Source organism: Eublepharis macularius, chromosome 12 (genome assembly GCF_028583425.1).
Source record: "Eublepharis macularius isolate TG4126 chromosome 12, MPM_Emac_v1.0, whole genome shotgun sequence".
NCBI classification, from domain to species: domain Eukaryota; kingdom Metazoa; phylum Chordata; class Lepidosauria; order Squamata; family Eublepharidae; genus Eublepharis; species Eublepharis macularius.
Window position 1 is genome coordinate 9,156,669 of NC_072801.1, and position 113,870 is coordinate 9,270,538.

General features: G+C 44.5%; 5 protein-coding genes across 5 annotated transcripts; 4 read left to right on the forward strand and 1 right to left on the reverse strand.

The window, feature by feature from the left end:
- The first annotated feature begins 13,483 nt into the window (after positions 1-13,483).
- Positions 13,484-14,422, forward strand: LOC129339045 (olfactory receptor 10A7-like). Its single transcript, XM_054993652.1, has one exon. It carries the CDS (start codon positions 13,484-13,486, stop codon positions 14,420-14,422), a length of 939 nt encoding a protein of 312 aa, XP_054849627.1.
- An 888-nt stretch (positions 14,423-15,310) lies between these two features.
- ALG1 (ALG1 chitobiosyldiphosphodolichol beta-mannosyltransferase) lies at positions 15,311-36,169 on the reverse strand. The gene is made up of 13 exons (XM_054995310.1): positions 35,962-36,169; positions 33,815-33,892; positions 33,275-33,378; positions 31,265-31,413; positions 29,761-29,850; positions 28,873-28,989; positions 27,181-27,308; positions 25,487-25,525; positions 23,967-24,026; positions 23,682-23,792; positions 22,875-22,989; positions 16,425-16,500; positions 15,311-15,566 (listed from the first exon to the last, which is right to left on the reverse strand). The coding sequence occupies exons 1-13, from the start codon at positions 36,155-36,157 to the stop codon at positions 15,435-15,437; spliced, it is 1,395 nt and encodes a 464-aa protein (XP_054851285.1). The 5' UTR covers positions 36,158-36,169; the 3' UTR covers positions 15,311-15,434.
- Positions 36,170-43,596: 7,427 nt separating this feature from the next.
- On the forward strand, positions 43,597-58,082 carry C12H16orf89 (chromosome 12 C16orf89 homolog). Its single transcript, XM_054993653.1, is given in 8 exon segments — positions 43,597-43,654; positions 43,657-43,770; positions 49,388-49,537; positions 50,422-50,437; positions 51,527-51,644; positions 52,289-52,424; positions 56,198-56,511; positions 58,026-58,082. Coding segments are annotated over 8 exon segments (963 nt in total).
- Positions 58,083-74,390: 16,308 nt separating this feature from the next.
- On the forward strand, positions 74,391-78,984 carry LOC129339047 (olfactory receptor 5V1-like). The gene is made up of 2 exons (XM_054993654.1): positions 74,391-74,409; positions 78,047-78,984. The coding sequence occupies exons 1-2, from the start codon at positions 74,391-74,393 to the stop codon at positions 78,982-78,984; spliced, it is 957 nt and encodes a 318-aa protein (XP_054849629.1).
- Positions 78,985-81,636: 2,652 nt separating this feature from the next.
- NAGPA (N-acetylglucosamine-1-phosphodiester alpha-N-acetylglucosaminidase) lies at positions 81,637-110,331 on the forward strand. The gene is made up of 11 exons (XM_054995615.1): positions 81,637-81,758; positions 89,223-89,708; positions 91,310-91,449; positions 92,824-92,932; positions 93,367-93,495; positions 98,080-98,288; positions 98,803-98,850; positions 99,973-100,101; positions 105,235-105,369; positions 106,969-107,020; positions 107,872-110,331. The coding sequence occupies exons 1-11, from the start codon at positions 81,637-81,639 to the stop codon at positions 108,113-108,115; spliced, it is 1,803 nt and encodes a 600-aa protein (XP_054851590.1). The 3' UTR covers positions 108,116-110,331.
- The last annotated feature ends 3,539 nt before the right edge of the window (positions 110,332-113,870 follow it).

The window sequence follows — 113,870 nt, forward strand, 5'->3', positions numbered from 1 at the left end:
CACACGCACTCAGGCTGAGATAATTGACAAACAAAGCCCACACCAGGCGTCTCTGGGCTCCCCCAGACCACGCCTCTGTAAAGGAAATCTGTTACCTGTGATAATGTGATAACCATTCATAGTCTCTATTCAGTCCCAGCTTGACAGAGTCAAATTTGCATATGAATTCCAATTCAGCAGCCTCCCGTTGGATTTTGTTTTTGAAGGGTTTCTGTTGAACCACAGCGACTTTTAAGTCTTTGGTGGAATGTCCTGGTAGATTGAAGTGTTCTCCCACTGGTTTTTGGACGTTTCCATTTCTAATGTCAGATTTGTGTCCATTTATTCTTTTGCGTAGAGGTTGGCTGGTTTGTCCAATGTACAGAGCAGAAGGACATTGTTGGCACATGAGGGCATATATCAGATTGGAGGATGAGCAGCTGTAAGAGCCAGAGACAGTGTAGTTGATGCCATTGGGTCCTGTAATTGTATTCCCTGGGTAGATATAGGGGCAGAGCTGGCATCTGGGTCTGTTGCAGGGCCTGGTACCTGTGCTGGTGGCCCTGCTGGCCGATTCATGATTGTAAGTGAGAAGTCGTTTAAGATTGGGGGGCTGTCTGTAGGCAAGGAAAGGTCTTCCACCCAGGACTTCTGAGAGAGAGGTATCATTTTCCAGGATGGGTTGTAGCTCCCTGATGATACGTTGGATGGGTTTGAGCTGGGAGCTATAGGTGACAACCAGTGGTGTTCTGTTGTTAGTTCCTTTAGGTATGTCCTGGAGCAGACTGTTTCTGGGTACTAGTCTGGCCCTGTTGATTTGTTTCTTCACTTCATTTGGTGGGTACTGTAGTCTCAAAAATGCTTGTTGTAAATCTCTTAAGTGTGAGTCTCGGTCGAACATAAGAATGCCAGCAGGGGGTTGGGGGCTTTCCAGTGTATTGCACTGAGTGTCACATGTATGACTATCTGCCTTCTGGTCAGAAGTCCTGGATGTGTGCTCGCTGCAAGGAGCTCCTGGTTCTCAGGGAACGAGTACGTACCCTTGAGGCCAAGGTGGCTGACCTGGAGAAGCGGAGACAGTTAGATAGGCACGAGGACAAGATTCTCAGGGACAGGACAGATGTGTCCCACTCTAAAAATGGCAGCGTTCTTGTTGTCAAGGAGAATGAGGATCTTGTGGAATCAGGGCACCGTATTGAGGATAAGGGGAACATGCCCTCAGAAGGGACCTCTTCTTCAGTTGGTGAGCAGGTTTCCTTTCGCATCAAGGAACCATCCCTGGGTGGGGAGGGAGGGAGGCTCTTGGTAGTTGGTGATTCGATCCTTAGACAAGTAGATAGCTGGGTGGCACAACCGCGTTCTGACCGTATGGTGACTTGCCTGCCTGGTGCGAAGGTAGCGGACATTACGCGTGTTATAGATAGGCTGGTAGATAGTGCTGGGGAAGAGTCAGCGGTCGTGGTCCATGTTGGAACCAACGATGTTGGGAAATGCAGTCGTGAGGTCTTGGAACAAAAATTTAGGCTGTTAGGCAGGAGACTCAAGGCCAGGACCTCCAAGGTAGCCTTCTCAGAAGTGCTACCTGTTCCACGCGCAGGGCCAGAGAGACAAACGCAGATCAGGAGTCTCAATGCGTGGATGAGACGATGGTGTAGGGAGGAAGGGTTCAAGTTTGTTAGGCACTGGGATTCTTTTTGGGACAAGCGGGAGCTGTACAAGAGAGACGGTCTCCACTTGTCCCGAGAAGGAACCCGGCTGCTGGCACTTAAAATCAAAAAGGTGGCAGAGCAGTTTTTAAACTAAATGCTAGGGGAAAGCCGACAAGAGATAAAGTGTCCCTGGTTCAGGATGGTTCATCTCAGAGAGATGAAGGGCTAGGTATAACACTTCTACAGGGAGATAGATTAGAGTTGTCAACTGAGATGGAGACAAACAGTGCAGATGACCTAACTACGTCTCGAGGCAAAGTGTGCCGGGGAAGTTACAGGTGTTTATATACAAATGCTAGAAGTGTCCGAGGTAAAATTGGGGAGCTGGAATGTTTAGTGTTGGGCAAATCCATAGACATTGTGGGCATATCAGAAACTTGGTGGGATGAGGAAAATCAGTGGGACACGGTGATTCCTGGATATAAATTATATCGGAAGGATAGGGAGGGAAGGGTTGGTGGTGGGGTGGCTCTATATGTCAGAGAAGGTATACATTCCAGTAAGATTGAGAAGGTAACTGAATTAGATTCGCTTCTGGAAATGCTATGGGTTGAAATTACGGGCCCAAATGGAAACTTAACTGTGGGAGTTTGTTATCGCCCTCCAGATCAGAAAATAGAGGAGGATTATAAAATGATGACAGGATTAAAGATGGCTGCTAAACAAAAAAACTGTGTTGTAATGGGTGATTTTAACTACCCACACATTGACTGGGCCAATGGGTGTTCGAATCGGGGGAGAGAAAGTGAGTTTCTAGACTGTCTCAATGACTGTGCTATGGAACAGATGGTTACAGAACCTACTAGGGGAGAGGTGATCCTGGATTTGGTCCTCAGTAATGCTGAAGACCTGGTGAGAGATGTAAATGTGATTGCACCACTTGGGAACAGTGACCATAATGTTATTGAGTACAACATATGTATAAATAGGAAATTGCCAAATAAGACCAACACAGCCATGTTTAACTTCAAAAGGGGTAACTTTTCTGAGATGAGGGGGTACGTGAAGAAGAAACTGAAAGGGAAAGTAAAAAAGGTCAAAACACTTGGGGAATCTTGGAGACTATTTAAAACTACAATCCTGGAAGCTCAAGTTAAATATATACCGCTGGTTAGGAAAGGCACAAATAGGTTTAGGAAAAGGCCAGCATGGTTAACAAGCAATGTAATAGAAGCTGTAAAAGGTAAAAAGGATTCTTTTAGGCAGTGGAAAACTAGTCGGAGTGAGGTTGATAAAAAGGAGCATAAGCTGTGGCAAAAAAAGTGCAAGTCTGTGATCAGACAGGCAAAAAGGGAATATGAGGAGCATATTGCAAAGAACATAAAGAAAAACAATAAACAATTCTTTAAATATATTAGAAGTAGGAAACCAGCTAGGGAGGCCGTGGGGCCCTTGGATGACCAAGGCGTAAAAGGATTACTAAAGGGTGATAGGGAAATGGCCGAGAAGCTGAATGCGTTCTTTGCTTCTGTCTTCACTGTGGAAGATAAGTGCATGCCCACTCCGGAAGCACTGACTTTGGGAGGGGTTTTGAAAGACCTGAGTCACATTGAGGTGACGAGAGAGGAGGTTATGCGACTGCTAGATAATTTAAAAACTGATAAATCACCGGGCCCAGATGGCATACATCCAAGAGTTCTGAAAGAACTCAAGTGTGAACTTGTAGATCTCCTCACAAAAATATGTAATCTGTCATTAAACTCTGCATCTGTTCCTGAGGACTGGAAGGTAGCTAATGTTGTCCCCATCTTTAAAAAAGGTTCCAGGGGAGATCCGGGAAATTACAGGCCAGTCAGCCTGACGTCAATACCGGGTAAGTTGGTGGAAACTATTATCAAAAATAAAATTAGTGGGCACATTGATGACCAAAAGCTGATGAGGAAAACTCAGCATGGGTTCTGTAACGGAAGATCTTGTCTCACCAATCTGTTAGAGTTCTTTGAGGGAGTGAACAAACAAGTGGACAAGGGAGACCCGATAGATATTGTTTATCTTGACTTCCAGAAAGCTTTTGACAAAGTTCCTCATCAAAGGCTCCTAAGTAAGCTCAGTAGCTATGGGATAAAGGGCCAAGTCCTCTTGTGGATCGAAAACTGGCTAATTAATAGGAAACAGAGAGTGAGCATAAACGGGCACTTCTCACAGTGGAGGGTGGTGAGCAGTGGGGTGCCACAGGGGTCGGTATTGGGTCCAATGCTTTTTAACTTGTTTATTAATGATTTGGAATTGGGATTAAGCAGTGAAGTGGCTAAATTTGCAGATGACACGAAATTGTTCAGGGTGGTGAAAGCCAGAGAGGATTGTGAGGCACTCCAAAGGGATCTGTCGAGGCTAGAAGAGTGGGCATCCATGTGGCAAATGAGGTTCAATGTAGCCAAGTGCAAAGTAATGCACATTGGAACCAAAAATCCAAAATATAAATACAAGTTGATGGGGTCTGAACTGGCGGAGACTGACCAAGAGAGAGATCTTGGAGTCATGATAGATAACTCACTAAAAACGTCAGCACAGTGTGCGACTGCCATAAAAAAAGCTAATGCTATGCTAGGGGTTATTAGGAAAGGGATTGAAAACAAATCAGCCGGTATCATAATGCCTCTGTATAAATCGATGGTGAGGCCTCATTTGGAGTACTGTGTACAGTTCTGGTCGCCACACCTTAAAAAAGATATCATAGCACTGGAAAAAGTACAGAGAAGGGCAACTAAAATGATTAAAGGGTTGGAACACTTTCCCTATGAGGAAAGATTGAGGCGCTTGGGGCTCTTTAGCCTGGAGAAAAGACGACTGAGGGGAGACATGATAGAGGTTTACAAGATAATGCACGGGTTAGAGAAGGTCGAGAAAGATGTGTTTTTCTCCCTTTCTCACAATACAAGAACTCGTGGGCACTCTATGAAATTATTGAGCAGTCGGGTTAGAACAGATAGAAGAAAATACTACTTTACACAAAGGGTGATAAACACATGGAATTCGTTGCCACAGGAGGTGGTGGCAGCTACAAGCATTGCCAGCTTCAAGAGGGGACTGGACAAATATATGGAGCAGAGGTCCATCAGTGGCTATTAGCCACAGGAGATAGATGGTATTCTCTTTGTGGGGAGGTGGTGCTCTGTTGTCTTGGTGCTGGAAGGAAGGCAGTGGGAGGGCTTCTGGTGTCCTGGCCTCACTGACAGTCCTTTAGATGGCACTGGATTTCTAGCCACTGTGTGTGACAGAATGTTGGACTGGATGGGCCACTGGCCTGATCCAACATGGCTTTGCTTATGTTCTTATGTTCTTATGAGAGCATCGGAGCAGATACGGTTGTAACGTAAGGCTTGGCTGTAGACAATAGACCGAGTGGTATGTCTCAAACCCATCCTACGTATCATCAGGGAGCTACAACCCATCCTGGAAAATGATACCTCTCTCTCAGAAGTCCTGGGTGGAAGACCTTTCCTTGCCTACAGACAGCCCCCCAATCTTAAACAACTTCTCACTTACAATCATGAATCGGCCAGCAGGGCCACCAGCACAGGTACCAGGCCCTGCAACAGACCCAGATGCCAGCTCTGCCCCTATATCTACCCAGGGAATACAATTACAGGACCCAATGGCATCAACTACACTGTCTCTGGCTCTTACAGCTGCTCATCCTCCAATCTGATATATGCCCTCATGTGCCAACAATGTCCTTCTGCTCTGTACATTGGACAAACCAGCCAACCTCTACGCAAAAGAATAAATGGACACAAATCTGACATTAGAAATGGAAACGTCCAAAAACCAGTGGGAGAACACTTCAATCTACCAGGACATTCCACCAAAGACTTAAAAGTCGCTGTGGTTCAACAGAAACCCTTCAAAAACAAAATCCAACGGGAGGCTGCTGAATTGGAATTCATATGCAAATTTGACTCTGTCAAGCTGGGACTGAATAGAGACTATGAATGGTTATCACATTATCACAGGTAACAGATTTCCTTTACAGAGGCGTGGTCTGGGGGAGCCCAGAGACGCCTGGTGTGGGCTTTGTTTGTCAATTATCTCAGCCTGAGTGCGTGTGGGCTTTCGGGGACCACAGTTCTCTTTGTCAGATGCAGCTGGCAGGGAGAGCTGTGGTTATCGAGGGCTTATACTACATAGGAATTGTATACCTTCACTGCGGCAAACTGACTCCACACCAAAAGGAGATGTTTACATTTACAAGCAAAGGAATGTTTTGATTGCCTTCACACTAATTGCATCCTGTCTTCTTGTGATATATGTCCTGTTCTTTCCCCTCCCCTCCTCTTCTGTATTTGACCAGTTCGGATCAGGCATCTGATGAAGAGAACTTGATTCTCGAAAGCTTATGCTACAATAAAATAAAATTGGTTAGTCTTAAAGGTGCTACTGAACTCTGACTTGGGAAATTCTTTGAGATTCGGGGGTGGTATCTGGGGAGGGTATAGTTTGGGGACTGTGGGAGTTCAGCAATGGTATGGTGCCATAGATTCTACCCTCTCTATCCTCCAAAGGAAATTATCTCTGTAATCTGGAGGTTAAATTGTAATTCCAGGAGAACTCCAAGCTCTACCAGGAGGTCGGTGACCCTAGGAACTGACTTCCATGATATGAGGGGCAGGGCATAGCAGGATGGGGAAGGCAAGGAAGGTCTCCCTATTCAGTTTTCCTGCATATACCTATTCGGGAAACCTTACTTACCTGCACAAATTCCACTGTGCCATTGCCTCACGCTTCTCTCACCCCATCCTAATTCCTTATACAATTCCCAGTAGATTTCATTTCATTCTCTGGGCCTACAACAGTCTGTCAGGCTCTGCCAGTTAGGTCCCCAGTTACTTCACTGAAGACACTTCAAGAGCCCAATAAAAGTTTCTTTATTAGAGATCCATCAGTATCAGTGTACTCAGACTACAGCATTGGCAGAAGTGACGAAAAGGGGGAGAGCAATGTTAGTTATAGGGCAGGATTCCCACCTTGGGATAAAGACCATTAGACTTTAGGCGCTCAGGGCCTAGGAGTTTGGAGGGCGTACGGAAGGGGAAGACAAGGATGAGCTCATTTCATGTCTCAGGGAGATATGGCTCACACTGGCATTCCCAGGACACTTTCCCATACCAGTCGAGAAAGTGAAAGCAGCCACCTGCAAAGACAAGCAGGTGGCTACATAATCAGACAGTTACACAGATAGTTCTTTACACATTCTCAGAGGCCCAGAGTACAGAGAATAATAGACATACATGGCAGATAAGCAGGGCGTATCTGACAGTCTCCCATTCTTCAGGAAATCCTCTTTGGTAACTTCTGAAAATGTACATAGTTGCTGCTCATATAGAAAAAATGCTACCAATAAATCTTGCCGTAAAATGTTGCTGGGGAATATACCTTGTGGGGGTTGGAGGAGAGAGCAGTACCATTCCTGCCCATTTATGGGCTTGAAACATTTGTCCTGTTAGAACCAAGATGCTGGACTAGAAGTTCTGGTGGTGGATATCTAGCCATGGCTATTAGCCATGTGCAAAGGCAGCATCTCTCATGTGCATCAGATACTGTGAACAAACTACGTTCATGCCTCATGCCATGTTGTAGCCTTTACTGGAAATAGAGCCAAAGAGCGGCAGGACTCTAATCTGGAGAGCCAGGTTTGATTCCCCACTCCTCCGCTTGAAGCCAGCTGTAAGACCTTGGGTCAGTCACAGCTTCTTGGAGCTCTCTCAGCCCCACTCACCTCACAGGGTGATTGTCATGAGGATAATAATATAACAGACTTTGTAAACTGCTCTGAGTGGGTGTTAAGTTGTCCTGAAGGGCAGTATATAAATTGAATGTTATTACTATGCTAGGGGGACAGATTCTATCATGGGCGAGCAGAGATTTTTTTCTAGGAATCCCACTACACATTTGTTTGCTTGCTTGCTTGTATGTTTGTTTGTGGATTACACAGAGTACACAGAGTAAGATTTAGCACAGTCAATATCATTTAAATAAACAATGCCATAGGATAAATAAATGCAAATTTACAAAGACATAAGATTAGCAAAAATTCAGTACAAAGTTGAAATGCTGAAACTGAGCACAAGCAATTCTAGGACTGACATTAGACAACATATCACCTGGACCCAACCCAGTGTCATACGGAAACACATACACGACTTGCCCAACTCCATAGGCCCCCACCAGTGACCAGGCACCGCCAACATTTTGTCCCCCTTTGACCAAGTGCTCTATTGTGCAACTGCATCACAGATCTGAGGGTCTATGGTGTGTGCAAGTGCAGAATAGAGCAACGAGGGAAAAAAGGATGCATGTATCACACATACACAACTAATCACACATACACAACTGAACTTATTTTGGCCTGAATAAATTTCTTCCTTCAACTTTGAAAACAAAACACAGCCAAACTTTTTCAACTCTGTAATCACAAGAGTAGCTGATGCAAAGGGACTAATCACTGGCCTTGGGGTGGGGAGAGCACATTTTCCAGAGGGGAAAATCTTATCTCCTGAGAAACTGTACAAACGTTGTTAAAAGTTTATTCATGGAACGTCTCTCAGTTTATCTCACAAAGCCAAACTCCACTCAGATAATATAAACTTGTATAATATTTTCAACCAGGCTCTGGGGAAGACACAACTGGTGCCAACTGATTATTTCACAGTTGCCTAAAGCCTATTTGGAACCAATTCCTTGAGGACCTTTCCAGAGGCAACCAGGATGGATTTTGATTTGGGATTGAAAATCCTTATTTGGAGGTGCAGTTCTGTTCAAATCCCAGTTGTATAGCTTGCATTTGAACATCTGGATTTAATAAGGAAGGGAAACTATTACTTTTTTAAAAATTAATTTTTATTTTGAAAACCGTGGTAACTGAATGGGGCCATGAAGGGGAGGGGTACATGGAGAAGAACAATATCATTTTTCCACCCCACCATTTGTGGCAGAATAGAGTAGCCAGATGCAAATACTAAATACATAGTAGGCTTCAGAATGCCATTTTAAGACGCAGTCCCCCCATTTGCAATATGGGAATTAAAATATGCCCTACCTTACAGGACTGTCGTAATGATTGATTGCAAAACAATGCACAGTACCCTCATGGGTGTCCCTTACTCATTTCATCCTCATAACAGCTCTGTGAAGTGGAGAGAGTGTGATTGGCCAAAGGCTGCCCAGTGAGCTTTGAGGCAGAACGGGGATTTGAACTCAGGTCTTCCAGATGCCAGTCTGACACTCTAATCATTGCACCAAACTAGCCCTGGAAAGGCAATGGAGGGAATAGGATATAACTGCCCACAGCCAGGCCATTTGTTTCTTAGATAAATAATGGACTTGCCCAGTTCCTCCTTTACGTGTAAACAAGTAAACACACAAATCAGATCGTCACAGCCAGTATGACTTTCAGATTGCCACTGAAAGAGGATGAGGTTTCCACTGAATGTGGAAAAGGAGAAATCTGGATTAGCATCTAACTGTGTGTACCTTTGAACTGTGTGTCACTCCTCTTCCATTGCATATCTGAGTTATGATCCCTGAAGCTCATCAAGTTCCAGAGGGATTAGTCTGTCACAGCAATATTAACACAGGAGTCCAGTGGTAGTTAGTTTCAAATAGCTTCAGAACAGAGCAAAAAATACAAGCATGTTTCCCCGGAGACTACAAAAGAATTTTCCCCATGAACAGTGCGAGCTTTTTTCTTTTCTTTTCTTGTTAAGAGGTCAAATCCAATGTCACTTAATTCCTTTTTATAAATGTGCGATATTCAAGACCACACCTTGCACACAAAGTCAAGCGTCACCATGTCAAATGCATGCCTAGCTGTTCCTTTGATGTCAAGCAAGCGATTTCTGCAAGTTTTGGAGAAGGCAGAAGACAAGCTCCTGCATCCTGGTTCTTGGCTGAGATGATAAATTAAAAGAAAGCATCCTTTCAGGTAAATGGGGAGAGGGAAGAGAAGAAAAATAGCAGAAAAAAACTTTGAATATTCCATTCCTAGTTTGACATTCTTTCTGATGGAAGGGCCAGTTCTAGCACCCCATCAGAATTACTCCTTTCTTACAAAAAAAGAATAATGGATATTTGATAGGTATCCACATCAGTAGGTATCCACCCACCTAAATCAGTGTATCTCAAGATTGAAGTAAGATTATCTTATTTTTCCCAGAGTTAGAAATGACATGAACATAAGAAGCTGTCTTATGCCAAGTAAGGTTTTTGATCTGTTCCAACCGACTGTTCTTCTCCAAGAGCTCTAGCAGAACCTTCTCTCCATGCCTTCTACCCAAGATCCTTTTACTGGCGGTACCAGACACTGAACCTGGGAACTTCCATAGAGATACTGTGCTAACGTGCAAGGAGCTTCTTCTGAAGGCCCCACTATGACAGGAGCATTCTTGCTTTGCTTACAACCTGAACCTTTCTTGAATCCTTTCTTTGAGCTTTGCCCATGTTACACAGCAAAACCCTGCACAATTTGATCTACCAGAAACAATAGTTTATGCCCCCCCACCCCCAAAATCCCAGTTTCTCCATCATACCACCTTGAACACCATTCTGGCCTCCAGCGTAAATATAGAGGGCTCAGTAAGCAGAACAGAACCATCCAGTGCTTCTGATCCCTAGCTAACCATACTGTTGTTTCTGAAAAACTGGTGATGCAGTTTTGGTAAGTAGATACTGAATAATGCATGAAATTTCCACCTCTTAAAAAGCCATTTATGCCACCTTGATTTTCCTTTTACTGGCATAGACCTTCTGCCCTTCAATTCGTCGATGATTGCAAGTTTTCAAACACTGAGATGGAACCGTTAATTGTTTCCATGACTTAACTATTTATAAACCTGAACATGTTCTATTTCCACGGGTCAACCGTGCAACTTACTAAACAAAACCTTGCACACAGGATTTGTTGTCTTTTCAGCTCATTGAACAAATTTTTAAAAAATACCCTTTAATTCTAAATAATTAACCTGTTTAAAAGGCAGAGTTCAGCAAAATGCACAGTTGACCTTTTCCAACAATTTTTCCCCCAAGCATGGACTTCCATATTCATCCTGAAATGCAAAAAAATTACACCAAAACCAACCCATAAAATAAAAAAGGACAATTAATGTGTATATTTTGAGACTTCTGAATGTGAAATTGCCCTCAGTGCAGTTTACAGGATAAATTTCCTTGCCTTTCAAAATGTGACAAATTATTTTTAAGAGAGTAAACCAAAACTGAAGATATGATAATGATGATTGCGGTCCTTAGACCCGACATACAGGAGAAATACGTATTTAAGAAATGTCACAATTAGAATAAAAAGATTTTTTTTAAGTTTAACATTTATTAACATCAACATATCATAAAATTTTCTTCACCTGAGTATTGCCATACAAAAATTGGCTACTTGGTAAGTGATCTTTTAGCAGACTTTTATCTGCTAAAAGTTTTTCAGAGAGATCCAGGTTTTTTTCCAAGCAACGGAAAACTCACTGTGTGCCACCTTATAGGGCGAGCATGAAAAAAACACGTGTTCCATGGTCTCCACCTCCCTGGACTGGCAAGTACAGAGCCTTTCAGTAAACAGGATATTCTTATATGTGCCTTCAAGTATGGCAGAGGGAAGAGCGGAGCACCAGGCCCTTCTAGACCCTTTTACTTCCAAAGATGTTATATAGTTTGCTGATTCCACAGAGTATTTGATGTTTATGCACACCTTTAAAACTGAAGATATAAAAATTTGTAGATATAAAATCTGAAAGATGTCAGGAAACAGAGAGATTATACAGCTATGACTAATCACTACATTCAGGCATAACCAGAAGGAAAAGTTGCCTACATTGGCTCATCAACATTTCAATCCTAGGAGTACTTCCTTGAGCAACAAATGCCATTGAAATAATTTGGAATTATTTCCAAATTAATACGAATAGGCCTAAGCTGCCCCAGAATCCTTAATGTTGCTTTCTTTCCTGATAGCAATTGAATGTGATACAATTTTGATCAGTGCCATTTTAAATTCGTTTTAATTGCTTGATTATAACAATAAGAGATGGTTTCTAATGAAAGTAATCACAGCCACATACCATATAAATGGAGCATTTTGTATTAAAAGGGAACATCCCAAAAGTTCTGCAGATTTCTGCATACTTGCAGGGGAATGTGTGTAAAAGAGAAATGGAGGGCCTTGGTAGAGGCTATTGGTGATCCCGACCCACCAAAGTTGTAAAAAAACCAAAACCCTGATACATGCAAACTGTCAGCTGATGGAATAAGAAAGCCCCATATTTCATATGGACTAGCATATTTGTGGTGATCAGGTCACTTTTGCAAGTCATTCCACAAACATTTTACCAGCTAGAAATGTGCATGGATAGGCAAATTTCAGTCCATGTTCTGCTTCCTCCTGATTTGAATTTTAGAGATGGGTCCTTTTGCACACATATCCCGTCTGCACATTTGCTGCTGGTTTAAGTAGCATTTTATATGCTTGTCACTGTGATCTTTATCATGAATCTTCATTTATCTGTAAACATCCTCAAGAACAATTTCCCAGTTCTGAAGAGGGTAGGATATAAACGCCTAAAATAAGTAATAAAATGTTCAGTTTCAAAATTCAGGGACAGAATATCACTAAATATCAGTTGCTCGAAGCAAACAGCAAGGGTTACCTTCATACTCTTCTGGGACTTCCCAGAAATATACGGCTGTCCACTGTGAGAAAATGGGTGCTAGAGTTGATGTAGAGAAACAGGATGCTAGAGTTTTGCATTGATCCAGCAGGACTGCTCTTAAATCCTTTTAAATCTTACATCTAAAACTGGTTCAGGGCTATGGTTTTATATATACAGCTAATTCGCAGTCACCTTGCATTTTCTACAGAAGCAATGGCGGGATATAGATTGCAGCTACTGACAGATAAAAACACATTTTTGCACAGCATCAATGTTATATGTCTACTGCTATGGAAGGAAAATGAAAAGAATATTTCAAAGAGAAAATAATACTTTCTCCAGAAAGAGCCAAAGTTTGTTTATCCTGTCATTTTTGAGGGGTTTCTAGTCTCTTCTATCTGATAAAGGGGATGGTTGAGACTTTTTAAAAACAGTCTCAAGACGTTCTCCTTTTTAAAAAGCACAGATTCAGTCAGCTCCTTCAATGACTCTTTCCACCATGTCAATTTTCAGCAGAACGTCTGCCACCTTATGAACTGATCTCAGTAGAAGTCACTAAAATGGGGGCAAATTGCTTCCACTTTCCTTCAGCTTGCTGCCTTGCAAGGGCAAGTTCCAACTCAAGCTGCTGGCTTTTATATTTGCAAAGGGGACAGAACCGTTCCCACCATTCTTCTTCTCTGTCTCCATAACCCGCACGGCATCTTGAAATAGGCTTTGAACTCAACATTTCATTCTTGGTAAGTCTGCAACTGATCCTGCATTCCATTTAAGACTCATAAAACTGCAGACTCAGGGCATCTCCATCATACCCTAAAATGTATCTTGCCTTTCTCTCCCACTTTGGGTAGAGAACATCTAGGCCAATCGGGGAAAAAACCTTGCTATTTTGTCTTGAGTATGTCCTAAGAAAAAAGCATTGTGCAACTGCTATTTCTGGAACTTTTCCATGGAACAACACAGCTAGCTACCATTTTTTCCTCTACTGAGTATGGTAAGAAAAGACCCTTGGGTTAAAATCTTGGAAAGCGGCTGCCATTTGGACTAAACTATACTAAGTTAGGGTAATCAGTAGCCTCTTGGTATAAGGCAGCTTCATACCAGTACTCCTTTCTCCTTCCTACAGGTCAGCATGAACTGTTAAGAATGGGAAAGGAAAATATAACTACTTTCACCGAATTTATTCTCCTGGGGTTTTCCCTCTCCCCAGCGCTGCAAGTTCTCCTCTTTGTGACATTCCTAGTGGTCTACACTGTCACTGTGGTTGGAAACACGGCTATTGTGACTCTGACCAGCTTGGACTCACACCTTCAAACCCCCATGTACTTTTTCCTTTGCAACCTCGCCATCCTAAATATCTGCTGCACTTCAGCTGTCGTTCCCAAAATGCTCGCTAACTTCTTGTCGACGAGGAAGTCCATCTCCTCGGGACTCTGTGGTGCTCAGATGTACGTCACCCTGTTCTTAGGGGCAGCAGAGTGCATTTTCCTAGCTGTGATGGCTTTCGACCGATATATCGCCATATGCTACCCCTTGCGCTACGCCATCCTCATGAGCAAACAAGTGTGTGTCAGTATGGCTGCTGGGTCATGGATCACGACTTTCCTCGGCTCAGTGGTTCCACTTGTCTGGTTACAGCTCCCACTCTGTGACTCCAACGTTATTGACCATTACTTCTGCGAAGTACCAGCCATGCTTGAGCTGGTGTGTGCTGACACCACCACCAGCGAGAGCGCAATGTTTATGGGTGGGATCGCTACTGAGATACTGCCTTTCATCTTCATTCTGCTCTCGTATATCCGCATCATCACCACCATCTTGCACATTGCCTCTGCCGATGGCAGAAAGAAAGCTTTCTCCACCTGCTCAGCCCATCTGACAGCAGTCACTATTTTCTACACCACCGCTATGCTCATGTACATGAGGTCCAAGGAGCAGCGCACACCACAGCAGGACAAGGTGATTTCAGTTTTCTATACCATCATAAACCCCATGCTCAACCCAATCATATACAGCTTGCGCAACAATGAGGTAAAAGGGGCCTTTATGAAAGTCCTAGGACGAAGCAAAATGACCCAGCTCTAAAAGCCCTTCTACCAGAGTCCTCTTGAAGCAAAGCATTTCCCCACAGCTGTAAATCATCTATTTTGACTGAATGGAAAATGTCCATGTTTGGTCCACTCACCCACCCCTCTTCGTTTGCAACAAAATATCTTGAACACTGAATTACCAGAATTACATTTGGCAAGCATGCTCAGGGGACCAGTTTCAAGTCTGAATAGCTACTACACCTGCTCTTAAGTGGCGGGGGGAAGGGGGGGCTGTTTGTTTGCATGTGCAAGACATCATTCTGCATTGCAGTTACAAATAGCAATTCAACCCCTGCACCCATTCTCAGAGGAAGGAGACAAAGCACAAGGCCATATCCCTCCTTGAAGCATAATGAAGTTTGGTGCATCTGTTTAAGACATCATCAGCGATATAGTTCAACCACTCTGCACAATTCTAAGTGGCTCAACCCATGAATTTCTCCTTTTGTCCCCTTTGCTATTCCTGGCCACGGGACCTCTTCCTTTCTGCCTCATGTTATGTGTTCATCTATCCGATGAAGGGAGCTTGGACTCCCAAAAGCTCATACCCTGGGAAATCTTGTTGGTCTTTAAGGTGCTACTGGACTCAAAACTTGCTCTTCTACTGCAGACCACCATGGTTACCCATGGTTCACCTTCTTTCATTCTTCAGCGGCACAGGCCCCTTCAACACTAAGATACTCTGCTAGTCTTGCACCTCTGAAAAGAGCAGCTAGTGGAAGCCACAGACTCGCTTGCTTGCCAGCCTCTGTGTGACATTAGGGCTATTCTGCCAATCACCCAGTCCCTTTGCATCTCAGGATAGATGAAGCCAGAAGCAGATACACAAGCTCAACATTACACTGGCTCAGTCCAGACTGCGACTGTGAAGATATTAAAGGTGAACCCTATGAAAGGGAGGAGGGGTTTTGATTTTTTATTCACAAAATATATATATTTTTTGAAATGACATTTATCAACATGTTACAGAATAGGGAAATGCTAGCCTCATTGGTAAGGCCAGCAAGTCAATTGTTACTAAACAAAGGAAATACTGTCTGTTCCCAGCTTTCTTCCCATCGTAACTGTTTGGCCGTCCGAAGATTTCTTCTGAATAAATTAAGCTTGCCTTCTGCAGTAGGAAATTCCCAGAAAAGCATCTTCAGGATGAGAAAGAAAAAGGGGGTGGAGAGGAAGCAATTATTGAATTTGCAAGAGAATGGAAGTTTGCAATTTCAAAAGATTACACTTCCTGCACTAGTGTTAAATGGACAATGACAGATGCATTAGAACACGAGCATTTTTTCTAGACAAATTTAAAAGGTTCCCTTATATCCATGAGCAAAAAGGGACATTAACAAACAACAAACATACTGAGAGGAAAAAAGCACTTATGAAAACATGTCAGCATTGCAGTATAATTGGGTAACAGGATTATCAAAGCCTAAATGCAAGCAAACAATAGCCTGGTATGTAAAATACCCTAGGATGAGGAGGAAATTAGGGCAAATTCAGGCAAGAAATTCCCCACCACCACCTGCACTCCTTCTGCCCAGCTTGCTGTTGATGCAAAAGCAATCTTCACTACAGTCCTCTGGTGCCTGGTGGCTTTTTGGCCCCAGGGATCATGCAACCTATCAATGTTGGGGAAGGGGGATTCACAGAGGGTTGCAGCTGGAAGGAAAAACCTGGGAAGGATGAACTACCCATTCATTCGGACTATTCTCAGGATCTAACCCCATGCAGGTCTGAGGGTAACGCAGCCCAGATGTGTGTATTCACTCCATGGTAATATGCCCCTTTCCCCTTTGCTTCACCTCCTACAACATTCCATATGGATCGATTACATTCAGGCTAATCCTTATGTATATTTACTCAGAAGTACATCCCACTGGCTTGAACAGGACGTGCTTATTTCCAGGCTAGCATGCGTGTGACATCCATGCACAACAGTAACATCATTATCTAGTGCATGGGTTAAATTAATAAGGATACCAATTCTCAAACAACCTCCTTACCTTCAGCTGACCTGCAAGTTCACTCGAGTCTTTGAATATCAAACCATTCACTTCATGTTTCACAAGTTCATGCAAGCTGCAAACAAGCAAGCAGAGGCAGGCAGGTAAATTTAGGCAAACATATTAAGAGGTCAATCTTGATAGGGAATGACGGGCAAATTTCATCACTTTCATTGTAAGCCCAGCTCAATAAACTGTGTGTGACTTGTAATTAACAGGCCAAATCTTCTCTAACACAGTCGTTGTCAACTTTCTTCTCCTACATCTGCTGGGCAGGAGGCAGCCAAGAGAGAGAAGGTGGTAACCAATTGTTTTGATGAACCTGTAATTCATCTTCAGCTGCATTTCTATACACATTCCCATTTGGGTGGGTTGGGTTCTTTAGCGGCTACATATAGTAGAACTGGTCAGGCTCAAACAACCTGGTCAATAATACTGCACAGTCAATTTCTTCTTCAACACACATTGGACCAATCAGCCCACAAAAGTTTATGCTTATGCTTTAAGCCAAAAGAGTACATGAAAGTACCTTAGGCAATTTCCAGCTTCATTAATTTGTGAATCCTTGGAGTGTCTCACTTTAGGGAAGCAGCTTGCCCAACTTTGTTTGAGGGTTAATTTGGTTAGTTTGAATGGGTTACCTCCCTACGAGCTCCCTGGAGAATTTACCTATGCTTCAAGTCGTGGCTGCAGTGTTGTGGATTATATGCTCATTTCCCTGGCCCTGGTGGATGGTGTGAGAGACTTCTCAATCCTGGGACGGGTAGAAAGCAATCACTTCCCCCTGGCTTTAGCATTAAATCTCCCCTCACCCTCTCGAGGGCGGAAACATCCGAAAGATGACTCCAGAAGGGTGATAAATAGGATGCCCAGAATCCACTGGTCTAATAAGGCTGCCCAAATGGCAGCTTGTGTTCTGGACTCTCATATATTAGAAGAATTCGTCTCATTAGCTAGGAATTTGAACTAGACATCTGAACTGCTTCAGTATGATAAAATTATGTTCCAACTCTCTGAAGCTTTGAGGTCTCAGCCTGAGCAGCAACAGCAAGTAAGGGAGGTATCCATGAGAGGTTGGTTTGATAGGGAATGCCATTGTATGAAGGCCCAAGTGCATTCTGTCTATCATCAGTACAGGGAATTGAACCTAGAGTGTCTCCCTAAGGAGTACTTTGAGCTTAAAACTGTACTACACCAATTATACAAAGATAAGCAAAAACCCGTTATGCAGAAGTGCTGGGAACCCCTCCTCCAAGCCACAATAAATAACGATACGAGGAAATTTTGGGCATTGATCTCAAACTCTATGAGCAAGAATGGTTCTGTAAACAGTTCAATAACAGTAAATGCCTGGCATGAATATTTCTTGAAGATCTTTCAGGTGAACAGAGTTAACATCGCAGAAGAACCTGATTATAGCTGGGACGACTGTATAGAATGGCTGCCGGTACAGGCTGCAGAGGTTGAATCCTTGATCGCGTTAACTAGGCCAGGCAAAGCCCCTGGGCCTGAAGCTATTAAAGCATTACCAGAGTGCTGGGCGCCCTTTTTAGCCACTTTGTTCACTGCTATTGATAAGTCAGGTTTAATACCTGAAGCATGGACGAATGCTATAGTGGTTCCTATATTTAAAAAAGGTGATTGTCAACTCCCAAGTAACTACAGGCCGATTAGCCTTTTATACACTAATGGGAAGTTGTATGCAAGATATTTGGCAAACAAACAAGTTGTGGATATTAGAACAAGAGATTTTAGGCCCAGAACAAGTTAGTTTTTGTCAGGGGAAGTCAACCCTAGATCACTGTATGCAAAAGAGAAGGGGCTTAAATTATATATAGCTTTTTTAGATCTTAAGGGGGCCTTTGACTCTGTTGATAGAGATCTTCTGTGGAAGAAACTAAGGGCCATGGGGATTGAGGCGAGATTGCTTTTTTTGATTAAAAAGCTTTATTCCGAAACCACATGTCAAGTTAGATGCTCCCAAGGACGGTGATCTAACTCCTAAGATTCCAATTAATATTGGAGTTAAGCAAGGATGCATCTTAGCCCTCATATTATTTAATCTTTTTTAAAATGACTTGGCCCCCTTTATGAAAGGAATTGATGGTCACAATCCAAAACTAGGAACAATGCATGTTCCGCTGCTTTTGCATGCAGATGTGTGAGCAGTCAGCCCGGCCTCTGCCATTTTAATAGCAGTTTTTTTATATGACTGCCCATGATATTAAAAGTGTACAGGCCTCTGGAGTTTAAAATGGCTGCAGCACTGCCAACCAGAGAGCCCCTGTCGTTGCCAGATCCTGCCCTGGAGAACCAGGCATGTAAGGAATGCCGCACTGGAATGCAGAGGCATTGTGATGCGACTGGTCTTGTTATCCACCCAAGCTCCGTAAGGTCCAGAGCAATAAAGGTCTCGCTGAGTCACCCCCACTTAGCACATTCCTGTCCCTCTTCCCATGATGAGATTTCCTATCCGTGATCGAGGAATTAATCAATTGGCATTCGTAAGCATGTACAGTTGTTCCTGGCACATTGTATCCCCTCCCTAAAAACACTTAACCTGGCTCCGGTTAAACTCATCAGGAAAACTGTCCCTTTTGTGCAGTGCTGGAACTAGTTTTGCATCTGCTTGCACACACCCTGACAGCCATCAACCAAAGTACTTGAATCCTGTTACACCCAGGAACCGACCATTAGACTCTTTGTCCTAACTGCCAGGAGAACTCTCCTCTGCCTCAGGGCACATTTTACCTATAAAGGTAGGGTCCCGGCCCCATTCAAATCGTGTACGCTTCCTGGCTTCTCCCTTAGGGTCACCCCCCCCCCCCCCAAGTCTTTCTTCATTCATGCTTGCTTGCTTTCCTGGATCCACAAGTGCTGTTCCACATCTCTCTCTCTGGGCTGACGACGCAGGACGTTTGAAGCTTCTCTCTGGACCCCTTCTCCAGGATAGGTAGATATAATTACTCCCTCTTGCTCTATTCCCACGCTTCTGGCTATTATTTCCTAGGACTCTCTCTCTCTCTGTGCATGTGGTTATTTTCCCCAGTAATTGGCGTGTATGTGCATGAAGTTCTGTACTTTAAAATAAAAGTTATTGATTGATTTGAAGCACCAGACTCGCTTGGCTTATTGAGACTGGGACCTGGTATACAAAGGTGATAAGAGTCCAGTTACTGCCTCTCGTATAGCTGTCTTCCTTGAGAGCTAATTCCCCCCACAAATCATATTTATACAAAGAGACCACTTCAGGTAACAGATGACGTGGTGCTCCTGTCTGTCTCGGAAATAGGAATGAAAAGGATGTTATCTTGCTCTTTAGATTATTGTGAATTGAACAAATTGACTTTAAATTTTGATAAATCCAAAATCATGGCTTTTGGGAAAACCTGGAAACCAGTTAAGTGGAATATAAGAGGGAGAGTGATTGAACAGGTCAAAAGTTTTAGATACCTAGGAGTCTATTTCCATCATAAAGCTAGTTGGGCAACTCATGAAAAAGACGTGATAAAAGCTTTGAACAGCAACGTATTAGCGATTACTCGCTTTTTCTACACTAAGGGAACTCAATATATCCCAGCAGCCCTTAAAGTGTTTAATCATAAAATCAGTGCTAAACTGCTCTATGGCATTCCAATATGGATCACAGCCTTTAATAAAGAAGTCGAACAAATACAATCTAAATTTCTAAGGAAAATTTTAGGGCTGCCATCAATGTGTGCCCTGTGCAGCTATTTGTTTGGAGACCAACCAAAGATGCCTAGAGACAAAAGCCTGGATTCTAACAATTTTCTGGCTGTGTTTGCACTTCAGGAGCAGTCCCAATAGTCTTACTGCATACATGCTAACTGAATTCTAGTCTTCTGCATTGTTAGCTGATATAGAAAAAAAAATCTCTGTAATCAGGCTTTGCCTTGATGAATTAGTTTTTCTTTCCGAGAGGTCTGCATTTGCTCTGATTAAACAAAGACTTGTAGATACTGAGATGCAAGCCTCAGCTCTGGTAGATGTTCCCCTATGAGATGGGAGATTTCCTCTAATGGTTCTTTGGCAGAGTATTTTTCTGGTTTGACTTCCCCTCACCTTCGGAGAGCATTTATGTTAGCGTGCTTTAATGTTCTTCCTTCTGCAGTACTCCATGGGAGGTTTAAGAAAATTCCTTACTCCACAAGGTATTGTGCTTGTGGCTTGAGGGATATAGAAAGTACTGAACATGTTCTCCTGTACTGCTTACTGTATTGTGATATCTGCGCCTTTGCTTCAAAATCATGAAGGTCAATCGTATGACAGTAAGACATGCCTTTTACTATCCACACATAACCCTGGGATCATTGAATCTGTGGCTAAATTCCTTTGTTGTGCATCGAAGAGGAGAAGAATGGTTTAAGTGATGGGGCAAGGGATTTTTTTTTGTCTCCTTGCTGATTGTGCATATGTATGTCCTGTTATGCCAATAAGGGTATTCGATTCAAATTCGAAAGTGCCTTAGACCAAGTAAGACTGTTAGTCTATTTAGCTCAGAATGGCCTACTCTGACTGACAGAGGCTCAACAGAGAGAGCAGAGCCTTCTCTACTGCCTCCTTCCTAAGATCCTTTAACTAGAGATGCAAAAGTTTGAACCCGAGACCTTCTGCTATCAGAGCAAAGGCTCTGCCCCCAAGCCTCAGTCCTGCCATTCCAAGACAGAGGAGGGCACTGCTGTCTTGGAAAAGGAGTTTTAATTGCTGCTTTTCTACTAGCCACTGTAGCGTTTTCACCTGGACAACTAATGAAAATATAATTAACTATCTAGATGTATCAGTTGTCCGTTCAGAAGGCAATACAATACAGATATGCCCATATAAGAAACCTACAGACAAGAATGCAATATTGCACTTTCACTCCTTCCATCCCCTCCATTTACATCATAATTTACCATATGGTCAGTTTTTAAGGCTAAGGCAGAATTCAACAACATTAAAGGATTTCCAGGCACATGCCACGCGTTTGGAAGATCAGCTGGTTGATAAAAGATATCCAACACAGGTGATAGCCCAGTGTAATGCTCGAGCAATTAAAAGGGACAGGCAGGCATTCCTAAGAAATAGGGTGGAGAGACGGGAGAACAGGTTTTGTTTTGCCATGGATTACACTCCCCTAACGAACAGCATTAGGAAAATTATTTACAAACACTGGCCTCTAGTGGCGAACATACCGGGTTGCCAGGAGAAGCCCCTAATTGCATTACGTTGCACAAAAAGCTTTAGAGACCAATTAGTGCATACGGATTTTGCAAAGAAGGTTTTTAATAGGGGACTACCAACGGGACATTTTAAATGTGGAAAGTGCAATACATGTGATTTAGTGATGTCACCACAACAATTCAGAGACTTAGGTTTGTTTTGGAGAGAGTTCTCTAATTGTAATAGCCAGAATGTGGTATATCTGTTAATCTGTATATGTGGTAAAATGTATGTAGGATGTACAGGACGTCCAATTAAAACAAGAATCCAAGAACATCGGTCGAGAATACGGAGGAACGTGGAGGAGGCACCCTTGGTAGCACATTTTAGGAGTGTGGGACATAGAGACAATGATTTTGTATATACTGTACTGTATGTAAGCCATAATAAGGAACCCACGGCTGCCCAACGGGACCTTCTGCGACAAGAAGCTTGGTGGACTTTTAAATTACAATCTATGGAACCCAGAGGACTGAATAATACATTTGACTTGGCTGCTTTCTTATGAGGACATGACCAGAAGCACTAGCACTTTAAATAATATAATTGATGCAGAGCAACTGATGATTGTGAGTAATATATAACATCTGAGGTGGGTGTAGGAGATTGCTGACGCCATTGAGCAGATTGCCACTTTGCACTTTAACTTTTGGAAAAATGTATTGAACTGCTACTAGTAAGTATTTGTAATAGTAATTTTAAAAAGACATATTTATAGGTCTTAAAAATTGTTTGAGAGTGTATTTATGTGGCTTTTTTATCTTACAGTATTTATTGAAATGTCATCCATCAAAACTGTTTGTGAGTATGTAGTAGTGCAATCATATGGTCATTTTTGTGCATTGTATATGAATTCTAAAAATTATCTTTGTATGTATTTTACAGAAGTAACTGCTTTGAGAAAGGGAGTCCGGAACGGGAGTTCCTGCTGGCAACCCGTCAGCAGTTACCTTTATTCATATTAGAATCTTGCACAGCACAACAAAAATTATATATTTGAATTGGGTTATGATGGATGTGGATCCTCAGATGATGTGAATTTGTATTATGCTTGTATTAATGATTCTTATGAAAGTGCTTTATTAAACAAGTTGATATATTCATATAATCTAGTTAGTAGGGTGCGGTTTATACAGTTTGTTTGCGGATCCTAATTCTGGGCAGCCTTGAAACACATGTGCCTGTTGCCTTAACAAAACATAAAATGTGAAACACGTGCATGCTTACCACTTGAAGTGCACTGCGCACACAGGTAAGCAGCAACCAAACATGTCCACAACCTTCATGGGCAGATCTAAACCACTGGATGATTTATGGAGGCAAACGCCCAAGTCCGCCGAACCTGTATGGTTTTAATTTAGAGCAATAAATTTCACCATTACATTTTGCAAGATTTCTTTTTTTCAGTAAATTAGCCTACTATGGAACAATTGGATGCTCGCTTTGTTGCCAATGAAAAGCTTAAACCAATTACCCATGCATAATCTGACACTCTGGCAATATTAAATCGGATGGCCTTGTGACTTCACAATGTGACCTACCCAAGAAAGACCAGGGGAGACTTGGGTTCAAAGCCTCACTTGCAATGAAACCTACTGGGTGACCTGGAGACAGTCACACACTGTCTCAGTCTAAGCTACCTGACAGGGTTGTTGGAAGGAAGTCAAGAGGACCTACCATGAGCTCCTTGGGGAAAGGGATGGGATAAAGGCTCTAAATATATTACAACAAACTGGAGACAAACTCTATGAACAGATGACATGTATGAAAAGAGTGAGCTGTAACATGCCTGCCACTTACAACTTTTTCCAATGCTGACTGTGCACTCCAAGCCCTACCTACATGAACACAACGTAGACTACAATGAGTCTAATGAGTCTTTAGTACAATGCCCATTTCCCCACTGCCAATCCTGACTCTACCCGGGGGGGGGGGGCAGGGGGGAATGAAGGAGAAATAGAGACAGGATGGAGACTTAAAAGCAGTCCCCATCCTGCATAACCTTGAGCTGAAGAGCTCTAAGCAATTCCTTACCAAGCAGAAGGGGATAGTCCTCTGCTTCCAGCCAGGGTGTACAGATCTGGATATGCTTGAAATGCATGGTGGCAATCAGTTCGCTGTAATACTCTTTCAGAGGCCCTTTGCCTTTTTTAAGACACAGAAAACACACACAGTCATCATTGTCAACCACTGTCTCTCAGCAGCCTCGCCCCTTTCTCTATCATCACTACCTTCTTTCTATTCTCCTCATTCACTGAAAAATGAAGTTCACAGTCCAAACAAGAGGAACAGAAAACAAAATTGTTAAAGAGTTACTACCTGTTATCACACAAACCAGAGGAGGAAGTTTCGTTCCATCACTGACATGATGCTCATATTCTACAGAAAGACAAATAGGAGAGAATGTTACAACCTTCCTCCAACCACTGTTCAGGAAAAGCAACAGCCTACAAAAGGCATATCTGGGTTTTCAAATGGTCAACAACTTTCTGCAGTAAGCTTGGAACTGCATTGAAGATCATGTGCAATTTGGTTCTGTGGGATATCTGTATAACACACCTTTATCACACTCACATATGCATACAGCCACTGGGCTACAAATGCAAAACTACAGTAATGCAACCAAAATCACATTGCTGATTCGCTATCTGGAACCAGTCCATCACCTGCTCGGTTACTTGCCATCTGGAAACTGCCAATTGGTCAGACATACGCAATCTCAACATACAGATCTAGGGATGAGCCAGATCCTGAAGGAAGACGGATTCTTGGGTTGCTGTTCATCAGTAAGGGTCCAGCCTCTCTTTATTTTGATCCCACTGGATTACATATTTTCTCTTTATTTGGGCCCTGTCTCAACATACATTGAGGATATCACAAAGCAAAGCAAGAGTTACGTGGTTTCGTTGGAATGAACTCCCCTGGGAGAGTAGTGCTTGTGAGCTTTTCTGCTCTTGACTAAACACTTATTTTTAGCCAAATACTGGCTACTAAAATGGCTTGCAGGAATCAGAAAATGAACAGTGCATATTACAATTCAATGGGAGGGAATATTCAGCTGACCAGTTCCTGGTGTCATTGATTCTATTTATACTCTGCCTTTCTCTGCAATAGGGATTCAAAGCAGCTTACTTTGTTCTCCTCTCCTCCTCTACTTTATCCTCACATGAGAGCTGCTGTAGCACAGTGGTTAAGTGGTTTGGCTGCAAATCAGCACTCTACTGGTTCAAATCCCATTACTGCCATGAGTTCAGCAGGTAGCCTTGGGTAAGCTGTATTGTGGGGATAATAATACTAACTTCATCACTGCTGTGCATCAGGCACTAATCTGTCTAGAAGAGTGGTATATAAGCACTTTTGTTGTTGTTGTTAACCCTGTGAGGTAGGTTAGGCTGATAGTGAGCAACTAGCCTATGGTCACCCAGCAAGCTTCCATGGCAGAGTGGGATATTTGAACCTGTCTCTCCCAGATCCTAATATGACACACTAACCAGTACACCAGAAAGGCTCTCAGCTTAATGGTTTCCTTTATGTTCATTCATTTTCCCCAGACAGTGCACACTTGTTTCCTTTTTAAGCCACTAAGGTGGCTAACAGATTTAGAAACTCGCTTAATAAAAAAACATAATAAAAACACATCTTAAAACTATTGAAACCAAATGAAAACACATCATTAAACCCAAGCTACTAACACATATATAAAAACAAAAACAGCAATTAAAACATTTTCCCATTTGTTTACAAACAGAGAGAGAGAGAGAGAGAGAGAGAGAGAGAGAGAGAGAGAGAGAGAGAGAGAGAGAGAGAGAGAGAGAGAGAGCATTTCCTCAACAACCTACCTTCTAAAGCTTTCAACAAGATAGAAAAATCTTCATCTTCTGGAATGGAAAAAAAGTTCGTAGCACTTTAAAACAAACTGGCATCACAGTATGAAATACTCTGTAGGGATCATAAATACTTTGAAAGTTACAACTGAGGCAAAATGCAATCACTAACAAAAAAGAACACAACCTACACAGAGCTCCTCTCTTCTATAGCCAGAGGGGCTCACAGCTGCTAAATCTGAGCAGCAGCTAGAAAGCATGTGGCAAAAAAAATCTATTTTTTCTGTACTTGTCCAGTTACTTCCATAACAGTACATTCTGAGAACAATGGCCACAGTTTTTAAAAAATAAGACTAAAATCACAACTCAAAGCATCTCAGAGATTAAGTTTTCCTGCTAAAATGGTCAGTTTATGCAGAATAAGGCATGCCTAAATCGAGTCCAAAGGTATGGACCTGAGTGCATCTAACTGTGCAAAGCACTGGGCTTGAAAACAGACAGCAAAAATGCCTTGTACGCTTACAAGGTTCTCTCAGGAACTCTGGCCAACAACAGAGATCATTCAAAAATACTAGGTAAATTAATGACAGGCCAAGGGACAGCGTCCAATCTAGAAATTCCAAAGTATCTCTCTCACACCACAATGCTGAAGTTTAATATTAAACAATTTATCATATTGTATCATACCATAGGTCTTGGGAGACCTATAATCTCAGCCTGCCTAACAGTAGGGTCAATCCTGAGATGCACCTTTTACAAGAGATGGGAAACAGGAATTCCCTACCCCAAAGCAGAACCACACAGAATTACAACAAGGCTGCAATGCACTGGAGGTCATTTTCAAAACTGCCTCTAAATTCCCAAAGATCTATTTAAACCTAATTTTTAACAGTGCTTACAAAACATTTTCCAAACACTTGTGAGTAGAAGGTTAAAACCAAGCAAAAGAGTTTGTTAGTGATCAAAAGCAGCACAAAAGGAAGAACAGTGAAATTCTACCAGTGGATGAGCTTTTGCTACATCCCGTGTGGGGGCACTGTATGTGCATAGTGTCTGCACTATGCACTAAGGAGAAGAGTTTCACAACACATCTCGACCTTTTAAGAAATCCCACAAACCAGAAAGGTAGTAAAATTCCACAACACTGGCCTTCAGTAGTCATACACTACTGTGATCAACTTATCCTTTAGTTAAATGGGCATATATATTTCCGGTAAACCCTGGTTCACACATGCTGGGGAACAAGGTGGAAGAATTTCAGAGATAATCTAACTGTACCAAACTGCAGGTGGTAATTTCTCCTTTGAATCTTGCTTTGCATTTAAAAATAAATTCTGAAAACTAGCCCAGAAGGAAGAAAGGTTTGACTCTTCCCTCATGGCTTGCAGAACTGGTTTTCTTTCTGTAAGTTTTTTTTTTAATATTCCCAAATGCAACCCTCAATCTATAATCTGAACCAGTGCAGTCCATTCTACCCGCTTTGGGGTCCACATTCTGCCACCTCATTCTCATGCACCTGTGACCCAGATTCAATTTAAGAAAGAATCCCAGGATTAAGGAAAGGATCATGAAATGCACTGCTGCTTCATAATCCCCTTATTATATTCCAAAGAGTAGAGCACAGTTAGCTAAAAGTTGACTGCTTAGTGCATCTCAAGGACTATAAAGAAAGCAAATGAACATATTTTAATCTGATTTGGAGTCAAGACCTGTCCAGCTGGTGCTGCTAACCAGGAGAGCCGGTCGGTCTTTGCAGTGAGTCACCTGTCCACTTCTGACATCTCGTTGCGTAAAGGCAGATTTCTCATTGCCGTCACCTGGTGGGATGTGTTCTGCTCTGAGACAATGGCATTAACAAAGCAGAAGTTAACCCTCTGCACAGACACTGGCAAAATGTTCCTGCTCATCTATTACTTCAGCTTCCTCTATGGAAGAAAGGGCATCAAGGTACTCTTCCACTACACCAAAGCCCAGGAAATTGTTTAAAGCAAGGCCCAAACACAGAGAAATAAAGGACCATACATTCATGCATGAACCAGTCCTGAAATTCTAATGTCTGGCCACAATACTTTTAAACTATTTGCCTGTCTCATGGAACCCAGCCAATGGTCACTGGATATGGACCGTCTGTGCCCTTACAATTACTAAAAGACTAATATTACAGCATTGGAAAGACTTCCCGTAATTTGTTGGATTGTAGATCTTATAAATTTATCAACCTTTGAACATATCACATATAGACACAATTGCATATGAACTTGCCCTACTATATAAAAGAGTGTGTTCCAGACAACTCACTCCCTACCCTGGTGCACCACCAGAAGGCACTGCTGCAGAGGGAAGCCCAAGTGAGGCAGCTTGTCCCTCCAGAGAGTGTGATGCGGCAGGAAGCCCAGGCCAGGATCAGGAGGGGTGTAAGTAGCAAAGCCTGCCCCCTGCCTTCACCTGGCTGGGATCAGGCGTGGAGCAGGAGGCAATGCCCCCCCTTCACCCAGCCAGGATCCGGTGTGGAGAAGACAGCAATGCCCGCCCCCCCCCTTCACCCCACTGGGATCAGGCATGGAGCACACGACAATGCCCGCCTGCCTTCACCCGACCAGAATCAGGCGTGGAGCAGGAGGCAATGCCCCCCCTTCACCCAGCCAGGATCCGGTGTGGAGAAGACAGCAATGCCCGCCCCCCCCCTTCACCCCACTGGGATCAGGCATGGAGCACACGACAATGCCCGCCTGCCTTCACCCGACCAGAATCAGGCGTGGAGCAGGAGGCAATGCCCACCCACCCCTTTTACCCAGACATGATCAGGAGCAGAGCAGTTGGCAATGCCCATCCCCCTTCACTTGGCTGAGTTCAGGTGCAGAGCAGGTGGCAAATGCCCACCTGACGCCTTCATCAGCAGGGATCAGGAGTGGAGGAAGTAGCAATGATCCCTGCCCCCACCCAGCCAGGATCAGGCAAGGAGCAGGAGGCAATTACCCCCCCCCTTCACCCAGCTGCGTCAGTCACAGAGGATGAGGCAATGCCCGCCTGCCCACCCTCCCCTTTAGAGAGCCCATTGTATTTTTTCCTACAACGGGCTTTGTTGCTAGTTTTTAGATATCTGGAGACCTTTTATAGAGCCATTATGTATAGATTTGTCAGAATTGTTTATGTTTCTGTTTGTTTCTTTTTTTGCTTTACACAAATAAACTTTAAAAATTATTTTTTTAAAAATTTAATGTTTGGCCACAGTGTCCTTACATCCCTGCATGCACCTTCAAGATGAAAGAAGGAAGAACGAGCCTTCAGGTCCTAAATCCATTTGCGTTCACTGTGTCCCATCTTTGCATTAAAGCAAACACGCAGCAAATAACCCTGCTCTGAACTCAACAGGCCAAAACAGCAAGAGAGTATCAACTTACACAGATCGGGCCTGAAATGGAACATAGTCTTTGCTGAGCTTCATGAAGAGCTGATGCTGGTCATTCAATGGTGTTTCCTTGAAGAAAGAAGCTGGCTTGTCATAGAGGGTTATCGCTCTGAAACAAAATTGGTAAAAATAAAAGGTAGTAACAATAAGAATCAATGAAAAGTTAGCAGGCATGCTAAGGAAGGAGAAAACTGCCCCTGAAAAAAATATTTTCCCAAGACAGGAGAGCCTAAACAAATGAGATTTACAAAAAGAAGAGCTTAACAGTACAATTCTATGTAGAGTTACTGCAATCTATGCCTACTGCAATTAATGGATTTAGACTGGAGTAATTCTGCATAGGATTGCACTGTAAATCTGGCAAGGATGCAGGAATATGTCCCCCATCTCCATCCAATGCTTTCCAGCCAGATTTCCTGTTTGCAGAGGCTTTATACGTACACACATAAACGCTCTTTGGTCAGGTCTGTATTCGCTTGCTTTGTGGTTTCACAGTTCACAAAGTCTGATCAGTCACCCAATCCAAATTATGCCGCTCCATCCACAGGCTGGAAAATCACCACTGAGACATCAAGTGGGTGAGAACAGCTTGCCCTACAACACACTAGCATGTAATATCTGCATGCCACTGAACTGTATGAGGCATGAAACAACTCTTGTTGCCGAGAGGCCACCAAGAATAAATTATGGACTCATGGAACAATTACAGTCTATCAACAGGTAAAATTCAACACTTAAGCTTTTGATCCCAGTAAACTCAGAGAATTCATCAGGTTACAGAGATTGCTATATTGCTGGCTTAAACATGAGGCTAAGTAAATTTCATTGTACAACATTAGACAGTTCATTTGGCCAAAGTCAGTTTTAAGCAGCAAGTTACCTGATGTTACAATTCACCTCAAGATCCTCTTTCATTGCACTGGTCACACAAATGTTATAGTCAGACAGACGGCCAAAGAGTTTTTCGTACCTGAAAGAAGGCGAGAAAACCAAGTGCTGAATCCACCAATCTCACACAGATATTTCTGCTGAAACAGAGCTTTCTTTACAAGTTTGCAATGCCTTCATGTTGATTTAAAAGAAATAAGGGAGAGATTAAAGCAAGATCACACAACTGTGAAAGTCAAGATAGTTGCCCCATTTCCGTACAGCAAAGGAACTCTAGCCTGGACAATATGGGAAGAGGAAGATCTTAAAATATCCTAGACCCAAACTATTTAGGGCCTTAAAAGTAATTATGAATTATGCCTAGAAACTGACAGCCAGCCAATGCATATTTAGAATACACCGGTGGGTGGGGGTGGGGAATCAACCCTACCACCCTTATAGTCTACGAATATGTTTTAAATATATGACGAGAACACATATTTGGGCTCTCTTATGGCATATGGAGTTTATCCCTTTCTCAAATATTTACATTATATTCAGTATTTAAAGACCTGTGATTTCCCAAGGTAAAGCCAGAAATTTCTAGTCTTGCTTGCTAAAAGGCTTACAGGATGCTTCAATTTTCTGCCCTGAACACACAATTTGTAAGAGTCACTGTTTATTTTACATTGAGAAGAGTGTCTGCAAAAGAGACTGTCCTCCTGTGTCAAAGGACTCTACTGTCTGGCGTTGAAAAGGGAACATTTTCCTGAAAAAACAACTTGTTAAAATGTCTTTACTGACAGGACTAATTCTTGGGAAAGCACTCTGTTCAAGCTAGGACTCAATTTAAAAGCTGGTCAATACCAGCTAGTTATGTTTTCACTCAAGAGGATTTGCTAATCCTTGTTTTCCAGGCTGCTTGTATGATCTCAGTAAGTTCACATGCAGTATTTTAAGAGGAAACCTGGATGTGATTCCATGTACTCCAATGCAGAATTATAAGCATGTGCTAGAGACAAAGAAAAGTGTGCACTGTCTTTGCTGCAATGTAACCCACTGAATAAAGCCGGCCAAACTTCACCAGTACCATCAGAAGTCTTTGCCTATGTACAGATAGCCTGAAAAAGCCACAGACAATAAGAAAATGTGCCTTTTTCAACAAGCAGTAGGGCTTCACTGTGTGTATTTCCCCTCTCTAGTCCTCAAAAAACCAGAATTAAGCAAAAAAATAAAAAAGCAAAATAAGTGGAAATAATGTAAAACAGAAGACCAGATGCCTCTGAGTTCAGAATTTTTTGGTGAGGAATTTGGAATGCCTAGCAGCAGAATTACTATCTCGTAACGCTATGCAAATAAGCAATGCACAGGTGCTGCCATCATGACATCAGAGACCACATTTAAGCTCAGTATTAGTAATGACCTTTTCTAGATCCGAGTTGATTCAGTGTTAGCCCTCCACCTTCAACCACTGTAATCCCATAAACCAACAAAAAGAAAGGGGAGCTCGTACAAACCATTTGGCAATCCAGACTAAAGGGTGTCTGTCTCCGTGTGTCAGGCTCATTATGGTATACCCATAGTTGTGCCAATCAATTATTAGCTTGCTTCCCTGGAGAAAACAAACTACCCAGGTAACAGCTATGCTGGGCAGACCTGGAGGATTCTGGTTGTTAAATGGAGACAAAAACACAAATGTATTTCAGAGCAAGTGTATTCCAGTACAATATTAACCAGCCTCCCCTGTGGCTAACTATGAGAGAGGCTCCACTCCAGAACAGCTCCATGGTGCCATCTCTCTCTTCCTTTTCCTCACAACCCCTCCCCCTCCCAGCTTTTGTTTAGCACTCTAATCCTCACCGTAGACATACAAAAGTCGCTTCCCTTTCCACTCCACTTCATCTCTGCCCTTTCTCCCCCATCAGACCTTAGGTGGCAAACCATCAGGGCAGAGATCTGTCTCTTGGTAAAAACAGCTGTGTTTTCAAACACAGCATGTATGTGATTTTAATATAGTACTCAGTTTCCAGCCCTATATCCTACTTCTCCAGCATCCCGACAGTCTCTGGCATGACCAAGGAGCACAACAGAAGCAGAAGCCATGCAGATAGGAGCAAGCAAATTTTCTCAGAGGTTGAAGTTATTTTGATGAATACAAGCAGGCAGCTTAACCATCACTTAAGCAATGCCTCCAAGCATATCTCTCACCCCAATGTAAACTGACATTCATTCGGGGGTGGGGGAGGGGGAGAGTTAGGAATAAAGTGCCTGAGTTGTGGAAGCTGTGGTCTTTTCCGCATGGGTCTTTTTCATTGGTTCTGGCCCCATAGTGCATCAATTTCTCTTCAGAGTTCTGCACACACGGTTAAAATACCCTGATTCAGTCTCCAAACTGCTTCCCAGACTTTCTTGTGTTCTGTACGGGGAAAGGCTGCATCTACCACAGAATCCATCTTCCCCTGGCTTTTCTGCAGCCTTTCTCCCTGCACACATACACCAATTTTTTTCCAGCAAAGTCAAACTGGTTTTTTTCTGAAGTGCAGAATACCCTGCCTTTCACACTTTTCTTTATTCCCCTGCATCCTGATTTGCTGAATAGCAACCAATCCAGTTTTTTTCCGGGGGGGGAGGGGGGAATGCTGCAATGCTAACAGCTAACACAAAAACTCTGTAGAGAGCCCTGAATCCCACATGGTATTTTAAAGTTCTCACCTATGCTACCTATGCTAAATTAAAATTTAAACAGCAAGTGGTCAAAGTTGGTGCCATTAAAAAAGACAACCCCCCCCCCCCCTATAAATTCCCTCAGTCAATTGACTAAAGAAACTGATGTGTCGTCCTCGGCCCATCAGCTAACAAAACTGACATCCTCAGAACGTCAGCTAACAAAAGCCCACAGCAGAAACAGGGCATTTTTCTAGTGCAGAAATAAAAAACAGACATCACTTCAGTTCAGAACTCCTTCAATGTGTACAAATTAAGAATCAAAGTAGTACGAGGTCAGATCCAATGAATAAAGCAGATCCAATCCTCATGGGCTGAATATGCAGAAAGCCCGATGTAAAGTTCACCATGTGGAAGAGGCCTGTGGTGACTGCCCTTTGCCCCTGACACTGGGTGGTTCTTCCCACCCCACCCAGCAGAACTGTGAGGCTGCAATGGATCTCCACAAGGATACAACTATACACACAAAGGGGTTCTTGCACTATCTAAGCCCCTCCTCTATTTCAACTTCTCCCATTACCACAATGGGAATTTTGCAGCTAAAACATAACATTACCAAAACAGTTACACCAACAGCTTGTTTTACTAGAAATATCTTGTTTTACTAAAATATCTAACACTATTTTATATCTCAGTGTCAATAACCCAGCTCTCAAGATCACTAGCACGCTTTTAAAAACACGTTCTCCAATTTCAATAACTAGTGCTTTGAAAGCAAACGGCACTAGGATATTTTTTTACTATGCTTTCAATGAAACTTGGAGTCAAAGACTCTTCATACACATACCTGAACAGACACATACCTGGAGAAGAACATACCCTGGATTTTCTATTTTCAGCATCATGTAAAACAGTTGGACAATCTGAACAATCACTTTTGCAATATACTGGAAAACTTTGGGGCCAACTGCAAAAAGGAGAAGCTGTTACCAAAGTTTGATGTAACTTATATAAGTACACATAGTTACTCAGTGAAGGAGGGATACAACTAATATTTCCTAACTCTTTTACAACTAAAAGGTGTAAGACACTTTACATCCTGAAAGTTGATGTTTCAGTTGTGCTAGGCAGACACAACATCTTGCTCCAAAATTCAGAAGTCCCCCAAACTCTGAGTAGAAGATAATCAACGCAAGGGAAGCCAGGCATGTAGCTCTTCTTACAACTGCAAGAACGTAATCCCCCCCCCCCCCCGCTTCAAATTTTTTCTACATAGCATGTGTACTTCCAGATCCAGGCATGGGGTTTAGGAAAGTACATATATATGTTAAGCATGTCTGAACCCCACCCACCTCACACCAATGTTTGGAATGTAATAGACAACACTGCAACATTCACTGCACCTTGCCAGATTTTATGCTCCGGAATGTGTACTATCCGTATTCTTTCATTATGTATTATATCGTTGTGCGGCTTTGTACCTGGAAGAAAAGGAAGTTATAATAAAAGGATTACATTATTCTTTCAGATTGTTTCTTTAAACTTCTTATAATTTTTTAAATGCAGAAAGTGGTCCCAGAACCTTTTCTTAATTCTTGCCCTGTAAGGAACAGTAACATAGAACAAGAATACCTCTGAGCACATGAAAAAAAAATATCTTTAGTCTTGCCAAGACCCAACCTGTGGATTGTCATCAAAATAATAATTCTAACCTACAACAAGCCTCTATGCATATGCAAAGAATCTTCATTATTGGCAAGATTAAAAATTCTACACATGCTCAGAGGTGCTACTGCTCAGCACATACCAAGAGTTCTTCTGATCAGGTTCAAAGAATCTTTAGCCTTACTAGTAACTGGTTTACAGACTGATGATAACGCATTGCAAGTGCCCCGTTGCACATATGAAATCAGTATCACTTAAGTACAAGATTTAAGTGCAAGATTTAAGAGTAAGATCCAGGTCCAATAGTACTTCAAAGATCAATTAGATTGCCAAGGTATAAGCTTTTGAGAGTCAGAGCTCCCTTCTAGTTGGACCTTGCTCGACTGCAAACCAATATGTCAGCTACCCACCTGAAAGTATCTTGGTGCAAGCCCCCTTGCTCTGTACTAAACAAAAGTTTCCATGGACAAAGCCTCTTTAGTCTTGCCAATAATTAACCAGCTTGTCAACTGATCAGGGTAACAACACTGAGCCATCAAAGACTGTGAGTATCTGTGAAGAAAAGTACTGGAGTGGATGTGGACAGCATTCCAGTCAAATACTTACCCATGGGGTGGGGGCTAGCATAGGGTTGCCAATCTCCAAGTGGTGGCTGGAGACCTCCTGTAATTACAATTGATCTCCAGGTGACAGAGATCACCTACCCTGAAGAAAATGGCTGCTTTGGACAGTGGACTCTATGGGATTCTAACCTGCTGAGCTCCCACCCTTCCCAAGTTCCACTCCCAAAATCTCCAGGTATTTCCCTGTCTGAAACGGGCAACTCTAGTAGCAGCCTGCCAAGGCTTTTTGTTGACAGAAGTGTCATATCATCTCCAGTGTTCCTTACTTGAAATCAGAGTGATATGCACATGAGGACTTACATCAACACGATGATTATGTACATGAGCTGATTTTTGTGAATTGAGAAGGAATTAGAGATGGGCAATATCTTGATATTATTTATTTATTTATTTATTTATTTATTTATTCGCATTTCTAGACTGCCCTCCCCGTCAGACGGGCTCAGGGCGGGTTAACAACAGCTTAAAACAATAAAAACATCATAAAAACATTAAAACAAAAAAATACTTTTTTTTGTCACATTTGGCATACCCATATTGATCATCCCTCCTGGTAGCATGTGTGTTTATATGTTTATAGGCTTTTATTATATTTATATATACATTTTAAATATTATTTTAATGTTTTAAATGTTTTAATATCTGTTGTTTGCTGCCTTGGGGACCCTAATTGGATGGAAAAGCTGAAAATAGATGTTTTAAATAAAATAAATAAATTAAACAAACTGTATCCTCTGTGGTACTCAGTGATGCATCAACATAGGCCTGGTGGGCAGGGAGGTGTTGTCACTGTAGTCTGTCAGGAGTCTATCACCCTGGCTTGATGCCCTGCCCAAGATGGCTGCTGGTTTTGAGAGTGTGCATCCAGTAATGGGATAGCAAGACAGGATTGCATAGTAGTTATTGTATTAGACTTATCTTCTTAGCACAGTATTTATTGTATTTACTGGATTAGACTTGAAATATTACATAGTATTGGCACTTGAACACTTTATAAATTATATTTATAACATATATTGCACTTGCATTGCCTAAGGGGGAGTCAGTCCTAGTTAGTTGCATTGGCACATCACAATATCGGAGCTGCCGGCCAAGGATTTTTTATTTCTGTTTCTTTATTTTATGACCTTTATAGCCGGCCTTTCTATGTTTTCTTACAGTAAGTTTATTATATTGTGCTTTGAGCGCATAAACTTGCAACCCCTCCCCCTCAAGAGGCTCCGGCTTCCTGGGCGGGCGGGGCCAGGGGCGGAAGGACTCACCTGCGTAGCCGACGAAGGCGACGTGGAAGCCTCGGCGGGCCAGCGCCAGAGCGTGGTACTGCATACGGGGGCTGCGGCCCAGGTCGCCCAGCACCAGCACCGCCGCACGGCCCTCGGAACCGGCAGGCCGCGCCCGTCTCCATAGCAACAGGAGCAGCAGCGCCCCGCAGAGCGCCACCCAAAACACGGCCGCCATCTTGGAGCAGCGGCGTCACATGACGTGATCACACGATATGATCACGCGAAAAGAGACCAGCGGGGAGATAGACCTTTTTCACGCCTGCCGCCATCTTGCATCCAAAACGAGGCTCGGAAGGCGGAAGGTGTGCAGGCGGTCGGAAAGGCCTCTGAACGGGGCGGTGGGAGAGGCGGAGCCAATGGAGGAGGCGGGGCTTCTAGCAATTCTTAAAGTAAAATAGGATTTATTACTTGTTGCAATTGCTATTATTTTTACTAATAAATTAATGATAAATGTTATAACCACAAGAGCGTATATTGATACAAGAGCAACCTTTTAGTCCGGTAGTGCCATCAAGACCAACCAGATGTCCAGGGTTTAAGCACTGAAGTCAGAGTTCCCTTCGTTAGATATAATAATACTACACCTATTATTATATTAATTTTGATACTAAAATAATATAATTATAAAACTGTTTAGAATAATGTAACTATTGAGGAGAAAGACATGTCTGTAAATGTTTTAAACAAAAATTGTTCATATCATTATCATCATTACACTGTAAATGTTACATATATTATAACAATACATTGGAAGAGCCAGCAAGTGTCGTTATAGTGTTGGACTAGGATCTGAGATACCATGGACGGCCAAAAAGACAATAAAGTGGGTCCTAGATCACATCGGGCCTGAATTCTTCCTAGAAGCTAAAATGACAAAACTGAGGCTATCCTACTTTGGTCACATTATGAGAAGACAAGATTCTCTGTAAAAGTCAATAATGCCAGGAAAAGTAGAAGGCAGTAGAAAAAGAGTAAGACCTAAAACGAGATGGCTGGACTCAATAAATAAAAGAAGCCACGTCCTCCTGTTTGCAGGATCGGAGCAAGTCTGTTAATGATAGGATGTTTGGGAGGTCTTTCATTCATAGATAGGGTCGCCATCGGTTAGAGGCGACTTGATGGCACATAACACACACAGGATTTGAGAGACCCAGGTTTGAACCTCTAGTCTGCCATTATAGAAGCTTGCTGGGTGAACTTGGGCCAGTTATGCACTCCCAACCTAACCTACCTCACAGGGTTGTTGTGAGAATAAAAGGGAGGAGGGGAGAACAATGTAAGCACCTTCAGGTCCCCATTGGGGAGAAAGAGCATAACAGAAGTTAATAAACATTGATAATATATATTAGTGCTAACATATTAGTGCTATAGTTAATATTATAATAAATGTTAATAATGCAGTTAGCTAATTTGCAATTACTGTGTTGGTATTGGCAATACTGCTGATAGAATGATAATATTATTCATACCCTGGATGGAAAACATCTGCATATGCTCTCACTGTCCCTATTTACCTATCCCTGGGATATTATTGATGTTATTTTGTACTCTTGCGGAAGCAGGAGGAGGGCCTTTGGAGGATTCCTTAAGTGCTATTAGCTTCTGTTGTCATTCCTCAGGCCTCTGCTCCCTCCCCAGAGTGTCTTTTCTGATGGGAATAGGTGGCAGGTGAATGTATATAATTGTACGTGCATAAACTCTAAGACTCCATGCTGTGCACAAGAAGCCATTTCACAGGCTACAGCTGGAGAGGTTTCTTTCTAAAAGCAAACTACTTTCCTTTTATATCATGGGCAAGTAACAGCAGGCTAAATAAATATGGCATACAGCAGATGTAGAAAAACAATATATATTTCTGGGAAAGATTGGGCAGTAACCTTTGGGATGAGATAATAAAGAGACCAGTAGCACCTTTAAGACTAACCAACTTTATTGTAGCATAAGCTTTCGAGAGCCACAGTTGTCTTTGTCAGATGCATCATCAGCTTTTGAGAACCACAGCTGTCTTTGTTAGGGGAGGGGTGTGGCCATTGGCTGGTGTGACCGGGGTTGTCAGGGGAACGGTGGGCAGGACCACCCAGGGGCTGCTGCATTTCGCCTTGCCACGCTCGGGCGCTGGCAGGATTATCCTGCAAAAGTCAATAGGGTGCCATCCAGCGCCACCCCATTTACACTGGCGCATGAGCGATGGCGTTGCCTGAGGGGTTAGGATTGCATTGTTATTGACATATCAAATAAAGGGCTCATGCTTTCAAAACAGCAACTGGAAAATAAGATTGATAATAAACTCCCTTGGTTTCAATTTTTTCAAGTTAGCTATCTGTTTAACCAATCTAATTTGAAAGAATCTCTAAATCGTACCCTAACAGATTTCGAAAAGTTTCTTGTACCGGTCAGGAGTAACTATAAGGGTCTCCTGTGTATAAAATTTTGCTTTCATGCCCTAAATCCAAAACATTTTCTTATCAAACAGCTTGGGCAAAAGACTGTAATTTCAATTTTTCAGATGCTCACTGGTCTAAGATTTGGTCTTCATCAATTATCTAGTCAAGATCAATTAATATCAGAACCCAGTCTTTAAAAATGATAACTAGGTGGTATATCACACCTCAGAAGCTTAGCTATTGTAACAAGAATATTCCCTCCCTATGTTGGAAGCAATGCAGCGAGGTTGGCTCCTGGTGGGAATGCAAAGTCATTAAAGCTTTTTGGAATGAGGTGTTAAGCAGTATAAAATTGATTACTAGGTATGAAGTTCCTTTAAAACCTGAGTTAATTTTATTGAACTGGATAACGAGTTACCTTCTGCTCCTAGAGCTTCCTTATAGCTTATAGTTTCCTTCCTTTCATTAGCTAAATCTACAATAGCATCCATGTGGAAGAATCCATCAGCTCCTAACATCTCAGCCTGGCATGACAGATTATGGGACTTATTTTTTATGGGAAAAATTTCATACAGGCTTAAATTAATGGACTCGACAGACCTACAATCAAACTTCTGGGAAGACTGGTTACCGGTTATTGACTATTTGACTTCTTGTGAAGTCGAGACTTGCCTATTCTCTCGATCCCTTCACGCTTTAAGGAGTATCTGGCACTGCGGACAAGTTGACCCTTTAAAAGTGCTACACATTATAACCATCATCTGTATTGAATAATTTACCTGAAATGATATCTGTTTATTCTTGTTCTGTTTTTTTTAAAACATTTTTTATTGGATTAGAAATATTTTAATATCCATTACAATCAATCTCCTTTAAATATTCCAATTCTAACCCCCTCCCTTTCCCCCCCTTTTGTTGACTTCCAACAGTTTTCCAACCCCTTATCTATTTTCCCCTACTCATTTCAAACTTATTGTACCTGTTAAACATATACTTTCACTCTCTTCTAAGCTTATCTATTATATCACAGTGCTATCTCTATTTCTCTTCCCGTTTAACTTAACAACTAAATAATACATTTCTGGCATATATTCTTCAATAATCATTTTAGTAGCCTATACTCTATCTTACTCATTCTGGTCCCTTCTATGGGACAAACAATTTGTCCCTCTTTATACATAACTTTAAGTACATTATAAACATTGCATGCATTCACTATAAGTCAATCAATTTAACCCATACTCCATATATTACTCTTTGCTTCCTTCTATATATCTTATCTTCATACTATTTTGATTATCTAATTTCTCCATTATGCCACTCTGTCAAAGATAGTCACTTTAACCCATATACACATTCAGCATAGGTCAATCAATTTGACCCATATTTTGTATGCTACTATATATTTTCCCCCCCTTTCTTATATTCATTCATTTTAATTATATAAATTTTCCATGATACCATTATCTGCCAGCAATAAAATTAATTCGTTTCTATCCCTATAGATCTTATAATAACACCACTATTACTTAATACTATATATAGTAGTCAAATAAAATAATTGCTTAGAAATTTTCAATTGACTCTCCACCCCCCGGTATAGTCACTTCTCTCTTCTTTTATTGTATTTCAGTAATTTTCAAACTGCCACAGTTCTCCTCCCACCTCCCATTTTTTCACCAAGTACTGTTTCAGCTTCTCCCAATCCGTGTTAAACTGTCCTGGATCAAGGTCTCTCAATTTTCTTGTCATTTTGTCCATCTCCGCCATGTACAGCAATTTATAAATCCAATCCTCAATAGTTGGCACTTCTTGTACTTTCCACTTCTGCGCGTACAAAAGTCTGGCCGCTGCTGTCATATAAAATAACAATGTCCTGTATTGTGCTGGAATATCCTCCATTCCCAAGTTCAGTAGCAGGAGTTCTGGGTTCTTATTAACTTGAAATTGTAAAATTTCACTTATTACTCTTATAATTTCTCCCCAGTACTGCCTAGCTACCTCACAAGTCCACCACATGTGATACAAAGATCCCTCATGCTTTTTACATTTCCAGCATTTGTTAGACATATTCAGATTCCCTAGCGCAATTTTCTCTGGTGTCAAATACCAACGATAAATCATTTTATAGACATTCTCTTTAATATTGGTGCATGTCGTGATCTTCAACGTATTTTTCCACAAGTATTCCCACGCCTCCATTGTTATTTCTTTATTAAAGTTTATAGCCCACTTCACCATTTGCACTTTAACTGTCTCATCTACAGTGTACCATTTTAGCAACACCTTGTAGACCTTAGAAATTTCCTTTTTATCTTCTTGTAAAATTACTTCCTCTAATTCCGAATTCTCCATTCTTATTCCTCCCTTTGCACAGTCCGAGTTGTAAAGATCTCTAATCTGTCTATATTGGAACCAATCATAATTTAAAGACAACTCTTCTTGCGTCTTTATTCTTAATTTAGAAAGGTCTGTTCGTGTTATTTCCTTGTATGTTAAACATTGTTGTTCATTGTCAACAGTTCTCGGGTCTATTACTTCGTAAGGAACCACCCAAGAGGGAGTTCCTTCCTGTAGGTAATTTCTATACTTCTTCCAAATTGTGAAGAGGCTTCTACGAATGTAATGGTGCAAGAACATAGAGTCTGCTTTTACTTTTTCATACCACAAATATGCATGCCATCCAAATAATTTTTGGTATCCCTCTAAGGCCAGTAATTTGTGATTTTTCAAAGTCATCCAATCTTTCAACCACACCAAGCAGATTGCATCATAGTAAAGTCTTAGATTGGGCAGTTGCATTCCACCTCTCTTATTCTTGTTCTGTTTGATGTTGAAAAAATTACAAAAACTTTTTCAAAAATAATTTTTTTTTAAAAAAAAGGGAAACAATTTCTTTAGGCATCGTCAAAAGTATCATGTTTAGGGTGGACGTGGACTTCCAGAAAACTTAGCAAAGAAGAAATTGTACAACTCTCTAGGGTTGCCAGCCTCCAGGTAGTGGCTGGAGATCTCCCGGAATTACAACTGGTCTCCAGACCACAGAGATCAGTTCACATGGAGAAAATGGCTACTTTGGGGGGTGGACTCTATGGAATTATGCCATGCCAAGGTTCTTTCCTTCCCCAAACCCCACTTCCTCCAGGTTTCACCCCCTAGATCTCCAGGAATTTCTCAACTTGGAGCTGGCAACCCTACAACTCTCTGGTAATTTAATTTGTGTATCACAACTTTAATATCAGTCAAAATTATTCTTGGAGATGAGGACAAATTTTTATTCATTCTACAACATGCATTTAAAAAGTTACATGAACTGGGTGGTAGCCAAAGCAGAAGGCAATTATCTTCAAATTAAGTATACCAGGCAGTGGCCTAAAGGCACTCATGTCTGCTCACCAGAGCAGGCTGCTGTTACTTTAATTACACTTGATTTCATTTGGAAAGAAATGGTTGAAATGAAACCGCAGGTCTTTCAAGAATAATAGTCTTCCCTACCTGAAAACAAATTACAGTATTACATCTGGGCCACTATTACAGTATTACATCTGGCCCACAAAAATGGGAAGCACAAATACTGGATGGGGGATACACTTCTGGGCAGTAGTATATGTGAAAGAGATCTTGGGGTAAGAGTGAACTGTAAACTAAATATGAGCAGTCAGTGTGATGCAGTGGCAAAGAAGGCAAACTCAGTCTTGGGTTGTATCAAAGGGGCCATAGCGTCGAAATCGCAGGAGGTCATAGCCCCTCTCTCTACTGCCTTGGTCAGGCCGCACCTGGAGTATTGTGTGCCGTTCTGGAGGCCTCACTTCAAAAAGGATGTGGACAAAATCGAGAGGGTGCAGAAGAGAGCGACGAGGATGATCAGGGGTCTGGAGACTGAGAGCCAAGCTACAAGTGACGCCTTACACAGGTTGGACACTTGTCAGCTTCCCTCAAGTTTTGATGGGAAATGTAGGCATCCTGGTTTTACAGCTTGGCTCTCCATTACAGCTGCAAGACCAAGATGCCTACATTTCCCATCAAAACTTGAGGGAAGCTGACAAGTGTCCAGTCTGTGTAAGGCGTCACTTGTAGTTTGGCTCTGAGCCCTACGAGGAAAGGCTGAGGGCCTTGGGAATGTTTAGTTTGGAGAAGAGGAGATTGAGGGGGAACATGATTGCTCTCTTTAAGTATTTGAAAGGCTGTCATTTGGAGGAGGGCAGGGAGCTGTTCCAGTTGGCAGCAGAGGGTAGCACCCGAAACAATGGGCTTAAATTACATGCACAAAGGTACCGGCTGGATATTAGGAAGAACTTTTTCACAGTCAGAGTAGTTCAGAAGTGGAATCAGCTGCCTAGGGGGTGGTGAGCTCCCCTTCACTGACAGTTTTCAAGAAGAGGCTGGATGAATATTTGTCAGAGATGCTTTAGCCTGATCTTGCACTGGGCAGGGGGTTGGACTAGATGGTCTGTATGGCCCCTTCCAACTCTTATGATTCTATGAAATCTGGATTTAAATTGAGTTCTTTCATACCACTGGAGTCCTTGTTAATTATTTTTTATGTTAGTAGCAAAGGGTTTCAGGCTCAATATTATATACATTTAGCCTGGAAATATGCTCTGTTGAGGATGGTGGGATTTATTTCCAAATAAACATGGTTACTATGTCCCTCTCTTCCCTATATTTTCTTCATCTCATGCCCAGTTATGCTCCCTTTCAGAGGTAGGGAGAACAGTGGCAAAGAACAGGGTCTTTTCAGTGATGGTGCCCCATCTTTGAATGCTTTCTCCTTTGATTCATTGACTTTCCAAGAGTTTGGGAAAACCTAGTTTTCCCAGACTTTAAGTAATTTTTTAAAATTTCCCTCCTTCTGATGGTGATTAGTAATTATCTTTACTATTTTATCTATTGCTGTTTATGTACATTAAAGCTTGGTGGTTTTTTTTTTAATGCTTTAGCCAATTAAGTTCTTTCTGTCTTTAAAGAACTGGAAACTAAACCCAGCAACACCCAATTTCAACAGGAAGAAGAGTATACTGGAAAGAATCTTATGAAAAGCAGCCTCTGAACACGAGGCAAACAGAAACTAGGGAGTTATGCTTACAGTGTTTTGGATCTGCCCAAGATGGATGTTTGCAGACTATACAGACTATACAAATGGTTATAGCAGGATGATTTCCAGTCACGCTGCGGGTGAACTGCTGAGAATTGAAGGGCAGGTCACAACCGCCCAGTCAGCAAAGCAAGGATGCTATTGCTTATGTTCCAGCTATTGGTTTCCCTCCTTAACTCAAGTCTGTCCAGATCTGAGGAGGCATGAGGGCTACCATCATTTCTGCACTGGAAAAGGAAACTCTTTTCTTAAGATATTCATACAATGACATCAATGTGGATGCAGTGCCAGAATATCGCATATTGCAAGGTATTGTAATAGATATCCTGGAACTGAATTCAGTCTCCTGTCTGTTTACAGACGCTCCTTCCATTCACAAGGTGACTTAGAGCAAAACCACAAGTGACAAAAGGCACAGATTGGACACTTGTCTGCTTCCCTCAAGTTTTGATGGGAAATGTAGGCAGCTTGGCGGAATGTTGGACAAGTGACAGTTGAAAAGTCCATTGGACAGCTGTCAGAGAGCGAAGCTGCGAGACCAGGATGCCTACATTTCCCATCAAAACTTGAGGGAAGCAGACAAGTGTCCAATCTGTGCCTTTTGTCACTTGTGGTTCTGCTCTTAGAATCTTAGAATCATAGAGTTGGAAGGGGCCATCTAGTCCAACCCCCTGCCCAGTTCAGGATCAGCCTAAAGCATCTCTGACAAATATTCATCCAGCCTCTTCTTGAAAACTGTCAGTGAAGGAGAGCTCACCACCTGCCTAGGCAGCTGATTCCACTTCTGAACTACTCTGACCGTGAAAAAGTTCTTCCTAATATCCAGCCGGTACTTTTGTGCATATAATTTAAGCCCATTGTTTCGGGTCCTACACTCTGGTGCCAACTGGAACAGCTCCCTGCCCTCCTCCAAATGACAGCCTTGCAAATACTTAAAGAGAGCAATCAATTCCCCCCTCAATCTCCTCTTATCCAAACTAAACATTCCCAAGGCCCTCAGCCTTTCCTCGTAGGGCTGAGTCTCCAGACCCCTGATCATCCTTGTCGCTCTCTTCTGCACCCTCTCGATTTTGTCCAAATCCTATTTGAAGTGAGGCCTCCAGAACGGCACACAATACTCCAGGTGCGGCCTGACCAAGGCAGTAGAGAGAGGGGCTATGACCTCCTGCGATTTCGACGCTATGGCCCCTTTGCTACAACCCAGGATTGAATTGGCCTTTTTTGCCACTGCATCACACTGACTGCTCATATCTAGTTTACAGTCCACTCTTACCCCAAGATCCCTTTCACATATACTACTGTCCAGAAGTGTATCCCCCATCCAGTATTTGTGCTTCCCATTTTTGTGGCCCAGATGTAATACTGTGCACTTGTCTTTGTTGAATTGCATCTTATTCACAGCTGCCCACTTCTCCAGAGTATTCAGGACTTGTTGAATTTTAATTCTGTCTTCTTGGGTGTTTGCTACTCCTCCCAATTTGGTATCATCAGCAAATTTAATGAGCAGCCCTTCCACTCTTTCATCCAGATTACTGATAAAAATATTGAAAAGTACCAGGCCCAAAACCAAGCCCTGCGGCACCCCACTGGACACCTCCCTCCAATCTGATGAAATGCCGTTGACCACCACTCTTTGGGTATGGTCCTCTAACCAGTTCCCTATCCACTGAACTGTCTTATAGTCCAGTCCACAGTCTTCCAGTTTGCCCATCAGAATGTCATGAGGGACATTAACAAAAGCTTTACTGAAATCCAGATAAATCACGTCAATAGAGTTCCCCCAATCCATTAAGCTGGTCACTTGATCAAAGAAGGAAACCAGGTTGGTCTGGCAAGATCTGTTAGGGACAAAACCATGCTGACTTCCCCGGATCACTGACCAGTCCTTCAGATGCTTACAGATTGATCCCTTTAAAATCTGTTCTAATATCTTCCCAGCCACAGAAGTTAGACTGACTGGCCTGTAGTTTCCCGGGTCATCCTTCTTCCCTTTCTTAAAGATTGGGATAACATTTGCTCTTCTCCAATCTTGTGGCACATCCCCAGTCCTCCAGGAGGCCTTGAAGATGATGGACAGGGGTTCTGCAAGTTCTCTGGAAAGTTCTTTCAGCACTCTTGGGTGCACCCCATCCGGCCCAGGGGATTTGTATTCATCCAGTGCAGCCAGATGCCTCTCTACAACCTCTCTGTCAATGTCAACTAGCTCCCCAGCTGCCCTGTCATGTCTACTACCGTCTCTAGATGTACTCAAGTTCTTCAGGGAGAAAACAGAGGCAAAAAAGGCATTAAGCTTGTCTGCTTTTTCTCTGTCCTGCATCAGAGTTTCTCCATCTACTCCCAACAGCAGTCCAATTGCCTCTTTTACCTTGCATTTGCTTCTTACATATCTGTAGAAGTTTTTTTTATTGTAGCAAGCCCTCCTGGCCAGACCCAGCTCGTACTGAGCTTTGGCCTCTCTGATGGCTGATCTGCAGTACCTAGTAACCCTCATATACTCCTTTTTAGAGGTCTGTCCTTCTCTCCATTTCCTGAACGTTTCCTTTTTCTCCCTTAGCTTATTCTGGAGCTCTCTGTGCATCCACATCGGTTTCTTGGAGCCCTTACCATGTTTCCGTCTTGCTGGGATAGTGAGTGCTTGAGCTTGCAAAAGCTCATGTTTGAGAAGAGCCCACCCTTCACTCGCTCCTTTCCCTTCCAGCACACTCCCCCATGGAATGACTCTCATCAAGCCTCTGAGTTCATCGAAGTTGGCCCTACGAAAATCTAACCTACAAGTCCGGCTACGAACTTCCTTGGCCCCCCACAGCAACTGGAATTCAAGGAGGACATGGTCACTTCCTCCTAAGGTCCCCACCACCTTCATCTCATCTACCAATTCTTCCCTGTTGGTTAATATCAAGTCTAGTATGGCCGAGCCCCTTGTAGCTTCCTCCACCTTTTGAAAAAGGAAGTTATCAGCCAGGTAGGTCAGGGAATTGTGTGATTCATGACGCTTTGCTGAGCCTGTCTCCCAGCACTCATCGGGGAAGTTGAAGTCACCCATAATTACAAGGTTCTGATGTCTGGATACTCTACCAATCTGTTCAAAGAGGGCAGCATCCATTTCTTCTTGCTGGTCAGGTGGTCTGTAGCAGACTCCGACAATTATACCCTTTGTCCTTCCTCCCCTTATTTCTACCCATATGCTTTCCACTGGGCTGTCCACCCCATTCTCCATAACTTCTTGACAATCAAGCCCTCTCCTCACGTACAACGCACTCCACCTCCTCTTCTATCTTTCCAGTTTTTCTTGAACAACTCATACCCATCCACTAGCACATTCTAGTCCTGGGAATCATCCGACCAAGTCTCAATAATTCCTACTATATCGTAGCCCTCTGTTTGCAATAGAAGCTCAAGCTCTTCTTTCTTATTATCCGTACTTTGGGCATTCGTATATAGACACTTGTAGCCTTGGACCTTTGTTTGACCTTTCCTTCCCAGGTGGGTCCCCACTGTTTTCATTTCGTCAATGAAATCTCCATGTCGATCATCCCCTTCCCCTTGCGGCATCAGTTTAAAGCTCTCCTGATGAAGTTCTCCAGGTTCGTTCCAAACGTTTTATTCCCTGCCCTTGAGAGGTGAAGCCCATCATGTGCTAGAAGGCCTTCTCTAAGAAAACCTATCCCATGGTCCCAGAACCCAAAGCGCTCCTGCCGGCACCACCATCTCAGCCAGCGATTCACCTCAAGTATGGTCCGCTCCCTCTGCATTCCTCTTCCTATGACTGGAAGGACAGAAGAGAATACCACCTGCACCCACAATGCCTTCAACTGCCTTCCAAGGGCTTCGTAATCCTCTTTAATTCTTGCAACAGTATTCGCAGACGTGTCATTCGTTCCCACATGAATCAGCACAAACGGGCTTGATGAGTTTCAGCAGTCGGTCGGTAATATCCTGAATTCTGGCCCCTGGCAAGCAGCACATCTCTCGGAATAGGGGATCTGGCCCAGAAACATGGCATTCCATACCCCTGAGCAGAGTCCCCGACAACCACCACCTTCCATTTTTTTCCACTTCCGTGTGGCCCCATGTCTACTACACACCCTCTTCCAGGTCTTTGCGGTTCTCCTTCCACTCTCATCTCCATCACCATCTCTAGTAATTCAAAACCACTCTTGAGCTCAAGTGGACCAGAGTGTCTTCTTTGTTGACGTCTTCGGGTTTGTACTGTAGATCTGAGAGGAGGCTCAGAAGGGAGATCGGCTCTTTCTTCTTCTCCTTGACTTTCCTCTTCTTGGCTGTGCAGAGCCCCCAGGTTCTTGTTAATAAAATCCTCCCCTTCCTTGATTTCCTGAATGGTGGTTATCCTCTCCTCCAGGCTCTGAACCTTTTCTTCCAAAAGTCTGACCAGCTTACACTTCTGGCAAGTGAACTCCGTCTTCTCTTCTGGGAGAAAAACAGACATGGCACACTCCATGCAGGTGACTGCGAAGGGGGCTTCAGTAGACAGGATTGCCTTCCAAATATATACCCAGAGTACTCTCAGCAGAGTTTCGGGTCCCTCAGGCAGATCCCCAGGCTAAGAGCCACAGGCCAAGAGTCCTTTAGCTCTCCTCTGATGAGGAGGAGCCTTTTGTTTCAAAAGGTCACTTCCTGCCTAGCCCAGTAGAGCCCCAGGACAGTAGGGGGCAGGGCTTGTAACCAAGAGCAACAGCAGCCAGCAGCAAACAACAGCAATTCACTCAGCCCCCAACAGTCCCACACAGAACTTAACCAGAACCACTCTCTAGCAAGCTACACAGAACCCACTCACCCTCAGCTTCTCACACAGTAGCTAGGAAAGGCAAAAGGCAGCAGCTCACCACCATTTGCTCTTGCCTCAGCCCAGGTGTTTTAGCTCTGCCTCTGGCAAGGAGGACTTTGCTTATCAGCTCTAGCTATGACTAGTCCTCTAGTATGTCCAAGGATCTCATTTCAGATGCTGCAACTTTAAAATTATTTTCTCAGTTTAGGTAGATAATGGACCAAATAGACAGATGTATCAGCCTGAATAAGTGGGACTTCCATGTTCAGAGGCAAACAAAGCAGGGCTTTTTTTCAGCTGGAACACAGTGGAATGGAGTTCCAGCACCTCTTGAAAATGGTCACATGGCCGATGGCCCCGCCCCCTGATCTCCAGACAGAAGGGGGTTTAGATTGCCCTCCGTGCCACTTGGCGGTGTGGAGGGCAATCTAAACTCCCCTCTGTCTGGAGATCAGGGGGCAGGGCCATCGGCCATGGGACCATTTTTGCTGAGGGCAATTTAAACTTTTAAAAACTCCCCCCTTGTTCCAGCTGACCCAAAATGACATCACTGTGCAGTCCTGAGTTCCACCACCTCTTTTTCCAGAAAAAAAGCCCTGAACCAAAGTAAAGCACTTCTAAATCCCAATAATTGCCGTGCTGAGTTTTAAGTCTGTGTTTAGCTCAGTTTGACCAGACCATAGCCATACCGGCATTTAAATTTCATTTTCTCTTATGAACAAACCTATGAAGCTGGGGTGGAACCAACACTGCCTTTTTGTTCATGGGGGAATTATCTGCTCAGTGGAAGAAATCTTCCAGTAACAGAAGTCTATCCATGAATAGAAGACTTCCTGTGAACCCGGCCCATTATCCTCATATTGTAAGTGAGGATTCAGGCTAAGATGTAGTTAACTTGTCTACAGGTACCTTCATCACAGATAGGTGTTTTCCACTGAGCATTCCCTAAATTCCTAGCTTAGTCCCACCACTTTGCTACTCTTACGCCACTGCTAGTTATTTTCTGCTGAAACCTTTCTCACCCTCCTCAATTTTCACAGCCCTTTGCATTTTATTTAAATGTCAAAGACTTTTACCCCACCCCTCTGATCTGTCTGAAAAGGGTCAACAAATGGTCTCTCTCTCTTTGCAGACAACCAGCATATTTGAATGGAATCTTGGAGAAACAGGAATTGCAGCCTGAATTGCAGCCAGCGCGTGAGCGTGCGTCCCACTTGGAGGCAAAGCTGTTGACATTGACTGACAAAGCAGAGCATGCGGTGGAGCAGAATACACCAATTTATTACAGAAGTATGGGCAAACTTTTATAAAAGTCTTGGGGACATGCTGGGGAAGGGGCCAGGCAGCCATCTTCTCTTCCTTCTAAGAACTTTGGGTCAATGGGTTTAAATATCTGTGTTCAAATACCTTCTTCTTTCAAATGCCAGTTGCTCGGGACATACAACCATAATTCCTTTGGGCCGAGTTCAAAGTTGAAACCTGGGGCCCCAACCTTCCAGATCCCAAAGGATCCCATCCTATATCTACTATATCTCATGAGTCATGAAAAAATTGCATGACACGTAAAGGGCTCATAGTCTAGCCTGGGCCCTTATAAAGTTGATGAGATTCCCAATGGAATTCTTCACACCACACACAGTTTGTGTGGTCCTTGCCCCTGATTTAGATTGCTTTATAAGGGGTATAGACAAATTAATGGACAGGTCGATCAACGCAACAGATGTTTGCCAAGAAAACTCAGTAAAATCTCCATGTTCAGAGGCTCCTGTGTTCATGTTCTGTTGCTGGGCTGTTGGAAGGAAGATAGTGGACTTGGAACTGTGGAGTGAGAGGAGGATCAGGGAGATTAATTTCTAGGAGTTGGGCATCCAGGCTATGGAGCTGGGCAAGGTATGATCTGGTTTCATACGGAGTTTCAGCTGGGCTTGGATGGTATGATCAGGCAGTGTTTGACAGCCCCAGCTAGATGCAATGGGCCTTTGGTCTGATCCTGCAGGGCTTTTGTTCATGGAGTTTTAACTCCTTTACATTGTTTTGAATGAGTGAGATGGTTAGTAAAGTTTTCCTAAAGGATAAAAGTAAATGAATTACCTAAATCATTGTAAATAAATAGCAGGAAGAAAGGGAGGGAGAAAGATTACAAACCCTCCATCTCCTTCCCAATTCTCTTGCAGGGTTTGCCCCAAAGTTGTAAGCGTAGTGGAAGATATGTAGGAACATCCTTACTTTTTCTACTAAGGATAATTTTGAAATTCTCACCCTTGCTGTTTCAAACACAAAATCCACTTTTTTTTGTTTCTCCTTTGTGTGAATTAAACCCACGATTTTTAAAAAATATAAAATGTTCTGTTTCCCAACGCTAAATTGTCCCTGTGGAGAAACACCCTTGTGGTTTCTGGAGTTACCTTTCTATGGGCTGCAGAGGGGAGGGGCAAGTTCTGGAGTGGAATGTGATTGGAGGGAGAGCGAGTCAGTCAGAGTTGGAAGTTGACAGTTGGTGGCTGGAGAGTTGAGGGAGAGATGGGGTATACCCGGAGACAGGGAAGGGAGACAGCCCCTTCAGGTGCCTGGCCAGAGGCAGAAAGGGAGGGGTAGGCAGAGTGGGGTCTACCAGTGGGAGGAAAGGCCCCATTCCGCCACAGTCACCATGGTGGTAGAGAGTGCCCTCAAGCCATAGCTGACTTATGGCAACCCCCTGGTGCCATTTTCTTGGCAAGAGACTAACAGAGGTGGTTTGCCATTGCCTGCCTCTGCAACCCTGGTCTTTTCTGGAGGTCTCCCAGCCAATTACTAATCAAGGCTGGCCCTGCTTAGCAGCCAAGATCTGATGAGGTAAGACTCAACTGGGCTATCCAGGTCAGGGATAAATTGTTCCCATAAGTTACCCATTTTCAACATTATCAGTAAATCAGTGTTCATGAATATTTTATATGCAACCAGGAAGTTTATTGTATATGTAATAAATGTATAAACTGTGGCCAAGGAAACCCCGTAAAAAGTGCAACCATCATGCAAACAAATCTACAAAACCAACAGTGAAAAGTAGAGTACTGAAATTTATATTTGGCAAAAATATAAATTACTATAAAAAGAAATAGAGTAGTGAACAGGCACTCATCTCTGATTTATTTTGGCCTGATACCAAAAGCACTGAGGGATCAACAATGCTTTTCTGGCTTAGCAGCCATGAAAGTCAACTTCCAGTGAAATCTTGGAGCTTTCCCCACCTATGTGATCTGTTTGACCATCGTTTGTCATCCAATCTATTATCCTTTGCAGGGAAGATGGCGGTGAATCTTGCTTTGTCCCAGGTTACTGCCTAGATATTATGACCAAGTTTGGCTGCTCAGGTTATTCGTTGTCACACCAACTTTTCTATTTCATGTTTGCAGATATGGTAAGGAACTGACTGTGTTTTTTGGTAACATGGCAGGAATGCAAATCTGGGTGGCAGAGTGAAAAAAAAGTCCAAAATTGTGCTCAGAATATTTTCTAATCCAGAATCCAGTGCAGAATCCGGAGAACCTTCTTGGAAGTTCTCACATCCACAGTGAAATGTATAGAAAAGTTTCAGCACTTGCTTCTAAAAGTAGACGTCTATCTATCTAGTACTACTCACATGGCTATTGCCTTAAGCAGAAATTAAAATGGGAAGAACCTTACTTGATTTCATGTCTCTGATGTTTAATTTTTGCCCCTATATATTTTGCCACATAAAGAGTATTGGAATCATTTGTATCTGACTTCTAAAAGTAGACATCTTTAACTATCCCAGCTCCAAATTATTTGCCCTTGTCCTTCTTACCCCTGTCCTTACCTGCTTAATGCCCTACGTTTTCCTTTTAAATTTCACAACCAAGTTTCATATCTTTGCATTGGCTTTAACCAGGAAGCTGTGTGTTAGTTTCTAGGAAAACATCACAGTCATTTATTAGAATGCTTTTGATTCTTTGCATGCCCTATTTGCCATAAATACAATGGCACCACTGAATAAAAAGACAAATTCTCTCTTCTTTTTTCCACCCTCCATTCCATATCTAGAAAGAATGCATGAATCCTTTGTTCTTAGCTGCGAAACATTACAAGAATGTATTCTGTGCTTCCATGAAGCAAATCAATATTGACATCAAAAAACAAGATCTCTTGCATATCTTTGGAGACCTCTTTGTGGAAAACAGTAAGTGACTGAGGTCTGCAGGTGGCCTTGGGTAAGCCACTCCTCTCTGCCCCAGCTCCCCAGATGTATTGGGATAATAACAACACTGACCTTGTCTAGAAGGGTGAGATATAAGTACAGTTCTTGTTGTTGTGCTATACACTGTTATGCTATACACTGGAGCTGTGTGAAGGGGCTGTGAAATGGCACAGCCCATTATATCCTATCCAGGTCCAAGCCTAGCTTTGGAAGGCAGTTCCAGCCCATTTCCATTCCTCACTGCCCTCTGGTTGGGATCCCACACAGTTTTAGACTGAAGAGGTGAAATTTGACAGAGCCTTCGGGGAGGCGAAGATGAAATTAACAAATCCTTTAAGGAGCAATCTCTGCTGGCTCTGTCTTTTTAAACTAAGGTTCCCATCTAACATTGTATCTCCCTGCACTTGATGAACATGTGCTGAGATATCTTGTTTAAAGAGACTCTGGGGGAGGTACTAGCATACTGTAGAGCAGCTGTGCTGTATACTAGGGTTACAAGACTCTAGGGCCCTGGAGATCTCCCAGTATTACAATTGATCTCCAGATGACAGAGACCAGTTCCCTTGGAGAAAATAGCTGCTTTGCACAGTGGACTGTATGACAATATACTCTGCAGAAATCCCTCCTTTCCCCAAACTCTGCCCTCCTCAGGCTCCACTCCCAAATCTCTAGGAATTTTCCAGCTGAGAGTTGGCAACTCTACCTTCATGAGATCTGTCATTGTCAGGCAACCACCTAGAGACTGCATTGCTAAAAAGCAGCATACCAATATAGCAAAGAAAAAAACACAGAAGATCTTATGTCATGTATGTCTGTACCCCTCCATCCATGTCATTGTTCTAGGGGATGCTAGTTGTCAATACTATGGTTTGATTTTATATTGCAAATGCTATATGCATCACTTTCGTTTCTTTTCCTTGTCATGTATGTCTGTACCCATTCATCCATGCCAATTTTAATTCTGATTCTGCAGCTTAGTCATTGTAAACATGATCCTGATGAAACACAATTTCCTTTTGCTAGTGCTCTAACTGTTTCTCAGATAGCACAAATATATGAAATGTTCTCACAAGGAAAGAGGGGCAAAAGATAGTTTAGAATTGGGAGGGGGAGGAAAAACGGGGTAGAAAAGAGATGTATTTTTCCCATGTTGTCATTCCTGTCAATTTTCTACTTGAGCTGCTTAGATGCTTGTCTTGCTCCTAAGTAGACCTATGGACCTGAATATGGAAAAGATCTGATTTCTGAATAAAAGTCATTTAACCAAGGATCTGTGTCTTGCTATAATGATCCAGAGATCTGTTTGCATATCCTGTCATCCAGAGCCTGACATTCCTCCCTGCCTGAGAATGCCGCTGCATAATCTGTGTATTTCTTTGAAGTTCGCCTAAATGACCTTATGGTGTCCGAAATGTTACCATTTCTGTTATGCCTCTTTCTGTCTTGTCTAGCTGGTGCATAAACCTCTACACAATAAAGAAGCCAACCTCCGTTAAACAGCAAACCAACGGTGGAAACCACACTGGAGGATCCAAATCAATAATTACCACACTAAAGTAAATTTTTGTTTGTATATTTTGTGCTCAGTGAACCTCAATATAAATATTAAACAATCTATTCCAAAATACAGAACAATAATTTACATTCCATACAGTGAATAATACACATTCTAGTAATTTTCACAAAGACAATTTTAACACGGCTATAATAGCGACAGTTCCAAAATGAATATTTCTTAAATCCTTTTAATAGCTCAAATCCCCATCTTTGATGTACACAAGTCTCATCAATTGGGTATAGAACCTAAGAAAATGCAGCATGATATTCGCTAGTGCGCACAAGGCTAATAATTTTTGTTGGTGTACACAAGGCTATTCATAAAGTCTAGTTGTACGTTTCAGTGGCTGAGAAGATATCAAAGCCCGTGTCTGGTGTGGACTCAACAAGGGGCCGGCTGATGTCCAACTTGTTTCCCTCTGCTTCATCAGGAGTCCCTCGACAGAACCACCATCAACAATTCAATCTTAAACTGCAAACTTTGCATCTCTTCGGCATGTATAGAGCATCTCTCTGCTGTGAAGCTGTCAAATCTAGGGAGAAGAGGAATGTTTGAGTATTTAGCCCTGTACTTTTCTCAAGTCCCTATTCCTTTCAAGGAAGCTGTACTGCTTGGAAGCTTTCTTGTTTCTAAGTAAGCTGTGGACCTGTATATGGAAATGATCTGATTTCTGAATAAAAAGTCATTTAACCAGGAACCTGTGTCTTGATGCAGTGGCCCAGAGATCTGTCTGCTATATCCTGTCATCCATAGCCTGACATATTGAAAGGAATCATAATTTTCTTCTGTACCTGTAACCTCTGGAGAATGGCTACTGGATTCCAGCCATTAGAGCCAATCCCAGGATTAACAGCGCCAGGAGACTCCACTTCCCACCCAATCCTGTACCTGGGATCAGGTGCAGATGCTGGAAGGACTCCTACAGAACTGGGGGTGATCCCTAAGAGAGAGATCACCCATCTTACATGGACTAGAATCATAGAATCATAGAGTTGGAAGGGGCCATACAGACCATCTAGTCCAACCCCCTGCCCAGTGCAGGATCAGCCTAAAGCATCTCTGACCAGTATTCATCCAGCCTTGAAAACTGCCAGTGAAGGGGAGCTCACCACCTCTCTAGGCAGCTGATTCCACTTTTGAACTAATCTGACCGTGAAAAAGTTTTTCCTAATATCCAGCCAGTACCTTTGTGCATGTAGTTTTAGCCCATTGTTTCGGGTCCTACCCTCTGCTGCCAACTGGAACAGCTCTTTGCCCTCCTCCAAATGACAGCCTTTCAAATATTTAAAGAGAGCAATCATGTCCCCCCTCAACCTCCTCTTCTCCAAACTAAACATTCCCAAGGCCCTCAGCCTTTCCTCGTAGGGCTCAGTCTCCAGACCCCTGATCATTCTTGTCGCTCTCCTCTGCACCCTCTCGATTTTGTCCACATCCTTTTTGAAGTGAGGCCTTCAGAACTGCACACAATACTCCAGGTGTGGCCTGACCAAGGCAGTATAGAGAGGGGCTATGACCTCCTGCAATTTCGATGCTATGGCCCCTTTGCTACAACCCAGGATTGAATTAGCCTTTTTTGCCACCACATCACACTGACTGCTCATATTCAGTTTACAGTCCACTCTTACACCATGATCCCTTTCACATTGTCACGCGGGGAGGTGCCCTCTGGCTGATCTGGGCGGGGCGGCCAGGTGGGTCTGTGCGGGGCGGGTCTGTGCTGGTGGCCTGGGGCGGTCAGGCGGGTCCCCCACAGCGGCGGAGGCTCCTTCCTGGGCGGCCTCAGACTCGGGCGGCCTTTGTCTGAACCGGCGGACTGGTCAGCACGTGGCTCCACCCTGGCCAGCTGCACCTTAGCCTTCAGAGCAGTCTGGCCGGGGTCAGCAGTGTGCGCACCTACGGACCTGGCGGCAACACCGACACCTTCTCCCACCACTTCCTCCTTGGCCTGCCTCCAGAGCCTCCTTAAATCCCCTCCCTGCCTCAGCTCCACGCTCTCCCCCAGGTGCCCCCATCCAGCATCAGGCCCAACACCTGGGCCAGGTGCAGCCCCGCCCACTGGGCCCACCTCCCTCTAGCCCGTTGGTGGGCTGCTTGCAGGGTTGCCCTGCTCTCTCCCAATCTCCTCTGCCCTCCACCCTCCTCCCCCGTGACGGGCAGTGGGCCCAGCCCCTGGCTGGGTGGTCCGGCCCTTCCCCAGGTCGCCCTCCAATCCTGGGCGGGCCTGTCCCTTCCCCTGCCCTGCCGCCTCTGGCCGCCATCCTGGCCAGCCGAGTGCGCCGGTGCTGGGTGGCCCGGCGCGGCCTCACCTCACCAGCCGTGTCCTTGTCCCTCGCCCGGGCCTCGCTGCTGCGGCCGGGCCGCCGGCAGCGTCCACTGCCATTTCCCGGTGCGGCTGGTGTGCCCGCTCGGGGCCTCCATCCGCGGCGTGGCTGCGGGCGGTGGAGCCGCGGAGGCGCAGCTGCTGGGCCCCGCGGCCGCTGGTGGACGTCTGCCCCCAGCCCCCACCTCCAGGTAAGTGGGCCGGGGATCGTTGGAGGGGTGGTGGTGGTGGGAGTCCGAGGCCGGCGCGCCGGGACTTGGACACACATATACTACTGCCCAGAAGTGTATCCCCCATCCAGTATTTGTGCTTCCCATTTTTGTGGCCCAGATGTAATACTGTGCACTTGTCTTTGTTGAATTGCATCCTATTCACAGCTTCCCACTTCTCCAGAGTATTCAGGTCTTGTTGAATTTTAATTCTATCTTCTTGGGTGTTTGCTACCGCTCTCAATTTGGTATCATCAGCAAATTTAATGAGCAGCCCTTCCACTCCTTCATCCAGATCATTGATAAAAATATTGAAAAGTACCGGGCCCAAAACCGAGCCCTGCGGCACCCCACTGGACATCTCCCTCCAATCTGATGAAACGCCGTTGACCACCACTCTTTGAGTGCGGTCCTCCAACCAGTTCCCTATCCACCGAACTGTCCTATAGTCTACTTCACAGTCTTCCAGTTTGCCCATCAGAATGTCATTGGGGACCTTATCAAAAGCTTTACTGAAATCCAGATAAATCATGTTAACAGAGTTCCCCCGATCCAGTAAGCTGGTCACTTGATCAAAGAAGGAAACCAGGTTGGTCTGGCAAGATCTGTTAGGGACAAAACCATGCTGACTTCCCCGGATCACTGAGTGGTCCTTCAGATGCTTACCGATTGATCCCTTTAAAATCTGTTCTAATATCTTCCCAGCAACAGAAGTCAGACTGACTGGCCTGTAGTTTCCCGGGTCATCCTTCCTCCCTTTCTTAAAGATTGGGATAACATTTGCTCTTCTCCAATCTTGTGGCACATCCCCAGTCCTCCAGGAGGCCTTGAAGATGATGGACAGGGGTTCTGCAAGTTCTCTGGAAAGTTCTTTCAGCACTCTTGGGCGCACCCCATCCGGCCCAGGGGATTTGTATTCATCCAGTGCAGCCAGATGCCTCTCCACAACCTCTCTGTCAATGTCAATTAGCCACTCAGGTGTCCTGCCACATTTTCTACTATCTCTAGATGTGCCTGAGTTCTTCAGGGAGAAAACAGAGGCAAAAAAGTCATTAAGCCTGTCTGCTTTTTCTCTGTCCTGCATCAGAGTTTCTCCATCTACTCCCAACAGCGGTCCAATTGCCTCTTTTACCTTGTGTTTGCTTTACCAATTACTACTTTACCAACTCCCAGACAATGGGCACCCAGGAACTGGGAGAAAAAGGAGAGATGGAGAGGAGTGTTGTTTGGTCACTGCCTGAGTGAGTCGGGAGCACATGACATCTCCATGGCTTTGCAATTGACCTCCACCCTGGAGAATGATCAGAGGATCGAGCCCATGGGGGACTTTTCCCTCGGAACATCCCAGACCACTTCAGAGAGAGGAGTGGAGAATATAGCTGCAAGCGCATCAGAATTTTGGTGGGATGATGAACAGGGACATTATGTAAACCTCCCCCTGAAAAAGGAGAGTTGCTTGCCGTGGGGGTTGGAGCCCCCTCTGGACCTCTCTCCAGAAGGAGGCCCTGAGTCGTGAAGGGATTACCAGCAATGGAAAAACATTTGCCAAGTGAGCTTGTTCCTCGCTTGGGACTCCCCAGGACTGACAGAAGGGACGGAGTTGAAAGGAGAGGATCATTTGGATTACCTCAGTGAACAGCTCCAGGTGATGAGATATGACCTGTTGGCATTAACAGGACTTACCTGGGGTTGGATGAGAAGCGCTGCGGATGCTCAACGTACCCAAATCCCGGCAGATTTACAAGTAACGGGCGACCCTGGATTATTCCTTGGAAATGCTGCAGAGTGCAGTGGATTTACAATTGACCCACTAAATCGGTGGGAAACAGGAGCGGCGGCTGGGCCAAGCAACCAGGAATGGGGCCAGACACTGCAGCTACCTACACTACAGGAGGCGACAACACAATCGGTGTTGGGGGATGTACAAATACAGAGGGACCTTGGATTACCCCCTGGCAACTGGCAAAGTCCCCAGGATTCTATAAGCAATGAGTGGATTGGAGTGTGGCTGGGCCATCAGTCCCATTTGGGGGCCAGATGCTGCAACCACGAAAGGTGGGAGAAAGGGCTGGAGCAAACTGCCCAGCTAGTAAATGAAATGATGAGCTTACTGGTGGGATCCGGTGCACAGCTACTGCCAGAGGAGCAGGGGAGAGCTCCATAGATTGGACAAGAACAAGGAAGTGACCAATTTTAGTGACTCCAGAACATTTTATGGGAACTCAAGTGATTCCCCCCCACTGCACAGTTTCCTATAGTTACAAGGATGGGAGGATCCGTTCCACCCTACGCCATAGCAATGACCTCTAACATATCCACTTGGGGAGAGGGAATGGGCCCAAGTGGTGCCCCATAGCCTTTGACCATACCTCCAATTGTGAGCAGTGCAGGGGCGCCAATTGCCACAATGGGGACGAGAGTGTCGAGGAACCTACCAGTTCAAGCTCAAGCAAGCACAGGGGCAACAAGCTTACACCGACACTTGGCCTCAAGTCTCAACGATGAATGATCATTGACTGGTTTTCTTCTAGTGTCTGCTATAGGCGGTGTACAGAGAAACTTGCGAGTGGAAACAACTGCAGTTTGCTGGGGAAACACAGAAATATTCAGCAATATTCAGCAATTGAACTTTTTCTACCAGAAAAAGACTCATTTGTAGGATTTCTGCATGTCAGTGTGCTCTTGAAGGCATGCAGTAGAGAGTGCAATTTTAGGTCCCAACGGACACTGAATTGGTGGTTTTCAAAGGACAGAAGAAGCTTAACTTCCTCTTGTCAGAGGAGGACCCCTTTGTCCTTAGATGTGAGTTCGCCCAGTGTAACACAGTTTATGGTGCAGAGACAGTGAACCAAGGCACACAGAAAGAAAAATATTTTTTATTTTAAGGAACTCAAACTTTGCAAGCATCTATAAAATAAAAAATCCTCACTAAAAGACTAATTAGGACTAACATAACTGAAACACTTAGATTAGCTGACTAATACTCCCACAGGTCAGCCTCACCAATGGACTCCACAGCATGATAACAGGTCTTGCGACATTCAGATCAAGGTAGTGATCCAGCAGCGTCAATAGCAGGGAAAGCTGCACCCCCCCTCAAGGCTGGAAACAGTCCCACCTTAAAGTGAATCCAGCCAGTCAGGGCAAACCACCACTTAACCATTACTGCCCTGAGAAACTTGTAAGAGGAGATGGGGCATGATGACACACAAGTCCTGCCAAATTCATGCAGGTGCAGGCAGTTTGCCTGCTGAAACCCCTCTCAAGCCTGTAACACTACTTTTAACAGCTCCTAAAGTCAACTCACGACTATATATTCTTCCAGGCTCAAGTTCCTTTCCTGACACCTCTTTCTCAGGAACCCAATGATCCATCACAGTTGCTACTGTCACTCTTACAGTTCTGACAGCAATGTCCAAACCCTAAAATCATAGAATCACAGAATCATAGAGGGGGAAGGGGCCTTACAGACCATCTAGTTGAACCCCCTGCCCAATACAGGAACAGCCACTCCACCTCCTCCTGTTCTTTTGGAATAACTCAGACCCATCCACTACTGCATTCCAGTCATGGGAATCATCCCACCAAGCACGGCCGGCGCTACAATAGAGGCAAGGTAGGCCACCACTGCAGGCGCTTCTTTCCGAAGGAGGTGCCGTGTGCTGGCCCCACCACCACCCTCACTCCCGCCCACAACAACACCTCAGCCTGACCTAGCACCAGAGCAGCAGTGAGCGCCGCGGCAGCACCATGGCTGTCAATCACCTCCCTGGTCCTCCACGTGGCGTCTGTGTACACACCGGAGCCCTACTCCCGCCACACTCTCATTGGCACACGGGAGGCTGTGCATCCTGGTGCGCGCACATGGGCTGGCAGAGGCTCTGGGGCGCAGCCGCAGGCCCACAGCCCCACTCCAAGCAGAAGCGTGCGCTAGCCTCTTGTGCTGCACGAGGCACCGAGGTTGGGCAGGGAAAGGCTACAGGTGAATTTCTGCAAGAGACGCGACCTGCCCTCATGGGGCCTGGCATGGGGATCAGGTACAGCACAGTGTCCGCGTATTTGTAAAGCTTATTATCTGTCTGTTTTGCAGCCCAGAGTTGAACTAACAGAATGATTCTTCTCCTGATGTAATAAACAGCTTGTAAAGCATTTCTGGAAACTCCCATTCACATTCAGTGTACAGGTGGAACAATGCAAGATGTATGGGATTTCCATCGTTCCTTCATATTTTCCTTTGCATTCCCGCTGTACAAAAGGATGAATGTGCTAAAAAACAAATTTCAGCCCTGTAGAATGCCACCTTAATGTCAACCCGGATAGAAGCTCTCTTGGTGATTCACAGCAAAAGAAGAATCCAGGCAAAGTAAATTCCCAATAATAGTTTTATGAAAACACACACATGTTGCTGACATCCTCCTCCTCATAATCTCCTGACATCCCCATTTTCATCCTGCCAGGAAAAAAAAGGCATACAATTGGAAGGGTGTGTGTGTGTTTAATACAGGGTTTCCACGTCTATGTTGTGTTTGGGCAACCTTCTCTATTTATAGTGTTTAAGGCATGGTGGGTGACAAGATGCTGCTCCCCCAGTTTGCTCAAAGGAGAGACAGGCAACTCCCAGAGTGCAATGACAGCCCCTCAGAGCAGAATCTGTGCTCTGGGAAGGAATGACAGGTTGCACAGTGGAATGACAGCCCCTGGTAGTAGAGAAGCATTCTTGGAGTGAAATTGCAGGCACCACAATGGAATGACAGCCCCTGGGAGTAGCAGAAGTGTTCTTGGACTGGAATGACAGCCCCTAGGAATAGAAGCTGTGCTCAGGGACTGGAATGACAGGTCAAAGAGTGGAACGACAGCTCCTGGGAATAGGGTCAGGGCTGTGGGACTGGAATGACACCCCCTGTCATTCCACACCCACTGCCATTCCAGTCCCAGTCCACTGATTCTTCTCACAGGGACTGTCATTCCACTCTGGGACCTGTGTTGATAGATCAAGATGGGCAGCCGTGTTTGTCTGTAGCAGTAGAAAAAAGCAAGAGTCCAGTAGCACCTATAAGACTAACAAAATTGGTGGTAGGGTATGACCTTTCATGAGCCACAGCTTCACTATTGGACTTTTTTTGTGTTGTAATGCATTTTAATGGAGCCCATGCAAGTAAATTGGCATTCCTGGCTCCCATTTTCTCCAATGGGCCTTCGAGCCTCTCCCATTATTTCCAATGGGCAATCCCGTCATTCCTTTTAGTACATCCCTTTCCCCCTCCCCGGCTGGCATCAGTTCTACTTCTTACCTTTCCTCAGGCTTTTTTGGGGGGGGAGGGGGGCTGCTTTTGGTGGAAAGTGGCTGGTTGTGCGTGCACTGCCAAAGAGGAAGGAGGAAGTGAGGTGAGACACACACAATTCCCTTTCAGTCCCAGTGCGACAGGTAGGAGCAAGTCACTGTTGTTGGGTTTAAAGTTGCTGTTTTAAATTCCATTACTTTCCTCCCCCTATCTCCCTTTTGTTCTCCCTCCCCCTTGCTATTCTCCGATCTCAATGCTGCTCCCCCTTCACTCCAGCAGAGCAGCACCCTGCACTGCGCCCCCCTCTTCATCACCTCCCTTCTCTCATTCCCCAGTTTACATATATCACCCCACCTTCCCGCTTTCCCCCAATAGTTTATTTCAATATTTATACACCACATGCTTAGCCATTCACTTCAAACCATTCACTTCAAACCCAAGGGGGGGGGAGAAGGATGAGCATGGAGGGTAGTTCCCGAAAGGGATCTCTGACAAAGGTGATCAATATTTTAAGGCCTGGAGAGGGTCGGAGAGAAAGAGAAGGCTTCAGCTCAGTCTCCCCCTTCCAAACATCTCTCTCCTCCAAGCGGGCCCTGTAAGAGAAGCCCTCTTTCTACTGCCAAGAGTCTCTGGGTTCAGAGAGAGGTGGGAAGAAAGAGAGAGGAGTCCGCCGTGTACAAGCAGGCCATCTTCAAGAAAAGGTAGTCCAGCATTCCAGAATCCAGATCGCTCCTGCCAGCATCATGGACGCAGCTATTGGTTCACCTCCATAATCTTCTGTTCCTGTTGCATTCCACTTCCTCTGACCGGTAGGCTCCAAGAGAGTACCACCAGTGCACTCATTCCTTTCTGTTGCCTCCTGAGGACTTTTGTTCCTCAAACAATCAACAATATTGGCACCACCAGACAACAATTGTCAGTTGACACTTCAGCAGATAACTGATTGCCTATTTTTGCCCAATTATTAAATATTGGGTGATGTTCCATCAAGCCAAAAAGACCACTCAGTAGGTACAGACAAACTGGGACATTAAACAAAGTCAAAAGGAAGCTGACTGCTGCAGAATCTTCTTGGCTCAGACCTGACTAGGGGCAACGATGATAGCTATAGCCTTGCCAGTTGCCTCCTTTCCATGCTGTTGCTGGCTGGTTCCAAGTTGAGCAGTGCCTGTGGCACTACCATGCTTGCTCCTGTCCACTTGTGACGGAGACTGTTGCCTCCGGAACAGCAGCCTGCTGGGAAATTTCTTGGTAAGTGAAAAGCTCAACTAGTACCTGCAAAGGCAGCAACTTAACTTTAAAAAAATGCCCATTAGTACAGCAAAGCCACCTACAGGCCTCTGCTTACAACAGCCCACACCAAATAATAACGCTTTTTTGAGCTGCAGGATCTGAGTCCAGTGGCACCTTAGAAACCAGCAAGATTTTCAGAGTCAAAGCTCCCCTTCTTCAGAAACCAGCATTAACTGAATTGTTTTACAATGAGTAATCACACCTATTGATGACTGAAGTTTCCCTGATAAAGTTAAGGCTTTAAAAATCTGATCAGCCTTAGACAATTGACTAAACTTTTTTTTTTACTATAAGCCAAAGACTTTCTGCCTGCCCTGCCTTTCTCTAACATCAGGGTAGCTCAGCCAGTCCCAGGCAGAAGTGACATCATCACCCTAACTAGCACTGCGCCAGCGTTTGTCTCATTTATTCTGGTGCCGAGTTCTTGTGTCCCAAGGCCACTATGGTTCCACTTCTCCGCAGACTTTTGAGGTTCACAATTGCAGCAAATATCTGGGCTCCAGCAACAATTGTTAACATTTTTGTGTGTGGTTCATTTCAACAACAAATGTAAATGAATGCACTATTTTAATCATTTTCAAACAAATCCATGCCTCTGGAAGTGAGCCACTGAGAACTCTGAAATGAAGATCACAGAATCACAGAGTTGGAAGGGGCCATGCAGACCTTCTAGTCCAACCCCCTGCCCAATGCAGGATCAGCCTAAAGCCTCCCTGACAAATATTCATCCAGCCTCTTCTTGAAAACTGCCAGTGAAGGGGAGCTCACCACCTCCCTAGGCAGCTGATTCCACCTTTGAAACTACCCTGACCATGAAAAAGTTTTTCCTAATAGCCAGCCGGTACCTTTCTGCATGTAATTTAAGCCCATTGCTTCGAGTCCTATCCTCTGCTACCAACTGCAACAGCTCCTTGCCCTCCTCCAAATGACAGCCTTGCAAATATTTAAAGAGAGCTATCATGTCCCCCCTCAACCTCCTCTTCTCCAAACTAAACATTCCCAAGGCCCTCAGCCTTTCCTCATAGGGCTCAGTCTCCAGACCCCTGATCATTCTTGTCTCTCTCCTCTGCACCCTCTCGATTTTGTCCACATCCTTTTTGAAGTGAGGCCTCCAGAACTGCACACAATACTCCAGGTGTGGCCTGACCAAGGCAGTATAGAAGAGGGACTATGTGTCAGGTCTTGCCAGGTACTTTTCCAGTCACTTCACTGCATCACTCCAGTGTATGAGTTAAAGATGATTTTATTAAGGAAAGATATCAGTTACAAGATACTGCAACATGGTCATTGACCGGAATGCCTAAAGAAGGAAACCAGGTTGGTCTGACAAGATCTGTTGGGGACAAAACCATGTTGACTTCCCCGGATCACTAAGTGATCACTAAGTGATGCTTACAGATAGATCCCTTTAAAATCTGCTCTAATATCTTCCCAGCAACAGAAGTCAGACTGACCGGCCTGTAGTTTCCCGGGTCATCCTTCTTCCCTTTCTTAAAGATTGGGATAACATTCGCTCTTCTCCAATCTTGTGGCACATCCCCAGTCCTCCAGGAGGCCTTGAAGATGATGGACAGAGGCTCTGCAACTTCTCTAGAAAGTTCGTTTTGTATATTTGTATATTTGTATATTTGGTATATTTCTTTGTTGCCAATTTAATTGGAGTATTAGACAGGTGCATAGGGAATGGTGATGTGCGCTGGAACAAAACATCCTGTTTTAAAATATACGCTGATGAAGTGTGGACTGGCTGAGGCTGAGAATCTCTCTACACGAGACATCTTACACAGGGACGCTCAAGTGTAGAGAGATGCAACGTTAGCTGGGAAGTATAGTTTAAAGGGGCTCTTGGGTACACACCATCTGGCCCAGGGGATTTATATTCGTCCAGTGCAGCCAGGTGCCTCTCCACAACCTCTCTGTCAATGTCAACTAGCTCCCCAGCTGCCCTGTCGTGTCTACTACCGTCTCTAGATTTGCTCAAGTTCTTCAGGGAGAAAACAGAGGCAAAAGAGTCATTAAGCCTGTCTGCTTTTTCTCTGTCCTGCATCAGAGTTTCTCCTTCCACTCCCAACAGCAGTCCAATTGCCTCTTTTATCTTGCATTTGCTTCTCACATATCTGTAGAAGCCTTTCTTATTGTAGCAAGCCCCCCTGGCCAGGCCCAGCTCGTACTGAGCTTTGGTCTCTCTGATGGCTGATCTGCAGTACCTAGTAACCCTCATATACTCCTCTTTAGAGGTCTGTCCTTCTCTCCATTTCCTGAACATTTCCTTTTTCTCCCTTAGCTTATTCTGGAGCTCTCTGTACATCCACATCAGTTTCTTGGAGCCCTTACCATGTTTCCGTCTTGCTGGGATAGTGAGGGCTTGAGCTTGCAAAAGCTCATGTTTGAGAAGAGCCCACCCTTCACTCGCTCCTTTCCCTTCCAGCACACTCCCCCACAGAATGACTCTCATCAAGCCTCTGAGCTCATTGAAGTTGGCCCTATGACAATCTAACCTACAAGTCTGGCTACGAACTTCCTTGGCCCCCCACAGCAACTGGAATTCAAGGAGGACATGGTCACTTTCCCATAAGGTCCCCACCACCTTCACCCCATTTACCAATTCTTCCCTGTTGGTTAAGTCTAGTATGGCTGAGCCCCTTATAGCTTCCTCCACCATTTGAAAAAGGAAGTTATTGGCCAGGCAGGTCAGGAAGCTGCATGATACTTGTTGCTTTGCTGAGCTTGTCTCCCAGCACACATTGGGGAAGTTGAGGTCACCCATAATTATAAGATTCTGATGTCTGGATACTCTACCAATCTGTTTAAGGAGGGCAGTATCCATTTCCTCTCCCTGGTCAGGCAGTCTGTAATAAACATTGATTGACTTGCATTTAGTTCATGCTTATTTGCAAGGCTTTTTTTCCTGGGGAAAGAGGTGGGGGAACTCTCACCTAAGGCAACTCTTGGCAGAAGGAAGGGAAAGAAGGAAAGAAGGAAAGACAGAGAGAAGGAAGGAAAGGCATGGAAAGACATGGAAAGAGAATGGAAGGGAGGGAGAAAGGAAGGGAAAGAAAGAATGAAAGAAAGACATGGAAAGAAGGAAAGAGAAAGGGAGGGAGGGAGGGAGGGAAGAAGGGAAAGAAGGAAAGATATGGAAAGAAGGACAGAGAAAGGAGGGAGGAAGGGAGGAAAAGAAGGAAAGAGAAAGAAAAAGAAAAAGAAAGGAAGGGTAGGAAAGACATGGAAAGACATGGAAAGAAGGAAAGAGGAAGAGAGGAAGGAAGGAAGGAAGGAAGGAAGGAAGGAAGGAAGGAAGGAAGGAAGGAAGGCTTCAGCTGGGACGGGGGAATCCTCCTCCTCTCTGCTGAAGTTTAAAGCCCGTTTGGGGCTTCCCCTGACCAGCTGAAGAGTGGGGGTTAAAGAGCTCCTTTCCAGCATGCAAAAAGGAGCTCTTTTAACTCCTGCTCTTCAGCTGGTGGGTGGGAATTTCCCCAACCAGGTGAAGAGTGGGGGTTTAAGAGCTCCTTTCCCGCAAATGGCAAGCTGGTCAGGGCCATCTGAACATGTGACTTTGCAGAGCTGCCGGAATGCCATTCCAGAGCATTCCGGCAGAAAAAAAGGCTTGCTTATTTGTTCTTTGTCCCTTCGACCTTAGCTTTCAAGATCTTCTGCAATGGAGTGCTGAGCCTTCTTTCCGAATACATTTTGGAAATCTTAATAGCTGAGAAGTCATCAGTTGATTCTTCATTCCCCTGTCTGCCAGGGCTCTGATAAAGCTATCACTATACCGTAGAGTGAAGATGTTGGCATATAATTTCTGTAGAAATCTTGGTTTCCGTCGACATTTATCATGGAAGTTTCTGGCCCTTATTGTGAAGCCAAGTTATAAACATATGAGCATGACTATACCTCCTAAATGCTTAGAAGCTAGAAAGCAACTGAGATATAAGTTAGAACGCATCTTGCAAGTAAAAAAAATTAAATTCTCCTTTGTGTGAATATTCCTGACCTTGATAACCATAACCCAGAGGGCTGTTTTTGAATTCAGCATGAGCTAGAGGCAAGCAAATCGGTCACAAATGTATCTTAACAGGCATCTGTCTACTGTTTGTTGTGAACCAAACAAATAATAAAGCCCCCAGGTACTCTGTTTCAAAGTTCTGCAGTTCTTTCTATCCACAGCAAACTTTTAATGATGTGGAATACTTCTTCTAGTCGCAACCAAGGAGACCTAGTTGCTCTGGGAGACCACAAAAATGTGCAAAAAATAAACCCACTGGAGCTCCTTAGATCTATTACTAACAAATGTGTTTCTGTTTGCATTACAGAGGCCCCAGGGTAAGCAGCTGGCAGCCTTGGGGCTCAATACATCCCTGATGCAATTATATCTGGGCCCTGGTGGCTTTGTCAAATTTCAGTCAAGGGATGACTAAAAGTTTGCCTGCTATAACTTTGCTCCCAAACAGTTTCTAATTGTAAGAAATAACGAGATTGTACACTCTTAAACTATACTTTTCTACTGATTTTGCTCGCAACATGTATGCAATATATACCTGTACTAATTTGGCCCCTCTCAGTCCATAACAGCTTGATATGGTCAAATTGTTTACTTCCCGCAAACCAGGATTCTCAGCCCCAGTTCAATCCAACTTTAGAGACCTTCTTCTGAAACTATTGGAAATAAAGGATGTTAGAGGAGGCAAAATTCCTTGAAGATTGTGTCATGTGAGTTCCATGATTTTAAAGACCATCGCCCTCACTTCCTGGGACATATTGATGTTGGCACACTTTTTGGCTAAGATGCATTTGGAAAAAGGTGGTCTTAGCATCAGGGCTTTTTTTCTGGGAAAAGAGGTGGTGGAACTCAGTAGTGGAACTCAAGACCGCACAATGACGTCACTTTGGGTCAGCTGGAACAAGGAGGGAGTTTTTTAAAGTTTAAATTGCCCTTGGCAAAAATGGTCACATGGCCGGTGGCCCTGCCCCCTGATCTCCAAACAGAGGGGAGTTTAGATTGCCCTCCATACCGCTAGGCAATCTAAACTCCGCTCTGTCTGGAGATCAGGGGGCGGGGCCACCGGCCATGTGACCGTTTTCAAGAGGTACCGGAACTCCATTCCACCGCGTTCCCGCTGAGAAAAAGCCCTGCGTAGCATCAAAGAGGAAGCTTTCTGCCTATCACACTTCACACTGGCTTACTCCCCCTATGGGGAAAGAACCTAAAATCTGGAGAGACTTTGACTGAATGCATATGGGAAAGGACGTTTGAGATTGAAATAAGATTAGGTAAAACGGGTGATTTTACATCCAGGTGTGGTTTTCCAGACTATGAAGGGAGCCTCTTAAGTTGTTGCCAGTGACCCCCCACCCCTCCTGTTATGGAGTCTGCTATGGACTACGCCAGTTTCCTGCCTTGCTGTTTTAAGACTCTGCCAAGAACTCTGTTAGGGGCAGTGGTGTGTATGCTTGCCCTCCTGCCTCTCTGTGTATGCTTGCCCTCCTGCCTTTCCCCAGTTAAGGACTGTGTTACCTATGTCTGCTTCCTGCCTCCTTGGGCACAAACCCCACCTGGGCCCAGAGCCATGCCGCCAGCAGCACAGTGCCATCTGGGAGGACCCTCCGCGAGCCTGGCCAGGCACCCCCGGTCAGTTCCTGCAGGGAGTTCCTTGCAGGACGGTCACTGGGCCTGCCCCCGCCACTGGGCAGCCTGCTAGCCAGCCCACGAAGAGTGCCGGGAGAGAAGCCATGTTCTCAGGCAGCAGGGAATCACCATGGACAGTTTGCTCTGAGGCTGCCATTCCAAGACCAGGCTCCTGTCATGTTCACAGAGTCCAGCCTCGCCCTGATATACGTATCGCTGGAAGCCGCCCTGAGATGGAGGCTACGTGCCAACTGTCCAGAACCCCTAATGGACGCATATCAATACAACCACTGCATTCCAGGGCAGATGCCATCAAGACAACTCCAGCTTCTGGACAGATTCGATCAACCTGCCCAGCACTCCCTCTCCTCCTTTGTTCCCTCTTCCTAAGGTGTCACAATCATACATTCAGACCCTAAAGTGGCCCATTAGCTGTAGTTATAGAACCATTAAGCTTTTGTTTCACCCCCTGAGAACCACTGGGAAGGCCCCTGCCTCAGGGTACATTTTTTGGTACTTAAGCAGGCTCTGCCTGCCACGAGGTACGCACCATTCCTCTCCTGACCCCCAATCATCACTCTGCGTATCTAGTGCAGGCAATGGATATTGCCCCGCTTCGCTGCTGTCTCTGCTTCTTGCCGTGATCAGGTGAAGTATCACCCCATTCCTTTGATCTCAAGTGGGTTCCCTGCTAATGCAAACGGCTCTATTTTTCCAACCTCTTTTATGTTTCTTGCTTGTATGTGCTATTGTGGGCTTATGCAACATCCTAGTAAACACATTTTATATTGATTAGTTGCCGCCTCTTCGTTGCGTGAGCAATCTGGAAGTACGGACTCTGGTATACATTGGTAAAGATCCGCACTAACTTAAGCCAAACTGCTTGCTAATTTCCCCATAAAATAGCAGTTCTGGTAACAAGTGGACTTCTTTGCCAGCATCTCTTGCTGCTGTGACAGGGCACCCAATCACAGACAGCCCTGGCGAGCAGGGGGTGGAGCTACACTGTGGACCAGAGTGTAAAAGTTTTCCCTTCCCTCTGGTCCAAACAACTTCTTCCTATCCAGAGCCACTGCGAGGGCAGGGGTCAGTTCATCCACCCAATCAAGGGCAGTCCTGGTGAGCCAGTGGGTGGGGATATTGCTGAGCAGGGTCCTATAGGAGCAAGTTGCCATTTGAATACCTTGCTGCCCATTGCTTGTTACTCTTGGTTCTTGGCAAAGACACAACCATTTTGATAAAGTCTGACTTGTGTCCAAGTGGAAGCTTTCTGTCTTTCGTGCTCTAAAACTCTACGTAAACTATTGCAAAATACAAATAAAATGATGGCTCTATATAGAAAGGGGTGTGTTTAGGAGTAAGATTTAATAAAGTGCCCAGGTAAAAATGGAGTGATTTTACATCCAGATGTAATTCCTTTTCAAGACTAGGAAGAAAATAGACTCCAAGCAGTAGAGCTGCTCTGGTTACTGAATCCAAGGGGAAGGCTTCTTTGTGGGGTTTAAATAACCTGATAAATAAATTGTATGTTGGCCCCAGAAACCTAATTAAAGGATTCCATGTTTGGGCCATTAGCAGACTTTATCGTTCAGCGGTGGAAGCGTGATTATAGGTGGTTGTGAGCTGGTTCTGCTGGCTGGTGTGTGTGCAGGAGAGAAAATAACAAATCATATACTTGTTTATATTTAGAAAGGAAAGAAGAGTTAGTTATTCTAGGAACTCCATACTCTGATAGGAAAGGAGAAGAGATGGATCCTTTCTTCTTATCTAGTCTAAGGATGGGCATGGATGCTAGGACAAGTCCTGCACCCATGATTGCAAGATGGAGAGTCTCTCTATACGATACTTCTTTCACAAGGAAGCTCAAGTGAAGGGAGACACAATGATAGCTGGGAGTCATAGTTTAAAAGCCGAAGGCTCTGTCCATTTCCCCTCTCCACAGGAGGGCAATTTAAAAAGACAGAGCCTCATCACTCCTCAAAGGGTTTGTTAATTGCTGTGTTTTTAAACTGTCCTCCTGAGGAGAGGGGGAATTGACAGAGCCTTCCGTTCTGCCTTTTTAAACTACAAGTCCCTGCAAACATTGCGTCTTCTTTCACTTGAGCATCCTCATGAAAGAAATATTCTATAGAGAGACTCACAGGAGGGAGGAGAAGGAGAGAGATGGTGTCTGGAACAAAGCCAGGAAAAGAAGAGAGAGAAAGAGGAAGTACTGAGAATCCTCCTCTTCCAATAGGTTCTCTGGGGGATTTAAAGAAATCCACCTAACTTACATTATGGAAAGAGACATAAGGGGAAACCTGGGTGGATGGAGGAATGCGTGGATAGATATATTAGAAAGATAAGCAAGTAAATAAGTAATGGAAATAAACAGGATCAACTGACTCCTGCCAGAACAGTGGACTGGGTTATGAAGAAGCAGAGAGAAAACTTTTACGCTCCAGTCCACCAACCTAGTCTCCCCCACCCCCCCACCCCAACTCACCAGGGCTGCAACCGCAGGAGGCAGCTCAGCCCCAGCAGCAGGAGATGCAGATAAAGAAGGTCCACTCGAAAGGCTTCCCATGTGTCACCAAAGCCAACATACTTCATAGCCTGGATGTAAACTCACCCATTTTACCTACTCTTATTTCACAAATATCTTTCCCACACAGAACCATCATGTTTATATTTTATACACATTCAGTTAAAGTCTCCTATTCTGGAAGCAGCTGGGAAAGATGCTAGCTTCCAGATTAGCTCTAACACGCTGCCTTTCTCAACCCAGATCGTAAAAGGGATCCTTACTCACAGTTTTAGCCAGTGAACGCGGCATGGTTCAAACATAAGCAAGATACATCTTTATTGGTCCAGATTTGTTGTAGACAAGCGGTAAATTCATTATGACTGTTGCATCCTTGAGGGAAAGGGTCCGAACAAAGGAGGGAAGAGGACCATAAAACTTTTTAACACCTTCACAGGAAGCCTACAATAAAACTTCTATATTGGAGGGGGACTACAATTCTCATGAGTACCAATTGTTAAAGGGACAGTACATAGTTCTGACTACACAGATACTGAGGCTTTCTAAGCTGTGGTTACAGTACATCTCCCCAGGATTTTAGGTTCTTTCTCCATAGGCAAGAGTAAACCTGTGTGAAGCGTGATAGGCAGAAAGCTTTTCCTTCGGTGCTGGCCAACCTTTCTCCAAGGGCATCTTAACCAAGAAGTGTACCAACATTAAGATGGTCCGGGACTGAGGTGTTTAAAGGGCCAGTTGCTTCCATCTCAGCCTGCCTAGCAATTAAAGTGTTCATTAGAGGGAAATCTAGTTGATCTTTTAGGTTCTATTGGACCTGGATCTTGTTCTTTGGCAAAAATAGGGTCAAACTAGATGTACAGATTTTTAAAAGAGCTGGCTCCTGATTCCCCAGCCCCAGCTTGTGTTCTGGCAACCACACAGCAGCTGTTGGGAATGGCTGTTAAAAAATAAAGGAAAGCCTCAGAATGCTTATGTTTTCCAAACTGTTTTCCAAAATATCAAGTGCAGGAGAGGGGAGGGGGGGGGTCTCTGTTTTGACCGGAAGAGATGACAGAAAAGCAACAACGCAGACTCTAATAACTTCCTGTCAATTTGATACCAGAGGTGAAGAGAAAAACATCCTCAAGAATCATAAGGACTGAGACATGGCAATGATGCTTCCTCTTTATCCATTGCACCAACATTGCTTACTGTTATGGATGAGGTTAATTATCTTCTCAACATCCTACGGTTGCAGAACCACAGAGCATCAACTGCTGAGTCAAAGATGCTTCTTTGAATTAGGTCCTGAGGGACCCGGAAGCACTTTTAAATATGGCTTCTGGCAGACAGATGTGCATACAAGCTGGACCATGAAGAAGGTAAAAGCATCTTTCTCTCTTGCTAAAAAAGATTAGATTATCTTAGCTAATACACTTTTGGTAGACCAAAAAGCAGAAGTTCAGTATTAATATAAAACCAGCAATGTTCTACTATGGAAGAGTTTGTAGACGGGAGTCAGGGAAGGAGAGAGAGAGCTGGATGCTGTCTGAAAGGCTGGGGCTTTTATTCATGTCGAGTTTTTAATAGTTTTCCTACCTTTTAATGACTTTTTATTCTTATATTTTATTTTATAAGCCATTTCACGCAGATTTCTGAGCCATATACCTCACTGGTGGCAAAAATGGCAGCGTTATGAGCTGCTGTTGCAACTTCTCTGTATGTTGTGCCACTTCCTCATCTCTTGATGTCACAGTGGGCAGCCAGTGGCCTGGGGAGGATAGCAAGCACCATGTCCAAACAGGAGACGTTCATTAGATGTTTTGAAGAACAGAACTGGCCACACTGCTCACATCTCTAACATCCAGTTCTGGCCACAGAAGTCCACGGTGTTCCTATTTGCCCTGCCAGAGTCTCTGATCCAGTGGAATTTGCAGTGTTTTATGGTGCTTCAAAAATCAGCGCCACCTCTTTGAGCAGTGACAAGCACAGGAGAAAAGGTGCAGGGGGTTCCTGCGTCACTGCAAATGACGGCTTTCTTTGATAACCCTTTCAACTCTCTTGAAAGGTATTGCCTGCATACCTTATAGATACCAGTCGGGATAGTGTTACATTCTACCCATTTTTGAGCAATGAGAAATTCCAGGTAGAGTTCCCTTCAGAGGGAAAGGCACAGGAGACTGCTGCCTTTGTAATGTTTGCTTTTATTTATTAATGTACAAACAGGCAGCACAGTCTGCACGGGATTTCCAAAGGCCAACTCTCCCTAAGAGTGCACCTGCATGCATAGCAGCTAAGAACAGGTTTCCCCCCTCCCCAACAAAAAATGTGCAACTCTGCCCTTTACTGTTCTTCTGCCATCTCCCTTCAGCTGGAAGATCTTCACTGCCTCCAAGCACATTCCAAAATCTGGAGAGTGCTTCCCCAGATATCAAGAGAGACTGTTCTATTTGTAGCTTCCACTGAAGAAACATCAACTGATCATCTTACAATGCACATACTACGTGGCGTTCACCCTTCTGAGTCTACTGAAGTCAACAGAAGGACATAACTCTGTCTCAGGTTGAAGGAAGCCTGATTGAATAGACTTGAGTAGGACCCTGGGTAGACCTGGTTAAGGTTGCACATAGTCTAAATCATAATGCAGAAAGTATTCCAGATACAACTGTGAGCTCAACAGCCCTTTCTTGCCATGTGATGTGCAGTGTAATCAATGAGGAAAAAAAGACCAACTATGGAAGGATGGATCATGGGCTGATTCTAAAATTATTTTTGAAGTTCTCCAATTTAAAATTTAAGGCAGGTGGAACAGAATCTGGGTTAAATCAATTTGTGGAACCACAGTGGAAAGGGGGAAACCTGCTCGTCCCAGCTGATGCTAACCATCCCGACTGGAGAAACTCCATGAGAACAAACGCTCACATATAGTACAGAGCCAGGACTTGTGAGTTCCCTGCAGTGCTTGCCAGAAAACCAACCTAGTCTATAAGCTATCCAACACAAGAGACTGCCGTGTCTCCTTATTTCCATTTCTGGTCACAGGCTTCCAAGATTCACTAGGCAGATTCTGCACTTATTTTTCCTCTTGCATGCCTACAGGTAGCCAAAGAAAAATCCCTTTGCCTGACTTGCACTGAGCTGGATTTCTGCAGCATCCATCATGGCTGTCAGCTTCAGAGGTAAGTATCCATTGGATTTAAGAGGAAAGCGTACCGATTTTCAGTTTTGAAGGCTGTGGTTCCCAAGATACTACAAGAATGTCAGTTTCATGAAAAAAGCATACAGTATAAATTAATGCAGCTTAACTGAAGTGCACATTTAACCAATGATCCCAGAGGATCATTCAAGGATCTCAGAGATCATGTGATGGGAAAGATTTTGTGCTGGAGACTCCGGAGAGCCGCGCCAACCAGTGGAGACATCACACGACAACATGGATCACCAACATGATCTAATTCAGTACAGAGCAGCTTCATACCCGTGAGTCCATTTAGGGTTTCCTATCAGCACTTCTAGTTGGCTTGTTTGCTATGGATTTGTGTGGTGCAGCAGTTCACGAGCTGGACCGGAAACTGGGAGACTAGAGTCTGAATTCCGACTTGGCCAATGAAGTTCTGTGTGCATCTTTTTCTCTCAGCCTTACCTACCCCAGAATGAGTGAGAACATGTATGCCATTCTGAGCTCCTTGGGTAAAAATGTGGTAGATAACAGGGCTTTTTTTCAGCTGGAACTTGGTGGAACGGAGTTCTGGCACCTCTAGAAAATGGTCACATGGCCGGTGGCCCCGCCCCCTGATCTCCAGACAGAGGGGAGTTTTGATTGCCCTCCGCACCACTGGCATGGAGGACAATCTAAACTCCCCTCTGCCTGGAGATCAGGGGGCGGGGCCACCGGCCATGTGACCATTTTCACTGAGCGTGATTTAAACTTTAAAAAACTCCCCCCTTGTTCCAGCTGACCCAAAGTGATGTCATTGTGTGGTTCTGAGTTCCACCACTGAGTTCCACCACCTCTTTTCCCAGAAAAAAAGCCCTGGGTAGATAGATAAGAGCAGTTGTTGGCTGGTATAATAGAAGTCATTTGAAAATCTTTGGAACCAAAGCGCCAGCACTCCGGTGCAGCTGTACAGTGAACGGTAGCCAATGAGCCAGACAAAGTTACAAGTAGGGTGTGCAAGTTAAAATATTGCAAAGTATGCTGGTAGGGATTTGTTCAGATCCATCACACCTTGTACCAAGGCTTCCATGTCATGGCTGCTCCACACAAGGGTCATAACATCACTCATGAAGGGTCCCAAGGAGAACTGTCCATATTATAGATCCAGAGGAGTTAGCCGTGTTAGTCTGTAGTCACAAAATAGTAGAGTCCAGTAGCATCTTTAAGACTAACCAACTTTATCAGCTTTCGAGAACCACAGCTCTCTTTGTTAGATGCATCATCAGCTTTTGAGAACCACAGCTCTCTGATGAGGAGAGCTGTGGTTCTCGAAAGCCGACAATGCATCTGACGAAGAGAGCTGTGGTTCTTGAAAGCTGATGATGCATCTGACAAAAAGTGCTGTGGTTCTCGAAAGCTGATGATGCATCTGACGAAGAGAGGTGTGGTTCTCGAAAGCTTATGCTACAATAAAGTTGGTAAGTCTTAAAGGTGCTACTGGACTCTGGTATTATCCACATTATGTCTTATTTTGTCGTGGTCTCACTTTAAAAACATACCGCTTATTAGAAATTAACCAGCAACTCCTAATGCAATGCTTTTTTTTTTTTTTTTTGGTTAAGATTGAGTTGTCACAAAGCAGGGAGCAAGCTTTTTAGCATCTCTCCCTCGAACTCTTCATCAGCCTGAGCATTTAGTATTTGAAAAAAGAGGATAGAAAGAAAAACATTTTAGGGCATAATGGTGAAGCCCACGGTTTGTTAGGTCTTAAAATGGATAAGGTGCATTGAAGACTTTCTTGGATTAGATGATGTTGCCTGCAAAACAGGCTTGAAAAGTCATCAAAGGTTACGGGGATGGAGAAGCCTGATTAAGAATCCCGAGGAACTGGAAAGCTTTGTCACTAATTTGTAATATTTTGGTTGCTCCTAAAAGAAAAAAAGATATTATGCTGTTTTGGGAATTTTTCTATGTACCAACAAGGCTACCTACTGTTTTTGTCTCTTTGGGGTTCCTCAAATGGAAGAAGATGGTCTTCAAATGGAACTTTATTTATGAGAATGTTACTTGTCCTAATAGAACACCAATTGGCATTAAGTAATTGCCAGCTTTATTAATTGAAGGACTTGCTGCTTTTTCTTCTTCAGTTCTCTGGCATACAGGATTGATCCTGGTAAGACAGTTAGTGCTGTGGAGGGGTCTGATCAACTCCTGGCTTTTGTCATCTTAAAGACCAACAAAAATGTCCAGGGACTGGCAGAATCTTTGTCACAGAGCAGTTCTCTCTCTCTCTCTCTCTCTCTCTCTCTCATTTATAGTTCACTCTCTCCACAAGCAGGTTCAGAGCAGATAACATCAGATAAAACACACAAAAAGATAAAACATTGGTAGCATAGGAATAGATTCCAGTACATTAAAACAGCTTGAATAGAGCATAAATATTGCACAACCTAGTTTTCAGTCAGTGGGCCCAAGGGGCAAGGTGACCAACTGCTGGATGGACAACAGAGTCAGGGGGGGCATGTGCTCCTCCCCTCCCCCGGCAGGAGGTTGGTTAGATGATTCGCCCACTTCAACCACCATAATCTAGTCCATATATTGATCTATCCCAGGGCCGGCGCGCCCATGGAGGCCAGGTAGGCGGTGGCCTCGGGCGCGTGTGCACGGGAGAGGCGCTGGAGGGGGTGTTGGGGGTGGAGGCGCGCGCAGCGAAGCTGGAGTGACTGGGCTGCCTTCAGCTACTGCTGCAGCCAGCCAGCCAGCCCCTTGCTGCCACCGCCTCCACACACGCCAGCCGGGCACAGCCTCTGTGCGCCGCTCAAGCAGCGGCTCGCGGCTTCTGCGCCCAGCTGGGGCGTGCGGCGGCGGCACGGAGCTGGCTGGATGGCTGCAGCAGCAGCTGTAGCCAGCCCACACCAGCTCCGCTGCGCGCTCCTCCACCCCAGCTGGGCGCAGAAACCGTGAGCTGCGGCTGGGGTGACGCACGGAGCAGCCTCCACGCGCCTCCCCAGCCCCGGCTCGCAGCTTCTGCGCTCGGCTGGGGCATGTGGCGGCGGTGGCACGGGGCTGACTGGCTGGCTGCAGCTACTGCTGCAGCCAGCCACCTCAGCTCCGCTGCATACTCCTCCGCCCCGGCCGAGCGCAGAAGCCATGAGCTGCTGCTGGGGCGGCGCACGGAGCAGCCTCCCCGCGCCTCCCCAGCCCCGGCTCGCAGCTTCTGCGCTCGGCTGGGGCATGTAGCGGCGGCGGCACGGGGCTGCCTGGCTGGCTGCAGCTACTGCTGCAGCCAGCCACCTCAGCTCCGCTGCACACTCCTCCGTCCCGGCCGAGCGCAGAAGCCATGAGCTGCTGCTGGGGCGGCGCGCGGAGCAGCCTCCACGCGCCGCTCCAGCAGCAGCCCGCAGCTTCGGCGGTCGGCGTGCCGCCCAGCCCCCCTGCGGCGCGTGATGACGTCTGCGATGACGTCATCACGCCGCGCAGAGGCGCAAGGCACGCTGCCGCAGGCGCCAAAACCTCTGGCGCCGGCCCTGATCTATCCCCATATACACGCACAAAATGTCTGGTCTCTAGCCATTAGGACTTAACATACTGATGATTTTCAATTATTAATTATCTTTTTTATTGTTGTTTCTCATCCCACCCCCCACCCCCAAATCTAGGAAAGACTGCAAACCAAACTTCTGTCCAAGAATTCATACTCCTGGGATTCACCAACCATCCTGAATTACAAATGCTTTTCTTCTTGGTCTTCTCCATCATTTACACAGTGGCTTTCATGGGGAATCTTCTCATCCTTCTGGTCATTATTGCTGACAGCCATCTTCACACACCCATGTACTTCCTTCTAGGCAACCTGTCCTTCATAGACATGTGCTATATGTCTGGTACCATCCCTCAAATGTTGGCCAACTTCCTTCGAGAGTCAAAGACCATTTCTTACAGTGCATGCATGGCTCAGCTCTTTGCTCTTATTTCTTGTGTGGGCTCAGAGTGCATCCTCCTAGCAGCTATGGCTTATGACAGATATGTAGCTATATGTCACCCACTTCTGTACATGGTCATTATGAACAGGAAAGTGTGCCTCCAGATGGTGGCTGCATCTTGGATGGGAGGTTTTCTGAATTCTTTTGTGCACACCCTTCTGACATCTGCCTTGACCTTCTGTGGTCCCAAGGAGATCCGCCATTTTATGTGTGACGTTCCTCCACTCTTGGAGTTGTCCTGCACAGACACAGCCCTTAATAATACTGTACTCCATACAGCCAGCGTGTTCATCGGCATCAGCCCCTGCTTGTTCATTGTGATTTCATACATCTTCATTGTTTTAGCCATCCTTCGGATCCGCTCCTCTGAGGGCAGACACAAAGCCTTCTCCACTTGCACTTCCCACCTGACTGTGGTCATCACGTTCTTTGGAACAGCTCTCTTTAATTACAATCGATCCAATGCAGGCTATTCCCTGGATATAGACATCCTGGTCTCGACTCTGTATTGCATTGTAACCCCCACGTTGAACCCCATCATATACAGCCTGCGGAACCAGGAAGTGAAGGGAGCCCTCAGGAAACTGCTGTGTAGAAAGCAGGCCATGTTCTGAAACGAAACGGGACCGAGAGGCAGCAGCTGCACAGATATACTCGGGCCATAAAACATGGGAACCATGTAGGATGGCCATTCCGGCATAGGAAATTCCAGGACATTTGGGGGTGGAATCTGGAAAGGGAATGGAGTTTAGCGGGATGTGATTATTAGAAATAGTTATATTTCATTTGGTAGCAGAGTTACTTAGAAGCATTTTCCCCAACGTGCAGTCATTAATCCTCTGGCAATCAGCTTGTAGAAAGAGGCTTCTCTGCATGCTGGAGCCTCTGAGGGGCTGTGGGGCGACTCAGCCAGTTCCTTTGTTCTCTTTTGTTAGTCTGCCTGCTAAAGCAATCAAGGGCAATCAAGTGCTTTTTTGTTTTCTCACCAGATGACTGTGAGGCCAAGTAGAGAGGAGAAAAAAACTCTCCAGTTTGCAGTTTAAAGCTCTTCAATTGCAGTTTAAAACTCTTCTTAAATTCAGATCTGGGCCCTATTAGAAATAGTTACATTTCGTTTGGTAGCAGATTTACTTAGAAGCGTTTTCCCCCAGGCAATCAAATTGCAGAAAGGTAGAACTTAAATTTTTTTGTGGTAGATTCCATTAATGGCAATATCTTGGAGTGGAAAAAGAGTCTTAGTCTAAAGAGTCACTTTCTCTATAAATACCATGGCCAGATAGTTCGGCAGCGAGGCTGCAAGTGTGTCTGTGGATGAGGACTTCATGGCAGGAATTCTGAGAAATACATTCTTCCCATTTGGAAGGCCATAAAGCAAGAAATCTCCCAAGAGAAATAGAGACAGAGGAGGAGTCAGGAAGCATTCCCGCCTTAGACAAGGAAAAGCAGCTTACTATCAAGAGAGTTACACATACAGACAGAGAGACATGAAGCTCCTCCGCGCCCCCCCCCCCAGTGTCCAAGGCATGCTGAGTTGCCTATTTCATCAGTGATGCCATGGAGTTCACCCTCCAGTGGTGCCATTACTTCCAAGGGAACTAATTTCTGTTGGCTGGAAATCAGTTGTAATTCTGGGAGAACTCCAAGCCCCACCAAAGGTTGGCAGCCCTAGAGACATGTGTCTTCCAGACTCCTAGCATCTGGTTGAGAGTTGCCACCATGTTACTACTGTTCTTCTCATTAACCATCCAAAAACATTAAGTGGGCTCCTGTTTAGGCAAAAAAATGATGTATCATCATTTTCCTAACCAGTGTGCCAAGAGCCAAAAATCCCCTATGCATAGAAAGCTAGTTTCCCAGGGAGATTAGGCTAGCATCCTTTTCAGTGACTTTTTGCATTTGGGATGGGAATATGTTTGTGTTAAGGAGCTTTTGATCACATGAGAGCCCACTTACAGTCTCAAGTTGCAAAAGATCCATCTTTCTATTTTTAAAAAATAAGCAAGACTCTTGTGGCACCTTAACAAATAATATTTTATTCTAGCATAAGCCACCATAGACTGGAGTTTCCTTCTTCTGAAGTGACTAGGTCTGAAATGGGCTCTAGCCTACAAAAATATATATATGCCAGAATAAGGTTATATTAGTCCTTAAAGCACAGAACAGATTGACATGTCTGTCCCTCTGGAATTGTTATCTTTCCAGTAACAAGACCCATTTTTCTGCAAGAGAAAACTCAAGGCATGCTTATTCCACTATCAGTGTGCATGGAAAAGGGCCATTGCTGAGTGGCAGGACCTCTCCCATGAATTCAGAGGATCCCAGATCCCATTTCTCAGCATCTCTAGTTAAACTATCAGGTAGCAGGTAGCATGAAAGACCTCTCCTTAAGACAAAGCAAAGCTAGACGGAAAGTGAACATCGACCCAGATTGACAGAAGGCAAGTTTGTGTGATTGCAACAGCAGCAGTCTGACCCCCACCCCCACCCCAAGGAGGCGAAACTAGGAAACACAGTATAACCTCATGCATGCTTACTGAGAAATAGTGAGTTCCATTCTATTTGTCCCCAAGCAAATATGCCTAAGATCTCAAGTTCATGCCTGGTTCACAGATGCCTCCGAATAAGGTGGTGGTAGAAGGGAATATTTATTAATGGAGATCAGGGTGCAGAATCACCTTTTAATTTGTAACATACCACTGTGTGGTTATTAAACCAGAAATCCCGCACAGCGCTGCCAGTGAGAACCTCGCTATCTGCAGAAAGCACATTCCAGCTTTCAATATTGTTGCGCATTAAAAGTCTCCCCACGCACCGAAGCCTCGTTCAGCGCGGGAGGGGCGGGGGTCCTACGCCTTGGCTCTATTTGCGATTAAAATTTCCCTTCCAAGAAAAAATCTGGCCAAGCAAGCAAATAAGGAACGTTCCAAGCCAGAATCCTCCCTCTTGGGCGAGGCGCAGCCCATTCATTTTATTCATTTATTCATTCATTTTATTCATTCATTTTATTCCACGTGTGATGACAAAGCGGACCTCAAATCCCTACTAATTTTTGTTTAAAAGTTGTACAGCCAGTTCAGACCACGCAGAACCCGAAAGACGCACGCGCCGTCTTTCGCTGGACCAACCCGTCGAGCGCAACCAGGCAGAGATTTGCAAGCCTGCAGCGCCTCCCGCCGGCCACCAGAGGGCGCCGCCAGCCCGCTGGAGGGTCTCTCCCGCTGCCGCCACGTGGCCGCCTTGTCATGTGATCATGCGGCGGGCTCAAGATGGCGGCCCCCACGGAACGCCTGCCGTGCGCGCTGCGGCCGGCGGTGGGGGCTCTTCGGGCTGCTTCCTCCTTGGCGTTGCTATGCTGCCTCGTGGGGGTTCGGGGCAGAGAGGTCATCTGGTGAGTGCCCAGCTCTAGGGAAGGGGTTTTGCAAACCTCGACTCCTTACGGGAGTCAGTCCGGGTCTCCCCCACCCCCGTCCCATTTAGATAGTTTTTGGCCCAGTCCAGTAAAGCAGACTGAGGTGGCGGAGACGCGAGGAGACGGAATGAACAGGCCTCATGCAGGAATCATTTTTAAATTTTATTTTATATTCCAATAAAGGTTAACTTGAATTTTTTTATTTAATTATATTCATATTCTGCTCTCCCTGCAGAGCAGGCTTAGAGTGGATCACATCAAAGTATAAAAACACAAGGTAGTATAATAAATAAAACAATTCCAACCAATAGAACACAGTGGCATTCACATTGCAACATCCTTCAACAACCAAAACCAGTGGGGCAGGTGGTGAACTGGTTGATGTTATACAGACCGAGGGGGACAGTATCCTTTTCCTGGCAGAAGGCTGGTTAAAAGGGGGGAGGGGAGGTCCGCCCATCTCAACTACCATATGCCTGGTGGAACATCCCTGTCTTATAGGCCTGGTGAAAAGATAGTAAATCTTACTAGGCCCGTGTTTCCACAAACAGAGAGTTACACCAGGTTGAAAAGGCCCTGGCCCTGGTCAAGGCAAGATGGATCTCCCTGGGACCAGGAACCACCAGAAATGAAACAGCTTAAATGCTCCCTGCAAGCAGAAAATCAAGACTGGTTGCATGTATTGCAACTCTTCCAACTTCATTTTTTTTTAAAAAACTTGCATTTCTCTTAATCTGCCTTTGTCACTCAAACTCAGGTCAATGCAATCAACAGGATGGGACACCCCATAAGTGTCAGGTAACAGGTTAAATTGTAGTAGAAGAGAAAAAAAAAACCTTCTAGACTGCAAGAGACTACATTCAGCATCAGATAATGAAAAGGGGCAATCAAGCTGGTTCATATTGCCCCAGCAGGTCCTTTAGATATGGTACTTTCATATAAGGTCTGGGTCATGAAGGAATTTTCACAGTTATGCACAACTCCTATGATCTTTGCCACCTGTCATACTTAACAGGTTTGCTGCATTGAATGTTGAAGTCAGTTTCTGTAAAACAAGAAATGCATTGATTTGTTATCTCTCCAGGAGCTAGATTTTAGGTCATTCACTTTAGAGAATTGCTGAACGAGAATTCAAGGAAGAAAGTCCAAAAAAGGAAGCAATTGTCTACTTCCTTGTGTATGAATTTTTAAACCTACTCTTCATAGAGAATATCTGTTCTTTCAGAAGTTACCTAACCTCCATAAATCTGTCTAATCCCTTTTTAAAGCCATCTGTGTTCCAGTCTGGAATCAGCAGCCCTCCAGTCAGCTTTGGGAGACTAACTGTTATGATGTCTAGTCATTTACGATATTGTGAAACTTTTGTCTTCATGGCATGACTTGAGCACACATTTACCCAGTCAATGTGAGGGTAGATGAAGTCACCCATTACTGCAATGTTTTCTTCTGCAAATTCAGATGACTGTCAAGTATGCAGCAACAGCCCCTACTGACACTTCACATGGAACAGGTAGCAATTTTAAGAATACTGCCTTTGAATAGATAGCAGTTCTGAGAATTCTGCCTGGCCCTGGTCTTTAAATCTCCCACATAGTAACCTAAAGTTTTCTTCCAGGACCACATGAAAACATTTCCCTAGTGTCATTGGTTGCCAACATGCACCATGGCTGCTCACTCCTTCCCCTCTCTAGCAGTCAGTCCACCAACTTCACAGTAGGCAAGTAAGTTACCATGCAGCCAAGCTACTACATGCCACTCTCCATATTCCCAATGACTGAATTTTTTAATAGTAAGGCACAGCTGCCTCCAGCCCCAGATTGTATCAGTTAGACATCTAAGGGAAGGGTTCCTAAAAGATCATTTTCCTCTTCTTACTGCTTTCCCTCTAAAACAGCAGAGGAGCAGGACGGTTGTACCAAGCTCTTTAAACTCTCATCTATATCCTTCTGTATCCCTGCCAGCTTTTCCAGATAGAGAACAAACTTGTATCAAACACACCTGTTACTCGTGTCCAATACACAGACGTGGCACTCTGCCAAATACAGAATAGCTACCACCCCACTTTCTTTCTACTCTTATCACCGGTTGTGCCAGTATGGTGCAGTGGTTAAAAATATCAGACTAGGATCCGGGAGACCCAGCTTCAAGTCCCCACTCATCCATGGAAGGGTTGTTGTGTGGATAAAATGGAGAAGGGGAGAATGTTTTTTTAATATATATATTATTTTTTATTTTATTACAACAGATAACAAGCAAAAATCACATAAAGAAACAAGAACATAAACATGGGGGGAAAAAGAGCATCGAGGGAGACATACCATTTTGGACATTTTACAAAATTCTTTAAACTCATTACATAATCAATAACTCTTCCGTAATACCCATATCTTTATTAAGTATATAACTTTGACTTTACTGAGAAGATAGCCTCATTTTTCTATTATTTATTGCCTGCCTTACAAATCTAATTTTCGAATCCACAAAGCATTAACTCTGACTTCTCTTTTACATACAGAAAGTCCATGAAAGGTTTCCAGGTCTTCACAAAGTTCAGATCAGATCAGATTCGTTTTATTGTATATGGCCATTGGCCTTCACAACGTCAAAACACTCTCAAATATCAGTATAATACATTAGCAAAATAATCAGGTAATCAAACACTTCAAAACCACATAAAACACCCTACTAAAAAAACTTTAAAATTAATAAAACCTTCTAAAAGCAATCACAGCAAATCAATGGCTGATTCCTTTGCTCTGGTCTTCCTAGCAGCTAAAGCGAAAAGCACCAGTCTTAATGAAATAAAATAATCCTTGTCAGAGAGCATCATAACAATCTTATCAGAGTCAGACAGGGGATATAGAGCAAACAAGATCTTAGCCAGGAATTTATTCCTAGGTTCTGCATATAGAGGGCAAGCCAGGATATAATGAGGGAGGTCCTCCACTGAATGACCACATATACAGATGTGTTAGTCAACTGGTGTCTTTTTATATCGACCCACTAGCATCTCTGTAGGCATTGTTCAAAAGCGCAATGAAGTAAAGGTCCTCCTAAGATTATACAGTTATGTTGGTTAAGTAGGAGGCCTTACAATGATCTTTTTTAATCATATTAAACCAGGGGGCAAAGCTTGATTGAGAAATCAGAGAAGCATCAATTAGGGCATCTTCTCTAAAGACCCAATTGCGAAGATCAAAGCTATTCTCCGAGCGCTGCAATAAATCATCAGGGATAGTATATCTGGCAACGACGTAGTTAATAAATTGAAGGCGAGTATTATCTTTGTTATCCAGTAGATAGAAACTAAGTTTACTGTATGAGTCAGGAGTTCTTAGCTGGTTTTCCCCCCAAAATTTTATAATCATCAGGAGGGCTCGAGCCCTCACTGGAGGGAGTCCCAACTCAGCTCATAAATGGGCAGCCGGTGTCCCTTTAGGGAGTGCCAGAATTCACCTCATAAAGAGGTTTTGGATTCTTTCTGACTTAGAAGTAATTGATCTTTCCACCCCCAGATCTCAATACCATACAGCAATTGGAAGATAATTTTACTAACAAAGTTGGCTGTCATTTTATCCCTCAGCAACTCTGTTAGTTTTGCCATTTCCACAATCTCCAACATTTTCATTAACCAGTCATCTACTGTTGGAAGTTTATTCAATTTCCAGTATTGTGTGTAGACTAATCTTGCAGCCGTTATCATATATCTAATCAAAATTCCAAATGCACTTTCTATTGAATTATCCACTAAGCTCAATAGGCACATCTCTGGCTTTAATTGTAAGTTACTCTTTAATATTTTTTGCATTGTTAAGTATATTTGTTTCCAATACTTTTTAGCAATGGGGCAGGTCTACCAGTATGGTAGAAGGAACCTTCATTTTTTTGGCATTTCCAAAATTTATTTGACACCCCATTAAACATCTTAGCTAATTTTTGTGCTGTCGTGTACCACCTGTACATCATTTTTATAAAAATTATCTTTCAGATTGTAACAATGTAAATTTTAGACCATAATTCCACATTTTCTCCCACTGCTTCATATGGATATTATATCCAACATTTTTAGCCCATTTAATCATGCAGTCCTTCACTTGTTTTTCCAGTTCTATTTTTAACACAAATTTATACATTCTAGATATTAAGTGATCTTCTTTTGTACATAACTCTTTTTCAAATGTACTAGTTCCATGCCATACATTTTAAGGTCATTTTAAAACCTTTCTGATAGTTGCATATACGCAAACCACTGACAATCCAGGCCTTTTTCTTTCAGTTCCTCTCTTGAGTACATTTTTATCCCCTCTTGTGAGAAATTACATAAATCATAATACGTTAGCCACTTATCTTTATGTAATATTTCTCTTCTGAATAGTGCCTCATGTGGTAAAAGCCACATTGGTGTTTTTGTTGTTATTCTTGCCTTAAACTTATTCCAGATTTGTATCAGGGTTTGGCATATACTATGATTCTTAAAGTCTACATTTACTTTGATTTTATTGTACCACAGGTAGCCATGCCACCTATACCTTAAATCATGTCCCTCTAATTCCAAGAGTCTCCTATTCTTTAATGTTATCCACTAAACAGGCAGCTGCAAAGCCTTTTATTTAATACGTGGTTTTTTTCCTTTGCCATATAAACTTCATTATCTCTCTTTGCCAAAGCTCTGACTGCTTATCAGAGCTTAAAATTGGGATTGTCTGAAACAAAAACATCAGTCTTGGCAAAACATTCATTTTAATAACGGAAATTCTTCCTAACAATGATAGTTGTAATTTCTCCCATCTTTCTAGGTCTTTTTTAATTTAATTCCATACCTTGACATAGTTATTTTGAAATAACATCATGTTTTTATTTGTCAGTATTACCCCTAAATATTTTACTTTTTTTTTCAATTATAAATTCCGTCATCAACTGACTTTTTTCTTTTTCCTGCATATTCTTTGTTAGCATCTTTGTTTTTCCTTTGTGAACTTTAACTTCTGTTAACTTTAAATTCTGCTACTTCACCAAATTCCTTTAGACATACCTCTATTCCCTCTAAGGATTTTTTTTAAGGAGAAGACCAGGTCGTCTGCAAATGCTCTTAGCTTATATGATTCTTTTTTAACTTTAATACCTTCGATCTTACTTTCCTCTCTAATGGCTCTGTTTAGCACCTCTAGTACCAGTATAAACAGATGGGGTGACAATGGGCAACCTTGTCTTGTTCCCTTTTGAACTTCACATACACTAGTTAGTTCTCCATTAACTATTATTTGGGTCTTTTGTATATTAATAGCTCTCACCCAGGTGATAAAATTATCTCCAAAGAGCATTTCTTCCAGGACTTTTATCATCAGTTTCCAGTTTATATTGTCAAATGCTTTTTCTGCGTCGAGAAAAATCAGCGCTGCTTGTATCTCGTTATGTTTTTCCAAATATTCAATTATATTCAGCACATGTTGTCTTTTATTTGCCTTTTCGGTAGAAGTCCACTCTGATCTTCTTTAATAAATTCTTGTAGGACCAGTTTCAATCTTCTAGCCAATATTGTGGCAAACAACGTATAATCATTGTTTAAAAGTGATATGGGCCTTAGTTTTTCACTTCACTGGGGTCTAGACCTTCTTTCGAGATCAAAGTAATATTAGCTTCTCTCCACGTCTCTGGTATCTTCCCCTCTTTTATAATTGCATTAATCGTAGATTGGATAGGTAACAATATCTCATCTTGAAATAACTTGTAGTAAGTTACTGTCAATCCATCTGGACCAGGTGCTTTGAGAGGAGGAGAATGTTATATGCCGCTTTGGGTCTCCACTGTGGAGGGAATTGGGATGTAAACACAGAAAATAATAAAGCTGTTAAGATTAAAGGATAGCACATTCTTTACTGAGAATGAAAATGTACAGTATCCCAATGTTGAACTCACACCATTGAAGATAGATCAAGATAGGTAACCATGTTAGTTTTTCTGTAGCAGTAGAAAAGAGCAAGAGTCCAGTGGCACCTATAAGATTAACAAAATTGGTGGTAGCATATGTGAGCTGTGGCTCACAAAAGCTCATACCCTATCACAAATTTTGTTAGTCTTACAGGTGCTACTGGACTCTTGCTCGCACAATTAAGTTATTTATTATAATTTATGTCTTTTATGGTCGCCTTTCTTACTGAGACTCAGGGTGTCAGGATGCTAGCATCTGCCATACCCAGGCAGGAAGGGGTGTGTGGAGGTTCCCACTAAATTGCTCCTAGTGCTGGAAAAGGAGTCTCAGTGACCTTGGAGGCTTTATTCTCCCCTGTTCACACGGTTCCCAGTGGGGAAGGGTGGGGGAAGAATTCTAGCCTAGGAGGGATATATGTGTCTATGCTGTTGTAGTGCCTTATTCTGGACAAAGACCATCATAAGATGACCATTGTAAGATTATGATACTAGACTCGTTCAGTAAAGCTTTACAAATCCTGTGGAGACTTTCGGAAACATGTCTTGGCAGATCATTACACAAGGTGGATGGCACAGTGTGAGATTAGTACAATCAGTGTCAAGGACATTTCCATAAACAATGCCATAGGGTAAAGGAATACAAGTTTACAAAGACATGGCATTAGCAAGAATCCAATACAGAGTTGAAGAAATGCTGAAACAGAACATAAGCAATGCTAGGGCTGACATTCGTCAACATGAAACACAGGTAGTACGTAGGAGTACATATTTAAAGCAGCAGATAATATGTAAGGCAACATAGTGGTGAGGTCTATGGTCCTTAACTCATTGGCGAAGCATCTGAGACCCCCACTCCCTACAATACAGCCCTCCTATCTGAGTAAAAAGCCTTTTTGGATAATTCAGTTTTGCATTGTTTGCAGAAAGCCAGGAGATTGGGTGTGCTCCTGACCTCCTCAGGCAGGCTGTTCCACATGGTAGGGGCCACCACAGAGAAAGCCCGTGTATTGGCTGCTGTTGATTTCACCCATGTGCAGACTGGCACCTGCAGGAGACCCTGTTCAGATGAGTGAAGCTGCTGTGGAGGAACATAGGGAGGGAGGCGGCCCCAATCAAAAGTGGGGAGTACCAAGCTCCCCTGGAGGAAATGGCTGCTTTGGAGGATGCAGTCTATGGCATTCTATCCTGCTGAGGACCCTCTCCTCTCCAAACCCCCCTCCCAAATCACCAGGAATTTCCCAACCCAGAGTTGGCAACCCTAGGTGGAGGTGTTGCTTTGCATGCAGAAGGCTCCAGGCTCAGCCCCTGGCATCTCCAGTTAAGACATCTCAGGTAGCAAGAGCTGGGCACGACAGAGAACCTGCTGCCAAGCTGAGACAATGCGGAACTGGATGGACAGATGGGATGAAGGAGTGTCACATGTCCTAACTGTCCAGATGGACAGGCAAATCTGTTTGAATTGGTGCAAATTACCTTAGACTGTGTTACTGACTTCTGAAATATGACAACTTCCAGGAATTCATTAAACGATGACCTCTTGCTGCCATATCCTCCTTCCCAACATGGCCCCAACCACCACCATCGGTATGTCAGAGACTGTCAACTTCTTGTGCATGGCAACACGACACACGAATCCTGGCCCAGCGACAACAGCAGCATCACCCCTCTGGCCACCACACGGGCATTTGTTTCATACTTCCCTCCCAAAGGTCAAAACCAAAGAGAGGTGTACGGGCATTTCACGGTTGTGAGAGACCCGTTAAGAACATTCTCTGTGTTGGAACCTGGCGGGCAGGGAGGTTGTTGGAACCACACGAGAGCAACCGTGGAAGAGACTGCCAGACTGGGCAAGTGCCTTGTGGCCCAAAACGGGGGCTACTTTGATGTGGACACTGGGGAGTGCTTTGGGAACATCGTGAGCAACGGGCAGCTGGTACAGACCTCCACAGGCCTTCAGAATGCTCAGTTCGGCATCCGGCAAGACGGCACACTGGTCTTTGGGTAAGTATTGGCAACTTTTCTCACCAGGGGTTCCCTGGATGTATACCCAGGAGGGCTGGTTGGATGCAGTCCCCCAAACACTTTCATCTGGCTGATGGTTTTACTCCCAAGTGTTCGCTAACTGTAAAAAAAAGATTGTGCATTGTCAACGTTGTATCTCTTTTGTACTTGCTGTGTAGTGTGTGAATGTATCTTGAAGATGTGATCTATAACTGTGAGGCCATGAGGGTGGCTGGGAATAATTTGAAAATCTGAGAATATATGGTCGCTATCCTGTCCTTTCTACACTGTACCCAAGGTAGCATATAGCATGGCCACTATATTGAAAATGCTAAGCAGATTTCCCTGTTAACCTATTACCCATAAAATCAAAATGGGCTGCAAGACGGATGAACATAGTAATGATAACATCAAAATACCAAATGGTGGAAAACTAAAACAAGAGGCAGCCAATCAAAAAAAGATGCACTGGTGTTATGTTCTTAATCCCTTCCTGTCTTCAGAATGGATGATCATTGGCCTCTGGAAGGAGAGAGTTCCAAAGCCTCTGTGTTTTCAGTGATTTTCAGTCTTCTCATGTAGTCATAGACTCATGGAGCTGGAAGGGACCTCCAGGGTCATCTAGTCCAACTTGCTGCACAATGCAGGAAATGCACAACTACCTCCTCTCCCCCGTCATACCCCCAGTGACCTCTGCTCCATCCCCAGAATCAAAAAGAGTCCAGCAGCACTTTTAAGACTAACCAACTTTATTGTAGCATAAGCTTTCGAGAATCACAGTTCTCTTCTTCAGATGCCATCCCCAGAAAAACCTCTCCTGGATCCCTGGCCAAACTGGCCTGGGGAAAATTGCTTCCTGACCCTAAAGTGGCGATCGGCATTACCCTGGGCATGTAAGAACTAAATACTGATGCAACCCTTCCTGCCTTCACTCTCATGATCTGTGCAGGTTCACAGAATCAGCATTACTGTCAGATGGCCATCTAGCCTCTGCTTAAAAACCTGCAAAGAAGAAGAGCCCACCACCTCCCGAGGAAGCCTGTTCCACTCAGGGACTACTCTGTCAGGAAGTTCTTCCTAATGTTTAACCGAAAACTCTTTTGATTTAACTTCAACCCATTGGTTCTGGACTGACGTGAAACAAATCCCTGCCATCCTCTATATGGCAGCCCTTTAAGAACACAGTGTTTTTTCCCAAGATTTCTACCCCTTTTTTCTGCCATTTACGAGAAAGCACTTCACAAATAAGTTCAACACAGTGTTTTCAGGCTCGCTAAATACAGGCTTCCATATGATGATATACCACACTGGGGAAAATTTCCAGTATAGTATAGTTATTAAAATTCTAGATTATATGGAGACTGGGGTTTGAATGTGTCATGATGCTTGCTAGGTAATCTTGGGCCACTTACTCTCTGTCAGCTTCACCCACCTCACAAGCTTGCTGCGAGGATAAAATGCATAAATGAGAACCAAGACACCATCCTGAACTCCTCAGGAGGAGGCTAAGATACTACTGTATGAAATAGCTTCCTTCATGTGATTCTTTGATTGCAGGGCAGCTGTTTCCAAACGCATCACTTCTTTCTTGTCTTTTCCAGGTATCTTTCTGAGGAGGAGGTGTTAGCTAAAGAGAACCCTTTCGTCCAGCTGGTGAGTGGGGTTGTCTGGCTGGTGCGAAATGGCGAAGTCTATGTGAACCAGAGCCGAGCACTGGAATGTAGTAAGACACAGAAGTCGGGTAAGTGCCTGCAGCTGCAGTCTCCATCACAGGAGGTCGCAACTGTAAACGAGCCTGCTCTTAAAGAATGTGTTGTTACCTACCTCTCCTCTTCATTCAAACCGTTCCTTAGACATTGAAAATGTAAGCTGTCTTTGAAAACGTAAGCTGAATGATGAATGAAGGTGGCATGAAAAGTAGCAAAAATGGCAGAATATCTAATGTGAATGAGAGAAACCATGCAAATCTGCCTGAAATTACAGCATCCTGCATTTTAATTCTTGGAATTTGGGTCGGTGCAAAATATGTAGGTAAAATGTAAGGTTGTGACACATTTAAAAAAAAACCCACCCAGTCAATTGATTGCACAAAGTTAAGTAATTGATTAAATTTCCATAAATTTGCATCTGAATAAAACCACACCAGGTGATGTATGCATATAGTTGCACCAGTAACCAAGAGGAATTTCCTCCCTTGTGACAGAGAAGGGTTCTAAGCATCTGGCACCTGTGAGTCTTGTGAATGCTCGTGGTTTTTAAAAATCGACCACCCAGTAAATCCTGGGCATTCTTTTCTTCATTTCATTTTTTTCTTCACTTATACCTTCTCCTTTTCCCCCAATGAGGATTCAAAGTGGTTTACATTGTTCTCCTCTCCTCCATTTTATCCTCACAACTACCCTGTGAGGTAGGTTAGCCTGAGTGTGGGTGACTGGCCCAAGGTCACCCAGCAAGCTTCCATGGCAGAGTGAGGATTCTAACCTGGGTCTCCCAGATTTTAGTCTGACAGTAACAACTACACCACACAGTTTCTACAGTTTATAGTTGATTAATCTAACCACATGACAAAGTATAGTAGTGCTATCAAAAACATAGCAGTACCAAGAGATGCAAAGTGAAAATGCTCTCCTCTGTGCTACCTGGATGGGCAGAGAAGGACTTGTAGGTGTATTGGTGGGTTTCATATAATCATACTACTGGCATGAGCCCAAAGATCACCTTCTGTGGGCAGGCAAAGAGAATCCAGCCCCCAACGTATGCTAAATAAACTTACGAAGCCCAAATTGCATTGGGCTGCAATGAGAAAACGGAAGCAGTGTGGGAAACTGTCCGTAGAACAAAAGACTCCTGATGACAAGGCAGTTCACGTAGCACAAGAGAAGTCAAACCCTGCCATCAGCAACCACACAGTCACTGGCCAACATGACCTTGCCTGTAGTACGTTTCTTTTCCTCTGATGGGCAGATAGGGCTCTTGTTTGGGAGGAGGTGTGGAGGAGAAGACAGGTTTTTAAGTTAGTGTTTAAAAATGAGTATGAAGTTTTGCTAAGCAAAAGAAAAAAAATCCTGCAGATTGACTTATTTTTCTCCCCCATCTGTCCCCCTTCCCCTGGCAGGACCTTTTGACATGTTCATCAACACTGTGTCTGCCAGGACAGCCGTGGGACATGACAAAGAAGGGCATTTGGTTTTAATGCATGTGGATGGTCAGACAGACAGGAGGGGGTAAGTCTGTGTAGCGCCTTAATCCCCTCTCCCCCAATATTTAGTGCATTTTTATCTTTCCCTTCCTACAAGACACTTAAGGCAGGATACATCAATCTCCTCTCCTCCACACAACAACCCTGCAAGGTTGGTTAGGGTGAGTGAGTGTGAGTGGCCAAGATTACCCAGCAAGCTTCATTTAGGGGAATTTAGTCTTCCTAGATCTCAGTCCAGCCTTCCATCACTGCACCAAGCTGGTGGTCAAGGTAGCAGGAGGAGAACGAGGGCCACCTGGGTCAAAACCCAGAATCCTCACTGCCAGAGGTGATCCTGTTCAGGCACCTTGGAAGAGGGATGCTGGGGAATGAGCTCCTCTTTCTGTGTACTGTTCTGGTGGATTACTTTGCCATGCGAGGTTTGTCTTCTCCTAACATCCTCCATTCTTCGTTGCACAGTCTCAGCCTCTGGGAAATGGCCGACCTTCTGAAGCAGCAGGGCATCGTCAATGCGATCAACATGGACGGCGGAGGGTCAGCCACCCTCGTCTTAAATGGGACTCTTTCCAGTTACCCCTCAGATCACTGGTAGGTGTTTGCCAAAGGACAGGTAGATCTCTTACTGGCTGGTGATGTGGGGTCCCCTTTCTTTAGAGCTGAGGTGATTTTTCTGTGGAGTCATTTAGCTATTTAGCCTGTCTGCCAGCTTCCTTGTTGTGTATTCGAACAGCACAGCACAAACAGCAGTATTTCAAGACGGGTGGCTGTGTTAGTCTGTCTGTAGCAGTAGAAAAGAGCAAGAATCCAGTAGCGCCCATAAAATTAACAAAATTTGGGGTAGGAAATGAGCTTTCATGAGCCACAGCTCACTTCTTCAGATCTGAGCTGTCTCACACAAAAACTCATGCCCTGCCACAAATTTTGTTAGCCTTATAGGTGCTACTGGATTCTTGCTTTTCTCTACAGCAGTATTTCAATGAGACAGTGTTGTGTAGTGATTAGAGTGTCAGATTAGGACTGGAGAGACCCAAGTTCGAATCCGCACTCTGCCACAGAAACTTGCTTACTTGGGGCCAGTTTCACACTCTCAACATAACCTGCCTCACGGGGTTGTTGTGAGCATAAAATGGAGGAGAGGAGATTGGTGTAAGTTGCTTTGGGGTCCCACTGGGGAGAAAGCCTGGATACAAAATGAATGAATGAATCCCCCCACAAGAGATCTGCTCTTGCCCCACACCACTTGTATAAACAAACAGCAAGCGAATCAGACCCTGAAGAATTGTTGGTGGTCTTTAAAGGTGATCGTTGTGCAAAGCATGCATGGACTAAAGTGTGGGGGAAGGAGGCACCTTTAACAGACTTATTAAAAACGAAGGGGAAAGACCTGCAAGGGAAAAAGCCTATTGCTAAGTTGAACTGGATGGCAAAATGTCAAGAGGTGTTTGAAAGTTTTAAAAAGCTGTTAGTTTCTGAACCGGTTCTACAGCATCCAGATGAAAACTGAAAATTTGTAGTGCAAGTGGATGCAAGCGACACAGCTGTGGGCAGGGTGCTCTTACAGCCACATGATGAGGGGAGACTGCACCCCTGTGCATACATCTCCAAGAAATTCTCTGAGACTGAAGGCAATTGGACTGTGTGGGAGAAAGAATCTTTTGCAGTGAATTTAGCCCTTGAAACCTGGAGACATTGGCTAGAGGGAGCTAAAGTGCCTTTTGAAGTATGGACTGATCACAAAAATTGAGAGGCACTACGCACCCCCGGAGACTGAATGCCAAACAATTAAGGTGGGTGGAATTCTTCTCTAGATGCAACTTCACATTGAAATACCTCCCCGGGCGATCGAACTTCTTAGCGGATGCCCTTTCATGCATGCCCCAACATGACAGCCAGAGGGAGGAGATGATTGATACAGTTTTTTCACTCGCTCAATTGGGAGGAGCGGTGACAACATGGAGCCAGGCAGCAAAAATGCAAAGCAACCCAAAACCTGATCTCTCAGAGTGGGGAGAGAGAGTAAAAGAAGGAGGGGGAAAATATGCCCAAAGCTGAATTGAAACAGGCAGAGGGTGGTCACTGTTATAAGGGAAGCAAACTTTATATCCCAATCAGCTTAAGAAAGGAAATCTTGCACCAATGTCATGACTCATGATGCAAAAACCACTGGACGTTTTGGATATCTGAAAACATTACACTTAGTGCAAAGACAGTTTTGGTGGCCAGTGATGAGAAAGGACATATCTCAATACATATCCTCCTGCCCAGTGTGCATAATCAAGGAGAGGGAAGCCCCCTGGACTCTTATAACCGTTAGAAACTCCCCCTAGACCATGGTCTGTAATTTCAATGGACTTTATCGCTGAGCTTCCCCCCTCCAAAGGGCACATGGTTATTCTAGTAGTAGTGGATCTCTTTTCAAAACAGGTTCATTTTATTCCTTGTACTACGATACCTACAGCGAAAGAATTAGCCAGCCTGTTCCTAAAGCATATAGTAAAATTGCACTAGTTTCCCAATAAGATGATCTCCGAGAGGGGCCCACAATTAGTTGCCAACTTCTGGCGGGAGCTTCTTCAACTCGCGGGAATCGAACAAGGAATTAGCTCCACCTATCATCTACAGCCCGACGGACAGTCCAATCGCACAAATCAGGTGCTAGAACAGTTCCTAAGATGCTATATTAACTACCAACAAGATGATTGGTTGGATTTTCTTGATTTCGCCGAATATGCGTATAACAAGTCAATACATTCCTCAACCAGAGCTACACCATTTAAAATAGTCCATGGGTATGAAGGAAATGCTCTGCCTTTCACTACAGCCCCTGAATCCTCACAGGGAGGAGACCTGGAGGATGGTGCACCAAGTTAACTTCCCAATGGGGAATCATTCAAAAGACCTTGGACAAAGCTAAAGAGGATTACAAAAAATTTGCTGATAAAAACTGCTCAGAGCAGTGGGACCTGAAGCCAGGAGATTTCGTATACATCTCCACCAAAAGCATAAAAGGGGAGCAACCTAGTAAACTTGGATGGAGATATCTAGGTCTTTTCCATATAAAGAAAGTAATAAGTAATGTGACTGTAGAAATTGATCTTCCAAAGAACTTAAAACAAATCCATCCTGTGTTCCACTTCAGTCTTTTAAAGAGGGCTCCCCCGAGAGATCAGTGGCATCCTGAAAAGGGGCCCCCTCACCCCATGTTAGTAGATGGACATGTTCACTATGAAGTGGAAGAAATCCTTGACTCTAAGATTAAACACAACAAACTCTTTTACCTGGTCAGGTGGAAAGACTTTGATGATTCGTACAAGGAGTGGGTGGAAAAATTCCATATGAATGCACCTAGACTGATTCCTAGCTTCCATAAATGCTATCCTAACAAATCTGGCCCTTAGGGAGGGGGGGCATCTTTAGGGAGGCAGAATGTCATGTATGTCTGTACTCATTCATCCATGCCAATTTTAATTCTGATTCTGAAGCTTAGTTGAGTTAGTGTAAACATGATTCTAATGTGACTTGATTTCCTGTGGTTAGTGCTCTAACTGTTTCTCAGGCTTTCACAGGTGGTTATCTGTTGGACTCCAATGTTTGTGGCCTTGCATTTTCTCTCAGACTATGATATGTCTTTCGTCCTAGCAACGAATCGTGATAGCACAAATATGTAAAATGTTCTCACAAGGAAAGAGGGGCAAAAGATAGTTTAGAATTGGGAGGAGGAGGAAAAATGGGATGGAAAAGAAATGTTCTTTTCCCACGTTGTCATTCCTGTCAAGCTTCTACTTGAGCTGCTTAGATGCTTGCCTTGCTCCTAAGTAGACCTATGGACCTGAATATGGAAAAGATCTGATTTCTGAATAAAAGTCATTTAACCAAGGATCTGTGTCTTGCTATAATGATCCAAAGATCTGTCTGCCATATTCTGTCATCCAGAGCCTGACAATGGGATCCTAATGCTTGCACAACCTTTGGGTCCCAAGACCTATGGGAAGCAGCAGCAGTACAGAGGAAAACAATGCCTCTACCAGCCTTTCCACCAGCCATGTCCTCTGCTCCATCCGTATCACGCAATTTCAACTCACAGCCAGAGAAGGAAGTCCTCTCACAAGCCAAGACAGGTCTACAGGCTCACACCTCCAAAGATGAGAGCCAGTTTGGTGTAGTGGTTAAGAGCACGGGACTCTAATCTGGAGAACCAGGTATGATTACCCACTCCTCCACTTGTAGCCAGCTGGGTGACCTTGGGTCAATCTCAGCTCTCTCGGGGCTCTCTCAGTCCCACCCACCTCACAGGGTGATTGCTGTTGTGGGGATAATAATGACATACTTTGTAAACCACTCTGAGTGGGCATTAAGTTGTCCTGAAGGGCGGTATATAAATCAAATGTTATTATTATATCATAAGATCCAAATCAAATCTTCTGACTAGAGGAGGAAAAGCTGATGATATTCAGGAATAGGAGCATCTGTTGTTTATATGCTTTGCAGGAGCAAAAAAAGGACAGAGGGCCTTGTCACAAACAACCTCCACTGGGTGGTCTAGGCAGTTCATCTGTATTACCAATTAGCCCATTTACCTTGCCCGTGGGGAGTAGGTGCCCATTCCACCAGATCCCAGGCATCTTCGGCAGCCTTTGTCAAAAGGACGTCTGCAAGGCTGCCACTTGGTCATCTGCAGATACCTTCACAAGGCACTTTGCTCTGGATGTCAACATCAGGAGAGATGCTGCCGTAGGACATGCTGTTCTTCAGTCTCTGTTCTTATGAAGAGCCTCACCTGCCTCCTAGGGTAAGTGGCTGCTAAACTGCTATGTGGGACTGCACAGAAGACTGACAATGAAAACAGGGTTGTATTTACCTGAAGCTGTTATTTATTGAGGTCTTCTGTGCAGGCACACACAGTGTCCCTCCTGCCCCACTGTGTTTTTCAGTACTTACCAGAGAGTTGCAGCAGCTCAGGAGAAACTGGAGGTAGGGACATCTGCTCTTTGGTCAGCAAACAGCTGTGCATACCGTCTGGGAGGGGAGACACCCTCTTCACTGGTTTAAAGATACAGAACCTATTGATCGGCATTCCTGCGCATCTGCAGCCCCATGTGTGCCTGCACAGAAGACCACAATGAACTACAGTTACAGGTAAGTGCAACCTTGTTTACTGTTCTCTCTCCACAGCCAACCTGACCCCATGTGGCGCTGCCCACGCCATATTACAACTATCCTGTGTGTCCATGAGCCGTTGTGCCAGCCTCCGGACTGCAGTGGCCACGGAGACTGCCTGCTCGGGAAATGCCAGTGCAGTGGTGCTTTCTGGAGGGGACCAGCCTGCAACATCTTGGACTGCGGGCCTTCCAATTGTACTCCACATGGGATGTGTACAGAGAGTAAGTCTGGTGGAAATGCCCCCCTGAGATGCAGAGGACAAATGTTTGAAATAATTAACTCCAGGTGACTTGAAGAACATAGGATAGGGGGGCATCCCAATTGGGAGGGTAGGTCTCTCAAAAAAGCATATTGCTAGTAGCAGATGGGCACCTCCAACTTGTCGCCTCGAGTGTGGCACCCAGGGTTTTGAAATCACATGGGTAGGAGCAGGTGCCCTACCAATGTGCTATTAGCTATTGCTAATAGCGGCCACCCACCGGCACCATTTCAGAAGAGCATGTCTGTTTGCACCGAGTGCACAGCGTAAACCTTTTCATTTACAATGCATAATGGCTGTTGCCAGATTGAGGTGAGCTCAAGAAGGTATAAAGTGTTTGTGTAAAGAAAAAAAGTGACAAAACCTTGGGCGGGAACCCAGAATCGATGTTTGTTTTTAATGTGTGTGTAGTTCCAAATGCCCCATTCCTGCTAACGTGCCACTAATACAGACTGTTTCATCTTTACCTTATGCAGTGGGTTGCCTGTGTAATGCTGGATGGATAGGTCCTAACTGCAGCAAAGGTAACACAAAGTTTCTTGGTTAACAATCTTGATCTTGGAGGGAAATACCCCAGGCCACAATTTTGCCTCCCCGTTAGCTCCTTTGGCCGTGGACCGCTTGGTCCCTTGCATATTGGCGGGATCTCATGATGCCTTATGTCTGGCACAAACTCTGCTCTGGTATGACATCTACGAAGCTGAATGTTGCAGCAAACCAAGCAAAAAAAATTCCCTATGGTCTTGGCATAACATTAGTGGTGCTTTATGATAGATTAAACTTCTGTGCATGATGGCTCAGCACCAAACAGTGGACCTGGAGGAATGGAGATTGTGGGCTTTCAGTGCTATGCCATCTTCTTGTGTGTGTGCGGGGGTGGGGGAGGTAGATGTGAATTTCTTGCATTGTGCAGGGGGTTGGACTAGATGACCCTAGAGGTCCCTTCCAACCCTATGATTCTATGATTCATAGAGGAAGGGACATTGACGTGCAGAAATCTAGTTGGCCCTCTATTCCTAGCTACTCCTTGACCAGCCCCTGAGATCTGACTATGCATGAGCCACATGCTTTACAGTCAGAAAGGCTAGAAACATAACATCTGGGGAGGGCTGTTGTAATTAAATACTGAGATAATCAAGATACTGAATTGCGCATCTCTCGTAACATTTGTGCTAGAGCTCACTCCTGGGATATGTACAGACCTGAAAAGGCTAGAAACATAACATCTGGGGAGGGCTGTTGTAATTAAATACTGAGATAATCAAGATACTGAATTGCGCATCTCTCGTAACATTTGTGCTAGAGCTCACTCCTGGGATATGTACAGACCTGAAAAGAGGTGGGGATATACAAACCATGTCTGGCCAGAGTAAGTTACATTCCATGAACAAAATAAATGCTGACCTGGATGGACTGATAGTCTGTGAAAAGCAGTTTCTGATGTTCCCAGAGGCTGTCTGTGCAACTAGTTTGAGGAATGCTCCTGGCTCAGTGGTTGAAAATGCTTTATATGCCAAAGAACTGAGGATCAATCCCCAGCGTGACCACTTGAAAAACTTTTCCGCAACAGGGCAGGAAACGAACACTCCCAAAAACCTTGGAAAGGCTTGCCCTGATGTAGTTGTATGTGTGTTTTTTCTTAACAGCCTGTGTGAATGGTTCTTATGGTGATGGGTGTGCTCAGAAATGCCTCTGCCTCAACGGTGGCTTGTGTGACCCAGTGCAAGGACTGTGCACCTGCTTGGCTGGCTACCGAGGAACTCTCTGTGAGGAAGGTGAGAAATTTTGGCTAGAAGGGACAATGTCTTGTGGAAGACTTGGCTCTGGTATCTTTGGCCAAGTGTCTCTGACCAGATAAATTCCCACGTTGAGCATACAACTTACGGGCCAGCTGACAGCTGCAACAATTTCATGCTGTACTGCCTTGCTAAGACATTTACCATTTTAGAATGTAGATGGGGTGGGGAGGGAGAAATCACATTGCCATCATTTCTTGGTTTGTGGAAATCTAGCACAACAGTAAGAGAAGGTCTAGTCTAATCCTTTTCCTGATGGGATCATTTTCTTCCTGCAAGGAGTTTTTTACAGTGGATGTAATTTAAGTATGATTTCTCCCCTTCGCCATATCCATACCTTCATTTTCAAGGGGTAATTTAATTTAATTTAATTTATTATATTTATATTCCGCCCTCCCCGCTTTCGCAGGCTCAGGGCGGATAACAAATACACTCAGGGCGGATAACAAATACAAGGGCGGATAACAAATAGTGTCATGTATGCCGCCTGCATACCTGCCAGTAATATGTTTTACTCTATTCATGACTTGTATTCTGTATTGTGTATTGTTCATCTGAGAGAGTGTAAAATGTATTCATTTTAAATGGTCCCAAAAATATCCATCCAAGTTTTTTACTAGGTTGCTCCACCCGTAAGTGTTGTGTGGAGATGTACTCATAATCTCCTGCTTTCAACTCCCACGGAATAGAACGTTTTCTATCAGCATACTTTTTATAATCCTCTTTGGCTTTTTCCAAAGTTTTTTTAATGACCTCCCACTGGGTCATTAACTTAGTCCACCACGCCCCCAAATCTCCTGGTTGCTGGGGGTTTGAGCAAATGGCATTGCTTTGCCTTCACAGCCTTGGGCCACCATGAATGGAAATGCACCTGTTGTATTGTGTTGTTATAACAATATTTGGCGAAATTTAATAAATCAGTCCAGTCATCCTGCTGATAATTGATGTAACACCTTAGGAATTGTTCTAACACCTGGTTAGTTCTTTCCAACTGCTCGTCGGTCTCTGGATGATAGGCGGAGCTAAGTCCTTGCTCAATTCCTGTGACTTTGAGGAGCTCCCACCAGAAGTTGGCAACGAACTGTGATCCCTTGTCAGATATTACCTTCTCTGGGAAAGAGTGTAGCCTGACCACGTGCTGCATGAAAAGGGTGGCCAGTTTCTTTGCTGTGGGGATAGTAGTGCAGGGAATAGAATGTGCTTGCTTGGAAAATAAATCAACCACCACTAGCACTACCGTGTTCCGCTTCGAGGGGGTAGGTCAGTGATGAAGTCCATAGAGACCACAGCCCACAGTCTAGAGGGGGTTTCTAGTGGCTGTAACAGTCCGGGGGGGGGGGGTCCCTCCTCTGGGTTTCCCCATTATACACACTGGGCAAGCAGACGCATACTGAGAAATGTCTTTTCACATGTTTGGCCACCAAAACTGTCTCTGCACCAAATGCAAAGTTTTCAAATATCCAAAATGCCCAGCCGATTTAGAATCATGACATTGTTTCAACACTTCACCTCTCAGGCTGGCTGGAATGTACAATTTACCATTTCTGTCCCAGTTGCCGCTTTCCCCTTCTTTCAAGTCAGCTTTGGGCACAGCTTCCCCCTCCTTTTCCCCCTCCTCTTTAACTTTTCTCTCCCAGTCAAGGAGATCAGACATGCATGCCTTTGTTTGGCTGCGGGTGATCACCGGCCCTCCCAACTGGGCTAGTGAGAACATTGTGTCTATCACCACCTCCGCTTTCATGTTGGGGCATGCGCAAGAGCGCCTCTGCCAGGAAGTTAGATTTGCCTGGGAGGTACAGAGTGAAATTGAATTTGGAGAACTCTGCCCACCGCAAGTGCTTGGTGCCTAATTTGCAGTGGGTACGTAGGGCTTCCAGATTCTTATGATCAGTCCATACTTCAAATGGTACTTTGGCCCCTTCCAGCCAATGTCTCCAAGTGGCCAGTGCCAGTTTAACTGCTGAAGTCTCTTTATCCTACATGGACCAAGGGTGTTCTAACTCAGTCCTCTTCCAGAGGATCCTCAAACTGAGCTTGCAGCACACGCACAAATGCATCCAAAGTCTGGAGCTTGAGAGCATCTGTTTCATATAGGGTCACATACCATTTGGCAGTAGGTCCACCCAAACATGATCCTAGGTGGCTTATCATGCTGTGCTCATTAGAGAAAGTGCGACCCCAGTCCGGGAAAAACTCTTGGGCTTGCACTAAGAAGAATCCCATGTCTTCTGAGTTCCCATCAAATCTCTCATCCAGCTTGTGCAATCCTTGGCGCAGTTCCATCGCCATGACCCCTCCACCTGAGGCGGCTTGCATCCTGTAGATTGGGGCTGCAGAGGGAGGCTGTGGTAGGTAGCCTCCCCAACCTACAGGCGGTGGCGGTACGGCATAGCCCCTGTAGAGGGGTGGGGCCACTGGGTATGGGAGTCCCGGAGGCAACTGGAACAACTGTGGTTGCTCCAGGGGTGCTCCAGCTGGGGGTTGCAGGAATGGGGCCCCCTGAGGTGGCCAGCCCCTTGGTAGTCCATATCCTGTTGGAGTGTACTGGAGTGTACCTTCCTCTGCCAGCCATGTCCGAGCCACTTATTTTCTGCAGCATGTTCCGCCGCCCGTTGCCCCTCCATGCGAGGGAGGGAAGCGCACGATGTCGCTTTGCTGCTCTGCTCTCCCGCGTGGGGAGGGGAAGGTCTCCCCCCACCCTGACCGCGACCTGCCATGTCCGGAGGGTGGGTCATGGACTTTCCGCCACGTCCAGTAGGTGAGTGATGCTGGCAACAACCTCCACCGCTCCACGCACGCGTTCAGCTACATGCTGCTCTCATGGTCTGGCCTCTTCCGGGCCGCTTATTTTGTGCTTCCTGTGCAGCCGAGCCGTCTCCCCTCCATGCAAACAAGGGGTGGTTTGCATGGAGTTCTAGTGGTGGTTGATTTATTTTCCAAGCAAGCACATTCTATTCCCTGCACTACTATCCCCACAGCAAAGAAACTGGCCACCCTTTTCATGCAGCACGTGGTCAGGCTACACTCTTTCCCAGAGAAGGTAATATCTGACAAGGGATCACAGTTCGTTGCCAACTTCTGGCGGGAGCTCCTCAAAGTCACAGGAATTGAGCAAGGACTTAGCTCCGCCTATCATCCAGAGACCGACGAGCAGTTGGAAAGAACTAACCAGGTGTTAGAACAATTCCTAAGGTGTTACATCAATTATCAGCAGGATGACTGGACTGATTTATTAAATTTCGCCAAATATTGTTATAACAACACAATACACAATACAACAGGTGCATTTCCATTCATGGTGGCCCAAGGCTGTGAAGGCAAAGCAATGCCATTTGCTCAAACCTCCAGCAACCAGGAGATTTGGGGGCGTGGTGGACTAAGTTGACCTCCCACCCAGTGGGAGGTCATTAAAAAAACTTTGGAAAAAGCCAAAGAGGATTATAAAAAGTATGCTGACAGAAAACGTTCTATTCCGTGGGAGTTGAAAGCAGGAGATTATGAGTACATCTCCACACAACACTTACGGGTGGAGCAACCTAGTAAAAAACTTGGATGGAAATTTTTGGGACCGTTTTAAGTGGAAAAAATTGATTAATGAAGTGACTGTAGAGATGGAACTACCACAGAACTTGAGAAATGTCCACCCAGTATTCCACTTCAGCCTCTTAAAGAAAGCTCCCCCTCCTGACAAGTGGCATCCAGAGCGTGGTGCCCCTCACCCCACCCTGGTGGATGGTCATGTGCATCGAGAGCTAGAGGACATTCTAGACTCTAAAATAAAGCATGGAAAACTTTTTTACTTGGTTCGTTGGAAATATTTTGCTGAAGGACACAGGGAGTGGGTAGAGAAGGCTCCCAGACTCATTAACAAGTTTCACAGACTCTACCCTGACAAACCCGGCCCGGTGTGAGGGGGGGGGCCGATCTTGGGAGGGGGGGCAGTATGTCATGTATGCCTCCTGCATACCTGCCATTAATATGTTTTGCTCTGTTCAAGACTTGTATTCTATATTGTGTATTGTTCATCTGAGAGAGTGTAAAATGTATTCACAGATGTACCCTGCTGTTGTGTGTGTGTGGGGGGGTGACTGTTATCTGTAGGAAGGAATGTTCTTTCACTTATACAGCAAGGGGTCCTTGAAGCCGCGCTGGGAGCACAGAGTGTTTGTATCTTGTTCTCAGAGACTGCTACGAATCATTCTGTGACATGTCTAGTCTAAACTACTCAGTTCCCATGTAACTCCTGGGGGTTCGCACCAGAATGCCAACGAACCCTAAAGGACGGGAAGTTTCTCTATAATATCAAGTGACTACGTTTGAATAATCACTCCTGCCAATACCTGTTCCATAGCGCCTTATACTGAATAGATCTCTAATAAAGTCTTCTTCAACCAACGCACCTGAGTGCTTGCTGTGAGGGACTTGGGGTCTAACTGCTAAGGACTGACAGGTAGGGGTATTCCTGAGCTCCGGCGTCTTGAGACATTGTTAAACATACAGCTTCTGCACATGCATACATATGCATATATCATGCGAATTAAACAGCATGGAGGAACGGCCCATCTCCTATCCCTAGAAGCCATCGTTTATCCTTTTCTCCCAATTCTTACGACAGCTGCCACCCTAATGCTGCCAGTTACGATACTTACATAGAGTGACTGGGTCTAGGCCACAAGCAGTGAAGACAAAGGCTCATCCCATCCTGGAAAGAGCTAGCAGCCAAAGGATGGCATCCCAGTAGGGCCACTCCAGTTTGGGAACCATAATAAATGGAGTAAGTACAGACTCCATTCTCTTCCTCCATGTCTGCACCGCTGATGCTTAGATCACAATCTACATTATTTTCTTGAAGATTGTGAGGTTGGATCCAGCCAGCTTTCCCCACTAAATCTTGCCTAATTCCCTTTCTTATTACTGCCTGTATCTCACATGGCTTTTGTCCATGCAGCTCCCACAATCCCCAGTATAGCCTTTTTGGTGATCAAAATGTATTCAATTCTCCTTTTCTTCACCAATGGAAAAGATGGCTGGACCCAGCCTCATGTCTTCCAGCATTTTGATTTCTAGCCTGCCTGTTGCTGTGTGACCAGCGTCTTGCAATTCTTTTCTTAGCATGTCCCCTTGGACGATACGGACCGAACTGCCAGGAAACTTGTCAGTGCCCAAATGACTGTCTTTGCGACCCAAAGACTGGCAGCTGCAGTGCATCTTACAATTCTTCTGTGCCACCAGATGAGTTAGCCAAAGGTATGCCCTGGGCTTCTGAAGGGCAGTGGTGGAATCAGGATAGCCTTTTTCTCTTATGAATATCCCTTTATAAAGTATTGTCTGGTAGCTCAGTACATCCTTCTTGTTTCTGATTAGACTTAATCACCCTTAATTTAGGAACAGCACTTAGTTCTTGGCTTAGATTTCATCCCCTTATTACATGTTCTTTTTTCCTCACCTGCTCTTGACTGATTTGGGTATTAGAGCCAAAGTTTACCACAGATTTTGCAAGATGGATGAAAAGCATTCTAGGGGCAGTCAAGCATTTTAGGAAACCTAAGAAGTCTCAGTTACACATGCTGAGAGAGAGAGAGAGAGACTCAGCAACCCTGACAGGCTGAGCAAGAGACACAAGAGACAGAGACAGAGACAGCCAGAGAGAACCTAATTGACTGAACTATAGACCCAAAGACTGGGGGTGATCTAGAGACACAGAGATTGAAAGAGAGCCGGAGAATCTCTCTACACGAGACATCTTACACGGAGATGCTCAAGTGTAGGGAGATGCAATGTTAGCCAGGAAGCATAGTTTAAAAAGACAGAGCCCAAAGCTCTGTCAATTTCATCTCTCTGCAGGAGGGTAGTTTAAAAAGACAGAGCTGGTGGAGATCGCTCTGCAGAGGGTTTGTTAATTTCATCTTTGCCTCCCCGAAGGCTCTGTCAATTTCACCTCCCCTTCCCAGCTTCTCCCCGGGCTCTGTCTTTTTAAACTTCCTGGCTAACATTGTGTCTCTCTACACTTGAGCATCTCTGTGTAAGATGTCCCATGTAGAGAGACTCTGAGAGTCCAAGCAAGAGAATCCTCAAGGTGGAGAGATCATGAAAGAACCAGAACCCAGGACACAGAGAGAGAGAAATGCAGACACTGAGACCTCCAAGACTGATGGAGGCATACTGAGATTGAACGACACTCAGAGGTATCTTAAGACACTTAGGATCACCATCACCACCACCACCACCACCACCACCATCATCATCATCATCATCATCACCACCACCATCACCACCACCACCACCACCACCATCATCATCATCCCTTTCTCACTGAGAGCCAAGGCGGATCACACAGTGCAAGTGAAAATGCAATATAATCTACAGCTAGGACGTTCATTGAGCAAAGAACAGTAATGAACAGCAGTTAGGACATTCAATGAAAGAGATACAATAGGGTAGGGTAGCTTAAAATTTGAAAAATCTTGCATAACGTCAAGCACGAAGATTGAACAAAGTGTAACTAATATATATGGCAAGTTTAGCAATGTGGAAACTCCCTAGTAGGCTCATGTCTACATCAGCACACAGTACCCAACCGAGCAGCATATAGTCCCTGGGCATCTCTCTGAGCGACTTCTTATGCCCTACAATCTGGGTAGAAAGCCCTTCTGAATAATTCAGTTATGCATAGTTTGTGGAAAGCCAGGAGAGTTAAATAAAGCTTGAAGGAGTGGGATTGAGATGGATAGCTCCCAAGATACAGATCCTGAGACAGATGTTCGCGCTACAATTCCAGTCCACCACCACCATCTTGGAATTTTGTCTTTCTGTTCAAATGCATGTTCTTCTGCTTTTCTTTTTCAGCTGCACAGTGTCTGCTGAGAGCCAGTCCTAAGTCAGAGCTTATTTTCACAGAGTAAGTGTTGCCCTTTTATTCTGTTTATATAGGCCCAAGTTCCTGGCTGGCGTAAGCCGAGATATTTTTCTGGGTTGAAGAGGTTGAAGTCTTTTGGCAAAGACTGAGGGGGAAGGACGGAAATTTCAGGCACTGGCAATTGTGGAGATACGCTTCATCAGGAATTGCTCTATGGGGTATTTATTAGTTATATCCTGCTTTCCAGTCAACAGTCCTTTTCTGATATGACTCGCAGGGCTCCTGCTGTGGAGTTTGCAAAATCTTTCTTGCCTTAATCATTCTTCAGTGAAACAAAGCCCCCTTTTAGACAGAGCATGGGGGGGGGATTACAAACGGGGTGAAAGCTTTTGGATTATTTACCCTTTGTATGGTTTTGACAGGAACGATTCATACGCAGAAAGGAAAGGAGGAGGGGCACCGTGGGAGAATAACAAGTACAGAGATCAAACGATCAGCCGTGGTGAATAGACCAAGCAGCAATTACAATTTAAAGTGCACCATGCCACAACAATAGTTTCGCAACTATATCTATTACACATCTGTATCTATTAAGGTCTCAAGTAATTATTGTCCTATATTTATTATATTGTAAATTAGCACCGTGCACTTAATAATTAATATATAGTTGAGCATGGTGCACTTTAAATTGTAAGGAACGATTCATAGACAAAAATTAACACAGAGACACGGGCTTGGTGAAGGGGCTGTAGCAGTTTTCTGTCAGAAATTGTTTTTTCTTCATTAATCTGAAGCCGTGGCTGGAAATGTGGCTGCCTAGCTTAGCCAAGGAGAGCCGTTGACATCTCAATCTCAAAAGCAGATACAAATGTTTGTGTCTTGTTTGGTTCTAGGAAAACCTGGGTCGGTATAACGTCAGTCTTGGTTCTTCTGCTCTTGCTCAGTGCTGTGGGAAATGCCAGATTCATCTTCTGCTGGTCCACAGGACGACAGAAACATAGCAAATACACTTATCAGCCACTGGAGGAAGTGAACGGGGAGTCTACCCACACGTACTCCTCTACAGCGTGGAAGAATGAAGACGATGCAGCCGACGAGCGGGACCTGGATCAGCCAGAGACCGTCGAACTTCTCTGATTGTTGGACTGAAGGAGTAATTTGTGTTCCTGGGGTTGGCAAGCATCTTCCAGAAGCCAGTTGCTCTTCTTATTAGCCTGTCTTGTCTGGAAAAGCCTGCTGCCTGTAGGAGGATATTTGTGCTGGGGAAAAAGAGCCCAGCCTTTCTCAGGTGGCTCCAAGACTTGGTGTCTGCTGAGGTGGAAAATCCAACTAACACCTCCTGCTTGGGGAAAGAACTAACATTTTGCAGTCTGTTAAGAGTACCTAAAGTCTGTCTTGCTCTGCATCATGAAAATGCTGGTTCATCGAGTGTTCTTCTGTGCAGACACACATGGGAACTGCACATGCGCAATTCCCATGTATACCTGCACAGATCACTTGATGAACAACAGTTGCAGGTAGGTGCAGCCCTGTTTTTTGCAGGATTCTGTTGCTTCTACAGTCGCCATTGCAGCAAGGTTTGTGGTCAGAAGTTGCTTAGCAGGTAATCATGGGTATATGATTGTAGTGTTTGGAGTTTGTACCAGCAAGGTATGCAGATATAGCTCTCCTTTATTTGCGCCCCAGGACACAGAGTCCCAGCCAGGCATCCCTCTTGGGGAAAATTTTCCAGGCTCACCCTTCCCAGGAGCATGGCTGGTTTGATTTCTCAATCAGATTGTTTGCCACTTGGCAGCAGTTAACAGCTTCTCCATCTTTCGTTTATGACCTAAAGCATACAACATAAGAAAAAGGAAAACAAGAAGTAAAGAGATTGGCCACAAACCAGGCTGCCCACATCGGATGTCCTTGATACTGCTTTTGGATCTTAACTGGGCTTTGTGCTCTCTGTTTCTCCCACCCCTTAGCAGCTCCATCAGGATGTAGAGTCCACATGTGCTTTGCAACATCTGGCCTGTTAGCAATCCCATTTGCAAGTTTGTGGTGTGACCTAATACCAGAAGGGGAATCTAGCTCATTTAGATTCTAAGCCGCCATGTGCCATTGTTTCTAGACCATCCTTCAAAGCCATTAGAAGCAGGGTGGTATGGGCCAATTCTTATAGGCTCAATGCCTTCAAAATTTCCTAAGGAATTCTATTCACAAATAGTGTGAAGTAGGGATGTGCACTTTGGGTTCCTGATTCGGGTTGCTAACCCGAATCAGGCCCAATTCAGGTAGATTTGGTATTCCCAAATCACTCCCAACATTGCTGAGCCAATTCAGAAATACTGAAGCAAAGCTTTCCGAAGCATTTTGGGATTCGGGTAATTCTGAATTGTTTTCCTGCTTCGGGTAAACCTAAAGCAGGAAACCCAAATCTTTTTGAGTGCACACCCCTAATATGAAGCACAAGGTGAGGCAATTACAGCCTTTTTAATCCTTGACATCAGTGTTCACTTTGGAGCCCACATCAGAAGGTGAGGATATAACTCAGCTTAATTGGAACCACAGGACGCAGCCAAGCATCCATCTTGGGAAAACCTCCTGGAGCTGTGCCTTCCCAGGAGCATACCTAGGCTGATTGCTCAAGAAAAGCCAGTTTGGTGTAGTGGTTAAGAACGTGGGACTCTAATCTGGAGAGCCAAGTTTGATTCCCCACTCCTTCACTTGAAGCCAGCTGGGTGACCTTGGGCTAGTCACGGCTCTCTGGAGCTCTCTCAGCCCCACCCACCTCACAGGGTGTTTTGTTGTGGGGATAATAATGGCATACTTTGTAAATGCCTCAGTGGGCATTAAGTTGTCCTGAAGGGTGGTATATAAATTGAACGTTGTTATTATAAAAGCATCTGCCACTTTGCCAACAAACAGAAATACAGATAATGACATGCCCTGCCCCTCTCAGTTCCTTAGGGAAACATTTTTGCTTTGTGCTTTTGAGAAAGCTCCTTCAGTTTTTCAGAATCCCAAGGAATTGCACTTCAGTTGGAAGCCTGTTTTCAAAAAAGTCGTGTCCGTGCTGCAGATGGTGTGATTTTTTTTGCCTCCCACCAGCGGTTCGCCAAATCATACTTGTTTCTCTGGGCAAGGTCATCTTGTTAAAATCCAAATGGAAGGGTGTGTGCATGCATGCACTCTCTTCAGTTGCAGGGGGTCACGTTAAGAGCTGCACTTCTAGTACATTCAGGTAAACCAAGTTCATCACCACATACAGAAAACTACCTGCTAAAGTTCATTGCCACTGACTGCTGCGCAACCACTAACTAGATTGCCAGCGCTGCCTCAGCAAATGCTGGGAGATTTTGACAGCAGTGCCTGGGAAGAGTGTGATGTGACATCACTGATGGGTGACACGGTAAGAATTTCCCCCGATCTTTATGATAAAGACCCCAGAGGTGTGGGGAAATTGCTAGAGCTTCCTCGATTTCTGACCATGATCAGGCAAACAGATGGACATTGACTGAATATTGAGGACAGCCTCCACAGGCAGAGGCAGTGTATCTTGTTCCTTAATCAATGCCAGGAGAGAGATGTGTGTTGACATCTCTCTGTTTCCATACACAGGTCATTAGGCTGGATCTGATTGTGAAGAGTTGCTACCAGATTTATTTGTGTTTCAGAGTTGGAAGGGGTCTTGAGACCATCTAGTCCAACCTCCTGCCCCATGCAGGAACAGCCTAAAGCATCCCCAACAAGGATTTGTCCAGTCGCTCCTTGAAGACTGCCAGTGGGGGGAACCCAACACATCCCTAGGCAGCCAATTCCACTGCTGAATCAATCTTAACATGAAGATGTTATTCTTGATGTCCAGCCAGTACCTTCCCTCCTGTAGTTTAAGCCCACTGTTTCAAGTCCTGTCCTCTCACCAACAGGAACACCTCCCTTCAAGTGACAGACTTTTAAATACTTAAAGAGAGTAATCCCATCTCCCCTCAACTTCCTCTTCTCCAAAGGGAACATTCCCAGGTCCCTCAGACTTCCTTCGTAGGGCTTGGCCTCCAGGCCCCTGATCATCCTGGCTGCTCTCCTCTGCACCTGTTCCAGTTTCTCAACATCCTTTTTTGAAATGAGTGCTCCAGAACTGCACACAATACTCCAGGTGGGGCCTGACTAATGTGGTATATAGTGGGACAATGACATCCTGTGAGCTGGATATTGTGCCTTTGTTGCTACACCCCAAGATTGCATTTGCCTTTTTTGTTACTGCATCACACTCACTGCTCATATTTGACTTCCCATCCACCCACATCCCATGATCTTGGTTCACACACACGGCTACCCAGAAGTGTATCCTTCATCCAGTGTGCATGCTTTGAATTTTTGTTACCTGGCACTTACCCGTGTTAAATTGCATCTTTCCCAGTGCGTTCAAATCTTGGTGAACTCTATCCTTGTCTTTAAGGGTGTTTGCTACTCCGCTGAGTTTGGTGTCGTCTGCAGATTTAATGATTAATCCCTTCACACCCTCATCCAGACCGTTCATAAAAATAGTGAAAAGCACTGGGCCCAGAACAGAGCCCTGTGGCACCCCACTGGACACCTCCCTCCAATCAGATGTGATGCCATTGACAACTCCTCTTTGGGTGGGGTTATCCAGCCAGTTCTCTTTCCGTCTAACCATCCTAAAGTCCAGGCGAGTCCTCCAGTTTACCCATCAGAACATCACAAGGAACCTTGTGAAAAGCTTTACTGAAATCCAGATAAACTACATCAACAGCATTCCCACTGCGTGGTTGAATCTGAGGCAGAGAGCGCTCCTATAGCCTCCTTCACTAGCTTTTATCTTCACCAGCTAAAAAAAATTACATGTGGGAAAGACGTTCCACAGGAAAGAAGTTATATAGAAAAAATAGGGTTGGGATGTGTGCTTTGGTGTTAACTTTCCAAGTTCCAGTTGGAATGGCAGTTGAAATAGATGTGCCTGTTTATGCAGAAATGTTTACAGCATTCTACTGTCAGGCAGCTCCCACCTTTGTCTAGAAAGGTGCAGACAGCCAAAAAGAAAGAAAGGCTTTCCTGTGACATGACTTCCACTTTCAGCGCTTTCTTTAGTTATCAGAGTGAAACTTCTGAATGTATCTCATTTCTGGATTTTTAAATAATATATTTTAAAAGATGTAAGTATTTCTTAAGCACAAGCAGCCTGCCAGTAACTTATTTTGAAAACAGAACTTCATCTCAGCCAGAATTCTTAACCTTTTGGGTGCATTTTGCTTTCATTTTGTGCTAGCTGCCAAAGACTGAAAGTTGCACTGGATCTAAAGACTGTGTATGCAGTTCAGGATCTATTTTGCTATTGCAAAAATATTAAAGAAAAACATGAACGTGGTATTCTCAACTGGTATAGGAATTGACTTTTGACTATGAAATGGCACTTTCCTCTTGTATGGCAAAGCTCATTCAGTGTTAATAGGCCCAGATCTTTGTTCGGATGAGGAATCTCTGGGAAAGCAGAAGGGGAGAAGAGCAACAGGAGGGCCAGAGCACAGAAGTCTTGCTGCAGGTCACTGTATGAAGTTAGAAATAATGGAGCAAGGCACTTCTTTGCTCTTCCCCACAAAAAATATGGGCTCCCTTCTTTGGGAGCTGTGGGTCACTCTAACCAGCCATTTCCTTTCCATGGAAGGGAATTTCTTCCTTCACTTTGTCCTTCACTTCCATTAAGAGGTGCTTCCAGTGAGCTTCCCAAGTCCCTTTCGCCTGCCAAAGGATCTTCTGCACCTGAAGGCACTGCTTTACAACTGGTGCTAGAGCATTGGGGCCAAAGTGAAAATACATCCAGAGAGGTTTTCCTCCTCTAGCCTGCACAAAACTCATGCAAATATCTACAGAATGGGTTAGAGCACTGCCTCCAGGCTAGTGCAGGGCTTCACAGTGTGGTGCAGTGGTTAGAGAGTCTAGAAGGCTCAAGCTAAAATCTCCACTCTGCTGTGGAAGCTTCCTGGGTGACGTTGGGCAAGTCACACACTCTTGGACTAGCTTACCTCACAGGGTTGTTGTGAAGATAAAACCATAGAAGAAGAGCGATGTAAGCCATTTTGGCTTCCCATAGGGGAGAAAAGTAGAGTATGAATGAAATAAATGCCAAGTCTGCAAGGACTTATGGGGAGGCATTTCATTTTCCCTTCCTCCACCATGTCCTCTTTCTCTTCCCTGCTCTCTTGTAGCATCTCCCCTTTTCCTGCTTCTTTCTCTCCTTCCCACCCACCTTTGTCTAACCCCTTCTTTGCCTTTCATTCCCACCCCTTGGCAGGCTCTCCCCTATGGCCCAGTTCCATGGAGCTGACTGAGCCAGGGCGAGTTCTGTGGTGGGGAACTTGCAAGGACTTGTTGGGGGTACTTTTCCCTGTATCCTCTTCCCCACACTATTTCCCCTTCCCCTCCTCCTGGAAGCCTCCCTATGCTTACCTTTCCGTGTCCTCTCCTTCAAACCCACTAAACAACTATTTATCCACTTCCCATCTTCACCTATATTTCTTAAGTTTCATTTATATACTGCCTTTATTCCCAGTGTGGATCCAAAGCAGCCCACGTCATTCTTCTTTTCTCCATATTATCCTTATAACAACCTTGAGAGTTAAGGCTGAGTGTGTATTGCTGGATCAAAATCTTCCAGTGAGCTTCCACTGCAGAGTGGTGATTCAAATCTGGGTCTCCAAGATCCAACTCTGAAACTAACCACTACACATCACTGCCGGGGGAGGGGGGCTGCTGTTGATCAGTAGCAAGCAGCCAGGCCTGAATGAGTCGTGCAAATCATGTACTATCAAGTTGGCTGGTGGTTGCTTCTGGGTCCGGTCCCACTATGTCCTCCCTCAAAGGTCGAAGTTCTGTCCCCCACATTTTTGCTGAT

Coding starts and splice junctions, on each gene's coding strand:
- LOC129339045 (XM_054993652.1), top strand. CDS start 13,484: ATGGGAAAGGAAAATATAACTACTTTCACCGAATTTATTCTCCTGGGG.
- ALG1 (XM_054995310.1), bottom strand. CDS start 36,157: ATGGCGGCCGTGTTTTGGGTGGCGCTCTGCGGGGCGCTGCTGCTCCTG. Junction 29,851..31,264: donor TTAGTCTGGATTGCCAAATG/GTTTGTACGAGC, acceptor GCCTTCTTTCAG/GTACGAAAAACTCTTTGGCC. Junction 25,526..27,180: donor TAGCAGCACCAGCTGGACAG/GTCTTGACTCCA, acceptor TTTCCATTCCAG/AAGATGAAGATTTTTCTATC.
- NAGPA (XM_054995615.1), top strand. CDS start 81,637: ATGGCGGCCCCCACGGAACGCCTGCCGTGCGCGCTGCGGCCGGCGGTG. Junction 92,933..93,366: donor GGTCAGACAGACAGGAGGGG/GTAAGTCTGTGT, acceptor TTCGTTGCACAG/TCTCAGCCTCTGGGAAATGG. Junction 93,496..98,079: donor AGTTACCCCTCAGATCACTG/GTAGGTGTTTGC, acceptor CTCTCTCCACAG/CCAACCTGACCCCATGTGGC.